This window comes from Natator depressus, chromosome 7, assembly GCF_965152275.1.
Source record: "Natator depressus isolate rNatDep1 chromosome 7, rNatDep2.hap1, whole genome shotgun sequence".
Classification (NCBI taxonomy): domain Eukaryota; kingdom Metazoa; phylum Chordata; order Testudines; family Cheloniidae; genus Natator; species Natator depressus.
Window position 1 is genome coordinate 111,351,744 of NC_134240.1, and position 105,238 is coordinate 111,456,981.

Consider the following 105,238-nt stretch of genomic DNA (forward strand, 5'->3'; position numbering starts at 1 on the left):
CTATTATGGAGAAGATTAATTGCAAGAGATCACATTAGGATTAGAGTCTGAGGAAGAAGATAGTATATTAACAGAAGTATTTTAAATCTGCCCGTCAATACCGATATCTGTCTCACAAAATCACAATGACCCTGTGTATGATTGGGCCTAATGTACCTGGCCTGTAGGCCCCAGCCTGTCTATGAACTGCTATGATACCTGTTGTGACATTGGATTTTCATAGGCGGCACTAATTTGCAAACAGTTCTCCAAACATTTAGTGCAAAGCAGTGATGTTCCATGCTACCTCACTCAATTCTTTAGCTGCAAGGAGTTGTGTGGGGTTTTTTTTTTTAAGAGGTTTAAAAAAAAATAAATCCCCTGAACACTGACTTGCAGAGACATAATTCTGGGGAGAAATCTCCACAAGGATCCCGTTGCAGAGATCCCTTTGCATCATCCAGGTACAGTTCAACCCCTGGAGGAAATGGCTGTAGGGCCCATCCCCTGACCTGGTGTGTCCACTGCGGCATGTGTGGAACTGGAGAAAGAAGATACCAGGAACTTACAGGCTTCAGCATGTAACTCAGTCCTCTAATCATGCTCAGTAAAGATCTTTCCTACAACTCTGTCTGCCTTGCACATAGCTTGTTGCTAATGAAACTGTCCTCTGCCTCAGACTAACACTTTTCTCACACGTCCTTCCCGATTGCCTCACAGCACAGCTCTCTTGCACTCATTCTGCCAGGAACTCCCCCAGGCTGTGCCTTCCTCCAAACCCAAGCTGTATTATTTTTCTGGGGATTGTCTTTGGGGCTGGAATTATGTGCACCCTCCTCCCCTTGCTCAATCACGCTTCTTCCCAGCCTGTCCAGTCTCCACCACATCCCAGATCTGCATGGCGTCCGAAGTTGGGGAGGTTGAAAGCCTCCCACCTTCTGTGCAGCGAGGAGACGGCCCAGAGTAGAGGGTCTCCTTCATGTATGGATCTTGGAGGTACAATCTGGACCATCATGATTTATTACAGGCTAGATTCGGGCCCTCCCATGCAAGACGCTTGACCTTCTCTTGCAATGTTGAGCAAGGGCTGGCTAGAATTTCTAAAAGCAGCAAAAAGTCTATCTGCTGCAGTTTCCAGGTGCCGAAAAGAAAGTGAAGTCAAAGCCATGGACCTGCCATTTCCCTCGTGCCCACGGCGAGCCTAGTATTGAGGGGGAGTATGCGGCACCCTCTTGAAGGATGGACATACCAGTGTGTTCTGGCTGGGAGAAAAGCCTAGCTGTCAGAATTAAATCCTTGGGACTCCAATTGCTGTGCAGCTACTGCACCTCTGAATGTGCCCATGGCAGAATCTAGCCCTAAATAACCACAAGTAACCCTGGATTAGCACCAGTTAATTCAGAAGTGCAAACAGACACACACCCCCGTCCCCCCAAAAAAGTAGCTACTGCACACAGGCTGCAACAGCCAGTTGTATCATTAATGAATGAGACGCCTAAATTCAATAAGTGAGGAGCTCCAGGCAAAGGTAGTGTCCTTCCAACGCACACTGTATTATAGTGGACAGAAATAGTTCACTTTAACCATAAATTATTCAATTTTGTAATTGTTTAGGCTTTGGAGTGTGTAGAGATGCTAATTACTACCTGTAACAATAAGCCAATAACGTCTCTTTGTAATAATAAAAGACAGAGGGGAAAGTTTGGTTCTGTTGCCGAGTTGTGAAAACAAGAAAGGACTCCCCGGGATGATCTGGATACAGCCTTGTAATGGTTAACTTTTAATGTCTGATTTTACTCTGAAATGTGACACTGTAAATAAAGGGTTTCATGTTTATAGTCACTCAGATAATACACATTAACTCGGTTTCAGTATTCTAAATGGCTCCCAAGATACAGGGACAAGGACTGCATTGGCATAGCCCTGTAGTGTAGATGCAGCCTACACCAACAGAAGGGATTTACTGTCAGTATAGGAACACTACCTCCCCACACGAAGTTAGCTATGTTGACAGAAGCCCTCTGTCAACATAACCCCCAGTGTAGATGCATCTATTTCTGCATAGCTAAATCAGTTCGGGTTATGGGTTTTGTCATACTCCTGACCATCTCAGCTATGCCAATATAACTTTTTGGTGTAGACATTTACACACACACGCTCTCTCATTTACACACATTGCCAATGTATGTTAAACACCTTCCAGGTGGGACAAGTACTCTTGTCATCCATTAAATCAAAGACCTTCTCCTTCCACATGATGTGACCCAAATATGAACCTACTGTTGATCAGTTCTGCTGTTTCTTGGCTACAAGCAGATAAGTTCATGGAGGATAGGTCCATCAATAGCTATTAGCCAGGATGGGCAAGGATGGTGTCCCTAGCCTCTGTTTGCCAGAAGCTGGGAATGGGCGACGGGATGGATCACTTGATGATTACCTGTTCTGTTCATTCCCTCTGGGTCACTTGCCATTGGCCACTGTCGGAAGACAGGATACTGGGCTAGATGGACCTTTGGTCTGACCCAGTATGGCCGTTATATTCTGATTAACCTTTCCTTCCAGATTCTTATATATTTCTGTGTATCTTTTTTTCAGTTGTATTACTCAGCTGTAAGATACGATGTTTTCTTTACTTTTCTCCCTTCAGAATTTTAGATGCTTTGTATGGGGAAAAGATAATACAAAAATAAGTTTGTTCAAAAAACATTTTTTTCTGACTGACAGCACTATGATATCCAACTGGAATCTGAAAGCCAGTCTGAGTTCTTCCTTTCTTAAAACTGATTCATTTCAGTTTTAAGACCACATTTGCCTCTGTTAGGGGACAAAGAGCTACTTTCAATGACATCATGATTCATGTGATCCATCAAAGAAAGGGGCATGACAACCTGCTATTTTCAATATAAAAAAAAAGTTCATTTTTAAAATAAAATGTTGATACGGGGCTTACCATAAAGCAGTAGCAAAGTTCTGATGCCTTGCTCAAGGCACCCAGAACTGTGAGCCACTGTGTTACCCCCGTCCCTCAGCAAGGGAGAGCTTTGCTGCTGGTAAGCTTTCGCTCAGCTCCCTGACGCACCAACCTGTCTGTCTTGCCAGCAAACTCTTCAAGACTCTGCCAGTCTAAACCTTGCCGTGCAGGAAACAATCAGTGAGCTCCCATTCTCAAATTCCCCAGAGATGTCTCCTTGCCGTGTCCAGTCCCTCTCGCTGGATACTCACAGAAAGTATTAGGTTCGTTGTCTCCACAGAAACAGAGCATACACCAGGCTGTTAGATTAGCTGAAGACTCATATCTTGCTTTAATACACAGCCCTGGGATAGTTTTGTAATAGAACAAGGATAAGTTTATTCACAAAGAACAAATTTCAGTGATGCTAAGGATGAGAAAAGAAAAGAGGCAGATATAGTTAGAAACAAACACCACATGCTTTCTAGTGACAAACTTAATTTTAGCAAGTTACAATCTTTGTCTAAATAGTTTTCTTACTCACATCGAGTTACCAGCATCTCCAGGCTGGGGGACTCAAGGTTCACAGAATCAGAGGACGCTATCCCCTTTGTTCCCTGTGTGATGGATAACTAAAATGCCTTTTTGCTCCCCTTACAGTACCTAAAGTCCATTGTCTCTGCCTCAGGAGTCAGGAAAGATTCCTGAGGTGCAGACTCTGTCTTACAGTGGGCTCACTAAGCTGCTTCTTGGCACCTTGATAGTTTTGTTTACCATATATGTAAATGTACTTTCACTCTCTTCTGCCAGTAATCAAGCTGTCCAGACAGGTAAATACACATTCCTTTGCCTGGGGCAGGCTGGGTGTAGGCACTGCCTTCCAAACAGATTTTAAGACGGTATTTCCAGGACACATACATCTCTCTTTATACACAACCCAGACATAAATCATGCAATGATTTTCAGGACCAGCGGGTCACCACTTTACATATGATACCTTTCACGACACCTTTTAAATACATATGACAACAGTGCATGTTGGGGATAATGAGTGTATCAGGTCTGACTATGAATTACAGTATGGTGTTGTGGGGCTCCCTGACTCACAAAAGGCAAAAGCTTTTTTTTAAATCTCTGAATACTACTTCAAGGTGAACTGCATATTATGCAACTTCAGGGCTTGATCCCGTCAAGTACTGTGTGCTGAAGTCAATGGGGGATAGAGGGTGCTCATTAGTTGGCAATATCGGGACCTAATTGCTGACAATGATTAAAGATGCATTTTGTTCCCTACTAAAAAAGAATAGAACTATAATATTCTACAGCAGTCATCCCAAATACTGTAGTAATATCATGATAAGCTGCAATGCTTTGGACTGCTACTGTCAGGGTTCCCTCCCCACTCTGAACTCTAGGGTACAGATGTGGGGACCCGCATGAAAGACCCCCTAAGCTTATTTCTGCCATCTTAGGTTAAAAACTTCCCCAAGGCCCAAATCCTTCCTTGTCCTTGGATGGGTACTGCTGCCACCACCAACTGAATTAGACAAAGATTCAGGAAAAGGACCACTTGGAGTTCCTGTTCTCTAAAATATCCCCCCAAGCCCCTTCACCCCTTTTCCTGGGGAGGCTTGAGAATAATATACCAACCAAATAGGTAAACCAGATTCTCTAAACAGAACTTTATTATAGAGAAAAAAAAGTATAAGAAGCACCTCTGTAAAATCAGGATGGAAGGTAACTACAGGGTAGTCAGATTCAAAACACAGAGGATTCCCCTCTAGGCAAAACTTTAAAGTTACAAAAAACAGGGATAAACCTCCCTCTTAGCACAGGGAAAATTCACAAGCTAAAACCAAAAGATAATCTAATGCACCTTGCCTTATTTACTTACTCTTTTTGCAATATTGAGATTCATTTTAGGAGGAGTTTTCTCACCTGATGCTTCTCTGCTTCCCCAGAGAACACACAAAACAAAGAGCACAAAGCCAACTTCCCCCCAGATTTGAAAGTATCTTCTTTCCCCAGTGGTCCTTTTGGTCACGTGCCAACTAGGTTATTTGAGCTTCTTAATCCCTTACAGGTAAGGAGGAATTCTAGACTACCCTTAGCTGTATGGTTATGACAGCTACTGAATAACAGTGTCAAAATTTACTCTAAGGCATTGAATGGAACATACTGGGAAACTGATATTTTGGTGAATGAGAAACTACATAAGGTGACTAGAGATGTGCAAAAGGAGATCTGCATGTGTTACCGAGCACGGCCGATGGCTTTGCTGATACCCTTCTGCTTCTAATCCTTGTGTTCAGAGGAAGGTCATTAAGTTCCACTGCTTTTGAAGTACATTTATTACTGCTAAATCTAGTGCAGTCTATTTAGTCTTGATGCTCCTTAGTGAAACATTAATGAGACACTCATGCAGAGCCATAGAATTTGTCTGATTACCCCATTCATTTTTAATAAGCTTGCTACATTTCTGAGCAACAACAGAAATTGGATAATGCTACACTTTGCTGCTGGAGTGCCCCTAATTCAGCTCTAAATTATTAACTACAATGGCTGAAGGCAAGAGAGCTGTCTTAGCCCTAAATTTATCTAAATCTTATACTGTATAATTGGTGTCCAGTTGTTGCTATTCCCCACCCTATTTCAAAAACAAAAACACTCATTTTCAGTTGAGGCTGAAAACTTCCAGCTTTAATCTATTGCAGAAACAAACAAAAACAAAATGTAACTTAACTGAACTTCAGAGACATACAAAATTTGAGCCTAACATCCCGGCAGAACTACTTTGCAGAAAATAATCATTGTGTTTTCTGGTTAAGGGTCCACTTCTTATAGCTATCAGTTAAACAAGAATAATTGATAACATTAAGCAGGTGTGCCCTCATATGCCTAGATCTTTGTTTTCCTACTGTACTTTGAATGTCCCTTTTTGTATGGGTTTCATCCAGAAACTCCATTCATGTAACATTTTTGAACATGCTTAAAGTAGATAGAGGCCTGAAGCAGAATCCAAAATCCCATATCTTAAATTTCCAAATCCAATCTCATCAAAACCAGAAGGAGCCTGCCATATCTTCAGATCCACGACCGGAAGAGGCCTATCAAATCTGCATATCTAAACCCAAAGAGGGACCTTTTTTCAGGATCCAGGTGAGATTTTACCAAGAAGGCAGAAATCTCATGAGAACAGCCGATTTAAATCGGAGTTCCATCAGCTGTATCTTATTGAGATTTCCATCTTTAGAGGCAGAAGTCTCATAAAAACAGATGGGGAGATTTTGATGCTGATGAGCTCAAACCTTAGCTGCATCTCATAACTAAACTCTACTTTAAATCTAATTCACTCTATTATCAAACACTCACTCTGAGGTCCATTTCTAATCTAAATGTTATGCTAGATTGATTTGAAGTCTGACAGATAAACGAGAAAACTTAATGAGAAGCGCTATGTAACCTTGAATAAAATGTTACCTCCTTTCAAAGGGAAAAGAGACATGAAAGATAAAGTAGATTGTGTTAACTGCACATTACCAACAGGAAGGCATCCACCTATGCTTTACTTCCACCACAGGCACTCGGTGGTGGAATGGCCAGGTTTCTTACCCTGAAATGAGATTTCTTGACCCAGAAAAAGTGACAAAACACAAGCTATACTTGCCTCCTTGAACAGCAAAAGAGAAAGGCTTGACCAAACAATCCAGGCTGGTGTAACGGGCCAAATGGAGAAAATGATAAAATGCTTGGAAGATGTCCCAAGAATCTTCATTAAATATTTGGAAACATTTTGTGATCGTTGGCTCCCAGGTGTTTTGCACAGGGATTAATTATTACAATGATTGTTTATTAATAAACAAAGCAGTGTTTGAAAAAGTCTGAAGCATTTTATCATTTCCCAAGTGCTCCATCACTGGAACCCTCACAAAGACAACCTGGATACTCTGAAAACAACCTAGATAATGAAACACTTTGGGAGGGCAACAAAATCTGAATTTCCTAGACTTGAGCCAACTAGCAGATGGCAGGAACTAAATGTCCTGGGAAAAAAAAATCCATCATGGATATGGCTGCCATGGCATCAGTCTGACACCCTGCCAAACTTAGAGTCCAGATGAATGAGTTACAAAAAGCTTATAGTCATTCTGGTTCATGGAATCGGGGAAAAAAAATGGGGATAATTCATATTACTGCAAATGACAATGACTCTGACAACTAAAGTGGGAACCCCAAGTTGCCTGCACACCACACACAACAGTAACAAGGGATTGGGGGGGTGATGGGGGGGGAGGGAAATCAATGATTTGATCGTAAAATTTTATTGGTTATTTCATCCCTCTGCTTTGGGGTGAATTTCATCCACTGTGACTACTAATACGATACAGACACTTACTGGGATTTAGCCTCTATGTCAAGTTTTTGCTGCTGTTCACACATTAAACTTGCATGCTGTAAGTGTTATCAGAGGGAGGAAAGATCTTGTGCTTAAGGTTTGGGATTAGGACCCAGGAGAACTGGGGCACACTTCTTGACTCTGTTACAAATTTCCTACCTGACCTCCCTCAGACAAGTCATTTCCTCTCTCTCTCTCTCTGCCCCAGTACACCACCTGTGAATACTTCTCTCCTCCTACCCTTTGTCTGTCTTGTCTATTTATAGCGTAAGCTCTTTGAAGGTAATGATGTCATCTTACTATGTGTTTGTTCAGTGCCTAGGACAACGTCTCCATTTCAGCTGGAGCCTCTTGGCACTATTGTAATACAAATATGTATTAATATAATTTTAAAAATTTCTGTCTGAGACAGTCCATAAAATGGTGCCTTAGGTGTCCCATGATTTTTTAAAGGCTATATTTGCCACTTAAACAAGTAATTTAAGCCTCCCCCCTCCATTTGTTTTCATACAATTTAACAGCTCAGACAACTGTGTCTTTATTTTTCAGAAGTATTGGGTGCATTTAGTTAATTCAGGGTCAAATAAAAAATTTAATTTTTTGTACTGAAGAACTTTGCTTTTGAATGAAGTTTAAAAGATTCCTGGTTGAATTCCTCACTGAAAACTATATGACAAAGTATAATACCAAGCATTTTCCCCTATTAACTTTTGCACCATGCAGCCAGCACAAAGAAAGAATCACTCCGCTGCCTGAGGCTGCTTGAGTATCTTAGAACCAAAGTAATGGCTCCTGGGCCATCGGCTCTTTGTGGCTGGAACAGAGGGTATGGCTGGGTTGCCAAGGCCCGGGCCCTTTCGGACAGTTGGCGGACAGTGTAATTTAGAGCAGTATTCAGGCATTTGGAGCCCGCACGTCACACGTTAGCAGCAATCCTGTAAGGTTGGCCCTGTCCCCAGAACTCTTGCTGTTTAAGGGATGGGCAGAGAGGAGTTGGCCTCTCCATCCCCTCAAAGCCCTGACGGGATGAAGAGCTGGCAGGAAATCCCATCTCAGCTTCCTGCTGCCAGCTCTTTTCCCACTGAAGCATGAAGATGGCATTTGAGAAGAGACTGTGCGTGCAGTCAGAGCTGGGAGGCAGGCCCACGGACTAGCCTGGATAAATGACCATTAGCAACTTGCACCGCAAAGTGAAGGAAGTGCCCTGATCCGTGACACTGAGGCTGGATGGGCAGTTGGAACTGTTTGTTTGCTGGTGGGGTAGGAGTCCTGTTGTGAGACACTGAGTTTTTTATAGTGGCATTAACTATTCCTTGCATCGACACAGTGATTCTGTGGATAAAGGTGTTGGGATAGAGCTGTGTGTTGGAGTGATTTCTAGATTAATTCCTACCTCCCCCAAGGCCACAAAGCAAGGAGTGGGAGTTTGGAACAAAATCCCAGAGAGGGAAGCCTCTATCCCAGACTTTTTTAATGGATGCTGGGGACTGGCCTATTGCATAGTTTGTCCAGGCTCGGGGTGGAGAGAGGAGACATAAAGCCGCCTTCCCAGAGTTGTGCTGTGTGCTCCTCAGCTGAGGATCTGAGCCTCACCCTGTACTCTTTACCCTGCCCAGAAGTGCATTGAGTGGTAAATGAAAGACACTAATTCGGATGTTGACTCTTGGGAGCAAGCGCATACAGTAAATAATAGTCAGCAGTTAAATCAGCCAAGTATTATGTGTGTTCTTAATGGATGGCCGAAAAAATTATGCCATAATGCTGAATAATAACCTTTGTTCCCTCCCCACCCCCACTCTGTCCTTTTAAAATTAAATCTTATGGGAGATCTCTATTTTTCTGCTTTCAGATACAGCTTCCCTCAATATCTCTGAAGCAGAGCTGAAATCCGCCTGCAGAGAACATCAGGTGGAAGATGCCTGGAGGTATATACAGCACAAAGACACAGGAACTTTATCTTCTTTTCTAGCTGCTCTGAACTGATTGCTGGGATTTATGCTCTCTCTCTTTAAAGGACTCCTTGGAGCTACCTAGTTGCAGATCAGATAAAATATATACCATTCCCTGACCAGGGGCCTGCCAATTTAGACTTATCCTTTAATCTGGGCACATCTAGTCTTACACAGGTCTGATTTAAAGGAGAATTTTTGTAAGACAGATCATTATTCATCAGTTTTCCAAAGCCTGTGTGATTCTAATTCTGCAACTCCTGCTAGTCTGGAAGTTTTTTGGAGGGGAGGGGAGAGGAGAAATAACATGTTCTCAGGGCCAGCATAATGGCTATGCAGCACGTAAGACCTACTTACGTCCACCAAATGCTACACAGACATTGAGCTGGTTTTCTGAACAGGGGCAAGTTTCACCGTTATAACAAAAACAAGATGGGCCATGCTCTTCCTCCATTGGCAATGAAGTCAGGATTGAAGTCAGTGGAATCACACCAGGGATAAATGTGATCAAACCAGATTGACTCCCCAGCAATGAAGTCAGTGGGAATTTTCTTCGTGTAAGCACTGCTCTTCATCTGTATTTCCACTTATGTAGACCCAAAGTGAGATTTTTCCCTTTGAAAAAAATCATCCCTATATAAAATACAAAGGAATTCACACTTGTTCAGTGCAAGTCTGTCTTATACGTTGCAGCACAAGAGAAAAAAGGGTATTTTTTAAAAAAAAATTCAACAGTTTAGAAGAAAATATACTGGAGATGCAATAGTTTGGGAAGTATCTACATTGACGTCAATAAGAAATTTTCTTCAGTAAACTCTGCAGGATTGGGTAGGTAAAGAGAGAGAGAGAGAGGTTTTTCCCTTCAAATAAATTGCTTGATTTCTGCAGTATAGTTCCTGGGACAGGATAGGGCGTTTACCACAAATATCTTATCATTGTGGGATTTTATAAGTAAAGTGATAAATCAATTCCCTACATCGGAGTCTGACATTCAGCCATCTAACAGACAAGCCTTCATTTACTACAGTCGATATGTGTATTAATTTTTTACCACCCACTGAAATATTGCTTACCTCCAAAGATAGATAAAAGTCCATTCAACTTGAGCACCAGATTTCTCCAGACAGCTGAAGTTTGACCATATTTGAACTCTGGGTTTCTGTTTCTGTCACCCTCTTCTTGGCCCATCCAGCCAACAGGTCTGTATCTTAGCTGGTGGGCTTCATGCAGGCCTTCCATGAAGCTAGGAGTTCAGACCATGAGTCAAGAAGATAGGGTGTTTTAAGACTGTAAGAATGCAGAGAAACTGACGTTCTTTGGCCACCTAAAAGAGTAGAAATATTTGTCCTAAACATGGGCCTGGGCCATAAAGTCCAGGATATAAACTTCCTCCAAGTTCAGGCCTTCCCCAAGTTTTTTGTGTTCTGCTATCGTATGTGGCGCTTCAGCTTTATTGCAATTTTAATTAAATATTCCAGTCAATCTAATTGCATTTAATGAAATATATATAAAACAGATGAGTACCTGCAATAATAGACTCTGACCAAAAAAACCCCAAAACAAACAATTTTTGCTATCTTCTCCCCAGACACACCAATACAGAATCTAACACTCACAAAGGAGTTTAGAGCTATGCTTGATGATAAATCTTGAATATATATGTACACAGGTGGACTGCCCCAGAAAGGAAGAAAGAGGAATTCCTCTAACAGCCCTTTATGGTATCTTCTATTACACACTGCTTGGTTGACTTTGTAATGTCCTCTTTAGAGACATTATTCTCTATAATCAGAGGAAGAATGTAGCAAGGGGCAACACAGGCTAATGATCTTTCTCTGGTACTCAGTGGTTATATAAGGTTGCTCAGGCAGGACACTCAATATCAGTCTCAGTTTGGAGACACCGGTCAACTAATGGCACCAAGATCTTTTGGTGAAGGGCAGCAACTTGCTTGGGTCAGAGAGTGTGGACTGGGAATTTTGCTGTCCTGGTATGATGGACAATATATTTTTTAATAGGCCTTTCATCAGTAACCTCTCAGAATCTCACTAACCTTGCTGAATTTATCACCACAAGGCCCCCCGCTCTGGTGTCCTCATTTAATGAATGGACTGAGGCACAGAGAGATTAACTGACTTGATCGAGGCCACACGGGAAGCCTGTCGCAAAGCCAGCAATTGAAACCAGATCTCCTAGATCCCAGTCCAGTTCCTTTACCACAAGGCTGTCCTCCAACTTGTATCTTGGGCAACTCAATTTTAAATGTCTAGACAATGAGCCAGATTCTCATATATGTGATGGTCCCTTTACACTTCTCTGGCAGCACAAAGAGGTCTTGAAGTAAGTGTAAATGCAATGTTCACTCGCTGTATGGCCCCTTTACACTATTAGAGTGGTATAAAGAACTCTTTGTGTAAATGAGAATCTGGCCTACTATATCTTTAACAGAATATATGGGGTACGTCGAGGGCCAGCTCTGGGATTTTTGCCACCTCACTTTTGGCAAAAAAATTTTGGCCGCCCTCGCTTTTTTTTCGTGCCCCCCCTACCCCCGACTCTGCCCCAACTCCGCCCCTTCCCAACCCCTTCCCCAAATCCCCGGCACCACCTCCTCCCCGGGCGTGCTGCATCCCCCCGCCATTGCTTCCTGCGGCTCCCCCCGCCCACAACCCCTGCCTCCCCTGAGCGTGCCGCCACTCGGCTTCTCCTCCCTCCCTCGCTGGCTGGCCCTGCCAAGCGGCTGTTTGGTGCGCGGGGGGGGGGGGGGGGAGCCGCGGTGGCGCACGCTCAGGGGAGCAGGCGGAGGCGAGCTGGGACGGCGGGGGCACATTTCTAGGGGCAGCGTGGCCGGCGCCGGAATGCCGCCCCAAGCACCTGCTTGTTTTGCTGGTGCCTCGAGCTGGCCCTGGGAACGTGGACAGTGGAATAAAACAACTGCAGCTGGCTTGTGTCCGCTGACTTGGGGGCTTGGGCTGCCGAGCTACAACATCACAGTGTAAATGTTCAGGCTCAGGTGGGAGCCTAGGCTCCAGGACCTCCCATCCCAGCCTGAATGGCTATACTGCAATTTTGCAGCCCCACGAGCCTGACACAGGCTAGCCACAAGTGCTTTATTGCCGGGCCGGCATGCCCGTAGTTCCATACAGATTAATGGTCTGCTTTTCAAGCAACGAGCATGGACTATACAGATTGCAGTAGTACACCAACCTTTGTAAAATATAATATTCTACAATATTACCACCACGTCACTGAGCTTTACAAGCCTACCTAATGGACTTAGACACCCATTTCCTTTTAAATTAATGGGAATTTAGTTATGCAAGTCTCCTTGGCAGCTTTGAAAAATCTCAGACTGGTTTGCTAACCTGGAGTAAGTCGTGCTCTTCGGATTGTTAGTGCAGAATGCTGTAGTCCATTTTTATGGGTATTTCTGGCTCTATAAATGCTAGTTGCTGTGAAACTTTTTAAATGAGGTAGTTGGTTAGAAAACTGTATCACAGCCTGGGGCAACTGCAGATGTCTTTCCTCTCAGTGGTCCAGCAAGGGCACTCACTTCCAGGCTTCCCAAATTTGCCTTTTTGGGTGGAGACCCACATTCTTTCCCCTTCTGACAGGGGTATCTCCAGGCTGCACAGGTCCCTAACTACACTGTTATCCTCAGCACAGATGGGCTGCCCAAACAGAACTTACTTCATTTCTCTTCAGAGATGATTAACAGGAGTAATTGCTACAGTTATAAGTAGGTTCCCTACCAAATTCACAGCCATGAAAAACATGTCAGGGACCATGAAATCTGATCTTTTGTGTGATTTTACCCTCTACTATACAGATTTCACGGGGTAGACCAGCATGTCTCAAATTGGGGACCCTGAGTTGCAAAAGGGAGTTGCAGGGGGCCACAGGGTTATTTTAAGGAGGGGGTTTATGGTATTGCCACCCTTACTTCTGTGCATGTGCCTGGAGAGCTGGGTCGTGTGTCAGCAGCCGCTGCTCTCCATCCACCCAGCTCTGAAGGCAGTGCAGAAGTAAGGCTGGCATGGTATGGTATTGCCACCCTTACTTCTGCACTGCTGCTGGCAGGGGGCTGCCTTCAGAGCTGGGTGCCTGGCCAACAGCCACTGCTCTGCGGCCACCCAGCTCTGAAAGCAGCTCCCTGCCAGCAGCAGCACAGAAGTAAGGGTAGCAGTGCCACAACCCCCCGCTACAATAACCTTGTGACCACCCCCCCCCACCTCCTTTTTGGGTCAGGACCCTCAATTACAACACTGAGAAATTTCAGATTTAAATAGCTGAAATCATGAAATTTATGATTTTTTAAATCCTATGACTGTGAAATTAACCAAAAGGGACCGTGAATTTGATAGGGCTCTAATTATTAGCCTGGCATTTTTCTGTTTCTTGGATCACTAATCAGAATTCTCAAGCGTTGTGTAGGAGACCTGAAAGCCATGTTTAATACCTTTATCTTTGCTACCCTGTATAAACATGACCGAGCCAGAAATCATGTTAGGGCTGCTTCTGGCACCATTTCCTTCAGGGACAAAATGTTCCACACAGCTGATGCTGCTCTTTCATTAATGAACCTGTTCAGAGCCACAGAAAGTGATTCTGACAGTGAAGCTGGTGGTTCCCCCAGGGTACAAGCTTGACAGGAGACCAATTTTAAGCAAAATGAGTGTACAGTATACAATTTATTTAAAGAAACTGTTTCAGATACAGACTCTGAATGTGTATATATAGATAATCCCAAGTCGCTGTGCCTTAGGAAAGAAAAAACAAAATTGTATCTTGTGACCAAACTATTAGCTTTATTGCAGAAAGTAAGTGAGTTTCCTACAAAACTGAGAATATTTATTGCACCTTGGTTATCTCAGATACTTGTTTTCCTGGAATGCATACTGCACTTTGTTTAAAATCATTTAAAAAGTTTCTTTAAGAGGGGGAAAAGGGGCATTAAGGAATGAAAGAAGAATCTGAGTGGATGATCTGCTTGCAAAGGTGGACCGATAGGAAGAATGATTGTGATTAAATCAGAGTTGTCTTGAAATCAAAAGAATCTGGGTTCACACTTGCTGTGTGACCCTTGCCTCTATTTCCCCATCTGTAAAATAGGGGTAATATGATTTACTTCATCTACTTCACAGGGGTGTAGTTTTAGTCTTAATGTATTAATGTTTGTAGAATGCTTTGCATTTCCTCAGATAGAAGAGGGGGTACAAACACAGTGTTCTCAGTCTCTCGTTATAAGTGCCACTGCACAGGTAATTACAGACTTTCCAAATGACATCACCTGTAAGTCCAACGGCATGCATATGCATGAGATTTAGCAAAGTACTCCTTTGCAAGAGCTTCAGAGATCAAAGGCAATCTAGAGTTGACTGGAAACCAATTAGCTACTGCTGTGTGGACCTTTGAAAACAAACAGGATTTTTATTTTATCCTTTGATTATTTTTTTCTGCTCCAAAATGAAGGTAGAGATCAGGAAGAACAGAACAAAAGGAGAGAGAAAGAGAGAGAGAGCACGTGTCCACAAGTTACTTGGATAGATTAAAAAAAAAAAATCAAGTTATAGACATGTTTCTTTTAGTTCAACAATTCTGTAACTCAGCAAATTACTTAAGCACAAGATTCCAATATGGATTAACTGCCAGTGTCCAAAATAAGGCCAGTTTTTTTCACCATGTTCAAATCTGCATTTATTATTTAAGAACCCATCCCTATGGTGTCTGGCTTGTGTGTTAGTCTCTTTCTGATCCATATTCTGTACATTGCTTTAGATTCTCCCTCTTCCCCAGTCTTATGTTCCAATAAGAATTCCAGCGGGGTCAGAAGTGGCATGTATTTTAGAGGTCAGGTGCTAATTTATAGTTCCCACTGTTGTCTGAAGGCTGTGGGGCAGAATCATTGCTGAGGTAAGCAGCTCCAGCTCCATTACCATCTCTACTGTTTCACCCACTTTGTGGTCCCGCCGCTTTAATTTGAGTTTTGCTCTTCAGGGTCAAATTTTGTACCATGGCAATTAACACCAAGCTTCTGAAACCTGATAGGGATTTACAGCTTGGAGTGAGCAGCTGCCATCTGGTAAGAAGTGGGGGCAGAGAAAAAGAATGAGCTCGACCTTTCCCTTCCCCCTCTCCCCCATGTGGATCAATGACGGAAATGGATGAGGGCGCTGCTGAAATGTCACAACTGTGTAACAATGTAACTGCTATTAATGGATATTGCTACAGCTGAAAATTATAGTGGAAGGAAAGTAAGAAATAGGAAAAGCCTTTTTTTTTTTATTAAAGGCTACAGATTGATGATTCATGGTTGACAGTTTTGATGTTGCTTTCTTACCGAGTACCACTGGCTTTTATGCATGCTTCCATAGGTTCAGTATGGTAGCTTATTTTAATGAGGCAACAAGAGATGCACCTGAGGTGTCCGATGACAATTTGTCCTGAAGTCAGTGCATACAAAGAATGAAGAAAACCAGTGCTAACCAAAATGAGCCTTGTGTGCATGTGTATATCTGCAATACACAGGCCTTGTAGGAGTGGGGGCCTGGAATAGAATACTGGTACTGAGATTCTCCTTTCACTCAAGAAGAGGAGCTATCCAGCTGTTAGGATAGATTCCGAAAGGAAAAATACCCGCAACCTGCCAGAGCCCAAATTTAGAGTCAACATAGTGCAAGGTATTTGTTTTTATTTTTATTTTGGTTTTGAATTAAAAGTGTTTAAAGCTCAAGTCCTGGTAGCACTAAAGTCAATGGCAAAGCTCTGTCTTCGGTGCAGTCAGGTTTTGGGCCTAGTTAAATAAAATAACCAAAAAAAAACCCCACCCCTTTTCTTGGAAATTTTGTTTATGGTCATGTTTCCTGTATTATCAGTTCAACTACTGAGGGACTCAGCCCTCCGGCACTGACTGGTAGGTACATGGATCTTATGATCTTCACTGGCATTTTCCATGCCTAACTTTGATGGTCTTTTGTCCTCTCTTCCTACCTTATTTTAAGCAAGGGAGGGCTCATTTTAGCCTCCAAACCCCATCTTACTTCACTGAAAATATCCACTTTCTTTGAAATCTCATCTTCTGCCTCACTACCCAGCAGCTGCAAACACCTGCCTGTGTCCTTAGCCTCTGCCAGAGTGGGAGGGGACAAATCCCAAGGTCAGTTCTGAATTCTGGTGACTTTGGAAATCTTAGTATGCTACCAACTGAGCCACCAAAGGGAAGTGTTGGAAAAAGTCAAAGTATTCAGTAAAATGAGGCAAAGGAGCATTGTGTTCTATGATATATTAAGAGAAAAAAGAAGTGAATGTACACGTTCCCAAAGGAAGATGCTGTAACACCCCATTTCCATGATGGGAAGAAATAATTGCTCCCATTCATACCTTTCATTGTTAACCTACTTTCTGCTTCTTGCACCGAGTCCTGCGCTTTTGTTCTGTTGCTGCAGTACGATTTGATTCTGCTGCGGTTGCCAACAGAGCGACTGCCTGCTGTCCTCATTGAAAGCAGGCAAGAGGAGAGAGAATCTCATGTAGCTTTTGTGAAAATGACCAACCAGAGAATTTGACATCAGGGACTGCTTTTTTTTTTTTAAAAAAAGTCTCCTATCTAAAAATAAACAGGGCTAAAGCCTGCTGCAGTTACAGTGGAACCCAACCCCATGCTTGTTCTATTGCCCAGAACAATGGGGTGCAGCTGCAAGTCTCTGGGTCTCCTAGCTGGCTGGCTGTACAATTACGCTCTTTCCCCCTCCCACTTAAGATTGCTTAGGGGGCAGTAAAAATACTGTCCCCTAATGTAGCCTTTTTACTTTGTTTTGTGCCATTGAATTATGGACATTGTCTGGCAGGGACCAAGAAGGTAGACCACAGGGCTAAGTGATTCTGAATGCTCAGGCATCAATATTTTAGAGTAATGTGTCAGTGCAAAAGGCTGAGCCGCTGTTAGTTATCCTTGGAGGTCAGATTGCAAGAGCCTCTTATTCACTCCCACAGTGCCTGCCTCCCTGGCCATGAGGCATGGACAGATCAGAGTGAGTAATACATTTCAGCGGGGAAAGCAAGTATTTACATTGCACTAGCAAAGCCCTGCTTGTAATTCTGCCATGTCACATCCTAATAAAAGCAAATGCCGCTAGTTGTCAGTCAAGGGCTACAAAACCTCTCTATCACCAAACTGGTTTTCAGCTATAAAATTAGGCCCAGTGTGCACCTTGTTGTTTCATTACAAATAAACTGTTTTCAGCAAGCAGTATTATGCATGGATATGTGGAAGTTAGCTGACAAGGTGTTTTATAACAGTAAATGGCACATTAGCACTTATACCCTGCTATGACAGACTGACGGGATCCTGCAATATCCTGAATGAACGCTATTGAATTAAGTTTAACATTTTTGGTGGCCACTGTATTAAAAATGCAATTGTGTGTGTGTGTTGTTGTGGAATTGTATGTACTTTATGTACCTTCTCTGGGAGACCAATGCAATACCTGGAAGGTATTAGGAACTTCAAAGGACTTTTTGGAACAATAACTGTGAAGTGGATTTCCTAGTAAGTGCCTGAGAAATACAAATGACCCACTTGAAATCCTCATTTTTCAAGCTACCCCCTGAGAGGACAAACCATTGTCTACCAATTACCTGCTTCTGGAAACTCCAGAGCAAAGACCCCTGAACCGTATAAAGAGCAGACTTCATGAGTTATGTTACAAGTGTGCTTGTTCTCAGCTGAATGTGTGATCGACTTGTAACCATAAGGAATCCCCCTTCAATGGGGGTTTGAGGGACTGCTCCTGACAGAATCTGTTAGGGTTGGGGTGAACTCTGGTAAACTCATTGCATGAATGTAGCTTCTTTTATTGTTTTTCATGTTTTCTCTGTAATGCTTTTTAATTTAAGAATAAAGGTAAAAGCTTGCATGGGAAGTGCTGTGTGGGTAACTTATAACTAGAGTCCCATCAAATTCATGGTCCATTTCAGGGTCATAGGATTTTAAAAACCTTAAATAGCTCAAATCATGACATTTATATCTGAAATGTCACGGTGTTGTAATTGTAGGGGTCCTGACCCAAAAAGGAGTTGTGTGTGTGGGGGGGTCACACGGTTATTTTAGGGGGGGATGTGGTACTGCTACCTGTACTTCTGCGCTAGTGCAGGCGGCGGTGCTGCCTTCAGAGCTAGACAGCTGGAGCATGGTGGCTGCTGGCTGGGGGACCAGCTCTGAAGGCAGAGCCGTCGCCAGCAGCAGCGCAGAAGTAAGGAGGGCAGGGTACGGTGTTGCCACCCTTACTGCTGCCTGCAGAGCTGGGCCCGGCCCACAGCTGCCGCTCTCTGGCTGCCCAGCTCTGAAGGCAGCAGTGCAGAAGTAAGGGTGGCAATACCGTTAACCCCAGCCCCCCCCCCGCCCCAACTTCCTTTTGGGTCAGGGCCCCCAATTTGAGAAATGCTGGTCTCATCTGTATAGTATAGGGTAAAAGCACACAAAAGATCAGATTTCACAGGCAGAGACTAGATTTCATGGTCTGTGACATGTGTCTCATGGCTGTGAATTTGGTTGGGCCCTACTAATCCTGGTTACCAGTAGAGAGACAAGGAAGGTGAGGGAATATCTTTTATTGGACCAACTTCTGTTGGTGGAAGGGACAAGCCTTTGAGCTCTTCTTCAGCTTCCCAGGAACAGGCTCTTTGTTTCCCACCTTCTCGCTAGCTCCTTAGGAATGACTATTGTTCTTGGCGTGTTGGTCACCGGAACAGTGACCCCTTGTAGCTTGGTGGAGGGATCCCAAAACAAAGAAGAGGATAGTCTGGTAAAATCAAAACTTATAGGGGAAGTTAACAGCTATTGGGTGGCGAGTGGAGCATGTAATGGTGAGGATCTGAGTGAAATGTGTGTTTAAAATGTTTGGAATCTAGTCACGTGGGGGTCACACCCTAAGGTCCTTACTGAGCTGAAGTCACATCAAGGCAAGGGAGGCTGCTTGAGTAAGGACCGCAGGATACGACCCTGTGCTATTTTTGTAGGTCGTAAGCTCTTTGGAGCAGGGATGGTCACTTTCAAGGTTTGTACACTACCTAGCACAATGGGGCCCAATCTGGTCGAAGCCTTTAGAGGGTGCTGCAATATAAGTGTTAAAGAATGATAGTCCCTACCTTCCCCCTACACATCCCCGTGCCTGGTTCCAGTGGTGTTTGCTTTTGGACCAGATTCTGCAGTCCTTGCACAGGAATAGCTTAAGGGGCATCTTCTAGCCCCATGCCAAGGCTATTAGCCAAGATGGCCATGAACACAACCCCATGCTCTGGGTTTTCCTAAACCTCTGACTGCCAGAAGCTGGTAGTGGATAAGAGGGGATGGATCATTCAATAAACTGCCCTGTTCATTCCCTCTGAAGCCTCTAGCACTGGCCCCTGTCAGAAGACAGGACATGGGGCTAGATGAACCATTGATCTAACCCATTATGGCCATTCTTAGACAGAGCATATCTAGGGATCTGAGGGTAGTTTACTGTCCAAGACCATTCAGTCCTGCCATGGAGCCTAATGAGAGCTCTGTGAAGTCCCTGATAATGTCCCATGAACACAGATGTTCAGTTCATCAGTATGAAAAGCTTCTGTAGAAAACAGTCATGAGCTGGAAGTCAAGATGCCTCTGAAGCAATCAGATATAGGCAGGTGTATGAAAAGTTAAGTGGACAGATTAAAAAGTCATCTATTGCTTTTCCCATGGTTCACATTGACAAAGGGCGGTACTCATTTAGGTAACATGTTAGAGACCAGGACATCACCATCGTCTGACTGTAGAGATTCCTTTAAGAGTAGGGTTATTGCTACTTTGTCACTGGAAACTAATTACAGGATCTTCTGTACGGCACCTGACCATTACTAGTACATCAGCAGCTGCTAGCCCTAGGTTCATAACACAAATAAATCCTTATAAAACCATTGGTCTGCTGTCATATGTGGCAGCAGGCAGCACTGGATGCTGCAGGTACCCAAGGAAGGTGAAAAATCCATAATGCACATACCTAATGGTAAATAATTCCTTTCTGAACCCCCATCATCTCACACCCTGAAGTATGAGAGCTGATCACTAGATGTTGCTACATCACTTGCTACAGATGGTATAAATTGTCGAAGTTGTCCAGCCCTAAAACCAAGAGTTAAACACTTAAGTTACTCAAGAACACAAGCCCAAGAAGTCAGCATTCTTGACACAAAACAGAAGGGCTCTGTTGGGACCCAGACATACTATATCACTGTCATGCAAGGACAATAATAAAGGTGATTAAAAAGGAGTTAAATGGAGAACAGAACAAGACACAGTGACCAATCAGCAAGAATCTAATAATGGAAAGGCATATGGGCACTGAGTAAACTTATGAAAGGTTTTAATGGTGTCAATTACTAAGGACTCTGACTAGAATTAGTATCATATTAGTTACAATTCCCACATTCTTTGCTTCCCCTGAAATGAAATTAAGATAAACAAATAGTGATTTACTGGATAAATATCAGATTTATGTTATAGCTGTTCAGATCTCAGTGAATCAATGTCAATTATACTGTAGTCTAAAGCGACCTCTGATGATCAATTTTTGCTTTCTGTCTCCACCAGCACAGAAATGCATTATATAAATACTGATGTTACAACTTATCCTTCTTAAAGAACCAGCCAGAATTCTGCTTGTCAAACTTCACTTCAGGAATTTAATAATTTTCAGCAAGTGGTTTTGAAACTAAGGTACTTTCTGACGAGGTGACCAGATCACATTTAATCTTGTAAGGGTTTGTATTGTTTTTATTAAAGGAATACTTAAAATATATTATTTGAGTTGGTTGATGCATTAAAAAACAAGAACACAGCCTCTTTTAGAAGATTAATAAGAGGGTGAGCAGACCAAATTGGTATCATGAGTTAAAAAATGAACTGCAAAAGGAAAAGAACATTCGGTTTGTGCCCCTTTTTAATTTGTTAGGATGTAAAAATAAGGTCTGGAACATTTTGTTGTACTATGTTTATTACCTTAGAAATACCAAGTCTTATTATTATTTATTTTTTGTTATTAAAGTAACCCCAACTGAGATCAGGACCCCCCCCCCTGCAATCAGCACTGTACATACACAGTGAGAGACAGTCCTTACCCCAAAGGGCTAAAGATTTAAACAGATGAATTACAGAGTATCACTATTATTATTTTTCCTGATTTTGATTGAGGGCCACAGCAGTGAAATGGGAGCTCTCTCTGTCCTTGTTGTAAGGCCTTGTTTACCCAAGACAGTTTTACCAGCTATACCGGTATAGTTATACAGGTATAATCACATATGCAGACATGGTTATTTCAGTATATGAGTGTCCAGAGGGGGGTTATACCTGTGTCACAGGTCGCTCTACTCACCACTGGGACAGTGCTGCCTCCTGACGGTTCTGGGGATTAGTTGGGTCAGGCCTATGCCTCTTGCGGCAGTTATATCCCAACAGTTTCTCCTCTGCAGCCCTGCTCTCACTCTCAGGAGCTGCAGCTGTTCTCTTCACACACAGCCTTCTCTCTATGCTGTTTAGCGTTTCCTCCCTTCTGGGGTTCAGTCCTTCAATTCTCTGACTCCCTTAGTAACCCAGGAGGTCTTCCTGTTCACTGCTTCACCTGTTTATGCCATGCCCTCGTGCTGGTAAGGGAATCTGGGCCCGCCTTCTACTCCAGGTTCCAATCCAGGGACCCTCAACCCAGCAGTACTGGTCCTCACTGCTCCTTCCCTGGACTGCTTCCTACTCGTCTGGTTCCTCCCCTTTCTCTGGGTATATCAGAGAACTCCCTCTTCCCAGAGAGGAGCTGCAACCTTTCCTAGCAGTCTCTTCTATTGTAAACGTCCTGGTTTATATAGGCCCCCCCTGTTCCTGCAGAGGTGAGCTTCCCTCTAATTAGCTGCCTCCTAAAGCTCCCTTGTTTGCAGCCTAATTAGCTGATTGGGCCCACCTGGCCCAATTCAGCTCTTGCAGGGCCAGTGTGGGGAGCACCCCCCATCACAACCTGTATTACTATCAGTTTAACTTCACAACTTAGTTTATATTGAAAAAATGTCCCTACGTGGACAAGACCTAAAAGGGGGTGCAGGTGACTGAATCTTTAACAATGTTTGTCCGGTGTTTGAGTTAAATAGGTGTTACTTAAAAAACAAACAAACAAAGCAAACCTACCAAAAAACCCTCCAAACCCATAAAGTTTTGAACAGTCTGACTAAAAATCCTCTCTCTTCTCAGTTATTCAGATTTCACTTCTGTGCCCGCTGTGATGTCATAATGCTACTAGTTCAGTCAGCCCGTCGCACTGTGTTCCAGGAAAAACAAGACCTCTATTCCAAGTGTAAAACAAGCAGACTAAAAAACTTCCATGAAAAACAAAACCAAACCCCAAACCTAGACAATAGCAACCTTTTCCCCGCCATCATAAAGAATTTAAAAAAAAAAAAAAAAAAAAGATTAAAGCCTCCCAGGCCAATTTTCTGTTCACAGATGGTTTTAAGGTCATGGGTGGCGCTTTTCTGCCACCTCATTTATTTCCTCCTACATCATTTCTGCAGTTGTTCCTTGTCAGAAAGTTGAAACGCTACCTAAAGCTAAGAAATGAGTTGGAAACGCCCATTGACTTCATTATAGCCAGGATTTCACCCCAGAATCCAAGCCAGCTTCACTTCTGTGGATAGGACTTTAGGCCTGCAATTGGATCTCTGTGGGCAGAGCCTAAGACTCTGTATGCAGGCCCCAAGGTCCACAGGCATGGATCAGATTACAGCATCAGGCCCTTTTTTGGTATATATTGTCCATCAGCTCACTGCTTTACTAAGTTGAACTCACAGCTGATTGTGGTAGTCGAAAAGGAGAAAAGATGTTCTGAGAAATTTGAAGCAGGGTTGTCACCTGGCTGATTTTTACCAGGCCTGGCTGGTTTTTGTACTGCCTTGCCAGTGAAAAGATTTAATATGCTGGGTTTTTTTCACTTCGGACCAACATTCCTCATAAACTGCGTGCACACGCAGCCACACAGTGATCTTGTAATTACTGCGTGGCTCCTGCCAGCACTGGGTAGCAGGACAGACCTAAGGCTTATCAGAAGGGAGGGGGCAATAGAAAAAACCCTTACCTCAGCCCTCAAGGGATCCCCTCCTGAGTCTTGGAGGTGCCAACCCTATTAAAAAGGCAAGGGAACAGGAAGGGTGTCTCAGAAGACAGGAAGATGAAAGTTAGAAAAGTTTCTCATACTTTTACAGGAAGGTTAGAGGAAAACTGAAGCTATGGACCGTATTGATGGACATTCTGCTAACAGTGAAAATGGCAGTCTTTGAAAACCCCAGGAAGTAAAAATTCATGACCTAGAAAATAAACTCAAATTAAGAAATACAAACGTGAGAGGGGCTTCCTGTGGATACAGGGATGTAGCAATGGGTTTTCTCAAGAAAAGGATAATGAAGTTTCAGGAGTTGGGTTATTTGTTTCTCTCCTGTAATGCATTGCAGCATGAAGGACTCCTTGGCAAGGCTAATCAGGCAATAACCCACCCCGCTATCTGTGGAGGGTGCAACTTTTGGAATGAGGTTATTACTCACATGGCTCTCATCTACGGGACTAGAATTTACTTTACTCAGATTACAGAGAACTGTTTGGTTTACAAGAGATTTTTCAAGCAGAAGAATCCAGCCCCCGCATTCTGGCAGAACCAATTTAAGTTATTCGGGAACCCATAATTAGCTTGGAATCTTGAGATGTAAGACTGGTTTAGTTCATTTCCCTGCCAATGCAGGCTGGATTTCTGTTGTACATTTAATAGCACTTTGTCCAGTCTGATTTTAAAATGTGTCAAGTGATGGGATTTCTACCACTCTACTTGGGAAGACTGTTCCACAGGCTAACAGATCTCACTGTTAGGAAGTTTTACTGATATTGAGTCTCAATTTTCATTAATGTCATGCTGTTACTCCTCGTTAAACTCCTTTAAATTATGGAGACAATTCTATTCTTGGTGTTTAACCCTTCACCTATTTGAAGATTTATATGCACCGTGCGCTGTAGTCATCATTTAGCCAGGCTAAATATATTTAACGCATCCTCTCCAATCAATCAATCCAGCCTCCTGTTTTTTATTGCTCTTCTCAGCCCTGTTCTATTTTGGCATAGACATTTATGAATTACCATGTATAAGGAAGACCTGAATTTTGTGCTGTTTCATTCTGGTGAACTGGGGATTGAGATACTGTAGACTGCTGGCATCCCCACCCACTTGAAACACACTCCATCTCTTCCCCACACCCCAGAGACATTCCTGGAGTTTGCCTTTAATTATTAATGTAACAAATTTTCTAGGACAGAATTGTACTTACAAATATAAGCCTTAACTCCAAAGTGGGCTGATTTGGGGCACTCTGAAGGACCTTCTTCCCTTTCTTCTAGCTCTTCTATTGCTCAGAGCTGTTTGATGGTAATGAGATCTATCTCATCTGGCTACCAGGGTGAGTCAGCAGACTAGCTCTGTATTTTTCTACAGGGTCCTACAACCTGACACACTGTTACACAGTACTTTGGTAGGGGCCACATCTTGTTGTTTCCAGGAGTTTTAATGTTTTTCACTTTGAAAGTGTATTACATCAGGGGAAAAAAAAACATATTTAATTATGATGCCATAGAGCAGAAAGGCAGAAGCAGCAAGATGAGACCACATGTTATGAAAGTTATGAGCCATTAAAAATACCCAATGTCATAATTGTTATTATATAGTAGTATATTGAATTTTATACAGTCAGCAGCATTTTTTGTAAATAATGAGCAACAATTCCATGAAACACAGTTTAAAAAAAACACATCAGCCACATAACACAAAAACCATCCTGCCAAGGACAGTGGGAATGGACCATGCCACTTGGATAGATGGCAAGCTGTAAGATTTCAGTTAGCTGCACCTTACAGATCTCTGACTCTGAAGGCAGGGCCAGGGATCTGTCCAAACTTGTAACAGTCAGCTTTTCAGTTTCCTTCCTTTTGAGACTCCCCAGATGCTTAGGACACCTGAAGGTTCTAATCCACCATATGCTTCACTTGATTTCTGAATTGCACTTCAGCTTTCCTGTTCCAAGTAGTCACCCTTCACACAAAAAGCTTCAGCAGGAAAAAGATGCATCAGCAGCACATGGTTCTAGGCCCAAAGGACACATTCAAATTGTGTCAGACTCAATGAAGATTAATCTACCTTCACCCACTTGCTTCACATTTCAAATCAGCCAAACTCCTTGAGGCTTTGACACCACTAGCACTGAATGTGTTAAAAGGTTAACAAATCCAATAGGTCCTGCATTAACTATACCCGCACTGAGTTTTAATCAGATTCCATGAAACAGGTTAATATCATTATAATAGAGGCCGCACTTGGGTGGGCTACTGTGACTTTAAAAAAGAGTATGTAAAGCCTCAAAGTCTTGAAGCAGAAGACTAGTTCATAGTTCATCAAAACTAGGAAGCCTCAATACATCAGTCTGACATTGAGATGCAGGATTGCAATGGAATGTTTTGAGGACGTCAAAGCAACAACAATGCGACTAAAACAGAAGGAGTTTTCAAGGGAAAGCATCTGACAAAGAAAATAAAGCAAAGCAAGCGCCTCTTTCAAACACGGAATGCCACATACATTAGCGTGGAGATGTGTACCACAAACCAACTCGGTTATGATTTTGTTAGATCTGAGAAGCTAAACGTGGCCAGACAAGCTTAACAGCACAGTGTTCAAGGCTAGAAGGGACCATCACATTATCGAGTCTGGCCTCCTGTATATCACAGCCATTCAACTCCACCCAGTTACCCCTGTATTGAGTCAGCAAACTGCATTATATTGAAGTATTACAGCCCTCCGGAGATCAAACTCTTGTGTGTCACAGGCCGAGAAAAGAAGGGACTGAGGTGAACTGATGCTGGAGGATGTTGCAATGGCAGAGAATTTATTTGGTGAGATATACACAGATGATCCTAGTAGGTGCCACATGCCCCATACTGCAGAGGAAAGAAAAAAAAAAACCAAGGTCTCTGCCAAGATGTCCTACGGAAAAATTCCTTCTTGACCCCAAAAACACTGATCATTTTTACCCTGAGCAAGACCCACCAGCCAGGCATCTGAGAAAGATTACTATTCTCTGTACCACTTCAGAATATAGGCCCACCCCATTTGGTGCCCCTTTTCCAGCCATGGCCTTCACTGAAACTTCAGAGGAAGGAGAAAACAAACACATCTCAGTATACATCAGGGGAAGCCTGGAATCATAAGATTCAAGAAGCAATGGCAGTGATTCAGGTAGGTGACATTTGTGTTTCAGAATCAATAAACCCACGTTGTACTCTTGGGGTGGCATGAGACCAGAGTAGGGGGCACTAGCCTGTGTTCTGAGTGATTACATTTTGTCTTCTTATTTTACCTCCAGTTTGAGTGGGAGTGAGTATACTTCTTCATTTTGTATCCTAAACAGTAGTGTACTCTCTTAAACATCCAACACGTTCTACCCCAGATGTGGCCACCATGATTATATAAAGTTTGTAGCATGCTTGAAAATCCTTCAGGATGAAAGACAAGCAAGATCATCATCATCACTTCAATGATTTTGTACCATTTTCTTCCTCTAAACATACAAAACTTATTTAGAATTCTGAAAAAATAAGTCACTTCATTGAAATTAATTTATTTTTAGAATATCCCTTTTAATCCTGCATGCATTTTTTGCACAAAAATTGAATTTGATCAGCGCCTCCTTTGTAAAAGTTAGTACTTTAATTATAGAAATGTGGCTGTTTCAACAGTTCCTTTGTTGCATATCCCATGTCTGCTAAACCTTGGCAACACTGTCAGTCAGTGACCGACATAAAGTTCAATAAAAAAGTTTACTGAATATCCTCTGTTTAATGTAAACAAGGCAGGAGGCAAAACAAAAAAAGTGTATATAGAGAGAGTAATTATTTTACAGGGCACAGAAAATATTGTCATCATGGTTGGAAAGCCCTGTATGATATTATATATATGTTTGGATTTATCATACAACCTGAAATACCATGCAATCTGTAGATTTTACATAGTACTTCATTGTAACATTTCTCTAAAGACAAATAATGATGTACTTCATAATTGAATAGTAACTGTGTATTCATACAGCAATGCATGGTAAGAAATTACCATGTATTTACAAAGCAATTCCATGATTACTTGTGCCCTGTAAAATCACGTGTAACAATCTTTACACTAGCAATAGTGTAAGCAAGCTCAGGATTTCAGTCCTTATAGCTACATAGGTGATGTACAACCAGACTGAAGCTGTGTATCAAATCACAGCTCCCATATTGCACGAATGAATACATTATACGAACATTACACAGACAAGATTTGAATACTAGGAAGATTACAATCATAATGGAAATAAACTAAGGACAAACTTCTGTTCTAGCAGATGTAGCATGTTGCTTATTACAAAAGTTTCTACATCAGAGTCTAAATCAATACATACAATAAATGGCAGAAAAATAAAAATGTGTCCTTATTTACAAAAACTGTGTATCAGGGTAAAAATGCAGTTCAAATTTACTTACTTAACTAAAATTATCCCCGTATTTTCCCCTCAAATATTTCAAAATAATACTCTTAGCCATATTTTTCAAAGGTGATCAACACCTGCAGTTCCCATTGACACTGGAAAGATTTGCGGGTGCTCTGAACTTCTGAGTATCAGGCCATGTTTCTCAGGTGTCCACTTGTGGGTAATAAATAACCACACACACACACACACACACACAGAGACACACGTCAACTCAATGACATGCATAGATTCAATGAGTAAAAATATGGAGCTGAACTAATTTTTACTTTTAAAAATAAAAGTGCATGAAAACCAAGAAACAAAATTAAACTATTTCCATCTCTTAAGAAAGAGTCCATCGCTTTTACAAAAATAAAAGTCACTGTCACAATTTATGGTTATAATTGTAAGCAGCACCAATACAAACCAGAAGGGCTCAAGCTTTTCCGAGCACTGCTTCACTTACTATCAAGACGGATCAACTTTTTATAATTTGTGGCCTGAATAATATTTGGTTTGTGAAATATCATTATGGCTACTAAACGCACTGAAGACTGAATGCTAGACAATTACATCCTGAATTTAAGAATATTTATAGTGATATCTTATTGTTCAACTCAAGCATTAAATAATTGGGTTTCTAGCTAGGTAAATCCTTTTGCATTTAAAAACTACAGACTCTGCAGGTATCCTTGCATGAACGAACTGATGCAATCCCTTACTGTGTAATTAGCGCCGATAGCAGCAACTGACTTAAAAAAATTAAATGACGTTCATGTCTCCATCTGAGATCCTGTACCTCTTACATGGATTTATAACGATCATATTGTTTGGAATGCTCTAATGTGGATTTTGTTTTTTCTCACTCTCATTTTTCATAGCATTATGTCTGCTACAGTTTACATTGCGAATGGGACTTTAGGAGTATTCTAAATATCAGAGGTTTTTTTTCCTTTAATAAATAATGAAAACAGGATTAAATTTTGCAGCAAGTGTAATTAAATTCAAGCTAAAACCTAAAACAACAAAGGCCTGATGAAGCAAAGCATTTAAGACCATGCATAACTCCACTGCTGTTCAGCACAACACTTAAACACTAGCTTAACTTCAAGTGTTTTCCTAACTCATACTCATTTTAAATGGATCTTAAGTAGATACTTAACTTTATGCTCATGCTTCAGCGCTTTGCAGAACCGGGGCCTAAATTATCAAAAATGTATGCATTAAACATAAATCTACACACATACATACTTTTTTATACTGTATGTACAGGCAGGTACATTATATTAATGAAGCTTCTCAAAATGGATCAGTTGTAGTACACATTGCACTGAAAACAAAATCACTTGCTACTTTCCAAATACCCATGTAAAGAATGGGAATGAAGAGAAAGTACCCTTTCTTAAACTCTATTTTACTAAGCTATTTTGTTATGAAAACATTATTGGGGCACATTCAGCAAAGCTAGTGCATATGGCTGCTAAGTCCCAGGTTCCTACTGCTACCCACTCTTGAGAGTATCTTTCATTCTAGCTGACGTGCCAGAGCTCTGTTGATGGGAGGACCCGTAGGGAGCTAGTGAATCATCTTACTCCCTGGCCACAGCCACTTTTGGGCAATGCTTTTCCTTTTTTGGAGTGGTACTCCACACTTCTATCTGCCTGTGGCCCTGTAATTTTCACCAGCAGGACCCTCCACTGGCGTTTATGCTGTGAATAAGTGGTGAATTTAGCCCATTAACTGTGAGCATGTTCAATTTTGTTGGACAAGGCACCTGGTAACTTCAGTTGTTCAAAATCCAGATTCCATAAATGTAAAAAAACAGACAGACATCAAAATCATGGAGGGCCAGATTCTGATCCCAGTTATGCTCATGGAAATCAGGAGGGATGCTACTGAGATTAAATTAGTCCAGATTTACACTGAAATGAGATCAGAAACTGACACTCACTGTCCGACAGGATATTAAAAAAGACAAAGAAATGGAATATGAATATTAAGGGCTCAATCCTGCTTGGTCTGTCTGTGCTACTGTGTCAATATGAAGGCATTCTCCTGTGTAAACAGGCAGGCAGTTCTCTCTACAGAGATCTCCAAGAGTGATAGGAAGGTTAAGGAGCACATCCAGCCCTTCCAGCCTGCTAGTGCTTATGCTGCTGTCAGCAGCAAGTGCTAGCTGCAGTCATTCAGGAGGAACAGTAGCACAGTACGCTAGCGTACATGCCCCTTGGCCTGCAATGGAAATTCCTGCTCTTGCTGGTAGAATTCATGTTGCAAAGAATGAACTGGGGAACATCTTTGCATCCCAGTGTTGTGAAAACCAGTGGAGAATTTTGGTCCTAAGTATTGGATCATCCCTTATACTGCTGCCCAAAACAGTATCAGTCACTCTTCGTCTGGACACTATGGTTACATTCAGACAAGCAGTAAAACATTTGAAAAACAACAGAACATTTTCACTGCCAATTTTCAAGGCACAAAATATTCTTAAACCAATGTTAAATAGCATTTAAAAAAATACTGGTTTTAGCAACTACTATTAATGACCTGTATAATAGCATCCTTGTAAAGATGACATGGATCAAACAAACTGGAGCTCCCATACAAAAATCTAAGGCAAGTCTAGTTACACAGCTGAACTTAGCAGAAACCATTTAGAAAAACAAAGAGCACAGCACTAGAAACATGCATACTTAGGATTTGATCGTTGTCTACATACAGGTCCTGATTCACCAACATATGGCAATATAATTTCATTAATATAAGGAGTTACACCAGTCTAAAACTGGAATAACACAGTGATGAATCAGAATTCACCAGCCCAGAATTCACTACAATATAAGAAGATTCACAAAAGTAGAATTCATCCCACATGGATCATATCATACTACATATGTATTAGCAGGTCTTTTAATCCTCTCTCCAATGTTTTAGATGGTATCACTTGTAACTACACATGCTGCTTTACTCTTTTCCTTTCATATTTTCAACTGAAGAGAAAAAACTTATGACATGAAAACATTAGAGAAATAGCTTGATATTTTAAAAAGCAATAACGATCACAAAAGACAATTGAAGTATATGAGCCCCAGAGCATATCAAAAATCCTTACCACCTAAAATGTTGTTAAAACAATGGCCTGGTAACCAAAGTTCTGAAGTTTGTGGTCTTCAGACATTTTTTTCAGCTCTTCAAACAGTGACTGGAAATGTTATGTTTTGTCTGCCCTGAAGTCCCTTTGATTGCATCCTGGGTTCAATGTCCATTTGATTACATCTCCATCGGAGTGCAGCGAGTGCCAAGAAATCATGAACAGTGACCAAGAACTCACCCTCCACTGCCATCCATAACAACTGTCAAATTATATCAACACTTTGTTAGGAGGCTCTCTCCCTTCTTGTCTGGTGGAGTCAATAGTCTTCTTTGACTGAAACACTCGATTTTGTAGCCCAGTCACTTCAAGCGGCTGCTTAGGGTGTAGATGAGGCATGGTATTTCACAAATGCAATCGCTGCTAGCTCTTTACAGAACTCTTCCAGTACAATCACACCCTCCAGTAACGTCATGTGGTCAATACTGGGAAAGGAAAAAACAACAGGAGCTAAGAAGAAGCCTCACACGAAAACAGTTTGTGTGGAGGATTTGCAACTTATTTACTTACATGGGCCCTTCAGGCTCCAATCCAAGCAGACGCTTTCTGACCAGCAGAAGTTTGGGAGTGAAATCCGGTATGCGCTGGATTCTCACCATAAGATCTCCAACAACCTGTAAATCACACAGAGGCAAAGTAGTAGCATATGAAGTGAGAGCCAAATAAAGAGACAGCCAATGAGAGTTCAAATAATGATCAACTTACAAGATCGTTAATTCATCTTCACAATTGCCCAACATGGGTGAGGGATATTCAGAATCTTTCTGCCACTGAATCCTCAGACTCAGCTTGATCTAGTTTGCCAGACATCTACAGCATTCCCTCTGCTAATTATTGCAGAGACCATGTTATTTTGGAGTGTCATGGCAACAGGGCAGCCTGCCCCGGGCTGGAGAGCCTGGGGCTAAGCCAGGGCTGATTACAAGATTAGCCTCAGGTGAGAGAAATCAAATGATTCCAATAAAAAAGGCAGCAGGAAGCTGCAGGTGGTTGTACAGTTGAGACTTCCCAAGGCAGGAAGCTTGGTTAGTAACCCGAGAAAGCTCAGGTAAGAGGAGACTGTGTGGACCTGGGACTGGTGGGGAGGAGCAGCTACAAGGAGCAAGTTTGGCTCCTTCAGAGCCCTAGCTAGATGAAGCCTGTGAGTGACAGCAAAGACAGCTCAAAGGAAGAGCGGAGCTAGAAGGGGACTGCAGAGTGAACCTGCAGGGAGAGAGGGTCTCCTGAAGTGGTCCCTGAGGAAGGGACAGTCCTTCCGGGAGGAAGGGCTAAGCCCAGTTTAAGGGTGGGTGGAGATTTCTTATGTGTTTTTGGCAACTTTGTTAACTTAATTAAAAACCCAGACCCCAAGAAGGGCTCTCTCTTTGTTTAGAGAGCCCTGAATAAGGGGAAAGAGGGGCAGGGCACTGCAGAGGCCATGAGGGAGCACCTGGATACAGTACAGTCATCTTCACATAACACAATGCCCCTGCTGGTTGGAGGAACTGAACTTGGGGAATCTCTGAATCTAAAATCATGTGCCTTTGGGTTGTACAGACTCATAAACCAATTTGTAACCTCGTCACTAGACAGTGTTAGTGCATAAGAACTAAAAACATAAGTAGGACTTAGAGATATGCGAACAATTGATGAACAGAGACTTGAAGTCCCAATAACTGTAGGCCCAGGTAACTGTAGGTCCGATTCACTGCTCTGTGAATGGGTGGAACTCTGTTGACTCCACAGTTATACTAGTGGTGAATTTGGCTCCCTAAATATTGGTATAGGAAACTACCCAATAGCTTATTGGCTTTCGGGACTGCAGAAGGGGTGACTTCCAGTTCGAGCTGCTTACATTGGTGTTTGACCCACACAATAATGGCTTAAATCAAATCAAATAGAACAAGCCAGAGGCCGTAAAGGTAACCTAAACAAGTCAAAAAGCCCTTGGCTCTCAGGGCTTCTATCTCCATCTACCTTCCTTGTGCTTCCAGGGGGTTCTAAATCTCTCAGCAGTAGCCTGGTGCTAGCTCCTCTAGCAGACAGTCATTGCTCCCTGGACGTTTCAAGCTCTTCTGCCCAGCTCCTTTTCATCCTGTTCCTCTTTCTTTATATGTGGGCTTGCAGTGATTAGCTACAGCCACTGGGGACTAGGTCTCTTCATAATTGACATTTGTCAGGGGATCCCCAGTGGAGCTGGTTTTGCGATCTGCAGGCAGGAAGGGTTCTTAACATGTTCCTGCCTGTATTTTGTGTGTGGTTTGCAGACCTCATCATACCCGGTATTAGAGGGAGAGATGAGATCAGAGGGAGAGATGGGAGACTTGAGGTACGTACAGTAATTTTATAGTGGACACGGATCTGCAGTAGGGTTACAGGTAGGACAGGACGAATGAATCAGGCTTGAAGGGCAGATGACTATATGCTATCGCATTCCATCCAAAAGCACAGCATGTTCAGGAGAGTAATTGACTTGTGCCTCAATAAAAGCAGCTCTTTTACAATCCAGTTCTAGTGCAGACATATGCCTGTACTTATGGCATTACAGGACACTGCCATGTCAATGATTCCAACAGGACCCATTCAGAATTAAAACAACTTCCTTGCAGGATGAAGGGCAAAACCTTGAAAGAAATCATTTTACATCCATATCTTTGAAACTCAGCAAACATGGCAAGTAAAACAATTTCAGAGACACCAATGGAGAGTAAATGGATTTACTGAAAAGTGTATTCTCCAGTGTTATTTGGTATGAAAATCCATATTCAGTGCTTTAAAAAAAAAAAAAAAAGTATTTTCCTTTCAACAGACCAGACAGTTGCCATACTAAAGCCAAAATTACCCTCCTTTAGCATTCATTACACAGCTATTAAGTTTATCACCACTGTAGCCACATATAAATGTTAGTTGGTCGTATACTCACCCTGACAATAACGGAGAATAGAGATCGACAGCCTGAAGCCAGATTTACATAGGGATCCAAAAGGTATTCATGGATGTGTGGATGGGGAAACAGGGAGAGTTTGGACAACACTGATGTAACTTGTAAATTTACATCGTATGGCTGAGAACAGACAAGAGGACACTGTTATTTTCATTATGACTCCCTCTTTGTCTACCCCATGCTTATGCAGCTACTTTCCTCTAAATCCTGGGTATCAAGTCAGACCGAAATCTCCCATCCCCACAACTGCCTCACAACACAACTGAGGTGTATCAGCCCTGGACTTTCCTGCTCTTGCAAGCTGCATCATGACCTAATGTATTAGATGCAGGAGATGAGGCTAGCTACAGAAGTGTAATGGACTGAAAGTAGCTACGCCCTAGCTGCAGTATATACATGCTCTCAAGATCTGATCACTAATAAAGTGTCATAACACAAGAAACTGAGCAACAGATTACATGGTAATGGAAGCCATATAAAGACCTAAGACAGGTAGATAAATAACTATACTAAAATTTTCCTCACAATAATAAACAAAATGATCAGTGTCAAAAAGATTTCTAAATAAAAAAACCCAGCAGGGTAGGAATGTGACCAGGCAGCAGTGGCTACTGCTTAGGCTCTTTGCTATTAAACGGAAAGTCTATAATTGCCAACATTTACATGTGTTTTCATTGCATGACTTCACACTTGAAAATCCTTTTTTCATTGTTTTTATTTGCTATGGGGATCTGTATAGCTCTGCCAAGGCCTTTGCTGATATTTACATTTCATATTTGGACAATGCTCACGACATTCACCAAGGTAGTATCATGCTGCAGTGGGGAAAAAACCCAGAATGAATGGCTGTGGAGTTATCACTTACAGAAGTACTGTTGGCATTAACGGTGTATCAGACCGTCAACGTGGCCAAGAAACCCACCAGAAAACCTCTGATCACAGCCAGAATGATACGGAGTGCGAGTGTTGGCCTGCTGCCCCCCAGTTAGTGAGAATTCTCAGGAAAGTCAGGAGACAATAATAAGCATATGCTGAGGTAGCAATTACAGAGGCTGTTTATAGTAGCTGTTGCTGTCACAACTAGAGTGGGTATTGTGATGTACCCTAATTGTACAAATGTACCCTAATTGTGAGCTCAACTGTACAAAGTGAGTGAAAGTTCATAAAATGTCACAATAATCTATAATAACAAATACTGACGGGAAAAGGTACAAAAACAAGATAGATTCAATTAGACCAAACACAAAGGCTTCCTGATATAACTGAAGAACTGTAATAAGATAATACTTGGTAAAAAAAACCAGTGACAGATCAGAAATCAATGAACCGAAATTGTTGTGGCAGGAATCAGGTCAGGACAAAAGAATAAGGGGATGGGCTATTCTACTCATCACTCCCCTTCGCTGCTGTTCAAGAGAGAGACTTCGGGGATAAAAACTAGCTACTGGAGCAAGCTTTACCATCATGGCTGCCATCCCCACCATCTCCTGGGAGCCTGGATCTTCATCCTAATCCTGACCAAACTCAGCCAGAGAGGGAGCCAGATGACATCGCTGCCTGCTCCAGCTCAATCCCGAATACGACCTGGGGCATGAGACCTTGTCACGCCCCACCCTCCCCAGTGTTTTCTTTTCCTTCCCCACACTTCTCCTTTTGCCTTCTGTCTAACAAGACTCTGGCTCAGCCAGCCAAGACTGCATATTTTGCAACAATGTTGTACGCCCATGATCAGAAAGAGGCAGCTAAAAGCAATGCCCTAAACAGATCTATGCTGATACAATACAAGTTTGCCAGGTCTCCCAGTGACTGACAAGACCATGTGCTAGACCTGTGTTTGTCCAGCAGTGAGACTGCAAGTGAGAGCCAACAGCAGAGACAAAAAACTGCATTTTCTCTCTTTGCTGCACCATTAATAAAAGGTTAAAAGAATGTTTAATGGAGTGTTTGCCATGATACTAAGCAGGCTGAGATATCTGTATACCAAATCTTGTTTAACACTGTTTAATGTTGGACAGTTTCAGGTCAGGTATCTCTCTGGACCCATTTATTCCATCAAAATGAATACAACTGTATGAAAACCAGGAAGAAGGAACCTACAGGTGCAAAAAGGCGTTTTGCTACAGCAAAATTAATGCTGGTGTGTGGCTGTAGCTTAATACAAGGCAGGACTGTTTAGTGGTGAATTAGAAGGCTTTTCCTAGCTCACAGTTTTGGGAGCCAACCTTGTGGAAGTATTGAGCACCCTCAGCTTCTACTGAAGCCAATGGCAGGTATGGACACTTTGTACCTTGCAGAATTGATGCCTAATACTTTGGGTTAATTTACATCTTTAGTAACAGATTTAGATTCTGTTTCAGAGTGTGTGTGTGTGCGCCTACATATATAATTTAAATATCTGGATACCATTCAATGTTCATGGATTTAAATACTCTTCTCTGGAAGGAGGTGTTTTTGGGTTTTTTTTTTTTTTTTAAAAACCACACACATACGGTCTGAAGTCTCAGAATTCTCTCTGAAACTTGTTTAACACATAGATGTGCATCTTGGACAGCTCCTGCAAGAAATACATGCCATTATCCGCATTTTGGATTCTTGTGGGCATCTTTCAGCCTGAATTTTAGATAGAGATGACGGTGATTTTAAAGTATTTGTTTTCAGGCAGCACTCAAACTACTTGTTTTGTTCTAATTTGAAATCACAAGTCAGCTATCATACCTATAGCCCCGTTCCTAATTTAAGGGAGAGATGATTTTATATGCAATACATATGATGATTATTAATAATAATATAATAATAAGTGTGCAATAGGAATTATTTTTCTACCTCAGCCTCCATCTGTAAAACGCTGACAATGATACTTGCCCTACTTTGTACACAGCTGCAAGATCTCATGGTGAAAAGTGCTATAAAAGAGCTAGGTCTTATGATTAATATTATTTGGAGGGTTGCTGCACCTGCATGGAGCACCGTTGATTTCAATGCCGGATCAGTGCCCAAAATCTTTGTAGTTTGAGCTCAGCCTTGGATTAAGTTAGGTTGAGAATTTCAGGATCCCTGGGTGAGAACACAGTTTATGCCCCATTCTTTGGGAATAGCTGTTAAAGAAGTATCTATATAAAGAAATAGAATCTCTCTAGAATAAGATTAAAGTGCTGTTCACTTTTCCTCAATGTTACTAAACTACACTGACACACACATTAGAAAGACAGGGACGGGAAAATGTGAAATACAAAACCATGTTTACGGCTTGTACTGTATTTATCTTCCCTCACTTTTATTCTGTACTAGGAAAAACACCCACAGGTAGCCAGGCCATCTAGTGACAGCACCAAGTACTGCAAGGTGGAGAAGAAGGTTTGGATGTGGGTCTAGGAAACCTGCAGGACCAGTCCCTCGTGAAGGAAATATTTTGTGCTGCTTTCTAGTGACCTTTTTACCCAAACAAACCCTAACCAAATGCAAAAGGCAGCGCTGTCAAGTACTAAGGGAAGCTCCAGCCTTCCTTGGTAAGAAAGATTTTCAGGGAAAAGGATGTAATCAATGGGTAGCTTTAAGAGGATCCCCTCAGCCCAGAAAGCAAATCCATTTCCATGAAGCTTGTATCTTCACCACAGCTTTTATTTGTTCCTGGTGCTTATTCGTCAGCTAGTGATCATCTCCACACAGGAATCCCATTGGGAGAGAGGTGATATTCTAACTCAGCACAAAATCTCAAAACAGTTGGATGATCTTTCTAAAATGATTGGCAGGGGAATACTTAATGCTGACATTTTAAATGTCATCACTATACTTCAGAGATAATACCCCACTGAAGTGTGAGGGAGCAGTTAACACCTCTCCTATGTTTTTATCACATGCCATTCAAAGGGGAGTTCAAGTACCTTACAGGTTAGTTGAAGAACTTCTTTATTCTCTCTCCAACCCTAGCCAGTGGGAATTATGTTTGTCTATCAGCCTCCATCTGTAAGATGAGAACTGGTACTTGCCTTCCTTTGTAAACAGCTTTAGGAGACGCTGTGTAAGAGCGAGGTATTAGGATGATTATAATCTGGAGGCAAGTCCTAGTGTGATTTACATGTCATTCTGAAGGCACAAATGTTCATGCTCTATGTTCACCCTCATTTCTTGAAGAAGCAAATTCCAGTGTGAGCCCAGCTTACTGTCAAAGCTCACAAGTTTCCAGTGCCTGCATGCCCCTCTTGAGGTTGACTGCTGCAGAGGAATGGAGATGCTGTGGAAAGTCCTTGGTCATCTGAGCCAGTGAATCTCATGCAGGACTCTGAAGAGAAGAGGACTGAAACCTTGAATATGACTCAGTATTCAATGAGGAGACAGTGAAGCACAAGGGTGATGTGCTCTCAGCAGGCTGGGCGGCTCAGACAGAGAGAGACTGCTGAGTTTTGAACTAGCTGGAATTCCAAGGGCCATAGTTTCTTCTCACAGAGCTATTGTTTCTGTCTCCTTGTCAGCAGACCGAGTAAGACAGCTGCATGAAGTAAGAGCCAGAAAGATTCTTTCACAACCACAAGAGCTACAAGTGTAATATTTTAAATAAAATTTTAAATGTGTCAGGAACAAATGGGACTACCAGAGAACTGCTTCTGTGATATACCTGCCAGAAGCAGCTCAATCCAACCCATTTCCACAGCAAAGAAAGCTTTCTAACTGCAGGAAGCAAAGAAAACACAGGCCCAGATAAGCTTTTAAGAAACAAAGAGGCTTGCTTCATGCAAGCATACTGTATATTACTAACAAGGGGCTGCAGAGTGGTCCACTGGACTGGGACTTAGGAAATCTGGATTCTGTTTTACTACTGGCTCTGCCACTGGCCTGCTTGGAGAACCTTGGGCAAGTCACTTCCTTATCCATTAATGAAGATAATGACACTTGTGACATATTGAAATGCCATGCAGTACCTTTGGGGACCACTGTATTAAATTTATAGATGGTTTATATATGATTGCGTTCTACTCCTTGGGGAAGAGTTACCATAGTTCTTCCAGGAACTAAAAGCAGTAAGGGGTAATTACCCTTGGGATGACTGACAACTCCAAAAAAGCAGCACCCCTTGAGGTGGTTTGCATATACTGGTTCGGGCTTGGTTTTCCAGAGTACGTCTACACTGCATCTGTGAGTCAACACCCCAGGCGCATAGACAAACTTGTGCAAACAGAGCTTGAGCTAGTGTGCTAAAAATAGCAGTGTGGACATGGCAGTCTGAGCTGGAGCTCGGACTCTCAAGTCTAGGGGGTCAGGTGGGCTTGAGAGCCTGAGCTGCTACCCAAGATGCCATGTCCACATTGCTATTTTTAGTGTGCAACCTCAAGCCCTGCTAGTGCGAGTCTGTCTACCTGGGCTGGGAGGCTCGCTCCCAGCTGCAGCTTGAAAATACCCTAAGAGACTAGGAAACAATGAAAGGGCTTTTAATATAAAACGATGATCTTTAACTGACTTGCGGTCTTCCTTTTGATTCAACAAACTCACAGGACCTTGGGGGATCCCAGCCTTTGCTGAAGGGTTGGAGAGACCGACACTTCCCAGAGCCCATTGTTGGAGTTGGGGGTGACCACTGATAAGCTTTTAGTAAGCATGTAGGGAGTTTTATTGCTTTTTATCTTAAATAAATGCACTCTGCTGAGAAAGAGCTGCGTGGTACACTGTTCATAGCCCTTGGAGAGAGAGCACTGCACAGGTGCTGGCCACTGGGCAGAACCACTTGCTGGGGATATCAGAGTATAAGCTACGGACTGTACAGCATGAAAAACCAGGGTGAGAAGGGAATGGGACCATATCCCTTCCCAGAGACAGGTGATGGCTGGAGTTCTGAGACGTGCCATGATGCTACTGGAATGGACCATGGAGAGGGTATTCAGGTGCAGTTACCCCTGGAACAATATTTACCTCCTTTGTAAAGCAATTTGATATTGATTTATGAAAAGTGCTATATAAAAGCTATGGATTAATTACTTTATTATGATAACAAAGCCTAAAGGAAGGCTAACACAATCTGTAAGCAGAACTGAATGTTTTGCTAAACTTGTCATTTGATGTGGACCTTTAAATAACCATACACCACATCAGATTTGTCACTTTCATCTGACTTGATAGAACCAACATTTCATTTTTCTGGGTTACATTAGCACTTCACTAGAATTATCCCCCGGACAAGTTTCAATTTAGCTTTAAAGTGTGGGCTTTTTGGTAGGAAATAGCTTGAGCAATTTCACTCTTGCTGGCTGACTGAGGCAGTTTGTTTTAATTCTTTTGGAGTCAAGTATTGTTTTTAACACCACAGACCGTGACATCTTGCCTGACTAACTCAGAAATTGTGCCATGCTGACAGGTACTATATCAAATTGACATTGTGCTTCAATAACAGATGCTATTTTTGTTTCAGTAGTAGGTATTTGTTCCTCTGATATCCCTTAGGGATATATTCTGATCCCTTTATTTGCTACAATTTATGTCTCAGCACTGAGACAAGATTATCATATGTATAGGTTTCAGAGTAGCAGCCGTGTCAGTCTGTATTCACAAAAAGAAAAGGAGTACTAGTGGCACCTTAGAGACTAACCCATTTATTTGAACATAAGCTTTCGTGAGCTACAGCTTACGTCATCGGATGCATTCAGTGGAAAATTCAGTGAGGAGATTTATATACACACACACACAACATGAAAAAATGGGTGTTATCATACACACTGTAAGGAGAGTGATCACTTAAGATGAGCTATTACCGGGGGGGGGGAACCTTTTGTAGTGATAATCAAGGTGGGCCATTTCCAACAGTTAACAGGAACGTTTGAGGAACAGTGGGGGGGGGAATAAACATGGGGAAATAGTTTTACTTTGTGTAATGACCCATCCTCTCCCAGTCTCTATTCAAGCCTAAGTTAATTGTATCCAGTTTGCAAATTAATTCCAATTCAGCAGTCTCTCGTTGAAGTCTGTTTTTGAAGTCTTTTTGTTGTAATATTGCAACCTTTAGGTCTGTAATCGAGTGGCCAGAGAGACTGAAGTGTTCTCCGACTGGTTTATGAATGTTATAATTCTTGACATCTGATTTGTGTCCATTTATTCTTTTATGTAGAGACTGTCCAGTTTGACCAATATACATGGCAGAGGGGCATTGCTGGTAACAACTGATAACACCCATTTTTTCATGTTCTGTGTGTATATAAATCTCCTCCTCCTGTATTTTCCACTGAATGCATCCGATGAAGAGAGCTGTAGCTCACGAAAGCTTATGGTCAAATAAATTGGTTAGTCTCTAAGGTGCCACTAGTACTCCTTTTCTTTTTATCATATGTATAAGATTAGCTTTTCCAAAAAGCAGATGACACTCAGATCTGTTACTTAAGACCAGTATTGCTTTAGTTAATAATGCACAGAATACATATTTACTGGAAGCAAGACACTGGGAGTGCACACAATGTTCTTTAACTTAATCCAGATAAAAGAGGTTGGACAGATACAAAATCCACATGCTAGAAGAACATTTCCCTGTTTCCTTCAAAATGTAAAATTTCTCATAGCCCCCAAATTGCAGTGAGCTAGGTCAAAGGACTGGAATATTAAAGTTCAACAGCTCATGGTATATACGTACACAGAGGTTTCCTTGCTTTGAGATTCAACCCTATTTAACACGGAAAACATTCAGTATTAAGTAATGCATTAAGTATCTAACCTGATCTATAAAATAATTTAAAAAAAAAACAAGGAAAACCAATGTGAAGGCTGAAAACATATCCTTGGCATACTCAACCTGGACAGAGTAGACAGAACTGAAAACGACAAAAACCCCTAGATAGAGTGGTGTAGCAATGAAAGTGTTTCAGCGTTCTTTTTCAGTCTCCTGGGTTTTACAAATTATCATCACACCCCATTTTTCTCAAAGCACTCCCATGGCAGATCTGCTGTGCACTGTTGCCCTTCTGCCATGATCCCTGATCTGCTCTACTTCTGCCCCTGACCAAAAGTGGTACACTATCACAGGAAATCGGGTACCAGCAGCATCTAGTTTTACACTTGGAGCTAACTGCAGAGGGAACTGACTAGTATCACACGCTTAGAACACTATCTGTGATATTACTTCACCCACCTGGCCTCTCTAATATCATATGCTTCTCCTGTAAATAGTTTCATTGCATCTACAGCAACACCACCTACGAAGCATTCCACATAGCACTACCGAGGGAATACTTTAGATTTCAGGCCTTGTCTTAACTAGGGGGGAAAGGTGTGTTCCTAACTTGAGGCAGCTAACTGGAGTTAACTAACTCGTGTTCAAATCCTAGTGAAGACAAGGTTTATAGTTTTCACATAAATCGACCCGCTAACTTGTGTGCAAACTATAAACGGCCTAGTTTTGACTAGGATTTTACCTCAAATTAGTTATTGCCAGTGATATGCTACTGCATATCAAGTTATCAACATAACTTGTTTTTTCTCATGAAGATGCAGCCACAAAGAAGGGGGAAAAAGGCAGAAAGGAGAAGAGATAAATAGAAAAGGGGGGTGGGGGAGCGATTGGTAGTGGACCAAGGGTGTTAAGATAGAAAAAGTGAAATAGGGTTAACCAAAAAGGATTTCTTTTCTACCCAGAATTATATTCTGTAAATTCCACTATACTAGTCTGGACCTCATGTATTAGACTCATGTTTTTTCAGCAAGATGAGCCCGTTAAATTCACAGCCAATTTGTTCACCCCTGATAACTACACTTTTAACATTGGTACATAGCGAAATGGTGGAGAGACCTATTTTTAAAGTGATCTTGGAAAAAGTACCCTCTCGAAATTTCCTTGCACCATTGGTGAGAGGAGAATATTTATTCCAACCCTGAGAGAGCCTGGGATGATATAGTAATACAGTTTGGCTTTTAATTTGCTGCACAGTGCTTTGAGAACAATATTATATAGTAAAGATCTAGACTGTAAAATACTCTAGATACTGAAGAATTTACATGGCTACCTGTATAGCCATGTATAAATGCTGGAAAAATCAAAATAGAACAAATGAGACTGATACAAAGACCATGTAGTTATAAAACAAAAAGGAATATTAGAGGTAGTTAAAAAGTTCTTCTCCTATCCTTTATTCCTTCATAACACCCCACCTCCTCCTGGAAGGACAAACATGCAAGAAGGACTTGTGCTTTTGTTAATTTGACAACAGGAGATCCTATGTATCATGTTGCCCTCCATATACTGTAGTGACATTTCTACTCTACGAATCATCTGTAGCTTTAAATGACATTCAGTGGAGGGCATCATTCATGAAACCATTTAGAACACAAAGCAGGTAGTTAACACAGATAATTATAGGTTTCAGAGTAGCAGCCCTGTTAGTCTGTATTCGCAAAAAGGAGTACTTGTGGCACCAGTCTGTAAGGTGCCACAAGTACTCCTTTTCTTTTTACAGATAATTATGGTGTTCAGTGTAAGTGAGAATGTTGTCATCTACCCTTGCTATTGATAAAGTGCCAATCACTTCAGTATTTAGTAATCTAGAGAGCCCTAAAGCAAGGATAAGATAGATAATGCTCCCTCAGCATGTTGACAAGATTGCCAATATTAGTAAAAACCAACAACTTAACAGCTACTAGTTAGTGCAGTCAAGCTACACAGAATTTGTTGCACAATAATGCACTACTATGTTAAACATCTACAGTGGGTATTGATGTGACCAGGTGGAGATTAGTCATTTATCAGGGATAAAAGCATCAGAAAAGAGTCATAACAATGTGTTTTGTTACCTGATCGAGAATCCTGCCCATTCTGTCAAACAGAATTTTCAAGAAATGTCCTTCAAAAAACGATGCTTCTAAATTGCACTTTTCCAAAGATTTGGGAGACCCCGGCCATTCCCATCGTAAACAGATTGCACAATAATCCCGGAACTGGGAAGAAAGAGTCAACAATACATACTCAAACAATTGAAGAGGGAAAAAAAGCAAGAAGCTACAAACCTCTGTGGAAACCATTTCCTTTTAATAACCTACACCACTTGAGAGTGTCAATGGCAGCTATCTGAGAACTCCTATTCTTAGAATATTCCCATTTTGAAAACATCCAGGACAAAAATTATCAGCCTTCATTCAGTCACTTTATTTTCCTCTTGATGTGTGCAACATTATGGGGGACTTATACAGGCACCCAGAGGGGAAAATGGAGACCTAAACTAGCCACTTGCTTGGGACACAAATTGGACAGGCACAGTAACTTACACACACTGGGTGTGATTTGCCTAAACCATCAGTAACTCCACTGAAGTCAATGGAGTTAAACTGGTGCCAGAGAGGGAAGAATCAGATCTAGGAATTCCTCTTCAGTGCACACAGCATAGGTACTTGTGTATCTTCCACTGGGCTTCCAAGCACAGATGCAAAGAGGCAGAGCAGCTGTTTGTGTGTAACTGCACCGATGTGGAGGGTTATGTTTTTGTGGGTGGAATAATTTGAGACCATGCATATCATTGAGAATAAGAGGCAGAAACCAATCCTACTTTCAAACTGCTCCCAGAATCCTCCTTTTCCCAAGGCAAGAAAGAAATAAGAGAAGACAGTGTGCCCTTTCCTGCATCCAAAATTAGAACATTATGAGAATTTTACTGTTCCTGCTATTTTTGCCTTCACATTTTCCTCTCTTTTCAGGAAATCATAGAATCATAGAATATCAGGGTTGGAAGGGACCTCAGGAGGTCACCTAGTCCAACCCCCTGCTCAAAGAAGGACCAATCCCCAACTAAATCATCCCAGCCAGGGCTTTGTCAAGCCTGACCTTAAAAACCCCAAAGGAAGGAGATTCCACCACCTCCCTAGGTAACGCATTCCAGTGTTTCACCACCATCCTAGTGAAAAAGTTTTTTCTAATATCCAACCTAAACCTCCCCCACTGCAACTTGAGACCATTACTCCTTGTTCTGTCATCAGCTACCACTGAGAACAGTCTGGATCCATCCTCTTTGGAACCCCCTTTCAGGTAGTTGAAAGCAGCTGTCTTCTCTTCCGCAGACTATACAATCCCAGTTCCCTCAGCCTCTCCTCATAAGTCATGTGTTCCAGTTCCCTAATCATTTTTGTTGCCCTCCGCTGCACTCCTTCCAATTTTTCCACATCCTTCTTGTGGTGTGGGGCCCAAAACTGGACACAGTACTCCAGATGAGGCCTCACCAATGTCGAATAGAAGGGAACGATCACGTCCCTCGATCTGCTGGCAATGCCCCTACTTATACATCCCAAAATGCCACTGGCCTTCTTGGCAACAAGGGCACACTGTTGACTCATATCCAGCTTCTCGTTCACTGTAACCCCTAGGTCCTTTTCTGCAGAACTGCTGCCGAGCCATTCGGTCCCTAGTCTGTAGCGGTGCATGGGATTCTTCCGTCCTAAGTGCAGGACTCTGCACTTGTCCTTGTTGAACCTCATCAGATTTCTTTTGCCCCAATCCTCTAATTTGTCTAGGGCCCTCTGTATCCTATCCCTTCCCTCCAGCATATCTACCTCTCCTCCCAGTTTAGTGTCATCTGTAAACTTGCTGAGGGTGCAATCCACACCATCCTCCAGATCATTTATGAAGATATTGAACAAAACCGGCCCGAGGACTGACCCTTGTTGTTGTTAAAACCATAAAGGAAGCACAGAAAGCAAAGCTTTCTATTTGAATGTGCGCTTATCAAAATTCAGAGAGTAGGAAATCCTTAGAGTACCACTGCATGTATTTTTGTTCTCGTTACTCTACCCCCACCCGCCATGCACCCTATATGCCCAATTCTGTTCCATTACAGGAGAGTCACAGGACTTCATGAGAAAGGCAGCAAACGAATGCTGATTGTCCTCTGACCAAGGAGACTTTAGATCATGTTTTTAGAAATAAAATCTATGTTTGTTATTTCAAAATATGCAAAATTAAAGCTTTCCCTTCCCACCAATTTCTTAACATCAAACCTGCATGCCTTAGGCTGCACATTAGTCTCACTGAACCATTATTTTAAAGCACTAGGATGTTAACTCTTCTGCAGAATTTTAACATCCACTAAGTTCTATCAAAGATCTTGCCAGGCAGTCCTCTACTGGAGAGGAATGCAGATAAATGCAAAGGCAATTTATGAACCAATCTGTGGTGCAGGTTTGTTACAGGAATATTAATGCATTTAAAATCATCTATAATTCCCATTAGAGCTGCGTAAGGGGGATTCAGAACTCAATTAAAAATCTCTAAAGGTAAATTCCTGATTAGTCCAAGGCAATTGAATTTTCACCTTTCCCATTACTAGCTTATCTTCAGATATTTTTAGTAGAACGGTACGTGTCCCCAAATCCTTTGTAAATTCTCACAAGCAATTCAAAACCCAGAGCATTGGCTAATGAAGAGGAAAAAAGAAGAAACGAAAACGAAAAAGAAAAAGACTATAGTTGTGTGACATACTTGTCTGTGGGCGTCTCTGAGATAGGTATCATAACCTGTGCCCTCTACATGGTATGATGATTTGGCTTCTTCAGGTACTAGACAGAGAAAGCTAAAAAGGAACAAAAATACATTAATAAATAAATCTAGTCCCACAATGGCAGGACACTATTTTTTCATTATCAATACATGAGTGGTAGATAAAATAATGACCCATCTCTTCCAGTTGACAGAGGGGGTTACCCAATAACATTGTGTGAGGAAGAAGGGCTATGAAACGTACTGAAACATGTCTATCTATTTAACTACTGCCTGTGCTAATGAATTGTGGGCATAAGAGTTTGAATATCTAGCACTGAGTGTGAAGAAGCCAGTAGAGGGCTAGTGACTTCTGAAAGCAGGGAGGCAAAAGTGAAGTGGAGAATCATAACCAATTCCAAGGATTTGCTAAAGATCAGACTACATCCAGCTCAAAGCAGAGTTAGATGGAAAGTCTACTGGCAAATAAATCAAATAAAAGAAGGGATTTCATGTGAAAAGTTATTACTAATTGTTTTTAGTTAATAAATCATTAGTTTGTCAGTTTTCTGTGATGAAAGAACAGTTAAGAATTTACATGATTTGCAATAACATGTTCCTGTTACAAATATTGCTGACATTTATTGTGATACAAAAACTACCACCTTGGCAGTCACAGAATTATCATGAATATAGCACAAACAGGAAATGGTGGCTCTCACTACCCAGTTTCTGGACAGTTAGAGAAAATGTGGCTTAAAGATCTTGTATCCAATGTTCAGCTTTCCCTACAATCATGGAACTATCACTGACACCAATGGGAGTTCTGTGTACGGAGGGAGAGAGGAATACAGGAGTCTGAAATCTGCCATGTGGATCTTATTATGTAGGAAAAAAAGTTCATTCTTCCATCAAAGCACTGCAAATACCTGGAAAATTTCCATTCCGCTGATGAAAATATAAATGGGCAGTTTAGCAGATTGCTTTTTGTCTGTGCTCCAAACCATGTCCACCATAAACTGGATGCAACAGTATATGGGGGGAAAAACTATGTATTCAATTCCATATCCATTGGTCTCAGTCTGTTTCTTGCCTCTCACACGACTGATTATTTTTGGGTACGTAGGTAGGTCAGCACTAAAATACCAGTGCTCCCTCGCTAATATGTATTAACTGACCAAATACCATCTAACCTCAATTTTCATGTTAATGACTGGAAGAATTACAATCACTAAATAGTTTAGATCAGAGAGTCTGTCCTCTTGGACATGTTGCTGTCCAGTGTGCACAGCCAAATGTTATAGGGGCCAGAGGTGTGACATGGTCCCCAGTAAGCAATCGGTTACCTATAACTCAGCTTCTCCCTCCCCTTCCCTCAGGGGAAGGACTATGGTCAAGCCCTGTAAGAGAGGCTGCTTGAGAGATGAAGCCAAACAGAATGAATATCAATGAGAAGGGATAGCTTTACACTCAGATTCATAGATTCCAAGGCCAGAAGGGACCACTGTGATAATCTAGTCTGGCCTCCTGTATAACACAGGCCATATAACTTCCCCAAAGTAACTTCTTTTGAACTACTGCATATCTTTTTAAAAACGCATTTTGATTTAAAAATTGGCAGTCACGGAGAATCCACCACAACCCTTGGTAAATTACTGCAATGGTTAATAATCTTTATTGTAATACATTTACATCTTATTTCCAATCTGAATTTGTTTAGCTTCAACTTCCAGCCATTGGATCTTGTTATCCCTTTGTTTATTAGACTGAAGAGCCAATTATTAAATGTTTGTTTCCCATATAGGTACTTAAGATTTGATCAAGTCACATCTTAACCTTTTCTTTGTTAAGCGACATAGATAGAGCTCCTTAAACTTATCACTATAAGGCATGTTTCAGAGTAACAGCCATGTTAGTCTGTATTCGCAAAAAGAAAAGGAGTACTTGTGGCACCTTAGAGACTAACCAATTTATCTGAGCATGAGCTTTCGTGAGCTACAGCTCACTTCATCGGATGCATACTGTGGAAGCTGCAGAAGACATTATATACACACAGAGACCATGAAGGAGGTATTGTTTCATGGTCTCTGTGTGTATATAATGTCTTCTGCAGCTTCCACAGTATGCATCCGATGAAGTGAGCTGTAGCTCACGAAAGCTCATGCTCAAATAAATTGGTTAGTCTCTAAGGTGCCACAAGTACTCCTTTTCTTTTTACTATAAGGCATGTTTTCTAATCCTTTTATCATTCTTGCAGCTCTTCTCTGAACCCTCTCCAGAGACCAAAGACCTAGGATGGACCTCAGGCTGGAAAGGTTTTCTGTTCTCTTTTGGTTTATGTTGAACTATTTTATTTTCTTTCTATAAAACACTAACCGTTATGGAATAGCCTACTGAATGAAACAGTTTATTTCCGGTGCATCATTCCTCCAAGTTACACAGAACATCAGCACTATGCTAACTACATCCCTGATTTAAATTACACACACAAAACAGCTTTTTAAAATTATTTTTTCAACTCACCTATTTACAATTTTATGAACTTCAGTCTTCCCATCGTTTTTTGGATGTTCTGGGCTGATGGGAGGAGAAGCACTTAGCCACTCTTGATTCGACAATGTGTTATCCGGAGAAAGATCAGTAAATAACGGATCTTCTTCCAGGTCTCTGTAAGTTTACATTAGACAGAGACACCAGATAATTCATGGAATTTTAGGGAAGGCAGGAAGCCTTCTGAATCAAAGGCACATTCTCTATTTTTCTTCTCTGACCAGCCAGCACACATTCTAGACTATCACAATTTCAATACCACTTCACTGAATTATTATTATGCAGTATCAACATTTATAAATTGATGACTAACTTAAAAAAAGAGAGAGAGGCATAGTCTAGTGGTCTGAGCTGGAGCCAGGAACTTCCGGTTCTGGCTCTGATGCCGAATACCTCTGCATATCAAATCACTTAGGCCCAGATCCTCAAAGGTATTTAGTTCTAATTTCCATTGGTTTCAATGAAAGTTAGGAGCCTAAACACCTTTCAGGATCTGGGCCTTAATCTCTTTGACCCGATTTCCCGCCCTCTCATCCCACCTGTAAAAAGGGGATAATGCTTATATACCAAGCACAAAAGGGTGTTTGTAAGCTTCATGAAAAACTATGAAGCTTAAAGATACTGTGGCCCTGATTCAGCAAGATACTTAAGCATATGACTAACCTTAAGTATGTTAGCAACCCCACTGAAGTCAATGGAATTGCTTGTGTGCTTCAAGTTAAGCCTATGCAAATTGCTAAACCAGAACCTGTGTGTATTAGTATGTAAGAAAGACAAGTTTGCTAATTTACAATCATCTATCACTGTTCTAATCACATACATGAGCTGCTCATGGAGTAAACTGTGCAACAACTAATCTACATTGACTATGGTTAAATCTTTACAATGCTGTTAACACAAATGGCAAATGATGACAACTAAATGTCATCCACGTTCAATTTTATTTCAACTAGATAAAGGAAGAAAAACTGTCTTAAAGCTTTTTTTTTTAAAAAAATAAAAAGTGAAAGGTGTACTCAGCCATCGTGAAGTCCCTCACCGATACAACAGAAACACTTACACTGCTCCTGCTATCTGTCCATTCTCCACCACATCTTTATCTTCCTGACAGGGTGGTTTATATTCTGTGTAGTTTCTTTCTTCTAAATTTCTTAGAACCAAGTTGTAAAGAATGTGCTCATTAGGTTTTTGTAAAAGGTGCTCAAACATTCTTAAAGTCATTATGCTGATCTGCAACATAAAAAAAAATAAAGGATTAAAATAAATGCAAGCAGTGTTTCCTTAAACCACTGTTCTTAGCTTACTAAGAGTAGCTGTGTTTATGCATGATGGGAGATTGTTCTTTAATATTAGTCTTTCATATTACAGCCAAACTCAAATATCCTAGTCAGGAACTCAAATATCCTAGTCAGGACTGGATGATCATCATACTGGGTGATCTATTAATGTAGATGAAGAGACCACACAAAGGTCAGAAAGAATATACACATATACACATGACAACCTTTAACTTTTCTAAAGCATCAGATAGACAGAGTCCTGTAAAAGAGGAGAACTGTGCCAAATTAACAGTAACCCTGCCCAAAGAACTTACAATCGAACGCTTTAATTCTACAACCAGACCAACATGGGCAGGCCCCTGCACTTGTGTAGACCCAGATATAGGATCAAGGCCTAAAAACACTAGTGGATACAATACAGAATTGACACAGAGTGCCATGGGGATTTTATGGCTGGAATTATAGGCCGAAAATGTCAAACCAGGATGCCTAAAGTTAGACACCTAAAATAAAAGTGGCCTGATTTTCAACAATACTGAGCACCCGCATCTCCCACTGACTTCAGTAGGATCTGAGTGGTGTTCAGTATGTCTGATATTCAGTTCATTCATTTAGATGCCTAAATACAAATTTAAGTGCCTAATTTTTGGTGCCCTGGTTTGTAAGCTTTGGCTGCTGCATTTAAGTAGGTAGGTGAAATAGACATATAAAGACACAGATTCTTAGCTCAGGCAGGTTTGGGAGGTCTTTCTGAAGCAGAGGGCAGGGGCTTGGAGTATTTAAATTGAGAGGCTGCTCTAAGCATAAGGGGTGGTGTAAAACAGAAAGCACAAAGCCAGGACTGAAAAGGCTGACTCATCAAGCTGTTCCAAGTGGGAGCCTCACTGCAGTCAAAAGAAAAGGAGTACTTGTGGCACCTTAGAGACTAACCAATTTATTGGAGCATAAGCTTTCGTGAGCTACAGCTCACTTCATCGGATGCATAAAAGTGGAAAATGCAGTGAGGATGTTTTTATACACACAGACCATGAAAAAATGGGTGTTTATCACTTCAAAAGGTTTTCTCTCCCCACCCCACTCTCCTGCTGGTAATAGTTTATCTAAAGTGATCATTCTCCTTACAACGTGTATGATAATCAAGGTGGGCCATTGTGGGGTGGGGGGGAGAAAACCTTTTGAAGTGATAAACACCCATTTTTTCATGGTCTGTGTGTATAAAAACATCCTCACTGCATTTTCCACTTTTATGCATCCGATGAAGTGAGCTGTAGCTCACGAAAGCTTATGCTCCAATAAATTGGTTAGTCTCTAAGGTGCCACAAGTACTCCTTTTCTTTTTGCGAATACAGACTAACACGCTGCTACTCTGAAAACTGCAGTCAAGTGATTTCAAAATGGCTCTGCATAGAACAGCTTAAGGATCAGGGCATAAAAGGAATGACAGCACCTTCTTAGTCAGCACATTTGCACAGTGTATAGTCTCTGTCCTATCTGCTGACTTTAGTGACAAGAATACATTTTTACTACTTTTTATCTGTCCGCATTCCAGAACCTGCACAACTAAGGGAGAGAGGGGATGATGCATCATCAATACAACTACAAATTCAACTCCCCATGTAGGGGCCAGAATCTATCCTCAGTAACACGTGTACAAGCAACCCCAAACGGACATACATAGCTGCAAATAATGTTAAAATACAGCACAGAGAATCTGATGCTCTAGTCAGAGTCAACACCGAGTTTCACCTCCCAAGGGAAGTTCTGTAGGGCTGGCAGTTAGAACCCTCCCACCCGCCATCTTTTTACCTGTAAAACTCAGCTAGAAGTGACTGACACACAATAAACATGGGACCTCAAAATGCCATTTTTGCAGTCACTTTTCACAGCAGAGCAGCATTTTAGACACATTGACATGACGATTTCTCACCTCATCAGAAATATGGTCACAGTGCTCGATTAACCTGTGTCGCAATGGATGTCTGTTGATGTCTGTCAGGGTTTCTGGCTCCCTGTGTCCTCCAAGTATAAAGCCAACCATTTCTTGCAGCAACACATCTGAAGTGACTTGACGGACAATACGATGCAACAGTGCTGTTGATGTAAGGATCCCAATCTCTGAACTGAATAAGAAGTTTAATGTTAGCTACTGGATTCCAACTGAAAATATCAACTTAACTTGTTTTCTATCCAGCTGTTCCACATGCGAAGAGACTACTCACGTTTGCATCAGCTGGGGTTCCATGACACCAACAAAAAATCGTTCCCGTACAGATCTTGCCATAGCAACAGCAGTAGTCTAAAACACAGGCCACAAAATGTTATCCTTTCAAACTCCAGAGATGTGGAACAATATTATTTGCCAAACTAGTTTTGGATTACCCATATTTATTCCAGAAAACATTTCAAACCTTTTGTGCTTCTTTAATAAGTTGATCACAGTAGTCAAACCAGGAGAGAAATGAAATCAAGGCTCTTTTCCCTGGAAAAGCAGATGCATCTTCTTTGTGGCTATATGAATCCAAACTGGAGGACACAAGAGCAAATATATATATTTAGTTTAGATACCTTTAAAGAACACTGGGCCCAATATTACTCCCACTGAATTCAATGGCAACATTCTCCATCTGCTTTAATGGGAGCAGGAGTGCAATTAGAGAGAAAAGAGGGAATATTAACAGTTTTCCTGCTGGTCTTCCACAAATCCTGCAGTGCTATCATTACCAGTCCATTGATTTCAACGGCATGCTAAAGTATACTTGGTATGGCCAGCAGAAGAATTCTACATGGATGGACCTAGAATGTTTTAACAGGTTTTTAAGTCAGAAGGGTCACCTAATCTCACCTCCCAAGTAACAGAGGCCATAGAAATTGACCTAGTCATTCCTGAGGTAGTGGGATTATTCTTCCCTAATACATAAGTGAACACTGCCAAGCCCACTCCATAGTTTGGGGCTGAACTAGAGCATATTTTTTTCAAAAACAGTCAATCTCAATCTGAAGTCTCCAAGTGATGATGGATTCACCACATCTCTTGGTAAGTTGTTCTAACAGTGGATTACCCTATTAAAAATTGCATCTTATTTTCAATTTGATTTTTAGTTACTTCTATTTCCAGCCACTGGATCTTATATCACCTTTAGCTGCTAAAGAACTTTTTAAAATCAGATATATCATTCCTGTGTAGAAACTTAAGACCACGATCAAGTACTGGGACCAAGACAGTATGCTGGGGCAGGGTACGGGGAAGTAAATTCCAAAGTAAAAAGTATTTTTAGAGTCTAACGTACAAGTAGTTAGAACAACAGGCTTACTATCGTTTGCCCCATGTTGATGAGTTATATAATAATTGTATTTGCCCTCTTGACTTTTACTACCAAAATGTTAAAACCGTCCTTCATCAGATACTTCCTGTTTCTCTTGGATCCGTGTGCTCACTGAACGCACCAAAAAGTTTGTCTACTAATTTCCTATGTCCTTGACATTCAAAAAGGAAAATAATCCAAGGCCTGATTCTGCAGTTATACCACAGACAGATCTCTAATCTAATTCAATGGGAGAGCTGCTCTCAAATGACTGACTGTGCATGGACTGGCAGCCGAATCTGCCCATAACTCAATAATCACTGCAATGTATGTCTCAAGTCTTAAGAGTACTACTATATTGTATCTGGATTCTGTTAATGAAACTGCTTGCATGGTGCCTTATCTGTACTAGAGGTCTTAGCTAATGGCAGAAATTTAGTTTCAGTATGTGGTACAAAGTTATCTGAAATATTAAAAACAGAAACAATATTCTTACCCCCAGTTAATTGCCTCAACCGATTCAATATCTAATGGATCCACGGACAGAGGCAGGGCTTTGTAGAGTGTGGTGAGCCTGTCCGTCAGCAATTCACATAAGCAAGTGCTCTGAGTCAAGCACTTGGCTGCTGCTGGCTCTGGCAAACTCACTAAGAGCATGAGGCCTTCACATGCCTTTACTGCTACTCGACCATCCTGTCAAACAGACATGGAAGAGTTAAATAAATCAGGAACGATATTTATTTGAAATCAAACACCAGAAACCAAAGGATCTTTGAAACAGAATCAAAAAGGGACTGAGTGGATTCTTGATGTTCCGTGTTCAGAAATTAGAACAGATATTTCTACTAAATTTCTTTTAGAATCTTTCTTTTGAAGAGGGTTATTGACATGGTAAGCATAACATTCAAGTTTATACAACCAGTGCTAAAGAGTATACACTGGCTTGGGCCTAATCTAATGTAAAACATCACTTTACAACTATGGGGTATGTAAAGTTTTCTGCTCTTGATACCATTACAGTAAACAGGGCCTTACTTATTCAGTTCCCCTTGAAGTTAATTCTAAATGATCCCTTTGAATTCAGCAGGACTTGAATCAGACCCATAGTGGTTGTTTTGACAAGAAATCAAGTTCACAGACAGAATCAGGTCTACTGAAGCTTTTACAAAAAGTGTGTTTGGTTTATTATTTTGGTTTAATTGACGCTATATAAAGTAGCCCTTTCTTCCATTTTCCATATTCTTTTGTGATATAATTAAACCACTCAACTTGCTTTGGAAGCATACAACATCCTTAAACTAGTTGATCCCAATGAATATCAGAGATTGCAGTCAATTCATTTTCTAGAATTTTTTGTTTTGTTTTCACCTGGAAATTTGCAAAAGAAATGGTCTACCAAAAAAAGCTATCTGATTTCTTAAGCATTAAATGATATATATACACACACACATATCTATTGTAAATGACTCCCTTCCAGCAACATCCAAAACACTTTACTCATTTTACCACACTGAGTAGAATCGAAAATGACTCACTGGGCTTTTTGTGAGATTTAGCAAAGAATTCACTAAATTATAGTCTTGGTTTAGACGAATAGCTGAGGCCTCAGGTGATGAAGTGACATTTAGTTCATCCAGACTTGTGGATAGATCATCTTCCTTCTCTATTTGCTCCGCTCCAGCAGCATTAGATATTTCTTCAGGTTGAACGGACTGCCCAATGTCTGTCATCAACGAATCCTGGCCTTTTAGCATGTCTTCTGTAATTACACTTGCTGATCCTTTGGAAGCCAATGCTTTTAACTTGTTCTGAAAAGCATTACATTAGGACAGGAGATTATACTGATCAAAATGCTGTTTGCCCTAAAGCGGAAATTTACGAAAATAAAGGTTTATGTAACACATACATCAAGTACAGCAGAACCTCAGAGTTACGAGCACCTCGGGAATGGAGGCTGTTCATAATTCCGAAATGTTCATAACTCTGAACAAAACATTATGATTGTTCTTTCAAAAATTTACAGCTTTGAAACTTTACTATTCAGAAGAAAATGCTGCTTTGAACCATCTTAATTTAAATGAAACAAAGCACAGAGACAGTTTCCTTACCTTGTCAAATCTTTTTTTTTTTTTAAACTTTCCCTTTATTGTTTTAGTACTTTACATTTAACATAGTGCTGTACTGTATTTCAGTTTTTTTCTTTTTGTCTCTGCTGCTGCCCAATTGCATACTTCCACTTCCAAATGAACTGTGTGGTTGAATGATCAGCTTGTAACTGTGGGGATCGTAACTCTGAGGTTCTACTGTAGCTCTTTACAAGGTTGGATGTATTAGTTGTGTAGTATATTATGGGTGCAGAAGCATCTGAATATTTAAATTTAACACATTTTGTACTTTATCAAAATTTCTCCCAAACTCTATACCAAACCATTTTAAGGCTGCTTCTGTGTTAGTTTGTCCAAGACAAATGAAAAGAGATGGTCTTGTTCTTTATATCAAACAACTGAAATGGATACTATTTGATTTGTCCAATCTCCAATATGAATTTCGCATTTACTTTATGCAGGCAACTTTTGACACTAGCACATGGTTTTCAGGTCAAGACCTCAATCCATTTTATCTCTGTGACTATGGAAACACCATTTCCGATTCCAATCAGAAAATGAAATTGATTCTTCACTTGTAGAGAGATTTTGCCTTCAAAGTAAAAAAAAAAGCCTCTCTAAGACTTGTGAGCTACTCTCAAGTGATATTTTTTTTCTGTTTGTATTTTTTAAAGATATCTAGTAGATTTCATAGAGGGGAAGGAGTGGGTGCCAAGTTATCACTGGACACCTAGTACTCATACAACACTTTCTTGAGAGTTGTAGGACATTTGCTTTGTTACCTTGAAAGAATGTGACCCAGCCTTCTTTCTATAAATCTGTTTTGTACAAATAAAAGATATATTTACATTAGTGTTCTACAAGACCGAGTGAGAGATTGGTTGTGGGGTAAGGATTCTCTGTTTTTCTGGCACAGACCTAGATGAGTAAATACTGTATTAGACTCATACACTGGACTTCATCTTAAGACCAATTTTTCAAGTGATCACAGTAATAAGATTATAGATCCTATGACATTTATGATAAGGCCACAGTTATTTCAAATATTGCACAAGCATTAAACATTTAAAAGAGTCACCAGTTGGGTTACCAGCTTTTAGTACACACAAACCAGGAGGAAATAAATACACAACAGTCAGACAGCAAACTACAAAAATTCTCTGAACACTTGCCTAGATGATGTGCATTCTTTGTGGAGACACTGTTCTGCATTGCTACTGTGCACGAATATACTGAAGTCCATGGGGAGGTAACCCAGGGATCACAATTTATAGTCTACTCCATGGTCCAACAGAAGTATGATTTGGGGGTATGTTGGAAAGATTATGGTTTCAGAGAACATAAAATTGTCTTTTCTACAAGTAGGTCTTTTTTCTACACTGCGAAAGGCCTAAGGATGCAAAGCAATCAGTATGTTAATATACATTATCCTTAAAACTGAAATTACTGAACCTCCTAGGGTCTATTTCTTGTTGTCTATAAATGGGAAGTGCCTGTATCAAGAACAATAACTCCTGTATGAGAAAGCTTGAATTCCACAAGTGAACCCTTTGAGTGATGTGCTATGTTCAAACTCAGTTATTTCTGATAGGTGCAGGTAATGTCAGCCTCTGTACATCAGAACACATGCATTCAGAGTTTCTGTGTATATTTAAGTTTGCATGTGTCTAGTCATGCAGTTCTGCAGTCTAGCTGCTCACCTGCCTCCTGCAGGAGTAGAGGACAAGATCCTGAATCACCTAATAAAAAAGGTTACATAAAATACATATTCAATGCTTTCTACAAAGCTCTCCTCTGAGTGACCTGATCAGAAAACCCAGTAGAGAGTAGGCAATATAAAAATACATTTGTACATTTTCATGACGTAGATAAACACTGGGGGGTCAAATTCTGCTGAGAGTGGTGCAACTTCACTTTATCATTAAGTGACTTCACAGCTTGTTAGCTTGCAGTAACCAAAGGGGTAGGGAATACTGAAAATATAATGTAATGTCATACACTGATGGTAGAGCCTCACTTTGAATATTGTATTCAATTTTGGTCACTCCACCACCACCCAAACAGATACAGCAGAAATAGAAAAGTTCCAGAGAAGGGAAGTGGAAATGATCAACAGTATGGAAAACCTTCCATATCAGGAGAGATTACAAAGGTAAGGACTATTTAGAAAGGAAATGATTAAGAGGGGACATGACAGAGGTTTATAAAATAATGAATGAGACAGAAAAGGTAAATTAGCCATTTCTATGTATCCTCTCAATACAGAAACAAGGGGACACTCAATAAATTAAGTGGTAACGAATTTAAAGCTGACGAAAAGAAACTCTTTTACACCACACACATATAGCATGAGGAACTCACTGCCACAAGATCTAAGTAGGATTCAAAAATGGCTTACAGAAGGTTACTTCAACTGCCATTCACCTAGCAAATTTCTTTTCCCAAGAGATGTAGCTATGCAATTAGTCCCTGATCCTAATGCTTGTTAAGCAACACAGCTGAAAACTTCTGTAATAGAATGACTAATTCGCTAGAGAACAACTGAAAAAAAGCCGATAGTTTAAACAGAGAATCAAGTAGGTGCCTGCTGGGTTTTTTTTCAACTTTAGAAGTAAACGAGATACAGCACAGCTCCACAAACAAACTTCCAGCAAGATGCTATATTTAGATATACCTGCAGGTACAGTTTTGGAGTGATGCACCAGAGTTTCAGCTATAAATTATGTCTGTGTTAATGGAATTTGCAAGATAAGTATCAGATGGCATACTGGGAATTTACCCTCTTAGGTCTTCCAAGGTCTGAGACAGATATCAAGTTACAAATTAGAGCCTCTGAAAGGCTAGGGGCATGGACTGGCAGAATCAACAAACTCTGTATTCCAGCTAAATGAATCTAAAATGTCCTGTGTGAAAATAATTCTCCTCTAGAAGTTGTGAAGAGGACTGCCATGGGCTACTATGATTAGAAACACTGGAGCTTCCAATAATCTCTTAAGGCTTGGCCTGAGCTCTAAGACAAAACTCAGTGATTCTAGAACTCTCTTTTAAATTCAGTAGTATCCTGAAGTTTCCAAATCTTCCTGCTGTTAAACTTTCTAATTCTGATGTCAGTCAACACTGTGGCTATTCAGGCTAGCATTCCAGACCACATGCATCACTACCAACTAAGGGCCCAATCCCCCAAGGCCCTCAGCATTTTGCAAGGTGCATTCAAAGCCTCATGGGATAGTCACTTATTCTCCCATGACCTGAGGCAAAGAACAAAGCAAGAAGTCCAATTTTACTCCTGAATGCAGGACTCCCATGTTACATTCACGACATTGTTACTTCCCCACTGACTGACTAAGGCCTGGTCTACACTAGGGGAGGAAATCGATCTAAGTTACGCAACTTCAGCTACGTGAACTTCAGCAGTCGACGTACTTAGATCTACTCACCGCAGTGTCTTCACTGCAGCGAGTCGACAGCTGACACTCCCCCATCGACTCTGCCTGCGCCTCTCGCTCCGGTGGAGTACTGGAGTCGACGGGAGAGCGCTCGGTGGTTGATTTATCGTGTCTACACTAGATGCGATAAATCGACCCCTGCTCGGCAATCCTGCGGGTAATGTAGACAAGTCCTAAGATGCTGGTTTTCTAATTTGGAAAGTGCCCTCTAATGGTTGCATTAGGCATAGTTTCAAGCAGAAAAATATGTCAGCTCTGAATGAAGATGCGGAACAAAAGAATGAGACTGTTTCTCTAATAGAAAATAAAAATAAAAGAAAATCCCTTGAATACTTTAAAGAAAATGACACTCAGTTAATTGAAAGCAGCCAGTGCAGCACCAATCTGCTTCTCAGGAATTTTTTGGCTGTAATATACCAGTTTTGAAATATACTTGTAAACATACCTCAAGAAAGAAGTTGACCAGGTATGGATCCTGTTTCAGCTTTGCACATACTATGCAGAGAAACTGAATTTCTTCATTTTCTGTTGGTGCTGTTAGAACTTCACCGCAAAGTCTGATTAATTTCTGTGGGTGGGGTGAAAAAAAGTAGACAATTAAAAGTGGAAGAAACCCAGTAGCCTATTGGTAGGCACTCTAGGCTGAATTCTCTTCTCAAAGCGGTTCTCTGATGACATTAAGGTACATTGACTTCAACAGAGTTACTCCAGATTTACACCGGTATACATGAGATATTATTATTTACTGCTTGCACTGCAGTAACACTCAGAGGTCCCAATCAGTAATTTGTTATTGCACTGGGGGATTAAAAACAAAACAAAAAACCCCAGACAGAAACCCCACGCAAGAGAGAAACCATTACATTTGACATCCAAAAAGCTTGTCATATACAAATAAATGTTTGTTTGAAACTTGAACCGTACCTGCACTGGTTTATATACATTTATATGTGGGAGAAGAGGTTGTCGAATTCTTCCTAGAAGTTTGGTATAGAAAGACAAAACTTGCTGTTTCATTCCGGGAGGACACTAGACCACAACAGAAATAGAACAACAATGAAATAAACAACATACAAGCTGATCATCCAAAACAGCTGAGATTAAATTGAAATAAGATTAACATCCTTTTGAACAGCTTTATCATAAATAAACAGATCAATTTAAATAGTTGATCCAAAACAACTGAAAATATTAGGTCTTGCTAACTATACATGCTTTATTTTATTAAAAAAACCACGCCCTTTACATTAATTGAATGCATGCTTTTAAAATATATTTATTTTCACAAAACTTGATATTTTTAACATCTAAGAGCCTATGCCTAGCCAACTCAGTTGTATAACAGAACACAGAGAGTGGGTTGTGGGAAAGTTTATGCCACTACAGAAGCCCAACATCATATATCAACAACTTAGGTACAGCTCTACTGCAAGTAAAATCATCACACTTAACACACCACTTAGGGTTTGTCTACATGAGAGGATTTTTTTAAAATTTGAGTTAACTGACTGCTAGTTAGATTGAATTACCTAGCACTCTTGTACATGCTAATCTGGACACTCCACAAATGTTTGTTCCAGGACAAAAATGCCTGTAATCTACCCAAGGGCTCAGCCTAAAGTAAATCCCTAATATTTGTGGTGTATTCATAGTAGCTTGTCCAAGCATGTTAACTTTAGTTAGTTAACAGACAATCAATTAACCTGAGTTAAAAAAGTCTAGTGGAGCCATACCGTGATGGTAGAATAATGTAATAAGCCTAAGGGTATGTCTACATAGCAGCTGAGAGGTGTGATTTGCAGCTTGGATTTAGACATACATGCACTAGCTCTGCTCAAGCTAGTGCCTAAAAACAGCAGTGTGGCCATGGAGCTTAGATTAGCCACCTCAGTATGTACACAGGAGGTCAGGCAGGATTGTATTCAGATGGCTACTATGAGCTGCTGTGGCTACACTGCTATTTGTGGGTGCTAGCTCAAACAGAGCTAGCATGTGTATGTCTACCCAAGATGGGAATTACTCCTCCCAGCTGCTGTGTAGACATACCATAGGTCAGAACAAAGTGAGAATATTTCCTAACTGGAGTTAACTGCAACACCCTGCACACATTGAACGACGTATTTATTTCAGGTGTACTGAATCACAGAACTGTAGGGGCTGAAAGGGACCTCAAAAGGTCAACTAGTCCACACATGGTAAAGTATGAATGGTAATTCACAAATGGTAAAGTATAAATGACATGCTGTCCAAGAATCACTTGTGCAGACATATTTTTGTAAATGTAATGACTTCTCTTGACTCTTAAAAGCACTTTGCCAGTTTTGCATTTCACACAGCTCAACTGCATCATGTTTTCCTCACGGAGTTTGTAGTTGTATCAAACCAACTATATTTCTAATAAATACATTGCTAATTAAATACCCCAGCCATGTTATGTATTATGGCACCTCATTAACCAGGCTGCAAGACAGATGCCACGTTGATAGGAATATTGGGAGAAAGGTGCTCCCAGAAGGAAGAGATTGCTGTCCCACAGGCTCAGAGAAACTGAAAACTATCTTTACACATAAGAACCAACCAGACAAGACAAGAAACATCAAGTGAATGTGTGAAAGATGCAAGACTGACAACCCTGGAGAATGAAGTACTCTGTTTATCCTCAGAACAGGCAGCAGGAGTGAAAGCTCTTACACTGCCCAACTGATGGACTTCCACCATGACATGAAGGTACTACCATGAGGGATGAAAGAGTAATTGAGTCTCCATGATCCAGTCAATCCTTGGCCTTTCAGTGGATAAGGCTGCCAAGAATGGCACCAACAGTGGCGGTGGCAGTTTTGAGGACATTTCCTGTTCCTGGGAAATGGACTGAGGTCCCAAAACAAACTTCACACAGGCCACAGAATAGCCATGAAAACTTAACACCAAGTGGTCACTACTGACCTGGGCTAGATTTGTACCAGTGACATAGATGTGAAAGGCTCTAAGGTGACTAGAGTATGTAAAAGATGAAACTGTACAAACATTAATTAAAGTACTAATTATGTGCTATCACCATCTAACTGATAGTCCTGAGCCATCCAGTTCTCTACAGTTAAAACAAAACATTGGTCCCATGCAATTCAGAACTTTACGAAGTTGAAAAGGCTTTTTAATATATAGGGCCAAGCTGCCAATTGCAGTATAGCACGACTCAGAATGGGGCATAGAGCACAGGTGGCTTTACTCACCTTTCGGTCCCCCACACCCTACCAGTTGTGGGGGCTGTAAGCCATCAAACTAGACTGGCACAAATTAGAGTAGACTCAGGGCTGGTTTATCTCATGCTACATCCCCAAAGGGGCTGTTCCACCAGCCAGGACTGTGAGAGCTCCTTGTGCTCTGGTTGCACACCCTGTGCTGGGGAGGGGACCACAGAGGTGGGAATAGTTTGGGAAAACCTGAGGTGGTGCGTTAAGGCAGCTTTAAATCCCCTTTGCACCACCGGAGCAGAGCAAAGAGGACTTGAGATGCCATATGGAATCTCACCCATACCTCTCTCTGCTTTATTAAGTTATCTAAAGAGCACAGTGCCCAAGAGACTGTTTTATGGAGGGTAATTTGAATGTCTTTTGCAGCTCAGAGCACTAAATCAGGGACAGCATGCTTCTGTAATCTACACAACTGTTTTCAGAAAAACAAACAACAAAACTTAATAAAGCATTTGTCACCCAAGCAAAATGCTGTACAAAGGAGAGTGAGTATTATTATCCCCATATACAGGTGGGAAAACTCAGGCAGAAAGCCAAAGTGACTTCTTGCTCAAGGTCACATAGTCAAGGTTTCCCATCTCCCAGGTCCTGTGCTCTAACCAATGGACCATACTACTTCACTTTGGCCGACTTGAATGACCACTCATTTGCTCATGTTACTTTGGAACTCCAGCAACATTCTTAGGTAATGTGAAACAAACGATCATCAGCAAGATTTCATAGAGTTTACGGGTCTTATCCTGCCAGGTGTCGACCATCCTCAACTGACATAATTCTAATGGGACTGAAGGTCCTAAGTACCTCAAAGGATGAGGCTCTTGCCCACCGCCTGAGATGTACTTACATCAGCTTTCCCTAGTGTGTACAATGTCTCCAAGATCTTGTGATGTAGCAAATATTCCATACAAGGCCCTGTCTCTCCCGATTCCCTCTCATTTTCTTCTTGAACTAGAATATCCAACATCTGCTCCAGGTGAGAAGGAATGTTGGTATCAGTCACAGGAGCTTTGTCATCTAAATAAAAAATATTCAATTAAAATGATAAAAATAAAAACCAAATTTTCCTTTTCCTTTGAGTTCAATTATAAACCTTTGGTTTAAAACATGGCCATTTTTCAAAATAACTATTAAAAGAGCCCTCTGAAAAAATTGTTACAACATAGCCAGTGAGCGGTAAAGAGAGTATTAACTGGATAATTCACATCTACATAAATATGCTGGCCCATATTTTCAGAAGGGAAACAGAGATTTTGAATGCCTAACCTGAGACACCTTAAAGGGGCCTGATTTTGCCAGAGGGTTGAGCATATGCCTCTGAAAATCAGGTCTCTTTAACGTATCTCAACATAGATACAAAGCATTACTGGTCACTTTTGAAAATGTGGACTACTAGATACTAGAGAAGTTTAACCTTAATGTGAAAAAAAAAAAAGTGTGGAATACTAAATTTCTGAGACTGTACTTGTCAGATGGTCCCAAAACAATCCAAGACTGGAATCTGTGGACAGCATCCAGAATCTACTTCACTTCCACTTGAACAATTCCTTCAAGAGTGAGAGACAGAGAGAAGCCTATTTTTTTTAATCTCACAAATAATGTATATCCAAACTTCAGGCTCAGTTCAATTTTTTAAAAAAATTCTTAAGTATGACTATTAAATCGTCTTTGTTAAGACTGTGTATTGTTTTATTCAAATTTCAGAGTACAGTTCAGCTCATAGATCGCTATAAAGGAAAAGAGCCAGATTTTGATCTCAAAAAGAAAAGGAGTATTTGTGGCACCTTAGAGACTAACCAATTTATTTGAGCATAAGCTTTCATGAGCTACAGAGAGAGAGAACTACAAAGTCTCTAAGGTGCCACAAGTACTCCTTTTCTTTTTGCAAATACAGACTAACACGGCTGTTACTCTGAATTTTGATCTCAGTTACACTGAAGGCCATGGAGTTACTTTGAATTTGCACCAGTGTAACTGAGAACAGGCATTAACCCAAGGTGTTGTATGGCACTGGTGTGTTTCTAGGAATTTAGAAACAAATTTTTATTTTGCCATATTTTAATTGAACAACTAACGCAATGTGGAATTAGTCATTTCTTCTTATGCAATAACTTTAAAATACTGTAACGGTCATTTGAATGCAAAAGGAAACAAGGTCACAGAAGAGAATTGCCGTATCAGGGCAATTTCAGTTTTCTCTCTGTCACCAGTTAGCTTAGACTGACTTGTTGAAGTAAGGCTTCTAAGACCTAATCCTGCTCCCACTGAAGTAAAGGTAAAATTTCCATTGATTTCAAAGGTAGCATATCCAAACACACAGTTTTCAAGATCTTTTTGCAGATTTTCATTTGGGGGAAGGTGGTCGTGAGGGAGAGGTAGCAGCAAGAATGGAAGCTTGGGTTTTTGCAAATAAATATTTAGTACAGAAGCCAAAGCTGAATTTATTTTTATTTTGCACCACACATGCTTATATGTCAGTTTGAGTACATATTGATTTAAACAAGAAATCAGAAGTCCTGAGGTTGTGAACACAACATTCAATAGCCACTCTAATAGGCATGCAGAGATAAGAGTACATAGGGCATGGTGATATTTGTCTTTAAAGACAACAGACTAGAACAAGTGATTAGGAGGACAATTATTTATGTATTTGTTGGAATGGTGGAAATGTGATTTACATTAAGCAAATACGGCCATAATTCAACTGAAGAGCCAGCTTTTAATTAAATGAAGAAGAGCAGAAGGCAGACACTAGAGTTTTAATTAACTTTGGTTTGATTCTGTCAAACATGGATGAAATCTGTAAGAACTTTCACAGTTGCAGTCTCAAAATACCTTAAGGAGAGACACAATCTGAGAAAAAAATTTAAAAAGATAAAATACAGAAAGATGCCCAGTACTGAGCATTGTATGAAAGTCTGACTGGCTTCAGAAATGATTGTTCAAGTGTACATGACTGCAAAGTGATTTTGTGAAGACGTGGTAAAACCTTGGAAAGAAAAGGAAAAGAGGCAATGCAACAGAAATGAGAAGGGTTATCAGAAGGATTACATTTCTGCAGATGTGTGTTTAGAGTGAACTGAACAGGTGAAGCCAGAAATTAGGTCTGACCTTAAAAGGTACAATTCTCAACAAGGTGCACAGGGAATGAGGCATTACATCCGCTGTTGTTCACCCTCTATCAAGGTGCTTTGTCAAAGGTAAATCAAAGATAAAGGATATTTTAAAACAAATGTTTTTTGTTACTTTGGAAAAAGAAAGAGGAACTTACTTAATGAAAACAGTTTGGCTATTTCCCAATCTTCGCTTTTAAACAGCACCGAGGTAGTTCCAGTTTGCCTCTTTCCATAGTGAAGATGCAAAAAAAAAAAAAAAAAAAAAAAAGTTCTCTTACCTGAGGTCTCTATATAATAATGGGTAATTGCTTTCCAGTGGTAAACAAAATCTTCTTGTAACGGAAGGGATGGCGCAAGCTATGGAAACAAAACAAAACAAAAAACCTAAGTGGTAAGAAATGATCAAAATATATTTCCTGCAGGACTGAAGGAGACTCTATCCTTAATCCCTAAGCAGTGGCTCTAAAATTGTTCATACATGGACCACATCTTATTAGTGAGATTGTCTCATAAACACCTGTACACCCATTTGTGATTATACAACATACTTCGGCAACTAAAGGAATTGCTCACATAGGAAAGTACTTCCCAACAATTTTATATATAAGTGTTTCGTCCTTTAAGAAGAAAGTTAATCACACTCCTTTGCTTCTGCTCTTCATATCATCTCCCCTTCCCACTCTCTCCCTCTGCTCCCCTGCTTACACTGGCCAGCTGCTTCCCTCATTTCTCCCCAGGACATTCCTCTCTCATTCAGCTCCAGCCCCTGAAAGAGGTCCCCCTTTCATTTACAGGATGACGACTCCTTCTGGTTTCCAGCTGTTTTTATAGCCTTCCTGGCTCTTCTTTGGAATTCAGAGACTGGACAGTTCAAAAGAGCAGCTGAAGACAAGGGAAGCCAGTATCATGGCCACCCAGCTCTCTATGGATTGCCAATAATTGCTCAGTGGAGCACAGCCGGTGGGCCCAAACATAAGACATGGCATTCACAGCTATTCACAACTGGAATAGAACCTCCTATAACAAAAATCTCAAGACCTTCAATGTATCAAACTTGGGCTCTATTTAATTATATTTTATTTCATTACACAGAATTCTTCTTAGGAAGGAGCGCCAGAACAATTCACCCACACACTGCTGAAATGAAATGCAGCCACTCCAGAGGCCAGGATGCAGCAGCCAGCTGGATAATCACTGGGTAGAATGCTGCACAATAATAGGAGGAAAGGTCATCCTTACTGGAAAGGACCAAACTCCATGGAGCTCAGTATATTCCTCTTAGAAGACTCAAGGGCTGTCACTCCAGTGGGATTTGGAATCTGTGATTCTTCATGTCTAGATATTTCAAATTTGAGCCTTCAAACCATAAATCATTGCTTCCAATTTCCCCCTTTAGGGGCTTGAGTCGCCTCAAATCCCAATAAGCCAATGGGAATGGAGGGCTCTCAAACCTTTGCATACCCTTGAAAATTTTATACATCCAACATTTTTCTCTAGTTAATGAAGTTTACATTTATCTTGGCTAAAAACACAAAATCCAATATATGAACAGCACATCATGTGCCGAAGGAAAGAGGAGTTCTTAATATTACTGACCTTTTGTACACAAGGCTTTGAAATGAAAGACATTCAGAAGTAACTGTGCATGGTGGCTAACAGGATCAGCGTTAGGACACTCACTCCCAAATGTCAACTAAGCAATCGAATATACACACCATTTATCCATTCCCTGCTATCTGACTGCTCTTCTGTTCCCCCAAGGCTATTCTGGGCACTGACATTACATTTTACCTCATAACATTTTAGTGCACCAAATGTCATGAGGCAAAAAAAAAAGGCATCTGAAAGTCTTTCATTGAGCAGAATATTTATTTTACTATACATCTTGTTTGGTTACTGCAAAACAGAGAAGTAGCTGAAGATACTGGACAGATCTTTACATATCAGGCTTTGTTTTCCTTGCTGGCCAGGGATGGGTGGCTGAAGCCATTATTGCCATCAATTTGTACTGGTTTCTATAATAATATATAATCAGAACTAAATTTTGCTTCATAAATGGCTGCAGAGAGCATTTCTTAGGGATAAAGGGCTTTTCCTCATGGCTTTTCAGCACACATTATTTTCAAAAGTAACGCTAAAATAGACTATATTAAAAATTCACCCTTGACTGATGTGATTTTGCTCTCCACTTCTATTTTAGCCTCATCTGTTTCTAGGTGAATTCAGTGTTTCCGAAAGCCAGTGCCAGACTGAGGATTTCAATTTCCAGCACTGACAATAATTTATCCACAGAGAGAGCAGCAGCAGTCACAAGCTTCCCAGACATTGTCTCTCCCCCAACAAATTGCCTCAATACAGCCCTCAAGGGACTGCTCTTAGAGGTGAAAAGGTAATTCAGGGTTAGATCCTGCTGTTCTTACTCAATTAAAATTCTTATTGGCCTCACTGAGTTTTGCTGATTGAGGACTGCAGGATTGCTTCCTCAGCCTACATCAAATGTGGGCAAACTACGGCCCGTGGGACCCTCCTGCCCAGCCCCTGAGCTCCCATCCCGGGAGGCTAGCCCCCGGCCCCTCCCCCGCAGCCTCAGCTCACTGCGCTGCTGGCACAATGCTCTGGGAGGCGGGGTGAGCTCCTGGGGCAGCGCAGCTGCAGAGCCCAGCCTGACCCGGTGCTCTGTGGTGCGCGTTGTGTGGCTGGCTCCAGCCGGGAGGCGCGGCTGTAACGCCGCCAGCCACCAGTGCTCCAGGCAGCACGGTAAGGGGGCAGGGAGCAGGGGGGTTGGATAGAGGGCAGGGGAGTTTGGGGTGGTGGTCAGGGGGCGGGGGTGTGGACAGGGGTCAGGGTGGGCAGAGGGCGGGGAACAGGGGGGTTGAATGGGGGCAGGGGTCCCAGGAGGGCAGTCAGGAAGGAGGGGGGGGGTTGGATGGGGCAGTGGGGGACAGTCAGGGGCAGGGGTTCCAGGGGCAGTCGGGGACAGGGAGCAGGGGTGGTTGGATGGGGCAGGAGTCCTGGGGCGGCAGACAGGAATGAGAGGAGGGATTGGATGGGGTAGCGGGGACCAGTCAGGGGCAGGGGTTCCAGTGGCGCTGAGGTTCCAGGGGGGTTGGATGGGGCAGGAGTCCCGGGGGGGGGCCGTCAGGGAGTGAGAAGCAGGGGGGCAGGGGCCAGGCCACGCCTGGCTGTTTGGGGAGGCACAGCCCCCCCTAACCGGCCATCCATACAATTTCCAAAACCTGATGCGGCCCTCAGGCCAAAAAGTTTGCCCGCCCTGGCCTACATGCTCCTGAAATCCCTGAAAAATGGTTTAATCTTATAAAATATAAGAGACTGAGAGGAAGAAAAACAACAGGCTGAGTAGGAAAGGAGGGTAGTTGATGGAGTGAAACTCCTCTACTAACTAATTACTTCTTCAGAGGAAGACAGCAAACTGAAGGAAAGTACTTTTTAAAGTTTTAGATTTTTCTTCTCTTAGGCTAGAGAGGATTTAGTGCTGGTGAAAAGTGCCTCAAGGACAGCCCTAGACCAAGGGCTCGTCTACATAATTTTTTTTTTACCCCTGGTATAACCTAGGGCAGAGGTGCGCAAACTACGGCCCGCGGGCCACATCCAGCCCACGGGACCCTCCTGCCCAGGCCCTGAGCTCCTGGCCCTCCCCCGCAGCCTCAGCTCACTGCGCCGCCAGTGCAATGCTCCGGGCAGCGGGGCTGCGAACTCTTGCCGGGCAGCGCAGCTGCAGAGCCGCGGCCTAACCCAGTGCTCTGTGCTGCGCGGTGGCGTGGCTGGCTCCCGCTGGGCGGCACGGCTGCCTGTCCTGGTGCTCTGGGTGGCGCAGCTGTAGCGGTAGCGCAGTAAGGGGGCAGGGAGTGGGGGGGGTTGGATAGAGGGCAGGGGAGTTTGGGGTGGTGGTCAGGGGGTGAGTGTGTGGACAGGGGTCGGGGTGGTCAGAGGGCGGTAAACAGGGAGGTTAAATGGGGGCAGGGGTCTTGGGGCGGGCAATCCGGAAGGGGGGGGGTTGGATGGGGCAGCAGGGGACAGTCAGGGGCAGGGGTTCCAGGGGCAGTCAGGGAGAAGGGGTAGTTGGATGGGGCAGGCGTCCCGGGGGGCAGTCAGGAACGAGAGGAGGGGTTCAATGGGGCGGCGGGGAGCGGTCAGGGGACAGGGAGGGGTGGATGGGGCAGGAGTTCCAGGGGGGCCGTCAGGGGACAGGGAACAGGGGGGCTGGATGGGGCAGGAGTCCCAGGGGGGCCATCAGGGGGCAAGAAGCGGTGGGGGGGCATGCCTGGCTGTTTGGGGAGGCACAGCCTCCCCTAACTGGCCCTCCATACAATTTCGGAAACCCAATGTTGCCCTCAGGCCAAAAAGTTTGCCCAACCCTGACCTAGGGCCTGGTATGCACATAGATTTTGTATTGATATATTTATTTTATTTAAAACACACACACACACACACACACACACACACACACACACACAACTGAAATAGTTATACTGGTAGAAATTGTGTTCATCTACAGAACAAGTACAGAACTAGCAGAAGTGCAAGATTCCTGAGAACATGCTTTAACCCTGATAAGGAGGGATCACCCATAAGGGTGAAAAGGTAGTTCAATCTCCACAGCCAATTATCATCTACCCACTGAAACTAACAGGGCATTACTATTGCCAATTTGAATAATGATTTTTTTTCTAAAAGCATTGATACTTGTCTTCTAGGATCTGGACCAAGACCAAACACAATTCAAAGTTTACTAATGAGCTACCACATATGAAGGAGCCACCTTAAAGTTATAGGCAAAAAAGGGAAATATGTATTTACTCATCTCAGTTATATTTAACCCATGGAAATAATTATAAGTTTATTATATTCAACCATTTTAATTAAAAGTTTAATTAAGTTTCCATGGGTCATGACCAATTCTCAGTCCTCAATTACACAAAGAAAAGCTTTCGGCCTTCAGGAATAAATTTTAAATCCCAATTATAAAAAAAATGATGTGTGTGTTCCTAGCTCAGATGGCTGGAACACAAACAGAACTGCAAAAGCCGCCCACTATAGTCGGCAGTGACTGGCAATGGCCTCTGGTCACCCGCTCCAGTAGCCAACAATTCGCTGACGAGCCTGTGCTCTAGTTTGCTCCATGAGCTTTGAAACACACCACTGACCAGCTTCTTTCTGGATACTTTACTCACGAACAAGGTCAGCTCCCAGACTGCTGCACGGGGCAGCACAGCAAGGGGAGGAGGTGAGCAGCCCTCTGTGGAGAGAGAAGTGGTTCGGGACTATTTAGAAAAGATGGACGAGCACAAGTCCATGGGGCCGGATGCGCTGCATCCGAGAGTGCTAAAGGAGTTGGCGGATGTGATCGCAGAGCCATTGGCCATTATCTTTAAAAACTGATGGCGGTCGGGGGAGGTACCGGACAACTGGAAAAAGGCTAATGTAGTGCCCATCTTTAAAAAAGGGAAGGAGGAGGATCCTGGGAACTACAGGGCAGTCAGCCTCACCTCAGTCCCTGGAAAAATCATGGAGCAGGTCCTCAAGGAATCAATTCTGAAGCACTTAGAGGAGAAGAAAGTGATCACAAACAGTCAGCATGGATTCACCAAGGGCAAGTCATGCCTGACTAATCTAATTGCCTTCTATGATGAGATAACTGGCTCTGTGGATGAGGGCAAAGCAGTGGACGTGTTATTCCTTGACTTTAGCAAAGCTTTTGACACGGTCTCCCGCAGTATTCTTGCCAGTAAGTTAAAGAAGTATGGGCTGGATGAATGGACTATAAGGTGGATAGAAAGCTGGCTAGATCATCAGGCTCAACGGGTAGTGATCAATGGCTCCATGTCTAGTTGGCAGCCGGTATCAAGTGGAGTGCCCCAAGGGTCGGTCCTTGGGCTGGTTTTGTTCAATATCTTCCTTAATGATCTGGAGGATGGTGTGGAGTAGGGGCATTGCCAGCAGATCGAGGGACGTGATCGTTCCTTTCTATTCGACATTGGTGAGGCCTCATCTGGAGTACTGTGTCCAGTTTTGGGCCCCACACTACAAGAAGGATGTGGAAAAATTGGAAAGAGTCCAGCGGAGGGCAACAAAAATGATTAGGGGACTGGAACACATGACTTATGAGGGGAGGCTGAGGGAACTGGGATTGTTTAGTCTGCGGAAGAGAAGAATGAGGGGGGCTTTGATAGCTGCTTTCAACTACCTGAAAGGGGATTCCAAAGAGAACGGATCTAGACTGTTCTCAGTGGTAGCTGATGACAGAATGAGGAGTAATGGTCTCAAGTTGCAGTGGGGGAGGTTTAGGTTGGATGTTAGGAAAAACTTTTTCACTAGGAGGGTGGTGAAACACTGGAATGCGTTACCTAGGGAGGTGGTGGAATCTCCTTCCTTAGAAGTTTTTAAGGGTCAGGCTTGACAAAGCCCTGGCTGGGATGATTTAATTGGGGATTGGTCCTGCTTTGAGCAGGGGGTTGGACTAGATGACCTCCTGAGGTCCCTTCCAATCCTGATATTCTATGATTCTATGACCCAGTCCCACCCAAATATCCCTCCAAAATTAGTACTTTCAATCTAATGGGAATTACAGATCCTTGGGGCGACTGCTAACTATAAAATCTGCCCAACATACAACTCTCAAAAAATAAAAAATTATGAGTTGTTGGAAAAAAAAAAACATGTAAAGTCTCAGGAAACCAGACAACATTCAGACGGATTTTCTTCACAGATTTTATAAATATTTGCTGTAACATTTTTCATACACTCAGGACCTTGGAAGGCTACCTCCCAGCTCTCTTACAACCTGACCAGGGGTAGGCCACAAAGACTGAGGTCAGGGTTTTCCCTTCAGTGCCACTCGGCCAGGCCAATGTACACGGTAGAAGTGAACCTTCTGAACAGATTCTGGGAGGTCACATGGGTGCTTAGCACAGAGTGAAAAGGAAGGGGAAGTTACAGCAAAGGGGCCTTAATGGGATGCAAAGGGTGGGTCCTCTTCCCTCCCAGATGGCTGAAACAGGGAAAGTCTCTGGGGATTATTGCCCAGTATTTTTCATTTGATTTGCTTTTGATCTGTGACTGCTTGGTGGATAATAAAACTTGCATTGAGGAACGGGCCTTAAAAAGTGTGTGTAGCTTTATTTCCCTTCTCTGGTTAGTGAAACCACCCACTAGTTTATACAGGAGGCCATTGACTTCAGGTGTAAAGTTCAGCACGTGTGTAAATATTTACAGGATCAGAAGTTTAGCTGTTACCATTAGAAATAGTAATAAGCTTTTCTACTTTCTTATTTTATTCATAGATTATAAGACTGAAAGGGACTATTGTAATCATATAGATTCTAGCCTGACCTAAATAACACAGGCCATAGGACTTCTCTGCTTGTTTCCTGTGTACCTTTAAAAAAATCCAAACTTGATTTAAAAATTATCAGCGAGAGAGACTCCACCACAGTCCTTGATAAATTATTAGGAAATTATAATGGGAGGGTTTATTCTGATCTGCTCTCAGAAACACATGAGTTATTATATTATATCTAATCAAGTAGACAACACCTCACTCTGAGTACTTATACAGATGAAGGTAAGGATTCAGGGCAGTATAAGCAAGGTTAAGTGATTCTTTAAAAGAAAAGCCTAGTCATTCGTTAAAGTTAGTTTGGGCTAGAAGGAACCTGTCATGACAATAACAGAAAGGAAACTGGAGTTAAAACAAATTAGGTATCTTTGTAATAAGGTACAATTGAGAGATAAGCATCTAGAGAGATTTAGTAAGAATTTACAGACCCTAGGAGCAGCTAACACCTATTGTTATTGCCAATCAGCTATATAATGATACAGAACTATCCTGCTTTGAAGTGAAATTGAGAGCTATTCCAAATGCTCAAAGTTTATGATTTTCTACATGTAAATATATCTCTTAAAAGCCCCAAAGTTTAGTATTTAAAAAGATTGAGGCCTGGTCTAAATGAGGAAATTAGTGTCGCTCAGGGGTCTGAAAAAATCAACCTAACCCTCGGTGTAGACAGCACTGGAGAATTCTCCCATCAACCTAGCTACTAGCTCTCAGTGAGGTGGTTTACCAGCGCTGACAGAGAGCCCCTCATGTTGGCACAGATAGCGTCGTCACTGAAGCGCTACAGTGGTGTAGCTGCAGAGGTACAGCTGCAGCATTTTAAGTGTAGACAAGCCCTTAGCAATTTGCAGAATCAATCTTGACATAACCTGGACCAAACAAACAATGGAGCACATACTTGCTCAAGATTCAGTTTCTTTCTATGAAAACAGAAGTGAGGAGTATAGGGGAAAAAAAGAGAGCTAAAAACCAACAACTTGAAACCCCATTTGCTGTGCATTGTCATTCACTTCTTGGCAGCCCTGAAGATTCAACACTGTTTGAATTAGTCAGACACAAATACACTGGTAGGGAGCACATCTGTCTAACGGCAGGGTAAAAACATCTGTTTGTAACAAACCTGTGACAGACTCTCTGGAACATACCAATCAACCCTATCAAATACCTGTAGTCCCACTAAGAATTTGGACCTAAAACAACACAGAACAACAGGAAAACTCACACACAAAATCAAATTCAAGGATGCCTCTGTCTTAAGATGGCACTACTGTACTTGGCTATTATAGTTATGATCATTCTATCAGCATAATACATCACACAGTGGTGGATCCTCATCTGGATTACTGTCTTCATCTTTGCAGGGACTGAGAAGGACAGCAAAGATAGCTGAGACGGGGGAGGATTTACAGGTGATAAGAGACTGCAAAAAACTAGGATTTTTTAAAGACTGTATTATAAAGAGCTTCAGCAGATATAGAAGAGATGTGTTTAGAAAGCATCCACAAACTAGGATTATTTAAAGGAGTACTTGTGGCACCTTAGAGACTAACCAATTTATCTGAGCATGAGCTTTCGTGAGCTACAGCTCACTTCATCATGAAGTGAGCTGTAGCTCACGAAAGCTCATGCTCAGATAAATTGGTTAGTCTCTAAGGTGCCACAAGTACTCCTTTTCTTTTTGCGAATACAGACTAACACGGCTGTTACTCTGAAACCTAGGATTATTTAGGCAGCAAAGGAAAAAGACTAGAGGATATTTTGATTAAGATATTCAAAATTAAGAAAGCAAAATGAAAAATGATTGGCCCCTTACTTTTTCCCCATCACAATGTTGGAACAAGAGGATAATCAATTATTTAAAGGGCAGTACAGTTGGAACAAATGATTACACACTGTGTACAGTCAACCTTTGAAATTCCTTGCCATAGGTCACAGAGTCAGTCACTGTGGCTCGATTATTATTTCATATGTGAAAGCTAAGATAATAAAGGTAATCAACTGTTACCTTGCAAGCTGGAAACTCGGACTATAGGAATATGTGGCCTGGTCTACACGGCGGGGAGGGGAATATCGACCTAAGATACACAACTTCAGCAATGAGAATAGTGTAGCTGAAGTCCCGTGCTGTGAAGACACGAGGTGTCGACTGCCGCCACTCCCCCATCAACTCCGCTTCCGCCTCTCGCCACGGTGGAGTACAAGAGTCAACGGCAGAGCGATCGGGGATTGATTTATCGTGTCTACACTGGACGCGATAAATCGATCCCTGATAAATCGACCGCTACCTGCCAATCTGGCGGGTAGTGTAGATGTACCCTCAGTTTCTAAAGTTAATTGTTCCTGTACTTAGAGGGCAGGACAGGAGCATTACGAAAGCGAATAAAACTGCATGCCTGAAGGAATCAGGAAAGCACTCGCTCTCTCCACCGTACTGTAGAATGTACCTATGAACTTTACTGGTAAAGTAGAGAACATTTGCCTCTGTAGCATCAGGCATGGATCACTTCCACAGGCAGGATAAGGCACGAGTGCTCCAACGTGTTCTGAAAATCCTGTTTCTATAGACCAGTGGTTCCCAAACTTTAACAGCCTGCAAACCCCTTTCACTAAATTGTGAAATCTCATGAACCCCCTCCTAAATCCCTGTAAATATTCATTTTTAAGTTTAAATTTCCTCCGCACTCCGTGGGGCTCCTGCTGCCGGACCCTGTTGACCACTCCGGCCAACTGAGCTCCACTGAGCTTGGGCTGCAGGTCCCGTTGACTGCCAGGGCTCGGACTGCCAGCCCCAACTGCCCGGCCCCGCTCTCCTTGGGGCACAGGCTGTCCCACCTGCTGCCTCCAATGCCCGGGGTCCTCTGGCCGTCATTAGTGAAATTTTTCTGGCAAACCCCCTGTAACTAACATTCTGTGAACCCCAGTTTGGGAACCACTGCTATAGACCTTACAAAACCTGGATTTGTGCTGGAAATGGCCCTCCCTGATGATCACTTTAGATAAGCTGTTACCAGCAGGACAGTGGGGTGGGAGGAAGTTTTGCTTCATGGTCTCTGTGTGTATATAATGTCTTCTGCAGTTTCCACGATATGCTATGCATCCGATGAAGTGAGCTGTAGCTCACGAAAGCTCATGCTCAAATAAACTGGTTAGTCTCTAAGGTGCCACAAGTACTCCTTTTCTTTTTTCTTTTTACAAATAGAAGGTGATTCTAAACTGCTCTGGAGCCAGCTAACCTTCCTTCCCACCTGCTTGATCTGACTTAGTCCAGGGTTTATTGACTTCCAGGACACATTGCACTAAGACCACAAAGGACTAACAACTGGGATTAGAAATCAGAAGTTTCTGGGTCTCAGTACTATGGTTAGAATACTGTACCACACACCTCTCAAAGAGAAAGTTGTAGCCATGCTCAATATCCTCTCACTTTTGTGAGTTCATGTTTCACTCTTACCATTATAATTCTTACTATTTATATCCTAATCATGCAAATACTACTGAACATAATGCTTACTACTGTGAGTAGCCCCACAATACTTGTTGAGCTTACTCATAAGACTAAGAGACACAGGATGAGGACTTCAACTTGTAAACAGGATGCCAAGAGGTGAGCGTTTTGGTTTATAGCAGTCACAAAATTACATGCTTCCCATTTTTTAAAAATTTAATTTATTTTTATTGTTTTACCCTCTAATTGCTTATAATAGCTTTTAATATCTTTACTGATAGGCATATAGATTTTTCTTAGTATTTCTTGTGGCCCTAAAATAAACATGGGCACTTTTGATTATATTGGCACACAAATAAGTAAACAATCATATAAGCCCAGTTCTGGGAATTAATATTTATTAGTTAACTTTCATTGCAGAGCCAGCAAGAATAAAAGTCTTTCACCCAATCCTGCCACCCTTACTCACTTAAGTAGTTCCACTGAAGACAATGAAACTGCTCACATGAATACCGTTTCCAGGCTCACGCATCCAATATTTGTTGGTCCTACATAAATCTTCTATTTATTATGGTATTTGTACAGGTCACCAACACAGTGTTTTCATTGAAATCACCATCTTTTTAAAAAACTTCACTCATTGGTGGTTTTATAGTTTTAAAAACAATAACCTCAGGAAGAAGATGATCTTGAAAACAAATATGAGCCTAATTTTACACATGACCAGTCCTATTGAAATCAATGTGAGTACTCACATGCATAAAGCTAAGCATGTGTGTAAAATTTTGAAGGATCACATCTGAACGTGCATCTCCCATCAGGTATTAACAACTTTAAGGCAGACCAGTTTTCCTCTCTAAGAACATTTTAAGGGTTACTTTAATAAATTTTATGATTATTCCTACCAATTCACTGCCCATCTTTAACATCTAAACTAAGCCTGTAGTGTTTCAAGCTCCAATCTTGCAAACACTTATGCCCACTGAAGTCATGGGGCTACTCAGGTACTTAAATCTGAGTATCTGTATAAGTGTTTGCAGGACCAGGGCCTTACAGGTTTCAGAGAGTTGTCAATATAGTAATAGTAAGTCACTTATCTCAAAACACTTTTCACAGATAAATAAAAAATAACAGTAAAGAAAGACAAATCAAGACTTACAGGTCAGTGAGAAAAGCTATGCAAATTCGTAAACTAATTTAAAAATCTGGATCTTGTGAAAAGCAAATACAACATGCAAATAGCGAAGACAAAATAAAGCCATCTTGACAAAAAATCATAGCTACATAGTCTGCAAAAGCAGCAAGTTGAAAAATGGGCCCTGCTACTTAACTTCCCAAAATGTAACCTTTTTGGAGGCTACGCAACTGACTTAGCCTGGTAGAAATCCAGTTTGATTTTTCAGTCAATACATTTAAAACAAAAAAGTTTATGTATTAAAAAAGCAGAATTTCTGGAGGCTGTTAACTGTGCAGGAAACCAAAGAGAGACCCTGACACTGCTACACCACCACACTGACCAAGAAAATCCGGGGCAGCTCCCCTAACCCAGCTGTAGCTTTACTTGGGTCTGCAAAGCACCCAGCATGTTTTTAGGCACTCAGAAACAATAACTAACAACCCCCCTCCTCAAGGCATCCTCACCTCTGCCTTGGGGCAAAGAAAGGGGAGCTATTAATGTGAATACTGGTCAGTGACTGCTCCACACTGGCTCTAAAATGCCGTAGGGGGGGGAAGATGCACCTCTACTTCTCTGCCTGGGCTAATGGGGGGGGTTATTATCGACGACGCTACCGGTGGCTGGGCCTCTGGGGAATTTCTCAGCCCGTCTCCAAGGCCCGAGAGAGAGATCTTCGCCTCTCCCCGCTGGCTGCCGGGGACAAGGGGGCTATGCCAGTGACCCTGGGGGCACTGCTCTCAACGGGCCTAGCGTGTCCTAGCTGCCCTCAGCTGCCCCCTTCTCGCCCCCCGCGGTGGGGAGGGTAAATTCACCCCTTCCTTGGGAAAGGGACCAGTGCAGATAACATCGGTCCCCATTCAACCGCCCGGGGCCCCTACAGGCAGCTACCCCATCCTTCGCCGCTCTGCCCTGGGGGCAGGCCAAAGGGGGACCGCTCCCCGGGCGGGGAGGGGCCGTAACAGCCGCCCCCGGCAGGCACAGGAAGGGGGACAATGGGGATCGCGCCCTCACCTCTGTCACCTCCCTCCCCGGCAGCGGGATCCCGGGTGGGGCGAGGGGACACGGAGCGGGAGCAACGTGGAAGGGGAGCAACGGGGCAATCAGCGGGCGCGTTCCCCCAGGCGGCCCCGCTCCTCGACTAGGCCGCAGCTGGATCCCCGGTGTGGCGCGGCCGGGCCGGCCGGCGGCCTTACCGCCTCCACGGCGTGCTGCAGGATGGAGGTGAGCTTTGAGAACATCCTGTCCCTGGACTGGAGCAGCCGCTGCCGGGAGGATCGCGAGAGCTCCTCGATCCGCCGCCTCCGCTCCAGGGTGAGGGCTGCATGCGGGGGGCCTGGCCGCGGGGATCGGGCTAGGGGCGCAGCCAGGCAGCCTCCTGCTCTCCCTCCCCGACAGACACCGTGGCACTGACACCCGCCCGCGCGGCGGCGCCGGCTGCTGAGGAGACGCCTTTCCCCGCTCGGCCGGCAGGGGCCGCTGCCCCCACAGCACAGAGCGGGTCTGTGCGGGGGAGTCCCCGCCGCTGGGCCTGGGAGCCCAGTCGTGGAGCCCCAGGGAGACCAGCCCCTTTGTTTAGCCCCACAGGAACCCCCTCCTCTTGCCCCAGTGGGACCAGCCCCTTTGTTTAGCCCCACAGGAACCCCCTCCTCTAGCCCCACTGGGACCAGCCCCTTTGTTTAGCCCCACAGGAACCCCCTCCTCTAGCCCCAGTGGGACCAGCCCCTTTGTTTAGCCCCACAGGAACCCCCTCCTCTAGCCCCACTGGGACCAGCCCCTTTGTTTAGCCCCACAGGAACCCCCTCCTCTAGCCCCAGTGGAACCAGCCCCTTTGTTTAGCCCCACAGGAACCCCCTCCTCTAGCCCCAGTGGGACCAGCGCCTTTGTTTAGCCCCTTCATGGAACCCCCTCCTCTAGCCCCAGTGGGACCAGCGCCTTTGTTTAGCCCCTTCATGGAACCCCCTCCTCTAGCCCCAATGGGACCAGCGCCTTTGTTTAGCCCCTTCATGGAACCCCCTGCTCTAGCCCCAGTGGGACCAGCCCCTTTGTTTAGCCCCATAGGAATCTCCTTGTCCACCCCCATATTTTGGGGGGAAATCCCATTTATTCAGCCTATAGAGACAAGGGATCCTATATTGGGAGGGGCAGGGGTATCTCCTCTAACCAGTTCTCCAGGGACTAAGGATTCCATTGTTTTTTCTGAGGTGGGTGCGCCTGCGGTGGGGAGGAATCTTCTCACCCAGCCGCTTAGACACCAAGGATCCCATACTAGAAAAAAGGGTGGTGGAGTCCCTTTCATCGTGCCTATAGAGATCAGGGATTCCCATATGATGGAGAACTGGGTAAAAGGAAACATGTTAAGTAAAAGCATTAGCAAAGTGTAGAAATGATGGTGATTCCAGGTCTCTGTCAGAAAATGGGAGCCTAGGTCTGTCACTCCGATCTTACAAACTGTTTTGTTTGGACATACCCACAGGGCGCTCCAGTCACTTCCTAGGGCATCTCACAGATGGAGTAGCTTGCAGAATCAGGGCCGCTGCAAGCTCTTATGCACATGCTTAACTGCACACACCTGAGTAGTCCTGGTGTAAGGCTCTGATCTTGACGATATTTACCCATTTGCTTAACTTTACTGCTGTGAGGTTTGAAGGACTGGGGTCTAAGTGCATGTGTGATTGGAGCCTACGTTTAACGTGACATGACAAGTAAGAGTTAAAACCAAACAAAACCGGTTTTTGCAAGTGAATAATTGTACATAGGTACTTGAGGAACAGTGACTGATGCAGAGCATAGCTGAGACGTTTCTTTTTCATAATCAACAACAAAAGAAAGCATTAATAAAATGTTTTTTATTAAGGCTTTTATTTTCAGATTACTAAATTTATCTTTTCTAGGTGGCCCAAATAGCCATATTTTACAGTGTGTTCTCAGTAGATGTAGGTTTTGTATACGAGCAATAGTATAAAGAAGTTGAGGGTATCTCTGCATTTCTGTATTGAGGTCATTAATCCATTTGATCATATGTCTGGAAAGTGTCCATAATGTGAGATTATGATAAAAAGTTTTAATAGGCATTTTTCAGTATGTTTGGACTTGTTTTAACAGAAAGCTTTCTGGGGAAAGGGCTATAATTTTATTATGTGCTTGTACAGAGCCTACCATGATGGGGTCCTGGTCCAGACGGGGGCTCCTATTGCTTTCAAAAAGACAAATAATAATAATATAATATTTAATATAGTATTCAAGCCAGGGGTGTCAAATATACAGCCTATGATCTACAGGACATAGTCTCAGCTTTCATTTAAAAAAAGAAGTAAATTTCTAGTAAATTTCAAACTTTCCAAATTGAATGGAATGTAACCGATGCCCTGATGTCTGCCTGCATCTTCAGAAAGCTTCAGACAATAACTCTGAAGTGTTAATTCCCTAAAGCCCAATGATGATACTTCTGTGTCAACATCAGCTATTTAAGTTGGGAGGTGGGAAATGGGAGTAGCTGCAGGGAAGAGGAAATGCAAAGGGAAGAACAAAGGAGACAGGGAAAATGGAGAAAAACATAGGCAGCAGAGCAGGAAGGAAGAGAAATAAAGGGCAGATATGGTGGTAGTCCTACAGAAGAATAGATTTTCGCATTGAACAATGCTGAATGTGTAAGGTTCTGAACAAACACCACCTAAAAGTTTAGTTATTAAAAGGTCAGGTTCTCTGCTAACCTCCCAATGGCATCAGTGGGAGATTGCTGTAGATTGCGGGAAGTATGGAATCCTAAATTTATACCCTGCCCACAGATCATAATTGAATATGGGATTTGGCCCCTGCGCAGAATGACACCTCTCTGATCTAGAGACACAAGGTGAGTGAGGTAATATCTTTCATTGGACCATCTTCTGATGGTGAAAGAGACATGCTTTCAAGCTACACAGGGCTCTTCTTCAGGTCACCAACAGAAGGTGGTCCAATAAAAGATATTACCTCACCCACCTTGTCTCTCTGGTATCCTGGGACCAACACAGCTACAATACTGCAAACCCCTGATCTACGACACATGATTTCTTCAGTGTGAATTTTTGGGGACTTTCTTTGAGTTCCTATATTTTTACTGGGGTGTCTAGAAGAGTGTGGGAGTTTTAAATGATATTTACAAGTGCAAAAATATTTTTTTTCTGCATGAGGCTTATCCATCAATATGGGTAGCAGAACAAACAAAGAAACAGTTAATCATTTTAGGCACCTTGAAGATATACAAGGAGACAGTTTTATTAACAGTGAAAGTATTTCTAAGCATACTTCATAATTTATGAAGTCATAAATCACTTAAACACAGATGGTAAAGCAGAACAGAGCTTTTCCAAGTGCTTGAGGACCTCTTATTATTCTAAGAGTGCCTTTGTACATAAAAACAGTTTTTAAAACATCTAGAACATTTAGATGTGCTTAGAATTAGTTTTATGGTCATAAAAATGAGTCCCTGCAAGGACTGCTCAACTCTGAATTTCTGACTTTAAGAAAAGAGAATCTTACCATTTTATGATTACTCCTAAGCACTCCCTTAAGCCTATTATACATAACAAATTGAGTTAGCGAGAATAATACTGAATATAATCTCCAATACATAGGGCTTCAATCTGTAGCCACTCTGTGCAGAACTGCAATTGATGCTATAGAATCTGGTTCATAGTGCATATATTATATATTGTAGCTGTGCATTTTTGTAAGCTCCTGAAATAGTTCAAATGATCAGACCAAAATATGTTGTTATCTCAGGCCTTGCACTACTGTTTTTTTTTCCCCCCCAACCAGTGCAGGTTTTTGCTACACCAGTGCAAAGCACTATCGTAGAAATAATGCAAAAAGTGACTTACCTATGACAGTGCAGAAAAACTCAGTATAGATGTGCTTAAGATATACCCTTGGGCTCCTGGGGATGATTCAGTTATGGACATAGAACCAGCGTCACACCATATAATAATCGAATTTTCATCTGCTGATTTAGGACTAATTCTGTTTCCACTGAAATCAATGGAAACTTTTCCATCAATTTTAAAAGGAGTAGGAACAGAGTTTTGCTGTGTTGTGTTTTGCAGGACATGCAATTATTTTGCAGGGTGGGACATGCTTCATTGCTGTAGTGAAGTACTGAGGTCTGTAATAGTAAATGCTGTGCATTAGAGTTTAGTCTCCTGCTTGAAGATGGATTAAGAAGTAGCTGAGAGTCAAACATTTGAATTGAGAATGAGATTGTTTTTGGAACAATAGCTGTTTTTTATCTCCTAAATGTTCAGGAAATTGTTCAGATTAAATTAATTTAAATGGAATAGACAGTGATGTAATGCACTAGCCTTTTATATCTGAAGATGTAGCTTCATATCCTATAAAACTTGATGGCACCACTCCAGTCTGTATTGGATATATTTGTCAGCATCACAGAAGAACATCCCTCAATTTGATTTTTTGTTCAGGAGAAGCTCAAGATTTGTTTGGCAAAATTTTGTAAGCCAGAATGAAAGAACATTAGTATACCTGTGAACTTTCTACACTCTGAATCATAATTTCTTATGTACATGATAACCAAATTCACACCCAGACTTTCAATGACTGATTAGAGGGATATTTTGAAGAGAAAATTAAGAGTGGGATTGTGTGTTGTACCTTTTAGAGATTTAGCACAAAATTCACTGTGTGGGGGAGGGCTAAAGTGACCTTAAGCCACCTTTGTGCCCTCCTTATTCCAAGCTGCTCTAGGCATTGAAATGGCCCCATGGGGATTTCTTAATTTACAGCAGCCTGCCCTCTGCTGTGTATTGGGTGGCAATGATGTCCAGAATCCTAGAGCTACACACTGTGGCCCACGCTCTTTCTCCCATGAAACATCCCCTCCTGCCCCACTCCAGCATGTCCCCCATGCCAGTGCTTGCAGTGTGGATGGACCTTGAGTACACCTGTGGTGGGAATTCTCCATTGTTCATCTCAGGGGCTACAGCAGGAGGGAAAATCCTTCCCAATATTTTTTTTTTTAAATTCTTACCTCCGTCACCTAATATCTCAGATTATTAAACCTGCAGTAATTTAAAAATCAAATTGATTTTTCACTGTGTATGCTGTTTGTTTAGTTTCTGTACTTTGGTCAAATTTCTTGTCAGTTTCACTTTTAGTTTATTTCACTTTCTGGGTCTTATGCATTACCATGGTGCTGTTGTGTTTGGGAAATGTTTACATCCCCCATAATCAAACAAACCTGTTTTCATTGCTATTTTTGAAAAATCCTAAAAGCATTTCTGTTCTTAATAAATTTGGTAACATATCGATGAGAACCCAGATTTGGGGACCAAACTGCATGTCCATGTCTCTTTAATCCTACTGGTTTGGAAGATCAGTGTATGTGTTTTCTTTCTCTGAAACTCTTACTTGAACAGGTAAGATTGAAAACAAACAAGGGCAACGTCTTTGTATCTTCAGCATGGAGTATTTTGTGGATGTTTTTCTTGGGCGGTGGGTGGGTGTGGATTTGATGGGAAGGGCAGAGAATTTTGCATAAAATTAATAATTTTAAGAAATAGTCACAGTTGAACAAATAAGTGTCATTAACAGTAACAGAGCCCATGACTGATCAAGGTTTTGTTTGGAAGTGGGGCGGGCAGAATAAGCTAGATCCCTAAAATAGCTTTAATTGAAAATACTAGAATCTGTGTGTCGCAGGGTGTGGATTTGCCAGTTTACAAAGGGTTAACTTCAGCATCCATCCATTTGCTGTCTTCTTCACAGGTATTCAGTGGAAGAAGTTCACAAAGGGCTCCTGGAAAGGTGAAATGCCTCTGGGAAGATAGGGTTCCCTACTCATGCCCTTATGGCTGAATTGATCATAGAATCACCCAGATTGAAGGAATTTTTAGTTTAGGGGTATCACGTTTAGACTTATTAAAATCAAGATCTTTCCTGACGAGCAGATCTTACGGTCTGCTGTTTTGTTTTGTTTCTGCTTAGTCATCCAACTAGTTTAGACCTTGATTAAAGCTAGAGTTTGTGATAACCGGGTAAAGGATTCTTATCACATGAAGCCATTACCCTATGATCCCACTGAGAGTTACCAAAAGCAACTACAGCATTTGCTCAAGAAACTTCCTGAAAAAGCACAAGATCAAATCCGCACAGACACACCCCTGGAACCCTGACCTGGGATATTCTATCTACTACCCAAGATCCATAAACCTGGAAATCCTGGGCACCCCATCATCTCAGGCATTGGCACCCTGACAGCAGGATTGTCTGGCTATGTAGACTCCCTCCTCAGGCCCTACGCTACCAGCACTCCCAGCTACCGTCAAGATACCACTGACTTCCTGAGGAAACTACAATCCATCGGTGATCTTCCTGATAACACCATCCTGGCCACAATGGATGTAGAAGCCCTCTACACCAACATTCCACACAAAGATGGACTACAAGCCGTCAAGAACACTATCCCCGAAAATGTCACGGCTAACCTGGTGGCTGAACTTTGTGACTTTGTCCTTACCCATAACTGTTTTACATTTGGGGACAATGTATAACTTCAGCTCAGCGGCACTGCTATGGGTACCCGCACGGCCCCACAGTATGCCAACATTTTTATGGCTGATTTAGAACAACGCTTCCTCAGCTCTCGTCCCCTAACGCCCCTACTCTGCTTGCGCTATATTGATGACATCTTCATCATCTGGACCCATGGAAAAGAAGCCCTTGAGGAATTCCACCATGATTTCAACAATTTCCATCCCACCATCAACCTCAGCCTGGTCCAGTCCACACAAGAGATCCACTTCCTGGACACTACAGTGCTAATAAACAATGGTCACATAAACACCACCCTATATCAGAAACCTACTGACCACTATTCCTACCTACATGCCTCCAGCTTTCACCCTGACCACACCACACGATCCATCGTCTACAGCCAAGCTCTGCGATACAACCGCATTTGCTCCAATCCCTCAGACAGAGACAAACGCCTACAAGATCTCTATCAAGCATTCTTACAACTACAATACCCACCTGCGGAAGTGAAGAAACAGATTGATAGAGCCAGAAGAGTTCCCAGAAGTCACCTACTACAGGACAGGCTTAACAAAGAAAATAACAGAACGCCACTAGCCGTCACCTTCAGCCCCCAACTAAAACCCCTCCAACGCATTATTAAGGATCTACAACCTATCCTGAAGGATGACCCAACACTCTCACAAATCTTGGGAGACAGGCCAGTCCTTGCCTACAGACAACCCCCCAACCTGAAGCAAATACTCACCAACAACCACATACCACACAACAGAACCACTAACCCAGGAACCTATCCTTGCAACAAAGCCCGTTGCCAACTGTGCCCACATATCTATTCAGGGGACACCATCACAGGGCCTAATAACATCAGCCACACTATCAGAGGCTCGTTCACCTGCACATCCACCAATGTGATATATGCCATCATGTGCCAGCAATGCCCCTCTGCCTTGTACATTGGTCAAATTGGACAGTCTCTACGTAAAAGAATAAATGGACACAAATCAGATGTCAAGAATTATAACATTCATAAACCAGTCGGAGAACACTTCAATCTCTCTGGTCACGCAATCAGAGACATGAAGGTCGCTATCTTACAACAAAAAAACTTCAAATCCAGAGTCCAGCGAGAAACTGCTGAATTGGAATTCATTTGCAAATTGGATACTATTAATTTAGGCTTAAATAGAGACTGGGAGTGGCTAAGTCATTATGCAAGGTAGCCTATTTCCCCTTGTTTCCCCCCCCCCCCAGACGTTCTGGTTAAACTTGGATTTATGCTGGAAGTGGCCCACCTTGATTGTCATGCACAGTGTGGGGAGAGTGGTCAGTTTGGATGAGCTATTGCCAGCAGGAGAGTGAGTTTGGGGGGGGGGGGTGAGAAAACCTAGATTTGTGCTGGAAATGGCCCACCTTGATTATCATGCACATTGTAGGGGGAGTGGTCACTTCGGATGAGCTATTACCAGCAGGAGAGTGAGTTTGTGTGTGTATGGGGGTGGAGGAGTGAGAAAACCTGGATTTGTGCTGGAAATGGCCCACTTTGATTTTCATGCAGGTTGTAAGGAGAGTGGTCACTTTGGATAGGCTATTACCAGCAGGAGAGTGAGTTTGTGTGTGTGGTTTTTGGAGGGGGGTGAGGGGGTGAGAGAACCTGGATTTCTGCAGGAAATGGCCCACCTTGATTATCATACACATTGTGAAGACAGTGGTCACTTTTGATGGGCTATTACCAGCAAGAGAGTGAGTTTGTCTGTGGGGGGGCGGAGGGTGAGAAAACCTGGATTTGTGCTGGAAATGGCCCAACTTGATGATCACTTTAGATAAGCTATTACCAGCAGGAGAGTGGGGTGGGAGGAGGTATTGTTTCACGGTGTCTGTGTATATAATGTCTTCTGCAATTTCCACAGTATGCATCCGATGAAGTGAGCTGTAGCTCACGAAAGCTCATGCTCAAATAAATTGGTTAGTCTCTAAGGTGCCACAAGTCCTCCTTTTCTTATCACATGAAGGGGATAACAGGCTAGTTAAATTGGCCTGACACCAAGATTCCAATCTTATTAAAGTTCCTTTCAGTGAAACAATATCAGTGTAGCTTTGCAGAGTCTATGGGGAATCAACAGATTAAAGAAAAAGCAAAACACAATTGAATCAATGAGAAGGAAAGGTTACACAGCAACACAGAGACTGAGTCAAGACTAGACCCAAGCTTTTGAGTTGCTGTGTAAATTTGAGCAAATCATTTGGAGTTCTAATTCCAGCACTGGCATTGACTGTCTTTGTGGACTTTGTCACGTTAATCCAAATTTTCAAGAGATGCCTCTGATCTTGGGACTCCAACTAAGACCTTTTGTAAATAAAACCTGATATTCAGAGAGACAATTTCCTACAGATATTTGCTGCTCAAAAGCCTGTTACATGTAGAATTAAATGTAGAATGTGTGCCATTGAAGCAAGCACATTTTTATTCCATTAGAAATCTCCTAATCCTGTATCTGTTAGCATACAAGAAATGACTTAAATCAGTAAAATATTTAAAAGTTTGGTCAGTTGCAGTTTTATGTTTGTATAGATGGTCAAATGAACACACAGACAAGAAGTAAACAAACACATGTATGTCTTTTTTCTTCATTGCCTTTTTGGCTCTGGTTACAGATTCAGTTGTGTATGCAATATTCTCATCTGTTTGTAATAGACAGATACTCTTCTCTGTTATCTGCATGCTCCCACTGCCACAAATTATATCTGACCTTATTTTTCTATTGCATTAATTGATTTTGTATGCATTTGGGTTCGCTCAAGAGGGCATGATTTTGAATAGATTAATTTGGTGATCAGAAATAATGTTGAGCACAGTTTTGCCCCACCAGTTGTGTGCAGGTGTAGTTGATTTTATTTAGGTGTCTAACTACCTGATGAAGCCCACATTAGTTAGATATGTAAATGACTTCACTTGAATCTGCACATAATTGTGGGTGCAAAAAGGAGGCCAAGTTTTAAAAATATGATCTAATGTTGAAGTAAATCTTCTGTTGGTGGTTTTCAGTCTGCTATTACTGAGGGTAGGTCTACACTACCGCTTAAGTTGATCTAACTTATGTCACACAGGGGCAGGGTGGATAAAAATCAGATAAAATGCTTTTTGAGGAAAAAACCTATCTAGAGATAGTTTTAATTAAGATACATTATAGCTCAAAGATATCTCATCATCGAATAGGGATTATAAATTCTAATTCTATAGTATGAGACAATATATTCATGTAATGTTTAAGAAAAGTTTTGTAAATAAGTTCCAATAGTTCATGGATTAGGGACCCAATCTTATGGGGTGAGAAATAACAGACCTCAACCCTATTGTTCCTCTGCAAATTTGTGTACACAGAGTCAATCCCTTACCTCTCTCTAAAAGTGCAACGTTTCAACAAGTTCAATGAATAGAAGATTGTTGGGGGTGGAATAGATCTGGACAAGGAGAAGAAGTCTGGAGATAAATGTGAGAAGGGAGGGACAGGCAGCAGAAACAAAAGTGAAATTGTTTGAGCAGCATATTCCAGAAGGCTTAAGGTCTTTGAGTGTAGCCTTCATTGATTTGAGATCTACCATACCATTCTCTCACTAGAAGGGAAAACCTATAATGGCAGCAGGCCGTAAGAGAGACCCAGTTTGGGAATAAGAACCATTCAAGAAATATTTGTTTGCTGATGATGTTTTAAAGAAAGTCGCACCAGTAAACTGGTGGAAGTCACTTAAGCACTTGGATTCAGAGATTTTGAAGTGATAATCTCACTTTTAACAGCAGTAGCTTCTTCTGCTGGTGTAGAAAGAATATTTTCTTCCTTTGGACTAATTCATTCCAAATTGAGAAATCATTTGGGACCTGAAGCAGAAAAGCTTGTTTTTCTTTTCCAGATTATGAACAAACAGGAAAATGAAGGTGAAGTGGACTGAGTTAGCTGCAGAAGCCAATATTTTAAGTTTCTCATGTTGATCTGGCTGACAGTCATTTTTTTAAAAATATTTCATTTAACTATTTTAGTTAAAAACAATTTTAACAAAAACAAACCTGATTTTAAAAAACTTGAATGTTTAACTAAATTCAAAAATTCATATGCTTGTTTTGTTAAAATATTATATGTTTGCTGTTGAAGAAAAAAATCCAGAATACATAATGTTGTTGTGTTAGTTACATAAAACAATTTAAATGTCTGTCTGGTGATGTTCTCCTCCTAATTTAGCATGGCAAGAAAATCCTCCAAATATTAATGATTAACCTGTTGAATTGGAGATAGTTTACCTCCCAATGACTTCATAAATATCTGCTTTAATTACCTTTGGTAAACGAAATAACCAAACAATCATTCATTTTTTGATATAGCTGTGAAAGTAATCTGAAAAGTTTTCAAAATAAATCACTTTAAAAATGTATAGTGTGCACCTTCTAAAAATGAAACCTACATCTATTTCTGAGTTGTGAAGTATATGTAGTAAGGTTATAACAACCAACAAGAATGCACTTTTATGTAGAAATCCATGATTAAATTGAGTCTCTGACTAGTGATTTAAATCATGATTTAAATCAAATCCACACTGCTCAGGGGTGTGAAAAAGACACCCCACGAGATATGCAAGTTACAGCGATCTAAGCACTATCCACACTGGTGCTATGACAGCAGGAGAGCATCTCACGGAGGTGGAGTAATTATGCCAGCAGGAGAGTGCTCTCCTGTTGACATAGAGTGTCTTTACCAGATGTACTACAGCGGTGCAGGTGCACCAGTGCAGCTGTGCCCATGTAGCGCTTCTAGTGTAGACCTTCCCTGAGCGTATAACTCATATGTTGGAAGGCTCAGATGGAGTTACAATGAACACATGAATGTAGATTGTTAATGTCAACCTAGAGAAATTGAAGAACTCCGTATTTTTCATGTATTGTTTAATGTAATGGCAAAATATCCTCTTGCCTCCCCTACAGAAATTTAGCAGCTGTTATCCATATCAAGAGTTTGAATGGCGTGTTTCCATAATTTTTATTGGATTAGTTGTACTTGGTTGATGATTTTTTCCTAACATTTTCTGTCAAATGTTGCATAATAGTGCATTCCTCTTCAAGAAGCCCTACTGAAATCAGTGGAACTACTCGAGGAGCAAGGTAAATATCAATGGGATTAGGGATATTGCATTTAGCTTTTAACAGTTTTATCCATCTAAGACTTTGCTACATAATGGATGTTTCTTAAGTCTACATTTTGATACTCTTACTTCTGGTAGGCATGCTCCCCAGCCTGGGGAAAACAATCAGCACACTTAACTCAGTTCCTAGCTCTTACCCCAGGGTTCTGTTTGTTGTCCAAACACAAAATAGGAAGACCTTGAGTGACAAGATAAAGCAATTGACCTGCTCCCTAATATAGGCTGTGGGCTTCTAGCCTTTGGCAGTCTAGTAATCAGGATTTTCTTTCAACCTAGGGACAGTCACAAGGTTTCCCAATCCTGTGTAGTCCCACAGTGCAGTCACAGAGGAGTGTTCACCCAACCCTCTCGTAGTCATTGGGGCCCTCACCAATAATCCCCTAGATGGCAATAATCAGACCCAGTCACCTAATACTGCTCAGCCGGGTCTGGTGATGCCTCGCACCTATCTATCTGCCTGCCTGGCTCCTCCCCTGACCGGGCTGGCTGTTCTCTGGCCTGCCTGGCTTTTATAGGAGCAAACCATCCTGTTATTCAATGGGTACTGCAAAAGGAGTATAAGATACTACTCAGCTCGAATCAGGGTAACGGAATGCCCTGAGCTCTTGTTTGGAGTCAATTGGTCTCATGATGATTTGGATTCCCACTGAGAGACTTTGGGTACTGTGCTGCACCTATGACAGAGTGCAAAATTCCAGGATGCATTGTCAGACTCTTCCCCCTCCCACCCCTAGAAATACCCCATGTATAGTTCTCATTGTCTCTCATTTCAAAGGAAGTCAGTCAGTTTAGTCCCAAAGTTAACTACATTCTACTCACTTTGGTGTCCCCCCATTTTTATTGTTGAATATTATTTTCATCAGAAAGAAAGACTCATTGAATAGCGGTATTGAAAGAGTTATTTACTAAATGACTGGATCCCTCAGAAATTAAAGTTCCCGCATGAAGTTTGTTTTTTTTTTGGGGGGGGGGGTGTCTGGGATTTTGGATTTTCTCACATAATGTGTTGCAATCTGAAACTTGTCAGCCTGAGAAGGATGACACCACTTCAAATTCAACTTGAAGCAGCAGTACTACAAACATGCTGTAAACTGTCACCAATTGTCCCAGTTTTCCAAGATATCTTCCACCTGCCAGCAAAACATTTGCAATCTCATTATGTGCTCCGGGATCAAGAGTTCCAGACTTAGGTCACACTGAACTTTGTCCACCCCAGACCTAGACCTTATTGTTACTTGTGACTATGTAAATAGTGATAGTGAATAAATGGATTTGGGTTTGCTGTGGTGAACAGACAGTGTTATGGATGGCAGAGGATTGCCAGATCGGTGGTGACATCACCTGCCTCTATAATGCAATACCTGAAAGCTGCTTTATGGCTGCAAAATTTTATGATGAGCTAATCTCCTACGGGTGGCATAAGATAAATTACAAATTATTAAAGTTGCAAACATTTTTCTTTATATTGCAATTAGCCGTAACAATAATGACTTTAACCCTCATTTTGGTTCTAAGCTTCCAGAATGATCTGAGACTCTAAACTTTCTGAATTAATTCCTCATCATTCCCCCCCCCCCCCCGCATTAAACACAGTATTCAGAGGATGGCAAGTAGCCAGTAAAGCACTCAGTGAATTCTTGCTTTCACTGGGTCATAGTCTGCAAAGTGTATGAGCATAATTATGGTGTCAAAGCAGTTTTATGTGCTGCTTAGACTTTCCTAATATATATGTCTTAAAGTAAGAAAAAATATACAGTTTTATTCATGGTTGATTGATTTCTGTGCTCCCCTTGTCTTCTACACAGTGTGGTGCGGGAATTGGAGCAAATTGTATCTGTTTTGCATGTGTAACAAAAGAATGATAAGAAAAACACTAGGACCTATCAAGCTTGGTTTCATTAGCAGTTATGGAAACTACTGGCACATTTCTTAGTACCCATATTAACATTAGCATTTTAGCTGCTAGTGCAAATCCTTCTTCTTACCAGGAACAATCAGTTGAAGAATCTCTTGCTCCTGCTGATTTTGCAGATCTTTCAAACAAACATTACGGGGGAAAACTGCACCTGAAAAAACCATCTCTAACAGAACAACTGAAAAGGAGACAGGGAAATAAGAAAGATTTTAAAAAGTTCCTGGTTCAGGTCCTCAGAAGAAGGAAATTGGAGTACAGCTGTTGAAATCAATTCAATTACACTGATTTATACCAGCTGAAGATCTGACACTACAACTTCATATACAGGTTTTACTGCTCACCCTCAAGTAGGAGTTCCAAGGTGACTAAAATCCCTCTCTCCCTTTCATAGTTTCATTTAAGGCCAGAAGGTTAATTAGATCAGGTAATTTTACCTGTAAATCACGCAACATTAAATTTCACCCAATTATGCCTATGTTGAGCCCAGTCGCTTGAGTTAGACTAAAGCATTTCAGTCCTCAGACCACTGAACTGTTGTATTCCACAAGCAGAGAACAGGCAAGAGTAGACTGAGGTGCCACCGATGCCTGAAGCTCCTGCAATGGCAGGGAATTGATCAGGTGAGACATGCCCAGGTGATCCATGCTGCAGAGGAAGGTGGAAAAAGTCCGCGGTCCCCGCCAATGTGACCTGGGGGGGAAATTCGTTCCCAGCCCACCTCTGGCAGTCAGTTGAATCCTAAGCATGTGAGCAAGACACATCAGCCAGGCATCTCAGGCTCCATGTACCTATGAGCTAGGGTTGTGATTCCCAGCTTGCGTAGACATATTCGTGCTAGCTCTCATTTGAGCTAACATGCTAAACTTAGTGGTGTAGCTGTGGTAGCACGGGCAGCAGTGGCATAGGCTAGCCGTGCCAATTACAAACCCACCTGAACCCTGTGGGTACATACTTGGGACAGCTACCATGGCTACACTGCTATTTTTGCATGCTAGCTCAGACAAGATGTATGTGTGTGAGAGCTGAGAATCACATCCTAACTTGTTGGGTAGTCGTAGCCTAAGCATGAGGATTCCCTTTAACCCTTAGAGCACTACTCTGCCCCCTCCAGCATCCTGTCTCCACCTGTGGGTTATCCCTTCTGGAGGAAGGTGAAAAAAACCCAGAATACAGCTGGCCCAATTGCACACTGGGGAAAAATACTACTGGTGACCAGCCAAAAGACACCAAGTTCTAAATTTATCCCAAGAAAAAGAAAAAGAAAAAAAAAACAACCTGCTGACTGTAGTTGTCTTCTGAAAAGGTGGCTAAAAAAATGACACAGTGGAGCTCTTAAGAGATGTTTTTTTTAACCGCAAGCCCTGTAAACTGATTCTGGGATCTGAAAGTGAAACTGCTCTCTGGCTTTTGATTTATCACCAGTAATCAGACTTAGATAATACCTGTGCTGATGTTTCACAAGCCAGAAGAGAATCCATTTACTTTCCAGAGCTGTGTTTGTTCTGCAGAGCTATGGGGAGTCAACAGTGGTAATAAAACCTTTTGGACAGCATAGTAAGCAAATATTCTGTATAGCACTCGTAGGGAGCAGATCTGTTGAGTAAGATTCTGACCATAGAAACTTTAAAATTGAGTTTTAAGGAAAGAATGTCATAGACTAGCACAGTACTCTGTGATTGGGGTTCTTCAATACAAATAATAATATTTTGAGAAAAATTCTGCTCCTAGAGCTTCAGGGTGCAACTTTACTCCAATATTCTGCCCTTCCAAATAAAAATACTTGGCAGTTTTCATTAAAGCACTGTACAGATGTTAATCTATTAGTTCTTCCAATACTCCTTTGAGTTAGTTTGGTAAATTGAGGAAACTGAGGCAGGGAGGTTAAGGATTAAGTTCTGTACGTTCAGTGGGTTGCATTCGGTTTAAGTAAGGATGAAGTTGTGGTTTGCCCCAAATTCACAAAAGGAGTCACTGTCAGCTTCGTTTGAAACTCAGGAGTACTTTAGTCAGACCCCTAGATCAGTGACACTCAACCTTTCCAGACTACTGTCAGGGGTCTGATTTGTTTTGTGTACCCCCAAGTTTCACCTCACTTAAAAACTGCTTGCTTACAAAATCAGTCATAAAAATACAAAAGTGTCACAGCACACTATTACTGAAAAATTGCTTACTTTCTCATTTTTACCATATAATTATTAACTAAATAAATTGGAGTATAAATATTGTACTTACATTTCAGTGTATAATATACAGAGCAGTATAAACAAGTTAGTGTCAGTATGAAATTTTAGTTTGTACTGACTTTGCTAGTGCTTTTTCTGTAGCCTGTTGTAAAACTAGACAAACATCTAGACGAGTTGATGTACCTCCTGGAAGACCTCTGCATACCCCCAGGGGTACATGTACCCCTGGGAGGGCTGGCTCTAGGTTTTTTTCCGCCCCAAGCAAAGAATTTGCCACCCCAAGCTCAGGTGGGGCTGGGGCTCGCTGGCGGCACTGGAGGAAGTGATGTCACCTTCTCCGAGCGCCTGCAGGGGCTTTACCCCCTCCCCCACCCGGCCATGCAGAGAAGCCCCGATATAAGGGTGGCACAAGGCAGTGCAGCCCCGGCTCCCCAGCAGGACTCGCCCTCTCCTCCCTGGCAGCCTGGGCCCTGGCAGCTCAGCATCCCGGGGCTGGGGCTTCCCCTTCCCGCTGCGGCTGGGGGCGTGGCGCCCTAGCCCCATCTAAGTGGTGCAGCTCCGAGAGCGCAACTGCCCTGAAAAAAAAGGATGGCTGGAATGCCTCCCCTGGAAATGTACCACCCCTGGAAATGTGCAGCCGCAAACACGTGCTCGCTTTGCTGGTGCTTAGCTGGTCCTGACTCCTGGTTGAGAATCACTGCCCTAGACCACACTCCTTTTGTACCCACAGGGACAGCAGGACAGTATATCAAATGAATATGAGAGGAGAGGAGAATTTTGGCCTAAGTCTTGACCTTGCAAAGAGATACCTGAGCGCTGAAAAAATTTCAAGCGCCGTTCTGGCTGTGTGGATTTTCTTTTGTAATGCGTAGTAGGGTTTCATCATTATTTATATTTTTGGATTAAGGGCTGTAATCTGTCAATCCCTAAAACAGCATCAGATAATCTGTTTAATCATGAGCAAGCTTTGATCCTGACAGAGTCTATCTAATTTGACTCATGCAGAATAGTTTATGCTGATCCAGGACGTCCAAGTGCAGAAATGGGACAGTGAACATTTTCAACAAATATGTGCCTTTTATATTTTTTCAGAATTGAGAGGAAATTTTTGTCCTACTTTCAATGCAATACATTTGTTCTGATGCATAGCAGTGGGGTTTTTTTTTCACATAGTTTGCTAAAATTCTGGCATCATCAAAATATCTTAATACTGAACCAGCTGTCTAAAATATGTACAATGGAGACACTTGGTAGTGGTTCTATAGTTAAGGATGGTAAAATTATCTAGCAAACCCCAGATCTTCGCAGACTTAAAAAAACCTGTTAATTATTCATAACGTTACATGATGTAAGTGTTGGGTGATGCTGTTTCATACATAGCTTTACCACTAGGAATCAATGCCTGCAAGATCTTCCAGAAGGAGTATAGACCTTAGGCCAGATCCTTGGACTCTAGTGCAGCAATGCAAAGGGATCTTAAACCAGCTTTAAATTGGCAGCTGAGGATTCCCCCAACATGGGGGAATTCTTGACTGGTGTAAACCCAGTGGATCCAGTTTTGTCTTTCCTACTCCTTCACTCGGCAAAGTGGACAGACAAAGGACTTCTTGGGGGCAGGCTAGATCACAACATACACTGGTGATCCTGGATTGGTAGAATGGTCACTAGCGGACTGCTCCAGCCCATGTATGAGCCGTGCTGCAGCTACTCTAACTTGTGCTGGGTTCTGGTTCTGCCACTGGCCAGCCCCAGGATTTTTGGCTGCCCTCTGCTTCCATCAGCTGTGTCCAGTTTGTTCACCAGAATTATCCGTGGTTCTTCTACCATCCACTTTGCTGTCAAGTTTAATGTGCATGATTGTATGTTTATGATAAATAGTTGGGTAACTTCCAATACTTTAGAGGCACAAGCAGTCTGAGAATAGTAAGTAGCATGAGTTGGCAATTTGGCTTAGTTATTTCCTGGCATGTTAACAAAAGCCATTTTCACCAGCAGAGGGCATAGAGATCCATGTTTCATGGATAGCTGCATGCTTCCCTTGACTGTTTGGTCAGAAGTAGGGAGGTTCACCAAGAAATCTCTCCCCTCTTTTAAAATGTTGTATGATATAAGCTGGTGTTTTAAGTCTAGGTCTTAACAAGCAGGATTCTGATCTTCATAAAGTGAAGGTGCAGGTGCTATTGTTGTGAGTGCATTTAACCAAATGTGTATGGGCAAGTCAAAGACATGCATTTATGTATTGCAACATGGTGCCTATCTGCAACAGAAGATTGCGCTCCATTAAATACAGACCTGGCCACAGGAAGCTGTGCATTTATGACCCCTGGGTGTGCTTGATTATTGTAATTTATTTGCTTGAAGAAAGCTTCAGTAGCTACAAAATTCGGCAGCCTGTCTGTATAACAATATATTGTCCCAGTGCTCCATTGTCTGTGCTGGCTCCTAAATACCGAGTCCAGTTCAGTTTGTTATTTCAGAGACCTCCATGCGATTGGCCCTAACTCCCTGCAAGCTCCTCTCACCTCTGTGACCATGGCATCCCGCAAGAGCTTTGTACCTCTGGAAAAATTAAATTCTTGATAACATGGGGGAGTTTGAGAGACAGACCTTTCACAAGAACTGGAACTAAACTAAAGAACTCATTCCCACAGGAGATAAGAATGACCAGGGGTCTCACCATCAAGCTATTTTACCTACAAGTGGTGAAGCTAGAGGGATTCTTAGTGTTATTCCTATTTTTAATTTCATGGGAAGGACTCAGATATTGCTGTGGTGGGGGCCATGTAAGTACCTACTTAGTCCTGTTTTTTCTATTTTTTTCACTTCTATTTTATTAATTTTTGCTCTTTTTAGTATTCCCTCTTCCAATTCCCTCAACCTCCAAAAGACTGCATCATGCTTAGTGTGTGGTCTGTCTATTGGTTATTCTGTGGGGCTGAGACATATGGTATCACAAAAAACTGTGTTTCCAGAGCAGACACACAACATGTGGTCCTGTGAGTTGGTTCCTGAGTCTCTAGTCCTGTATGCACAAGCTGATCCTTAAGGGCCCAACTCAATTCCTATATATATTGGATCAGGCCCCAAGACAGGTGAATTAGGGGCCATGACAGCAGACATAGGTATAACAAGATCCAATGTCTGGAAATAGAAGCTAGACAAATTCAGACCAGAAAAAAAGGAGCACATTTTAAACCTTGAGGGTAAATAACAATTGGATCAATTTATCATAGAATCATAGAATATCAGGATTCGAAGGGACCTCAGGAGGTCATCTAGTCCAACCCCCTGCTCAAAGAAGGACCAGTCCCCAACTAAAGCATCCCAGCCAGGGCTTTGTCAAGCCTGACCTTAAAAACCCCAAAGGAAGGAGATTCCACCACCTCCCTAGGTAATGCATTCCAGTGCTTCACCACCGTCCTAGTGAAAAAGTTTTTCCTAATATGCAACCTAAACCGCCCCCACTGAAACTTGAGACCATTACTCCTTGTTCTGTCATCTGCTACCACTGGGAACAGTCTAGATCCATCCTCTTTGGAACCCCCTTTCAGGTAGTTGAAAGCAGCTATCAAAGCCCCCCTCATTCTTCTCTTCTGCAGACTAAACAATCCCAGTTCCCTCAGCCTCTCCTCATAAGTCATGTGTTCCAGTCCCCTAATCATTTTTGTTGTCCTCCACTGGATGCTTTCCAATTTTTCCACATCCTTCTTGTAGTGTGGGGCCCAAAACTGGACACAGTACTCCAGATGAGGCCTCACCAATGTCGAATAGAGGGGAACGATCACGTCCCTCAATCTGCTAGCAATGCCCCTACTTATACAGCCCAAAATGCCGTTAGCCTTCTTGGCAACAAGGGCACACTGTTGACTCATATCCAGCTTCTCGTCCACTGTAACTTCTAGGTCCTTTTTTGCAGAACTGCTGCCTAGCCATTCGGTCCCTAGTCTGTAGCGGTGCATGGGATTCTTCCGTCCTAAGTGCAGGACTCTGCACTTGTCCTTGTTGAACCTCATCAGATTTCTTTTGTCCCAATCCTCTAATTTGTCTAGGGCCCTCTGTATCCTATCCCTACCCTCCAGCGTATCTACCACTCCACCCAGTTTCGTGTCATCTGCAAACTTGCTGAGGGTGCAATCCACGCCATCCTCCAGATCGTTAATGAAGATATCGAACAAAACCGGCCCCAGGACTGACCCTTGGGGCACTCCGCTTGATATGGGCTGCCAACTAGACATGGAGCCATTGGTCACTACCCGTTGAGCCTGATGATCTAGCCAGCTTTCTATCTACCTTATAGTCCATTCATCCAGCCCATACTTCTTTAACTTGCTGGCAAGAATACTGTGGGAGACTGCGTCAAAAGCTTTGCTAGAGTCAAGGAATAACCCATTCACTGCTTTCCCCTCATTCACAGAGCCAGTTATCTTGTCATAGAAGGCAATTAGATTAGTCAGGCATGACTTGCCCTTGGTGAATCCATGATGACTCTTCCTGATCACTTTCCCCACCTCTAAGTGCTTCAGAATTGATTCCTTGAGGACCTGCTCCATGATTTTTCCAGGGACTGAGGTGAGGCTGACTGCCCTGTAGTTCCCTGGATCCTCCTTCTTCCCTTTTTAAAAGATGGGCACTACATTAGCCTTTTTCCAATCATTCGGGACCTTCCCCGACCGCCATGAGTTTTCAAAGATAATGGCCAATGGCTCTGCAATCACATCCGCCAACTCCTTTAGCACTCTCGGATGCAGCGCATCAGGCCCCATGGACTTGTGCTCGTCCAGCTTTTCTAAATAGTCCCGAACCACTTCTCTCTCCACAGAGGGCTGGTCACCTCCTCCCCATGCTGTGCTGCCCAGTGCAGTAGTCTGGGAGCTGACCTTGTTTGTGAAGACAGAGGCAAAAAAAGCATTGAGTACATTAGCTTTTTCCACATTCTGTCACTAGGTTGCCTCCTGCATACAGTAAGGGGCCCACACTTTCCTTTATTTTCTTCTTGTTGCTAACAAACCTGAAGAAACCCTTCTTGTTACTCTTAACATCTCTTGCTAGCTGCAACTCCAAGTGTGATTTGGCCTTCCTGATTTCACTCCTGCATGCCTGAGTAATATTTTTATACTCCTCCTTGGTCATTTGTCCAATCTTCCACTTTTTGTAAGATTCTTTTTTGTGTTTAAGATCAGCAAGGATTTCACTGTTAAGCCAAGCTGGTCACCTGCCATATTCACTATTCTTTCTACCATCGGGATGGTTTGTTCCTGTAACCTCAATAAGGATTCTTTAAAATACAGCCCGCTCTCCTGGATTCTTTTCCCCCTCATGTTATTCTCCCAGGGGATCCTGCCCATCAGTTCCCTGAGGGAGTCAAAGTCGGCTTTTCTGAAGTCCAGGGTACGTATTCTGCTGCTCTCCTTCCTTCCTTCCTTCCTTCCTTGTGTCAGGATCCTGAACTCGACCATCTCATGGTCACTGCCTCCCAGGTTCCCATCCACTTTTGCTTCCCCTACCAATTCTTCCCGGTTTGTGAGCAGCGGGTCAAGAAGAGCTCTGCCCCTAGTTGGTTCCTCCAGCGCTTGCACCAGGAAATTGTCCCCTTCATTTTCCAAAAACCGCTTGGATTGTCTGTGCACCGCTGTATTGCTCTCCCAGCAGATATCAGGGTGAATGAAGTCTCCCATGAGAACCAGGGCCTGCGATCTAGTAACTTCCGTTAGTTGCCGGAAGAAAGCCTCGTCCACCTCATCCCCCAGGTCTGATGGTCTATAGCAGACTCCCACCACGACATCATCCTTGTTGCTCACACTTCTAAACTTAATCCAGAGACTCTCAGGTTTTTCTGCAGTTTCATACTGGAGCTCTGAGAAGTCATACTGCTCTCTTACATACAGTGCAACTCCCCCACCTTTTCTGCCCTGCCTGTCCTTCCTGAACAGTTTATAACCATCCATGACAGTACTCCAGTCATGTGAGTTATCCCGCCAAGTCTCTGTTATTCCAATCACATCATAATTCCTTGACTGTGCCAGGACTTCCAGTTCTCCCTGCTTGTTTCCCAGGCTTCTTCCATTTGTGTATAGGCACTTAAGATAACTCGCTGATCAACCCGCTTTCTCAGTATGAGGCAGGAGCCCTCCCCCTTGCGCTCTCCTGCTCATGCTTCCTCCCAGTATCCCACTTCCCCACTTACCTCAGGGCTTTGGTCTCCTTCCCCTGGTGAACCTAGTTTAAAGCCCTCCTCACTAGGTTAGCCAGCCTGCTTGTGAAGATGCTCTTCCCTCTCTTCGTTAGGTGGAGTCTGTCTCTGCCTAGCACTCCTCCTTCTTGGAACACCATCCCATGATCAAAGACTCCAAATCCTTCTCTCCGACACCACCTGTGTAGCCATTCATTGACTTCCATGATTCGACGGTCTCTACCCAGGCCTTTTCCTACCACAGGGAGGATGGACGAGAACACCACTTGCACCTTAAACTCCTTTATCCTTCTTCCCAGAGCCACATAGTCTGCAGTGAGCTGCTCAAGGTCATTCTTGGCAGTATCATTGGTGCCCACATGGAGAAACAGGAAGGGGTAGCGATCCGAGGGCTTGATGAGTCTTGGCAGTCTCTCCGTCACATCGTGAATCCTAGCTCCTGGCAAGGTTGTGATGGATTTTTTGTCACTATCAATTTTTAAATCAGGATTGGATATTTTTATATGCTTTAATTCAAACAGGAATTAATTCAAAGAAGCTGTTTGTCCCATGTTATACAGGAGGTCAAGGTAGGTGATCACAGTGATTCCTTCATAAACAAGATGGAGAAAAGGGCTGGACAAGAGGCAATGGGTTCAAACTACAGCCTAGCAGATTTAGATTAAACCTCAGGAAAAACTTCCTAACTGTAAAAATAGTAGGACAATGGAACAGACTTCATAGGGAGGTTGTGGAATGTCGTTCACTGGAGGTTTTCAAAAGGAGGCTGGATAGCCATCTGTCTTGGATGGTTCAGACACAACAAATTCTGCATCTTGGCAGGGGGTTAGACTAGATGACCTTTGTGTTCCCTTTTAACCCTATGGTTCTATGATTCTGTGACTCTAACCGATCCCAAATGGTAAAAATTATCAGAAGACCAGATATTGTGTTTATTTGGTCCCATAAATGGTTCAGTAAGGCAAAATATAGCCCATGATAAACTATAAATACCATGATATTCGAGTTTATTTGGGCTCCCGCAGATCCAGAATATTTATCCCTACTTCAAGACTTCATATTTTGGCTTCCTTTATAGAAATCAAGGTGGCCTTTTTTCTAGCTCCTCAACACCAATAACCATGAAACTAAAAACTCGTTTATCATGCTAAAAAGTACATTTTGTTGGCACCAGCTGATGTACAATCTAATAGAACACAGATAAATTCTGTGTTTCGAAACAGTGCATTAGTGTGTAAAGCAACCAGCATGGTTTGCCAAAAGAGCAAATAACCATTATGTGTGAGAACATATCCTGCAGAGGGCAGCATGAGGAAGCATTTTATTTTAGCAGCACCATAAACAAGAGAATTCAGTAATCCACTGGCATCTGTATTTCTGTACTGTGACTTTCCAGAATAAATAACAGAAGACATTGTGGGGAATTAGCGTAGAATCTGTGTGAGCTCAGGATTGGTGCTAGGCAAAGGAAAATATCCTCTGGGATAAATCTTGTTGCGATACATTGGCCATCTTTCAAAGCAGGTGAGATTACATGGAAAATTCAGATGGGTCCAACACCTTAAATACATAGCATATCCACCTCCTCGTAGATTTTTACAGCAGAAAGGGGGAAGAAAATGTAACAAAAATATTTAGAATAAACATTTAAATCTCTGCTAATAAAAAGATCATAAGAAAGTGGCTTTGCTGAATGTATATCATACAAAAGTATTGACCTGGATAATATGGTGGCCCTTGTTCTTTCTCTAAGACTTACAGATTCACTCTTTTATCTAACTAACTTTGGGTGATATATTGTTGATGGGTATGTCAGTGATAGTGCATTTCTGAAAGAAAAGAGCCAACCCCTCTTACTGATTTCTCCACCTTGGGCACTTGTGAAATGTCCATTACCACAATATCAAGGATCCTTCTGCTGGCCGTGTATCTAGGTGCAAACATGTGGGCTTAGCTATAAAACTGGGCATTGCTATGTAGGAGACCTAGATTTGTTTTCTTCTCCTAGTTTGATAACAGAGACACAACATTCAGTCCCAGAAGGAGAGGCAGTACTTTGTGTCTCTCAGATCCAAACTGCAGTCCATCCAGCAGATTAAGAAGTGAGCTTGATGTGCTCTGAAAGGAGTCCTGTCCTCTTCAGCCAGAAGACGAATGGCCCAGCAGCATGGAGTCTTCATGTTGGAAAGTGTAAAGAAAAGATGAAAAAAGAGCATGTGAGGAATTAGGGCAATACCAGGAAGAGCTAAACCCCAGTAGTATGGGAAGAAGCCCCTGTACCTCTTATAATAGGAGGTTAGAGCTAATGAAAATGCTCATTCCCTCCATCTAGGTTTAAGCAATCTTAAATAGAGATGGGCCCAAGCTGTGTAGTTCAGACATGGATAAGACTATTGCCAAGTCAAGATGTGCTAAGATCCAGGGCTTTGGTTTGGTCTCACATATAGAGAATGGCCAGATGTAAAATTTAGATTCAGATCCCAAACCTTTACAAAGTTCAGCGGTGTTTTCATCAGGGGTTTTGGTTCGGGCCTATCCATGATATTCTACCATCTTTATAGTATGAAATCAGTGCTAGGAAACATCTGTTACATTTTATGTTGATAGTATGAGCTTGTTAGCACATTTAACCAACTGTGACTGTTTAACCAACTAAATGCTGTATAGCCATAGCACGGCAAATGCTTTCACTGTTGGAGCAAGTACAAAGTATATTTAGTGCAGAAGATGGTGTTAGTCCTCTAGGATCAGGCATACTTAAAAGCTACTATTTTAAAATCACCATCAGCAATCTTCAGTGTTAATTTTGTATTTCCTTTATTCTAGAAGAGAAAATGACTAGGAATCAAGATTCTTGAGTCTTATTCTTGGCACAAACTTCCTGTGTGACCTTAGGCAAATTACATAGGGCTTGATCCCCAACCGCGTTGATCTTGATGCATTTTGGATTAGGACCTCTTCAGGAGTCCGTAAGTAGGGAGTGGAAAATTGTGAGGCAGCCATGCTTTAGTTTTCTCCCAATTCTTAGGCAAAAATTCAAAAAGACGGCTTCAAGTAGCTGGTTTGTCTGTTAACTGCCATCTTTCCAGGCTTTCTGCTAATGACCCAATCCCGCATTCCTTGTGCACCCAAAATTCCCATTGACAGCAAAGAGATTTGGACTCACAAGAAATGCAGGATGGAACCTAGAGTGGTTTTTTTTAGCATTTGTGTCATAGTGTGACTTAATATCTGCTTAGCACAGTATAATTCAGCTAACATTCCCACTCACAAAGGCTGTGTAGTTGAAAAGTGTCCTGGGTCTCATGTGTCTCACACATATTAAAGAGTTTTATCATGGTTACATAATTGCCTGATGGCAGCAAACAAAAAGAGATGGAATTTTTCCCCTTTCAAAGATGCCATTGTTTAGTGTTTCATCCTTTATGCCTTTATAACGCATTGAATCTACTGGTCACCATTATCATTTTATGTTTCTCCCATTTGTGGCTTTAATGAATAAACTTTAATGTAAGACTAACAGTATAATTAGTACTGAGCAAAAAAAAAAGTAAATGGGTATCAAAATTAGCGAGATATGATACTTATACTAACAAATTAATCCCCACCATACACTTATGAAGATGGAAAGGAAGTGTTATTATCCCCATTTAACCAAATGGAAACAGAGAAGATAAGTGACTTGTCCAATACCACAGAGAGATTCAGTGGCAGAACAAGACTTAGTACTCAAGATATCCGGGCTTCCAGAAATATTCTGATATTACCTGCAGGCTAAGTGTGGGTGATCAAGTCTTCCTCTAGTCGCTGACCCAGGTGAGAAGACCCCACTGTGTCCTCTCAGCTAATGGAATTACTCCTTTAGCTCAGGTGACAGGGGCATTTGCTTTTTGGTGCTGATGGTTCTACTGCTATCACTGCGGATAATCATAGTATCATGAGAAGGCGGTAAAGAAATAGATGAGTTCTTCTAACAGTGAACAAGGAACTCTTTTACAATGTGGGAAAACAGTATACAGCCACCCTGCCTCTCTTTCAGTGTTTCACTGTAGGTCTTCTTCCTAGGTGCTTCCCCAGGCTTCTCCTACCTGGCTTCCTGCTACTGTTTTAAAGAAGAAGTACACATATCCTCATACATGATGCTTCTGTATACAGTCCTGGATTCTTGAGTCCATTAGCCCACTCTACCTCATGACAATGGAGGTACAATAAAATACAGCTTTATTTTGTATCATTCTTTCTCCATAAAACTATATATCCCAAGGATTATTTACAGTGTTAAATAATACTCTAAAGATATATGAGAATGTTTCTGAAAAAATTGAAAAGAATTGATAAAACTTCGTTTGAGCTAGAAATCATGAAAAGATTACCAATATTAGAAATTTGACTTTTGTCTAAGTTTTCTTTGTTGCACAATCAAGAAAGCCTTATTATTTTACTTTTTAAATTTCCTTGAAAACGCATATACTGGTTATATTTGAAGAAAATAGGTTGTAATTAAGCAAATTGATGAACTATTGTTGCTGTAAATAATTTTGGGCTCCAGTTTGCTCTCATTGATATAAATGGAGATTTTTTTCCCCATTGACTTCAGTGGGAGCAGGGTCTGATCCAAAGCCCATTGAAGTCAATGGAAGTCTATGTACTTATGTGAACATGCTGCCCTGTATTGGCTGGTTGCAGAAGAAACACAAGGATCTTATAGCTGATAGCTTGGAGAGCTCTCTTCTTATTGTTCAAATGATAGAGGCATGTTTATTGCAGATGTGGAACCAAGATCCTTTCCCAGATCTGCAGATATGTATCCTGCTATGGAAAAGTTAAGGTGACCTGCAAAAAAACCCAAA

The 105,238-nt window shown here is 42.1% G+C and overlaps 1 protein-coding gene across 1 annotated transcript; it reads right to left on the bottom strand.

The window, feature by feature from the left end:
* Window positions 1–26,295: 26,295 nt before the first annotated feature.
* On the bottom strand, window positions 26,296–78,832 carry FHIP2A (FHF complex subunit HOOK interacting protein 2A). Its single transcript, XM_074959281.1, has 17 exons — window positions 78,577–78,832; window positions 65,686–65,764; window positions 63,139–63,308; window positions 59,968–60,072; window positions 59,489–59,611; window positions 55,028–55,300; window positions 53,989–54,185; window positions 52,599–52,713; window positions 52,410–52,486; window positions 52,118–52,310; window positions 49,971–50,140; window positions 48,884–49,027; window positions 46,364–46,454; window positions 43,693–43,836; window positions 33,916–34,056; window positions 31,524–31,627; window positions 26,296–31,438 (listed from the first exon to the last, which is right to left on the bottom strand). The coding sequence occupies exons 1-17, from the start codon at window positions 78,619–78,621 to the stop codon at window positions 31,333–31,335; spliced, it is 2,277 nt and encodes a 758-aa protein (XP_074815382.1). The 5' UTR covers window positions 78,622–78,832; the 3' UTR covers window positions 26,296–31,332.
* Between the last annotated feature and the right edge of the window lie 26,406 nt (window positions 78,833–105,238).

Coding starts and splice junctions, on each gene's coding strand:
- FHIP2A (XM_074959281.1), bottom strand. CDS start 78,621: ATGTTCTCAAAGCTCACCTCCATCCTGCAGCACGCCGTGGAGGCG. Junction 59,612..59,967: donor ATGTATATAAACCAGTGCAG/GTACGGTTCAAG, acceptor CCCCACCCACAG/AAATTAATCAGACTTTGCGG. Junction 55,301..59,488: donor TGGTCAACTTCTTTCTTGAG/GTATGTTTACAA, acceptor AATGCTTTTCAG/AACAAGTTAAAAGCATTGGC.